At 41.4% G+C, this 143,897-nt stretch overlaps 1 protein-coding gene, 1 long non-coding RNA gene and 1 pseudogene across 6 annotated transcripts; 1 reads left to right on the top strand and 2 right to left on the bottom strand.

The window, feature by feature from the left end:
- Nucleotides 1–45,595: 45,595 nt before the first annotated feature.
- Nucleotides 45,596–45,825, bottom strand: LOC102135002 (ATP synthase subunit f, mitochondrial pseudogene; annotated as a pseudogene).
- Nucleotides 45,826–73,563: 27,738 nt separating this feature from the next.
- LOC135964778 (uncharacterized) lies at nt 73,564–76,679 on the bottom strand. Of its 3 annotated transcripts, XR_012416535.1 has the most exons (4): nt 76,425–76,615; nt 76,234–76,321; nt 75,077–75,171; nt 74,169–74,308 (listed from the first exon to the last, which is right to left on the bottom strand). It is a non-coding gene; the product is annotated as an uncharacterized lncRNA (long non-coding RNA). The 3 variants fall into 3 exon arrangements; XR_012416534.1 differs by lacking the exon at nt 75,077–75,171; XR_012416533.1 differs by lacking the exons at nt 75,077–75,171; nt 76,234–76,321 and having other exon boundaries at nt 73,564–74,308; nt 76,425–76,679.
- A 178-nt stretch (nt 76,680–76,857) lies between these two features.
- VIRMA (vir like m6A methyltransferase associated) lies at nt 76,858–141,659 on the top strand. 3 transcript variants are annotated; one of them, XM_073999094.1, is made up of 25 exons: nt 76,858–76,940; nt 81,819–81,873; nt 85,835–85,950; nt 91,442–91,528; nt 92,627–92,675; nt 94,462–94,630; nt 99,050–99,172; nt 100,880–101,152; nt 102,843–103,983; nt 110,974–111,465; nt 112,492–112,646; nt 115,510–115,592; nt 118,642–118,735; nt 119,003–119,547; nt 120,079–120,314; nt 120,792–121,044; nt 124,455–124,672; nt 130,269–130,401; nt 133,372–133,524; nt 133,966–134,126; nt 135,216–135,312; nt 137,353–137,519; nt 138,277–138,608; nt 140,101–140,244; nt 141,321–141,659. In XM_073999094.1, the coding sequence occupies exons 9-25, from the start codon at nt 102,968–102,970 to the stop codon at nt 141,473–141,475; spliced, it is 4,434 nt and encodes a 1,477-aa protein (XP_073855195.1). In that variant the 5' UTR covers nt 76,858–76,940; nt 81,819–81,873; nt 85,835–85,950; nt 91,442–91,528; nt 92,627–92,675; nt 94,462–94,630; nt 99,050–99,172; nt 100,880–101,152; nt 102,843–102,967; the 3' UTR covers nt 141,476–141,659. The 3 variants fall into 3 exon arrangements, with proteins under 3 accessions (XP_073855195.1, XP_005563772.2, XP_045254444.1); XM_005563715.4 differs by lacking the exon at nt 81,819–81,873; XM_045398509.2 differs by lacking the exon at nt 85,835–85,950.
- The last annotated feature ends 2,238 nt before the right edge of the window (nt 141,660–143,897 follow it).

Genomic DNA, 143,897 nt, shown 5'->3' with positions numbered 1-143,897 from the left:
TGGCCTTTTGGCCATCAAGGTATCAGTTACCCCTGTCCCCGAGCCCCTTGCCCAGGAGTAAGTCCCTGCCTCTCCCAAAGCCCAGAGAGAGGAAAGTACAGCAGCACGCCTTATCTTTTAAGTCAAGGTGGGGTTGACAAGGGTGAATGTTTAAAAAAAAAAAAAAAGGAAGTTTTGTTTCTTTTCTTTCCTAAGGCCCTGTGCATCCCTGTAGCCTGCCTACTCACCTATCCATTTGGCTGATAAAGGGCCAATTTTATTATTCTGGCAAAATGTAACCTAAAAACCAGGAAATAGTTGTCACCCTGTTTTATGTCTGTTTGAAGTGTGTGAAATGGCCGGGTGTGGTGGCTCATGCCTGTAATCTCAGCACTTTGGGAGGCCAAGGCGAGCAGATCACCTGAGGTCAGTTCAAGACCAGCCTGGCCAACATGGTGAAACCCCGTGTGTGGGGCACGCCTGTAGTCCCAGCTACTCAGGAGGCTGAGGCAAGAGAATTGCTTGAACCCAGGAGGCGGAGGTTGCAGTGAACCAAAATTGCGCCCTTGCACTGCAGCCTGGGCGACAGAGGTGAAACTCCGTCTCAAAAAAAAAAAACAAAACAAACTTTTTTTAAAATTTAAAAGCCTACTTTAACCTTGTTGCTCCCCTTTTCAGATTAAATTGGAGTTATGGAGTAAAATATACACCCTTTAGCTCAAATCTCAATCTATCTATGAAGCTTCCCACGTATATAAGCCCTCAGTGATTACCACCATAGATAGACTATATTACTTAAAATGCTACTCTGCATTATTTATTTCAAGTAGGCAATGATTTTCTTTTCTTAAAATTCTAGACTCCCCCAATTAACAGTCATGTTTCTCATGGCCTGTTTCATGCCCACTGTTAAATTCTTCTGTTTATGTATACAAGCAGTAGAACTTGCTCCTGCTTAGAACTTAGTGGAAAAGGGATTTGCCTGGGGTTTCCATCAATTCTGCTGTCCTTAGAGGAAAGAATAAACACTTCTGAAATCAAAGAACTGCTCCCAGTAATAGCACATCCCTTTCTTGTCCAAATGTGTATCCTTGCTTTAGGTAGTTGAGAAAGTATCATATTGTAACTAGAATTCGTTTCTTCAAATAATATTTTGAATCAGATCAACGTTCTACAGGACAATATAGAAAGTCATTAGTACTGGCCGGACGTGGTGGCTCACATCTGTAATCCCAGCACTTTGGGAGGCCAAGGTGGGCGGATCACGAGGTCAAGAGTTTGAGACCATCCTGGCCAACATGGTGAAACCTCATCTCTACTAAAACTACAAAACTTAGCTGGGTATGGTGGCGCATGCCTGTAGTCCCAGCTACTCGGGAGGCTGAGGCAGGAGAATCGCTTGAACCAGGGAGGCAGAGGTTGCAGTGAGCTAAGGTCGCGCCACTGCACTCCAGCCTAGCAACAGAGTGAAACTCTGTCTCAAAAAAAAAAGAAAAGAAAAAGAAAAAAGCCATTAGTACTGATTCTCTCTGAGGAGTAGGCCATGGAGTTGATGGGAGTGACAGCAGAAAGGCGAAGGAGATCTTTACATATCATAAACAATAAGATTGCTTTTATTTGTTAAGCAGACACTGTGTACCAAGTACCATTCTAAGCCCTTATCTCATTTAATTCTCACAACCAAATGAGGTAGAGGTACTGTTTTTTGCCTCACTTACGACGGAGAAAATCAGAGTTAAAAATAACTTGGTCAGCCTGGCCAATATAGTGAGACTCAGTCTCTACCAAAAATAGAAACACTTAGCAAGGCATGGTGATGCATGTCTGTAGTCCCAGCTATTCAGGAGGTTGAGATAGAAGAATCGCTTGAGCCCAGAAACTTGAGGCTGCAGTGAGCCATGATTGCACCACTGCACTCCAGCCTGGGCGACAGGGTGAGGCCCCAATGCAAAAGAAAAGAAAAAAAAAAGGCATAGATGCTACTAACAGAACTGGGATTCCTAGCTAGGGAGTCTGACTCCAGAGACTGCTTTTAGCCAACATGCCATGCTGAATATGACCCCCTTATATATTTTGGAAAATCTTACTTATACACAAAAATAAGGCAGACTATGACAAAGTAAAACACTTCCCTATGAGATCTTGACTACAACACATGCACATGACCAATAACAAGCCACAAAAGTGAAAGTACAGTAAGTCTAATGTTTTAATGAGATCACATCTGAAATTCTATAACCTGCATGTTATCCCCTCAGATTGTTTATAAGATAGCCATGAATTATGAAGAACACTGGAAACATATTAAGTGACAATCTATAATAACTATGCATAGCACATTAGTTAGAATACATATTAAATATGTCATCAAGCCTTTTTTTATATATTTGGAAGAAACTAGTATTTTATTTCAACTCCTTCATTTCACAAGAAGCCAAAGAAGTTAAGTGACTTGCCCAACCAAGGTGACACAGTGAATTAGTGGCAGGACTGTACTCAAAGCTTAGGTCCCCTGGCTCCCAATTCAATGCTCTTTCCCTGTTGTGTCCATGGCTACCTAGACAGTGTGCTCCCTCTGGAATATGCTGTTTTCTACATGGGATGTGGAGATGTCAGTGTATCTGGTTTTGCTTAAAATTAGTTATCTTGGGCTGGGCGCAGTAATATCACCCTTGTAATCCCAGCACTTTGGGAGGCCAAGGTGGGTGGATCACGAGGTCAGGGGTTCGAGACCAACCTGGCCAATATGGTGAAACCCCATGACTACCAAAAATACACACACACACAAATTAGTCGGGAGTGGTGGCACTCGCCTGTAGTCCCAGCTACTTGGGAGGCTGAGGCAGAAGAATCGCTTCAACCCGGAAGGCAGAGGTTGCAGTGAGCCGAGATCGTGCCACTGCACTCCAGCCTGGGTGACAGAGCAAGACTCTGTCTCAAAAACAAAACAAAACAAAACAAAACAGTAGTTATCTTGGGCCAGGCGCAGTGGCTCACGCTTGTAATCCCAGCACTTTGGGAGGCCGAGGCGGGCAGACCACTTGAGGACAGGAGTTCAAGACCTGCCTGGTCAACATGGTAAAACCCCATCTCAACTAAAAATACAAAAACAGGCCGGGCGCGGTGGCTCACGCCTGTAATCCCAGCACTTTGGGAGGCCGAGGCGTGTGGATCATGAGGTCAGGAGATCGAGACCATCCTGGCTAACACGGTGAAACCCCGTCTCTACTAAAAATGCAAAAAATTAGCTGGGCCTGGCGGCGGGTGCCTGTAGTTCCAGCTACTCAGGAGGCTGAGGCAGGAAAATGGCCTGAACCCGGGAGGCGGAGCTTGCAGTGAGCCGAGATCGCGCCACTGCACTCCAGCCTGAGCCACTAAGGGAGACTCCGTCTCAAAAAAAAAAAAAAAAAAAAAACCCAAAAACATTAGCCAGGCGTGGTGGCGGGTGCCAGCGCCTGGGGAGGCTGATGCAGAAGAATGACTTGAACCCAGGAGGCAGAGGTTGTCACAGTTAGCCGAGATCATGCAATTGTAATCCAGCGTGGTCAACAAGAGCAAAAAACTCATCTCAAAAAAAAAAAAAAAAAGTTACTTGGGCAAGGAAAGGATATTCTTGGTTGACAGATCTTGTTCACTGTAGCTTAGGTAATGGAAATGGGACTTGGATGGCCATTGTGATGCTGACATATCTCTTCTTGACACCCTGAAGTACTACGATTTTGGAGCTCGGCACATGAGAATTCAGAAGAGTTTGGGGGAGAGGGGCAGGAGGTGGAGAGTGGCATTTGGACAAGACTTTTTTTTTTTCTTTGAGATACAGTCTCACTCCATCACCCAGGCTGGAGTGCAGTGGCGTGATCTCAGCTTACTGCAACATCCGCCTCCCAAGTTCAAGCATTCTCATGCCTCAGCCTCCCGAGTAGCTGGAATTACAGACCTGGGCTAATTACCATACCCGGCTAATTTTTGTATTTTTAGTAGAAATGGGATTTCGCCTTATTGACCAGGCTGGTCTCAAACTCCTGACCTCAAGTGATCTGTCCGCCTGCACCTCCCAAAGTGCTGGGATTACAGGTGTGAGCCACTGTGCCTGGCTGAGACATTCTTAAAAACAAAAAAAATTCAAAGACACTAGGTGAAGTGGCACATGCCTATAATCCCAACACTTTGGGAGGCTGAGGCCGGAGGATCGCTTGAGCTCAAGAGTGCAAGACCAGACTGGGCAACATAGTGAGACAACATCTCCATAAAAAAGTACAAAAATCCACAGGGCTTGGTGGCACTCACCTGTGATCCCAGCTACTCAGGAAGCTGAGGTGGGGGGATGCCTGAGCCCAGGAGGTAGAGGTTGCAGTGAGCTGAGATTGTGCCACTGAACTCTAGCCTGGGCGGCAGAGCCAAACCCTGTCTCAAAAAAAGAAGTTGAACCTCTTCCTCACACCACACAGAAAAATGAATTAAAAATAAGTGTCCATTACAAACCAGGCTATTGATAAAATAAAAATAAAAATAAAATGATGGACCAAAATGTAAGAGTTAAATCTATAAAATGGGAAAAATGGAGTACATCTTCATGATTTTGTATTAGGCAATGGCTTCTTAAAAATGACTTCAGAAGAACAAGCAACAAAAGAAAAAAAAAAGATGAATTGAAATTCATTAAAATTAAAATCTTTAGTATACAAAGGACATGATCAAGAAAATGAAAAGACATCCCACAGAATGGGAGAAAATATTTGTAAATCATATATCCCATAAGGGTCTAGAATCCAGAATATACACTTTTTTTTTTTGAGATGGAGTTTCCCTCCTGTTGCCAGGCTGGAATGCAGTGGCATGATCTCAGCTCACCACAGCCTCCGCCTCCTGGGTTCAAGCGATTCTACTGCCTCAGCCTCTGGAGTAGCTGGAATTACAGATATGCGCCACCATGCCCAGTTAATTTTGTATTTTTAGTAGAGATGGGGTTTCTCCATGTTGGTCAGGCTGGTCTCGAACTCCCGAGCTCAGGTTATCCACCCACCTCGGCCTCCCAAAGTGCTGGGATTACAGGTGTGAGTCACCGCGCCCTGGTCAAAAAAATTTTATAACTAAAAAATGAAAGTTCTACTTGCTTCGGGGAAAAGAAAAAAGACAAATCACCCAATCAAAAAATGGGCAAAATATTTTAATGGACATTTCTTTAAGAAATGTACACCAGTCACAGTGGCTCACACCTATAATCCCAGCACTTTGGGAGGCCGAGGTGGGTGGATTGCTTGAGTCCAGGAGTTTGGGACCAGGCTGGGCAACATGGCGAAACCCATCTCTACAAAAATTAGCTGGGTGTGGTGGTGCTCAGCTGTGGTCCCAGCTACTTGGGAGGCTGAGGTGGGAGGATGGCTTCAGGAGGTCGAGGCTGCTGTAAGCTGAGATGGTGCCACTGCACTCCAGCCAGGGCAACAGAGTGAGACCCTGTCTCAAACGAACAAATACATATATATATATATACACACACACACACACACACAAATGGATAATAAGTACATGAAAAAATGCCCACAAGAAAATACCATTTTTATCTACACTAAACTGGCTAAAAAAAAAAAAAAGTGTTGACAATATATGAAGAAATCAGAACCCTGATTCATTGTTGGGGGGATTGTAAAATGGTATAGCCATGTTGGGAAACAGCCGACAATTCCTCAAAAGGTTAAACAAAGAATTACAATGTGACTCAGCAATTCCCGTCCTAGGTATATACCCAAGAAATGTGAAGCCATATGTGCATGGAAAATCTTGTACACAAATGTTCATAGCAGTATTATTCATAATAGCCAAAAAGGAGAGGATCGCTTGAGCACAGGAGGTGGAAGTTGCAGTGAGCCAAGATGGCTGCACTGCACTCCAGCCTGGGCGACACAGTAAGACCCTGTCTCAAAAAAAAAAAAAAAAAAAAAATTAGCCAGAAAGTAGAAACAATCCAAATGTTCATCAACTGATGAAAGGCTAAACAAAATGTAACACATCCCTACAAAAGAATATTAGTCTCATGAAGGCCAGCAGTGGGTGTTGACGCGATGTGATTTCTGCCCAGTGCTCTGAATGTCAAAGTGAAGAAATTCAATGAAGTGCGGGTAAATGGCAGGAGTAACTATGACTCTCTTAAGGTAGCCAAATGCCTCGTCATCTAATTAGTGACGCGCATGAATGGATAAACGAGATTCCCACTGTCCCTATCTACTATCCAGCAAAACCACAGCCAAGGGAACTGGCTTGGCGGAATCAGCGGGGAAAGAAGACCCTATTGAACTTGACTCTAGTCTGGGCAGGGTGAAGAGACATGAGAGGTGTAGAATAAGTGAGAGGCCCCCCATCCCCCTGTCCCCCCGAGGGGGGTGGGTGGGGTCCGCTGGCCTTGCTAGGATAGAATACCTAGGAATCCAACTTACAAGGGATGTGAAGGACCTCTTCAAGGAGAACTACAAATCACTGCTCAGCAAAATAAAAGAGGACACAAACAAATGGAAGAACACTCCATGCTCATGGATAGAAGAATCAATATTGTGAAAATGGCCATACTGCCCAAGGTAATTTATAGATTCAACGCCATCCCCATTAAGCTACCAATGACTTTCTTCACAGAATTGGAAAAAAACTAAAGTTCATATGGAACCAAAAAAGAATCCGCATTGCCAAGACAATCCTAAGCCAAAAGAACAAAACTGGAGGCATCACGCTACCTGACTTCAAACTATACTACAAGGCTACAGTAACCAAAACAACATGGTACTGGTACCAAAACAGAGATATAGACCAATGGAACAGAACAGAGCCCTCAGAAATAATACCACACATCTACAACCATCTTATCTTTGACAAACCTGACAAAAACAAGAAATGGGGAAAATCTTTCCTATTGAATAAATGGTGCTGGGAAAACTGGCTAGCCATATGTAGAAAGCTGAAACTGGATCCCTTCCTTATGCCTTATACAAAAATTAATTCAAGATGGATTAGAGACTTAAATGTTAGACCTAAAACCATAAAAACCCTAGAAGAAAACCTAGGCAATACCATTCAGGACATAGACATGGTCAAGGACTTCATGTCTAAAACACCAAAAGCAATGGTAACAAAAGCCAAAATTGACAAATGGGATCTAATTAAACTAAAGAGCTTCTGAACAGCAAAAGAAACTACCATCAGAGTGAACAGGCAACCTACAGAATGGGAGAAAATTTTTGCAAGCTACTCATCTGACAAAGGGCTAATATCCAGAACCTACAAAGAACTCAAATTTACAAGAAAAAAACAAACCATCCCATCAAAAAGTGGGTGAAGGATATGAACAGACACTTCTCAAAAGAAGACATTTATGCAGCCAACAGACACATGAAAAAATGCTTATCATCACTCACCATCAGAGAAATGCAAATCAAAACCATAATGAGATACCATCTCACACCAGTTAGAATGACAATCATTAAAAAGTCAGGAAACAACAGGTGCTGGAGAAGATGTGGAGAAATAGGAACACTTTTACACTGTTGATGGGACTGTAAACTAGTTCAACCATTGTGGAAGACAGTGTGGCGATTCCTCAAGGATCTAGAACTAGAAATACCATTTGACCCAGCCATCCCATTACTGGGTATATACCCAAAGGATTATAAATCATGCTGCTATTAAGACACATACAGCGCACATATGTTTATTGTGGCACTATTCACAATAGCAAAGACTTGGAACCAACCCAAATGTCCATCAATGACAGACTGGATTAAGAAAATGTGGCACATATACATCATGGAATACTATGCAGCCATAAAAAAGGATGAGTTCACGTCCTTTGTAGGGACATGGATGCAGCTGAAAACCATCATTCTCAGCAAACTATCACAAGAACAGAAAACCAAACATCGCATGTTCTCACTCCTAGGTGGGAATCGAATAATGAGAACACTTGGACACAGGAAGGGGAACATCACACACCGGGGCCTGTCGTGGGATTGGGGGAGGAGGGAGGGATAGTATTAGGAGATATACCTAATGTAAATGATGAGTTAATGGGTGCAACACACCAACATGGCACATGTATACATATGTAACAAATCTGCACGTTGTGCACATATACCCTAGAACTTAAAGTACAATAAAAAATAAATTAGAAAAAAGGAATATTAGTCATCTATAAAAGAGTAAAGAAGTACTGATACATGCTACAATCTGGATTAACCTTGAAAACTTTATGCTTAGTGAAAGAAAGGAGTCACAAAGGCCACATGTCATATAATTCAATTTATGCGGAATGTCCAGAGTAGGCAAATCCATAGAGACAGAAAGTAGATTAATGGTTGCCAGGGGCTGGAAGCAAAGGAAGAATGGGGTATTTCTGCTAATGAATACAGGGTTTCTTTTTGGGGTGATAAAATGTTCTAAAATTAGATAGTGATGCTGAGTTTACAACTCTGATACACTAAAAACCACTGAACTGTAAAAGGATGAATTTTATGGTGTGTGAATAATATGCCAATAAAGCTGTTATAAAAAAGAACTTATCATATGGTATTAAAATTACGTCTTGATATGTATTTCTTCCTCCTACTAGAATTAGACTACATGACAGGCAGCAAATACAAGAAAGAAATTAAGAGACAAAAAAAGAATAAAAATAAGAATGACAGAAGAAAAAAACAAAAAAAAATAGAATTGGACTATGAGCTTTCTTCATCCTTACACATGGTAGATACTCAATGAACACAATAAATACTTGATGATCCAGTAATTAATTCATTGATCTAATCTTTGAAAGAAGTTTAAGACATTAACAGGCAGTTGGAAGGGAAGATTATTCCCTGCAAACACAGTGGCTGAGCACAGAGAAGGGAGGAAAGTAGGTTTGAGCAGCCAGCAGTTCTTGATTGGCTAGGAGAAGCAGGGAAACAGATAAGGGATTAAGGGCTGTACCACCTACTAAATTTGCTCCATATTTAATTGTTGTTAAATGTTGTTAATTCGTAGTGTTTGGCTGACTAAAAATATTTTCAGAGAAAATGACGATTCAGTCTCTTTCCCCTGCGCTTTTTCCTGTCTCCTTAGTGTAATCAAAAGCTACAAGTGAGGCTGGGTGCGGTGGCTCACACCTGTAATCCCAGAATTTTGGGAGGCTGAGGCAGGTGGATCACTTGAGGTGGGGAGTTTGAGACCAGCATGGCCAACACGGAGAAACCTCATCTCTACTAAAAATGCAAAAATTAGCCGAAGTTGTGGTGTGTGCCTATAGTCTCAGCTACTTGGGAGGCTGAGGCAGGAGAATCGCTTGAACCTGGGAGGCGGAGGTTCAGGGAGCCGAGACTGTGCCACTGCACTCCAACCTGGGCAACAGAGCAAGACTCCATCTCAAAAAAAAAAAAAAAAGGTACAAGTGAGATTGTGCCAATTGGAACAAAACAAGAGTAAAAGTTTCATCTCTAATGGGCCAGCTCTGCCCCCCGGGCCTCCTGCTCTAGAAGCCCATGGTGATCCTCATGTGCCATTCACCCGGCTTCTTGGCCCTAATTTCACACAGTTCGAAGCCAGAAACCTGCTGTTTGTGCCTACCTTCCCAGAGTCCTTCCTTCTTTCATTCATTGAACAAACATTCGTCGAGCATCTGCTTTTTGCCAGGGATTATGCAAGGCACAGGATATGGCAGCAAATAAGTCAACTTTGCTGTCGATAGATTTCATAGTAGTCAATGTTGAGTTGAGGCATTTCTATTTGGCTATTAGTAGCATCGTTTTAGAAAGAGCCTCAAAACCCTCTCTAGTGGACTTCATGTGAGAACACATATTTGAATAGAATTATTCAAGGATTTCACATGCAATATTCCATTTGATACTCAAATCTATTTTAAAAAAAGAAGGGAGGGCAGGTATTATCTTCTTTTTGCAGATGAGACCAATGAGATTTGGATAGTTGAAATGATTCCTTCAAGTTCACACAGCTGGTAAACAGCGACGCTTGCTTGGGAACCCAGCTGCGACTTCTAATTAGTTGCTTTTCCTGTTACCCCTTATGGAGACTAGAAGGTCTGACTTAAAGGGCAGCTGCCTCTGTCTGTGTGTAAACAATAAGGCAGCAAAGTACTGTTGGGTTTGCTCTTTTTAAATTTTTAATAAACCATCACTGTGTTTATTATCAATTTAATAAACAAGCAACCATCAAGAAGCAAAGTAATGAACCCAGCAGATAGGGACATTGTGAAAATATGTTTCTGTGAGACTTGTAAGTGCACAGCTAATGAGAACAGAAATCAAATTTTTAGCAAAAGATGTAGTTCTTGACTGGTGGGGGTCACCCAGAACTCTCTCCTGGAGATCCTTCTCATTTACCTCAGCTGTGGGCCTCTGTGTGAATGATTTCCAAATCGAGTTCAACAGGTGTTGAATCAATGGCCTACAGAATGCGTTGTGCACTCAGAATATAAACAAGAAAGCAGCTCACCTCAGGTTTCAGAGCTCCCAGCCTGCATTAGGAAAACGAATAATTAAAATACAATGTATGTTGCTTAAGCCCAGGAGTTTGAGATCAACCTGGGCATCATAGGGAGAAACTGTCTCTGCAAAAAATTAAAAAGTAGGGCCGGGCGCGGTGGCTCAAGCCTGTAATCCCAGCACTTTGGGAGGCCGAGACGGGCGGATCACGAGGTCAGGAGATCGAGACCATCCTGGCTAACACAGCGAAACCCCGTCTCTACTAAAAATACAAAAACTTAGCTGGGCGGGGTGGCGGGCGCCGGTAGTCCCAGCTACTCGGGAGGCTGAGGCAGGAGAATGGCGTGAACCCGGGAGGCGGAGCTTGCAGTGAGCTGAGATCCGGCCACTGCACTCCAGCCTGGGTGACAGAGCGAGACTCCGTCTCAAAAAAAAAAAAAAAAAAAAAAAAAAAAAAAAGCCGGGCGCGGTGGCTCACGCCTGTAATCCCAGCACTTTGGGAGGCCGAGGCGGGCGGATCACAAGGTCAGAAGATCGAGACCACGGTGAAACCCCGTCTCTACTAAAAATACAAAAAATTAGCCGGGCGCGGTTGTGGGCGCCTGTAGTCCCAGCTACTCGGGAGGCTGAGGCAGGAGAATGGCGTGAACCCGGGAGGCGGAGCTTGCAGTGAGCCGAGATCGCGCCACTGCACTCCAGCCTGGGCGACAGAGCGAGACTCCGTCTCAAAAAAAATAAATAAATAAATAAAATAAAATAAAAAATAAAAAGTAGCCAGGTGTGGTGGAGAATGCCTGTGCGCGCTAACGTGGGAGGATGGCTTGAGCCCAGGAGAGGTTGAGACTGCAGTGAGCCATGTTGGTGCCAGTGCACTCCAGCCTAGGTGAGAGAGCAAGAACCCATCTCAAAAACAAAACAAAACAAAACACCCCCCCCCCAAAAAAAACCCCACCACACACACACAACAAAATAAAACCAATGGGGGCATGGTGGCTCATGCCTGTAATCCTAGCACTTTGGGAGGCCGAGGTAGGTGGATCACTTGAGCCCTGGTATTTGAGACCAGCTTGGGCAACATGGTGAGACCCTGTCTTGACAGAAAATAAAAAATTAGCCAGACCTGGTGGTGCATGCCTGTACTCCCAGCTACTTGGGAGGCTGAAGTGGGAGGATCACTTGAGCCCATGAGGTCAAGGCTGCAGTGAGTCATGATCATGCCACTGTACCCCAGACTGGGCAGCAGAGTGAGACCCTGTCTCAAACAAAACAAAACAAACAAAAAACAATGAATACATCTAATAATGGGCAAGTGCTCTAACGATGTAGAAGTTTTTCTAAAAAATAAGGTGAGGAAGTACTTAAGTGTAGTAAACATTATAATCCTACATCTGAAATTGTAAATCTTTCAATCTCTAAGCTTTCCAGTTTCCTTAATGAAAATAAATAACATTTTTATTGAATACTTATGCAGTGGACATTATGCTAACTGCTTTTCAGATGGTGTATCTCATTTAATCTTCATAACAACCTTATTATTATTTTCTTCATTTTACAGATCAGGAATCTGAGGCAGAGGGAGGTTAAATGACTTGCTCCAGGTCCCACAGCCAAGAAATGGAAAGAGCCAGTTTGGGCTCCTAAGAGCATCCTCTTAATTGTGACCCCGTATGGCCTCTTTTTCTCCTAATGCAATGTTCTCTGATCTTACCAAGACCTCCAAACCTTGGCCTCTGTTTCTCCAGTCTCTCAGCCATCACCTTGCCTTCTCTCTCTCTCCTCCTGCCGTGCCAGACCGCTCACAGGTACCCCCTGGTGTGTGGTGTGGCATCTCTTTATCTTTGCACACATGTTCCCACTACCTGGATGAGCCAACCACAAAGCCACCAAACTCATTTGCAAATCTGGCCAAATGAAAGATGAAAATGAGCCATAATAGTACAGGGTATATTTGAAACATTGGCCGGGCCCAGTGGCTTATGCCTGTAATTCCAGCACTTTGGGAGGCCCAGGTGGGTGGATCACCTGAGGTCAGGAGTTCGAGACCAGCCGGGCCAACATGGCGAAACCCCGTCTCTACTAAAAATACAAACAAATTAGCCAGGTGTGGTGGTGGGCGCCTATACTCCCAGCTACTCAGGAGGCTGAGGCAGGACAATTGCTTGAACCCAGGGGTTGGAGGTTGCAGTGAGTCAAGATTGAGCCACTTCACTCCAGCCTAGGCAAAAGAGGGAAACTCCATCTAAAAGAAAAAAAAAAAAAGAAAAAGAAAAGAAACATTAATGTCACTTCTATAACACTGAAAGAATTTAAGAGATTATGGAAGTGGAAAACTTATGGTAGCATTTATATGTGAAAAGAGCTTATTCGTAGAATGTAGAGAACACATTCTCTCTAAGTGCAGTTGCAATATTCACATAATTTCATCCTGTATTGTAGGACAAAAATACACACAGTTAATACCTCAAGTTATTATTTCTGTATATGGCATTCTTAGACTATAACAAAACAAACATTTTAATGTGTTTCAATGCAATGTCTTTAAAAATAAATAAGCATAAGTATGTATGTGTACGTGTGGCACATATATATGTATATATACATATAGTCTCCTAAAACCTAAATCATAAAGCGAATCTGGGTCGTATCATCAGTTTTGTGAATAACAAAAATTAAAATATAAGATATAAATCAAATGCTGTTAAATCACTATCTAGAGGAAAATTTCCTTGCACTTAGATGCTTGTAGTAATAAGAAGTTTTGTTAAAGCATAATGAATTAAGTATCTTTCTAAATACTATAAAAAGAAACAAAGTATCTCCTTATTCCAGTTTTGCCATGTCTTAAAATTTTGTCACATTGTATGCAAAATTAGAGACTTGAAAAATCAGTTTTGTTAATTTTTTTTGAGACATGCCGTCTCACTATGTTACCCAGGCTGGTCTGGAAATCTTGGGTTCTGCCCGCCTTGGGGTCCCAAAGTGCTGGGATTACAGGTATGAGCCACTGTACGTGGCCAGTTTTGTTAATTTTTAAAGAACTGCATTGGTTTGCTTATCAATTCTATTTTTGGTTTTTATCTTATATAACTAATGAACAAATGAACAGCTGGCTTGGGAAAAAAAAAAAGAAATCACTAGCTTAGTAAAATAAAAGGAAAATTCAAATTAACAAAATCATGGACAGAGAAAAGTCAGCATAACTCAAACATATTTTAATGACAAAATGTTATTTTAAGCTATAAGCTTATAAAGTATGTAAAAGAAATGGAAGAGGATAACTGCTTATAATAGTGTAAGGATACTACACTCAAGGCAGCTAGAGAGAAACTGTAGCCCAAGTTTGCTCTGTAGCCCAAGCTGGAATGCAGTGGCACAATCTCGGTTCACTGCAACCTCCACCTCCTGGGTTCAAGCAATTTTTCTGCCTTAGCCTCCCCAGTAGCTGGGATTACAGGCGCCTGCCACCAATGGCCGGCTAATTTTTGCGTTTTTTTGTAGAGACGGGGTTTCGCCATGCTGTCCAGCCTGGTAAAAAATATTTGAACTCCTGAGCTCAAAGTGATCTGCCTGCCTTGGCCTTCCAAAAGTGCTGGCATTACAGGCGTGAGCCAACGCGCCCGGCCAGTTTTTAAGGAAACAATCTGTCCTGGTTCTTTTTCTACCTCTCGAGCTGGGCCTTTTCAGTAGTAGCCGTTGCTGTGTCTCCTCCTCTGAATGCCCATCTCACTGCACCATCTTTCTCTTGTTCACTGTCTGGCTTCACTTGTTGATGACTTCCAAGTCCCCTGGTCATCAGTACAGACCTGTCTTCCCAGTGCTAGGATCCTCTAGTTCAGAGGCTGGGCTTCAATCCTGTTTCTACCACCCACTAGATAGGTGAACTTAGGTGACTTTTTAAGCTTATCTATTAATTCTTCATCAAATCTGAAAACAAAATTACTTCTGCTGGGTGCAGTGGCTCGTGCCTGTAATCCCAACACTTTGGGAGGCCAAGGTTGGGGGAATCACTTGAGGCCAGAAGTTCGAGAGTAGCCTGGCCAGCATGACAAAACCTGTCTCTACTAAAAATACAAAAAGTAGCCGGGTGTGAGATTACAGGAAGGAGCCACCATGCCCGGCAGTGAATTGAGTTTTAACCAGCATTCTGGATGATTCTGAAGCATGACTCTCAAGACTTCAGAAGGATGCAGAACTAAATTAGAATCACCTGGAGAGTTTTTGCAATTTTTTTTTTTTTTTTCCCCCATGCCCAGCCTCCGGGCATACCTATTAAACCAAAATCTGGGGTGGAGCCCAGGCCCCAGTGTTTTTCAGAGCGCTCCAGGTGATTCCAATGTACACCCAAGATAGCGAACCACTGCGTAGGCTCGAGCTAAGGTAATTTAATAGCTATTATTTATAAAGCACTTAAAATGTGCCAAACATTGAACTTCCTTATTTGCATTTCCATATAGGACTTTGGTATTATTCTTCCCATTCTACCGAAATTAATACTGAGGTTTAGCAACGTTTGCATCTTGCCTGTATGCACTGAGTTAGGAAAGCCAGGATTCAAATTCAAGATTTTCTGACTCAAAGTCTGGGCCACAGCTCACTTGCTGTCAGATAATACAGAATCTGAGAGCTATCATTAGGGTATGAGCAAGAATAGTCAGTGGCAATGTGAGCCCAGAGGCTTCAGAGGAGGTTTGCAAAAAAGCAGCATTCAGCTCTCCTGGTAGAAGAGCTCACGCTCAAAACTCAGATAAACCTGACTTTACTGCTGCCTCTGCCCAAGGCCCTCCTTTGTGACTTACCCTTCTTGAGCCTCAGTTTCCTCAGATATAAAATGAAGATAACAATACTTACTTTGTGGAATTGCTGTGAAAAGTAAATGAGATAACACCCATGGAAGTGTCTGGCATGTACTAAGCACACAATAAATGTTTGTATATCCCCAGCCAACAATAAATTCCAATCCCACTTTAGCCCAGCCTGGTAGGGCCTAAGGGTTGTTGGTGGTGGTGATTGCTGTGAGAATGAAACTTGGGAGTAGTAACTTCTCTGTGCATCAGTGTTTTCTAGTAGTTGACTCTATTTCCATTTTCTATTCCTAATTCAGTCTTTGGTGAGAGCTGACACTTCTTCCCTCCCTGACGTTGTTTGAATCAGCCCCACCCAAGCCTTTGCTTAGATGCATGAAATGAATCACCTCCCTTTTCTAGTTTGACAGTCATTCTGCCAAATCCCTCCTCCTTCTCTCCTGAATAGGTCAGATCTGTCTTCCTCACCTCACTAACCACCCCCTCTTGTGGTCCGTCACCTACAGGTCTTGCCCACCCTTAAGGCCTAAGTGTAATTACAGGGTTGGCCTGCACAGTCTTGGGTCGATGGCAGATGTTATGGTAATAACCTCCTGGATCATATGATCACTATGTCTACTGGACGGTTTTTGTTCGTTCGTTTGTTTGTTTTTGGAGACCCTGTTTCAAAAATAAACTCCCACCCTGCAGGAAAGGGTCCAAATGAAGTGACCCTCTAACTTCTCATTCTCCACCTAGATTAACCAGCCTCTTTTTCAGCATCCTACCACTCCTGGCTAGAAAGGCTTGTTTCTCCAGACTCAGACAAAACTTAAAGGAACTTAGAAAGGGATTTTTTTTTTTTTTGAGACTCGAATAGAGTTGCGCGATCTCTGCTTACTACAACCTCTATCTCCCAGGTTCAAGTGATTCTTGTGCCTCAGCCTCCCAAATAGCTGGGATTACAGGCAGGCACCACCACACCTGCCTGGCTAATTTTTTTTTTTTTTTTTTTTTTTTGAGATGGAGTTTCACTCTTGCTGCCTAGGCTGGAGTGCAGTGGCGTGATCTCCGGCTCACCGCAACCTCCGCCTCCTGGGTTCAAGCCATTCTCCTGCCTCAGCCTCCCGAGTAGCTGGGATTACAGGCATGTGCCACTACACCAAACTAATTTTGTATTTTTTTAGTAGAGATGGGGTTTCTCCATGTTGGTCAGGGTGGTCTTGAACTCCCAACCTCAGGTGATCCGCCTGCCTCGGCCTCCCAAAGTGCTGGGATTACAGGCCACAGCACCCAGCCAAATTTTTGTATTTTTTAGTAGAGACAGGGTTTCACCATGTTGGCCAGGCTGGTCCCAAACTCCTGGCCTCAAGCGATCCACCTGCCTCAGTCTCCCAAAGTGCTGGAATTACAGGTGTGAGCCACCGTGCCAGCCTAGAGAGGGAATTTTGTACCCATGCCTTTTGTTTTGTACATAAGGAAGCAAATAGCTCTAGGTTAACTGGCAAGTTGCTGATGGAGCCCAGACTATAAGACAGGTTTTCTTACCTTCTGCAAAGCCCTCTTGCATCAGGAAGCTGTTTCACAGTAGAGACACCCCTGGACTAGAGTTGCAGTTTTGTATGGTGGCCATGGAACCTTAAAGCAAGATCTATTGTAGTCTTCAACTTGCGGATCTCTTTGGGCTTCAGTGATTTTCTTGACATATATATTTTTAATTTTATTAGAGACTCAGTCTTCCTATGTTGTTCAGGCTGGTCTAGAATTCCTGGCCCCCAGTGATCCTCCCACCTCAGCCTCCCAAAGTGATGGAATTACAGGCATAAGGCACCATGCCCAGCCTATTTTTGTTAATATTTAAAAATTGTGTATCGGCCAGGCACAGTGGCTCACACCTGTAATCCCAGGACTTTGGGAGGCCAAGGCGAGCAGATTACTTCAGGTCAGGGGTTCGAGACCAGCCTGACCAAAATGGTGATACCTCGTCTCTGCTAAAAATACAAAAATTAGCTGGGCGTGGTGGTAGGCACCTGTAATTCCAGCTATTCGGGAGGCTGAGGCAGGAGAACAGCTTGAACCCAGGAGGCAGAGGTTGTAGTGAGCTGAGATCACACCACTGCACTCCAGCCTGAGCAACAGAGCGAGACTCTGTCTCAAAAATAAATTAATTAATTAATTAAGAAAATAATTGCGTATTGGCCTGAGTGTGGCAGTTCATGCCTGTGATCCCAGAACTTTGGGAGGCTGGGGTGGCTGGATTGCTTGAGCTCAGGTTTTCCAGACAAGCCTGGACAACATAGTGAGATCTCATTTCTTTTTTTCTTTTTTTTTTTTTGAGATGGAGTTTCTCTCTTGTTGCCCAGGCAACAAGAGAGTGCAATGGCATGATCTCGGCTCACCATAACCTCTGCCTCCCAGGTTCAAGCGATTCTCTTGCCTCAACCTCCCCAGTAGCTGGGATTACAGGCATGCGCCACCACACCTGGCTAATTTTGTATTTTTAGTAGAGAGGGTCTCTCGATGTTGGTCAGGTTGGTCTCAAACTCCCGATCAGCCTGCCTCAGCCTCCCGAAGTGTTGGGATTACAGTCGTGAGCCACTGCACCCGGCCGAGACCTCATTTCTTAAAACAATAAAATAAAATAAAATTGTCCAGGTGCAGTGGCTCATGCCTATAATCCCAACACTTTGGGAGGCCAAGGCAGGCAGATCATTTGAGGTCAGGAGTTTGAGACCAGCCTGGCCAACATGTTGAGACTCCGTTTCTACTAAAAATTACAAAAACAGGCTGGGCTCGGTGGTTCCCACCTATAATCCCAGCACTTTGGAAGGCCAAGGTGGGCAGATCATCTGAGCTCAGGAATTCAAGACCAGCCTGGCCAACATGGTGAAACCCTGTCTCTACTAAAAATACAAAAATTAGCCAGGCATGGTGGCATGTGCCTGTAGTCCCAGCTACTTGGTAGGCTGAGGCAGGAGAATCGCTTGAACCCGGGAAGTGGAGGTTGCAGTGAGCTGAGGTCATGCCACTGCACTCCAGCCTGGGTGATAGAGTGAGACTCCATCTCAAAAAAACAAAAAACAAAAACAAACAAACAAATACAAAAATTAGCCAGGGGCAGTGTGGTAGTGCGCACCTGTAATCCTAGCTGCTCAGGAGGCTGAGGCAGGAGAATCACTTGAACCCAGGAGACAGAGGTTGCTGTGAGCCGAGATTGAGGCACTGCACTCCAGCCTGGATGATGGAGTGAGACTCTATCGCTAAATAAATAAATGAATAAATAAAATAGAATAAAATAAAATAAAAAGATGGTGTATTAATTAAAATGTGATCATAGTAGAAACATACAGAAAAAGAAGAAAAGGGGCTGGGCATTGTGGCTCATGCCTGTAATCCCAGCACTTTGGGAGGCTGAGGCAGCTGGATTTCTTGAGCTCAGGAGTAAGAGACCAATCTGGGCAACATGGCAAAATGCCATCTCTACTCAAAATACAAAAATTAGCTGGGTGTGGTGGCATGTGTCTGTAGTCCCAGCTACTCGGGAGGCCTAGGTGGGAGGGTCCCTTGGGCCCGGGAGGTGGAGGTTGCAGTGAGCCATGATTTGCCACTGCACTCAGCCTGGGCAACAGAGTTAAGACTCAGTCTCAGAAATAAAAATAAAAAAATTTTTAAAAAGAAGAAAAATCAAAATAAAGGGACAGAAAAGAAGGTGGGGGAGAGAAGCAACCAAAAGTATATGACAAGAAAAGGGAAGGAAAAGGGCAGTAAAATCTGAGGTGTGGAATGCGTAAGCATGTGTATCAGCCTTGTTGGTCAAAGGCCACCCTTACCATCTGGTTCGTTGCAGCCATAATCATGTGGAGAACCTCATCATCCCTACCATCAATCCCAATTGCCCACCCCGCAGACCTAAGGCACTAGTACTCTTCACTCCTTTCCTTCCCCCCGCATTTTTTTTTTTTTTTTTTTTTGAGATGGTGTCTTGCTCTGTTACCCAGGCTGGAGTGCAGTGACATGATCTTGGCTCACTGCAGCCTCCTTGGTTCAAGCGATTCTCCTGCCTCAGCCTTCAGAGTAGCTGGGATTACAGGCATGCACCACCATGCCCAGCTAATTTTTATATTTTTAGTAGAGATGGGGTTTCGCCATGTTGGCCAGGCTGGTCTTGAACTCCTGACCTCAAGTGATCCACCCACTTCAGCCTCCCAAGGTGCTGGGATTACAGGCGTGAGCCACTATGCCCAGCCTGCCTCTCTTTAATACTGTCCCCCATCAATAGCTGAGTCCAAAAGAGTCAGGGAAAACTCAGGGTGAATCTGTGTTGGAATTGTTGGCTCAGAAATATAAAAATGTTGCAACGTTCAGTGTAGAATTTAGGTTCTACTGCTTCTCAAGGTAGGAGACACTCTTGAGATTTTATTTTGGGGAATGTGTTGCTTGACTAATTTAATTAAACCTTCCAGGGTCAAATATAGATTTACTCCATTTCTAACTCACTCACTCAAAGCACAGTGAGTCAACCTGGGGACTGTAAGAGCAAGGCTGGATCTTTTTTCATTACCCTTTAGTATTAGTTTGCTTTCACACGGCTGATGTACAAACCCGTGACTGGGAAGAAAAAGAGGTTTAATTGGACTTACAGTTCCACATGGCTGGGGAGGTCTCAGAATCTTGGTGGGCAGCAAAAGGCACTTCTTACATGGCGGCGGCAAGAGAAAATGAGAAAGAAGCAAAAGCGGAAACCCCTGATAAACCCATCAGATCTCATGAGACTTATTCACTATCACGAGAATAGCACAGGAAAGACCGGCCCCCAGGATTCAATTACCTCCCCCTGGGTCCCTCTCACAACATGTGGGAATTCTGGGAGATACAATTCAAGTTGAGATTTGTGTGGGGACACAGCCAAACCATATTACCTTTGGAAAAGTTTATAATGCACAGGCAGGAACCAGGAGCCAGAGATAGAACCTGACTTATTCGTTTTTTAAATAGAATTTTTTATTGAGATAATTACAGATTCATATGCAGTTGTAAGAAGTTATACAAAGAAATCTAGTGTACTTTTTATCCAGGTTTTCCCAGTGGTAACATTTTGCAAAACTGTAGTACGATATCATAGCAGGCTATTAATATTGATATAATCCATTATTCAGGCTTCTCCAGTTTTATATGTACTCATCTGTATGTATGTGTTTATTCAGATCTATGCACTTTTTATCACAAGTGAAGGTCCATGCATCCATCAAGTCCAGATACTGAACAGTTCCATCACCATAAAGATTCTTTGTGCTGCCCTATTATAACCATACGAATCTCCCTCCTGCCCCACCTCCTCCCACCATACCTAACACCTGGCAACTGCATTCAAGTTCTAAAATTTTGTCACTTCAAAAATTGTATATACGGCCGGGCGCGGTGGCTCAAGCCTGTAATCCCAGCACTTTGGGAGGCCGAGGCGGGCGGATCACGAGGTCAGGAGATCGAGACCATCCTGGCTAACACGGTGAAACCCCGTCTCTACTAAAAATACAAAAAATTAGCCGGGCGCGGTGGCGGGCGCCTGTAGTCCCAGCTACTAGGGAGGCTGAGGCAGGAGAATGGCGTAAACCCGGGAGGCGGAGCTTGCAGTGAGCTGAGATCCGGCCACTGCACTCCAGCCTGGGTGACAGAGCAAGACTCCGTCTCAAAAAAAAAAAAAAAAAAAAAAATTGTATATACATATAATAATCATGGCATATGGAACCTTTTGGCATTGGCTTTTTCTACTCAGCATAATTTCCTGGAGAGTCATCCAAATTGCTGCATGTATGGATAGCTTGTTGCATTTCATTGCTAAGTTCATTTGCTTTTTTTTTTTTTTTTGAGACAGGGTCTAGCTCTATTGCCCAGGCTGGAGTGCAGTGGTGCCATCACAGCTCACTTCAGCCTCATCCTCCTGGGCCAGAACAATCCTCCCACCTCAGCCCCCCGTGAGTAGCTGGGACTATGAGTGTGTGTCACCACACCCTGCTAATTTTTGTATTTTTAGTAGAGATGGGTTTTTGCCATGTTGCCCAGGCTGGTCTCTGGGCTCTTGAGCTCAAGTGATCTTCCTACCTCAGCCTCCCAAAGTGTAGGGATTACAGGTGTGAACCACAGTGCCCAGCCCTCATTCACTTTTTTATTCTGTGATTGTAAACAACTACCTTTGGAGTTTGTGCTTTTCTACTTGTAGGACCTTTGAAGTTACCTTAACCCATGTAAGCCTCCATTTATTCATCTGTTTGTTGTTTTTTTGTTTTGTTTTGTTTTGTTTTGAGATGGAGTTTCATTCTGTATCCCAGGCTGGAGTGCAGTGGTGCAATTTTGGTTCACTGAAACCTCCGCCTCCTGGGTTTAAGTGATTCTTCTGCCTCAGCCTCCCAAGTAGCTGAGATTACTTGGTGCACACCACCACGCCTGGCTAATTTTTGTATTTTTAATAGAGACAGAGTTTCACCATGTTGGCCAGGCTGATCTGGAACTCTTGACCTCAAGTGATCCACCTGCCTCGGCCTCCCAAAGTGCTGGGATTACAGGCATGAGTCATTGCACCCGGCCGTTGTTGTTTTAATGATGGGAAATTGACAATAGTATAGTTTTCCCCAGGATTGATATAAAGATCAAATGAGATGATAAGCATAATGATGCATTGTGAACTGTGCACTACACATGTAGAATGTTATGATAATGGCCTTATTATGGGTCCTTCCATAAAGGAAGCTCCTGTTTTAAATTCTGTTTTCCATGCTTCTTCCAGACATATCAAATTCCTCCCATTTTGGGATTTTCTTCCAGCCAGCTAAACAGAAGGGGAACAGGGATTTGACTTTCAGGCCTCCCTTGAGGAAACTGCTTACTTGCTGCAGGGAGAAATAGAGAGAGAAAGCATGAAGCTTTCAGGGCTCTTTTCAATTATTCTCAAACCCATTCTGATTGCAGGATACTCTGTGCAGTTTGCACAACAGCATCCAAATTGATCAAAACAACTCCACTATTACATAAAAAACCAATTTATATGGCAAAAAAATCCCTCTAATTCTGTGTGTGCAGCCTAAAATCACATTCACAAACACACATATCTGTGAAAAAGAGCAGAATGTCTAAGTGTGGTTATCTGTTTTTGAGCTTTTCTGTAAATATTCATTTTATGTCCTACTAGAGCTCACTAGAAGACAAGTGATAATAAGTTCTAAAGATTGAAGAAAAAATTTAGGGGAGATAAATTTAAAATCAGAAAATTCTACTTATTAACCTTTTTTTTTCTTTTCTCAAACAAGGAGAAGGTACTGGTGGGAGTGTTTCTGCCTAGTTCATCCTTTTTTCTCTGAGACTGGGTCTCATTCAGGCTGGAGTGCAGTGGCATGATCTTGGCTCACTGCAACCTCTGCCTCATGGGTTCATCTTTTACTCAAATTCAGGCAAACCAGAATTATCTCAGAATTCCAATATAGATTCCAATTTCCTCTCCTACTAATTTAATAGGTTTGGGATAGGACCAGGAAACTGTTTTTGTTTTTGTTTTTTAAAGTTCAGTAGGTCATTCTGATGTTGGCCAGGTTGGAAACTTCTATTTGAGATATTTCTTCAGTGCACCCTCATGGACTTTTCCTGACATGCCTGGGTATTTCTCTTTCCTGTAAAATCTGTCCTTATGGAAATTTTCCTTTCTATCAAAACCTAGTTCCATTGGGTTTTCAACTTCCTTCCTCCCCTGGAACCACCCTTGTCAAGGTCATGATCACTTCTCTCTCTCCTAACAGCACAGCAGCATTTGACTTTGTTGACTATATCCTCTTGACCTGAAATACCTTCAACCCTTATTTCTGAAATGTTAGACTCTCATACCTCTCAAATTCTTTTTTCTCAGCTCCTTTACTGGCCCTACCTCCCCTGCCTCACTCTTCAGGGTCCTGGATCCTGGAGCCCTGGCTGGGCTCTCTTCTGCTTTGTCTGCACTCTGTTCCTAGGTGTTCCTGTTTAGGTAGTTGGCTTTAAATACTATCCATATGCTAACAGCATTTACCGTTCTACCTCTTCCAGAGCTACTTGCTTGACGTCTCCCTTGGATATCTACTCGGCATTTCAAATGGAACAAGTTCAAAATAGAACTCTTAGCCAGGTATGGTGGCTTCTGGCAAAGTACTATAACCTAGCATGTTGGGAGACTGAGGCAGATGGATTGCTTGAGCCCAGGAGTTCAAGACCAGCCTTGGCAACATTGCGAAACACTGTCTCTACTAAAACCAACAAAATTAGCGGGCATGTTGGCATGCGCCTATAGTCACAGTTACTTGGGAGGCTGGGGTGGGAGGATTGCTTGAGCCTGGGAGGTCAAGGCTGCAGTCAACCATAATCCCACCACTGCACTGAAGCCAGGGTGATAGAGTGAGACCCTGTCTCAAGAAAAAAGACACACATACACACAAAAGACAACAACAACAAAAAACACAACAACAAAAATATAACTTATTTTTTATTTTATTTTATTTTTTTAAGAGACGGGATTTTGCTATGTTGCCCAGGCTGGTATTGCCTCAAGCGATCCTCCCTCCTTGGCCTCCCAAAGTGCTGGGATCACAGGCATGAGGCACCAGGCCCAGCCCAAAAATAGAACTCTTGTTTCCCCCACTGACACCACCAGCCTGGTTCTACGGTCTTCCTCATTTAATTGAACAGCGCCACCATCCAGGCAGTTGTTCAAGAGAAAAATGTAACTCTTATCTTCCTACCACTTATCACCATCTTTCTGCTACTTCTCAAGTCCATGTCACCATCATCTTTCATTAAAACTATTACAATTGTTCCCTAATCGGTTCCTCTGCTTCCATTCTTGCCTCCTTAGAGCTGATGCTCCACTGAGCACTATTTAAAATGTGGTGGTTCCTACCTGTAATCCTAGCCCTTTGGAAGGCCAAAGAGGGAGATCACTTGAAGCCAGGAGTTCAAACCAGCCTGGGCAACAAAGCAAGACCTTGTCTCTACAGAAAATTAGCAGGGTGTAGTGGCACCTATCTGTAGTCCTAACCACTCAGGAGGCTGAGACAGGATGATTGCTTGAGCCTGAGAGATGGAGGCTGCAGTGAACCATGTTTGTGCCCCTGCATTTCAGGCTGAGCAGGCAGAGCAACACATTGTCTCTTAAAAAAGGAAAAAAATATAAATGAGGTCAGACCACTCTCTTGTTTAAAACCCTCTAATGACTTTTCATAGCAAATAGAATAAGATACAGCCCTTATTTTGTTTTTGTTTTTTATTTTAAATTTAAAAAAATTATTTTCATAGAGACAAGGTCTTGCTATGTTGCCCAGGCTGTTCTTGAACTCCTGGGCTCAAGTGCTCCTCCAGCCTCAGCCTCCCAAAGTGCTGAGATTGCAGGCATGAGCCACTGGGCCCAGCCCAGCCCAGCCCCTTATTTTGAAGCTTACAAAGTCTAAACAATATGATCTCTGAGCCCCCACAGTGCTGTCCCCTCTTACCACAGATCATTGCATTGCAGACTCCATGGCATTTCAAGGCTGTTGAGCCTTGGCTCAAACATCACCCTTCCTGAGAGAGACTTTTCCTGAGCTTCTAATCTGAAGAGTCCTCCAACCAACCTGAAAGACTCTCTCTCTTGTTACCTGATTTATTTTCTTCATTGCCCTTTCACTATCTGAGATTTTTCACTGATGTATTTGTTTGCTTGTTTATTGCTGGTCTAGCCCCACTAGCATCAAACCCCATCTCCACAAAGCACATGCTCTATTAACATGTATTTAATAAGTCATTCATTCACACCACAGAATAAATGGCTCCAAGTATTCAGTTTCCCTTCCCTCCCCTCCCCTCCCCTCTCTTCTCAGACAGAGTTTTGCTCTGGGCATTCCCTTCCCTCCCCTCTCTTCTCAGACAGAGTTTTGCTCTGGGCATTCCCTTCCCTCCCCGCTCTTCTTAGACTGAGTTTTGCTCTTGTTGCCCAGGCTGGAGTGCAATGGCCTGATCTCGGCTCACCGCAATCTCTGCCTCCCAAGTTTCAAGTGATTCTCCTGCCTCAGCCTCCTGAGTAGTTGGGATTACAGGTGTGCGCCACCACACCCGGCTAATTTTGTATTTTTAATAGAGACGGGGTTTCCCCATGTTGGTCAGGCTGGTCTTGAACTCCTGACCTTAGGTGATCCACTCGGCCTCCCAGAGTACTGGGATTACAGGCCTGAGCCACCGTGCCCAGCCAGTATTCCATTTTTCTTGGGCATTTCATTTTAACTGGGATCAAAGTTTTAAGGTAAGGAAAACGCAGGCTAGTAAGATTTTAAACATTAATTTACTGACTGAGGAGAATTTCTCCACCACTCCCCTGAAAAATCATGCCTCCATTTCTACAGGCCACGCCCATTTTCTGTCTGTACTTGCTTCTGGGCTCCCTCCAACTTTCCTGGGAGGATCCCTCCATAGACTGTTCTTCACTGGGTGGATTCACCCGGCTCTAGGAGATGTGTAAATGTCCAGGCTTACAGATCCTATTTTGCAGTAGCCACACCTTGATATCCTTGTCAGAGGCAAAGTCAGGGTCGGGGGTGGGGAGGGTGTGGGGGAAGTGGGAGTGGGGGCTGAGTTTCTCTCATGCGGCAGCTCAGCAGTTTTCAGTAGCCTGCTGCCACCTCAGCGCTATGCTCCCGGTCTGTCCACACCCTTATTCCGCCTACCAGCTGTGCCCAGCCCTTGCTTTCCTTACCTTTTCTGGCCCGTATTTTTTCTTGCTTTTTAGTTGGCGAGATGCCTAATTCAACCTCTAGCGCCTCCATTTCTGGAAACATTTTACAGTTGCTACTGCCACATTTCTGCCCTCTAGTAGCTGAAACTGGAAATGCACGTGTCTGAGTCAGCCGCGATGGGAGCCCTTCATCTCAGCTATCCCGGAGGCTGAGGCGGGAGGATCGCTTAAGCCCGGCAGTTCGAGGCTGCAGTGGGCCGTGACTACGCCACTGCACCCCAGCCTGGACCAGAGAGAGAGACCATGTCTCTAAAAGTAATAACAATAAACATGGCCGGTCGTGGTGGCTCACACCTGTAACCCCAGCAATTTGGGAGGCGGAGACTGAACGATTACTTGAGCCCAGGAGTTCGAGACCAGCCTGGGCAATATGGTGAAACCCGATCTCGACAAAAAGTTTAAAAAATTCGCGGGGTGTGGTGGTGTGCGCCTGTAGTCCTAGCTACTTGGGAGGCTGAGGTCGAAGGATCGCTTGAACTGGGAATGTCGTGGCCGCAGTGAGATGAGACCATGGCACTGCACTCCATAATGGACAATTGCAGTGAGGCTTTGTCTGTAATAATAATATTAATAATTGCTGTGCACAGTGGCTTACGCCTGTAATCCCAGCACTTTGGGAGGCCGAGGCGGGTGGATCACGAGATCAGGAGTTTGAGACCAGCCTGGCCAATATGGTGAAACCCCGTCTCTACTGAAAATACAAAATTAGCCAGGCATGGTGGCGCATGCCTGTAATCTCAGCTACTCGGGAGGCTGAGGCAGAAGAATGGCTTGAACCCGAGGGGTGGAGGTTTCAGTGAGCCAAGTTGCGCCACTGCACTCCAGCCTGGGCGACAGAGCAAGACTCCATCTCAAAATAATAATAATAATAACAATAAAAATCATAATTAATTAATTAAGTTAAATAATACAGAAAGACACATCTCTGACTGGAAAGACGACACCCCCCTAGCTGCTCCCTCCTTCCTCAGCTACGCTTTCAGGAGGAACTTAGATGGTGAACAGTCTCTTAACTCAAGGGAGTTCAGGAGAACTGGCTAGAAAGAGAAGTGTGGCATGGTGAAGGCAAGGTATTTCTGCGTTCAAGACATACTCTCCACCACCTCACCCCCTCAAACGGTATGTTCCTTTGTTTTCTCCATAGCCTGTGTTCACGACAGATAATCCCAGGGACAGATATAATTTCTTCTTCTTTTTTTTTTTTTTTTGAGACAGCGTCTCACTCTGTCACGCAGGCTGGAGTGCAGTGGTATGACCCCAGCTCACTGCAACCTTTGCCTCCAGGATTCGAGCAATTCTCCTGCCTCAGCCTCCCAAGTAACTGGGATTACAGGAGCCCACCACCACACCCAGCTAAGTTTTGTAGTTCTAGTAGAGATGGGATTCTACCATGTTGGCCAGGCTGGTCTCAAACTCCTGACCTCAGGTGATCCACCCACCTGGGCCTCCCAAAGTGTTGGGATTACAGGTGTGAGCCCTGGTGCCTGGCCCCAGACTGAAAATTTGATACCCCTTCTAGTTAACAGCTATACTGTCAGTGTTTGTTTAACATTTGCTTAGTGAGGGTGAAGAGAAAGTAGTTTTCTATTAATAAAAATGACTCAAACTAAGGGATTTATAATGTAATTTTCCAAGTCCTCAAACTTCATGGGAAGTATAAATTTTTTGCCATCCAGAGTTAACCACTATCCTGAGTACTAATACCATTGATTAGATTTGCCTGATGTTGAACTTCATATAAATGGAATCATATAATATGTGTTTTTTGGTGTCTGGCTTGTTTTGTTTAGCATATTTTTGAGATTTATCCACCTGGTTGCATGTAATAGTTCTTTTTACTGATGAATAGTATTCTACAGTTTGAATATATCACAATTTGCTTATTCATTTTCATATGGATGGACATTTAGACTGTTTCCAGATTTTTTTCAGGCTATTATGAATAAAGCTACTATAAACATTTGTGTACAACTCTTATTTTGTTTTGGGAAATTACTTGATGAGTAGAATTGTTGCATCATAGGGCATACATTTAAATTCATTAGGAACTGCCAGTTTTCTGAAGTGGTTGTATCATTTTACATTTGGGGAGACTTATTAAACTGGTTTTGTTTGTTTTGGGTTTGTTTTTTGTTTGGTTTTGGGGTTTTTTGAGGTGGAGTTTCGCTCTTTTTGCCCAGGCTGCAGTGCAGTAGTGCGATCTCGGCTTACTGCAACCTCTGCCTCCTGGGTTCAAGCGATTCTCTTGCCTCTGCCTCCTGAGTAGCTGGGATTACATGCATGTGCCACCACACCCAGCTAATTTTGTATTTTTAGTAGAGATGGGGTTTCTCCATGTTGGTCAGGCTGGTCTTGAACTCCAGACCTCAGGTGATCTGCCCGCCTCGGGCTCCCAAAGTGTTAGGATTACAGGTGTGAGCCACTGCGCCCGGCCCTAATTTTTAATTTTTAAAACATAACACAGATACAGAAATAAGGCAAACATTTTGCTTTATATAATTTATTAAGCTGTATGTTAGTTTTCTTCTTTCTTTCTGCATGAAAGAAGACAGTATCTTGCAAGTCACTCCAGAAGCCAGTCATATTTTCTTTTTTTTTTTTTTTTTTTGAGACGGAGTCTGGCTCTGTCACCCAGGCTGGAGTGCAGTGGCCGGATCTCAGCTCACTGCAAGCTCCGCCTCCCGGGCTTACGCCATTCTCCTGCCTCAGCCTCTCGAGTAGCTGGGACTACAGGCGCCTGCCACCTCGCCCGGCTAAGTTTTTGTATTTTTAGTAGAGACGGGGTTTCACCGTGTTAACCAGGATGGTCTCGATCTCCTGACCTCGTGATCCGCCCGTCTTGGCCTCCCAAAGTGCTGGGATTACAGGCTTGAGCCACCGCGCCCGGCCGCCTGTCATATTTTCATATACCTATCCCAAACAGAAATCCCCTCACCACAAAAATGATTTGCTGTCCTTTTATGTTCATTGCTACCTTCTTTCTTTTTTTTCTCCCTTCTCCCTTCTCCCTTCCCCTTCTCCCTTCCCCCCCTCCCCTCCCCCCTCCCCCCGTACCCCCTCCCCCTCCCTCCTCCCCTCCCCCTCCCCTCCCCCTCCCCCCCTCCCCTCCCCCTCCCCCCCTCCCCCCTCCTCCCCTCCCCCTCCCCTCCCCCCTCCCCCCCTCCCCCCTCCCCCCGTACCCCCTCCCCCTCCCCTCCCCCTCTCCCTCTCCCTCTCCCTCTCTCCCCTCCCCTCCCCTCTCCCCCTCCCCCCTCCCCCCTGTACCCCCTCCCCTCCCCCTCCCCTCTCCTTCTCCCTCTCCCTCTCCCTCTCTCCCCTCCCCTCCCCTCTCCCCCCTCCCCCTCCCCACTCCCCCTCCCCTCCCCCCTCCCCCCGTACCCCCTCCCCCTCCCCTCTCCCTCTCCCTCTCTCCCCTCCCCTCCCCTCTCCCCCTCCCCCCCTCCCCCCCGTACCCCCTCCCCCTCCCCTCTCCCTCTCCCTCTCCCTCTCCCTCTCCCTCTCTCCCCTCCCCTCCCCTCTCCCCCCTCCCCCCTCCCCCTCCCCCCTCCCCCTCCCCCTCCCCTCTCCCTCTCTCCCCCTCTCCCCCCTCCCCCTCCCTCTCCCCCCTCCCCTCCCTTCTCCCGCCTCCCCCTCCCCCTCCCCTCCCCCCTCCCCCTCCTCTCCCCTCCTCTTCCCTCCCCTTCCCTCCCCTTCCGAGACGGAGAGTCTCGTTCTGTCCTGTTGCCCAGGCTGGAGTGCAGTGGAGCTCTCTCAGCTCACTGCAAGCTCCGCCTCCCGGGCTCACACCATTCTCCTGCCTTAGCCTCCGGAGTAGCTGGGACTACAGGCGCCCGCTACCACACCCGGCTAATTTTCTGTATTTTTAGTAGAGACGGGGTTTCACTGTGTTAGCCAGGATGGTCTCAATCTCCTAACCTCGTGATCCGCCCGCCTCCGCCTCCGAAAGTGCTGAGATTACAGGCGTGAGCCACCGTGCCCAGCCCTTCTTTCTTTTAGTTTGCAGTTTTATTATCTGACTGTGCATCCCTACTTACTATAGGTTTGGGTTTTTTAAATATATTTTTAGGCCTGTAAATTCATAGGTTCTCCCTCCACCTTTTTTCCCCTTTGCAATTTATTTACTGAAGGAATTGGGTCATTTGTCCTATACAGTTTCCCAGAGTCATGATTTCGTTGGTTGAATCTTTCTTTTTTTTTTTTGAGACAGGATCTTGCTCTGCTGACCAGACTGGAGTGCAATGGCAGGATCATGTCTCACTGCAGCCTTGATCTCCCCAACACCAGCTATCCTCCCACCTTAGCTTCTGAGTAGCTGAGACTACAGGTGTGCGCCACCATGCCTGGCTACTTTTTTTCTTTATTTTTAGTAGAGACAGGGTTTCGCCCATGTTGCCCAGGCTAGTCTTAAACTCCTGGGCTCAAAGGATCCACCTGCCTTGAACTCCTAAAGTGCTGGGATTACAAGCCTGCACCACTGTGCCCAGCTTGATTGCAACCTTATTAATATAGTTTGTTTATCATTATTCTCTGCCTGCTGTACTTCCTGCAAATTGATAATGGAATCCAGAGGTTCTATCAGATTTAGGTTTGATTTTTTTGAAAGGAAGACTCCTGCATAGGTGTTGTCTTCTTTATCGAGAAGCATATAATATCTGGCTGGTTCTCTTTTTGTGTTGCTAGCCTCCATTGTAGTGCAATTCATCACGGGTTGCAAAATGATGATATTCCAATTCTATCAATCCTTCTTCATTTATTGTTGGAATGCTTCCATAAGAAGAAAGTTCCCCTCAGTTACTTGACTACTCCATGATATATTCATGGGAAAGGCAAGATAAATTATTGAGTCTTTCCTTTCATTTACCAGTTTTCAAAATATAGAGTTGATTTCCAAGCATCCTGCCATGAAGATCAAATTTTTCCTTGATATCATTATGAACATATGAACTTAAACTTTTTTTTGTTTGTTTTTGATACGGAGTCTCTCTCTGTAGCCCAGGCTGAAGTGCAGTGGTTCAAGCTTGGCTCATTGCAACCTCCAGCTCCCGGGTTCAAGCAATTCTCCTGCCTCAGCCTCCCAAGTACCTGGGATTACAGGTGCCCACCCCATATCTGACTAGTTTTTGGATTTTTAGTAGAGATAGGGTTTCACCACGTTGGCCAGGCTGGTCTTGAACTCCTGACCTCAAGTGATCCGCCTGCCTCAGCCTCCCACAGTGCTGAGATTTCAGGTGTGAGCCACTGCACCTGGACATATGTTAATTTTTATTGACAGTCAAGTTGTTTCATCAATGGCCAATGGCAACATCTTCAAATTAGCTCCCAAATCCTTTTCTTTTTTTTTTTTAAGTTTTATTTTGGGTTCAGGGTACACATGCAGGTTTATTATATAGGTAAACTGCATGTCACAGGTGTTTGATGTACAGATAATTTTTTCACCCAGGTAATAAGCATAGTACCCAATAGATATTTTTTCTGATCCTCTCCCTGCTCCCACACTCCACCCTCAAGGAGGCCCGAGTGTCTATTGTTCTCCTAATATCCATGTGTTCTTGTTATTTACCTACCACTTATGAGTGAGAGCAGGTGGTGTTTGGTTTTCTGTGTCTGTGTTAGTTTGCTTAAGATAATGGCCTCCAGCTCTATCCTATTGCTGCAAAGCACATGATCTCATTATTTTTTAAGGCTGCGTAGTAGTCCATGATGTATATGTACTACATTTTCTTTATTCAGTCTACCTTTGATCCCAAACCCTTTCAACATCATTTTACCCATTTTTTGTTTTGTTTCTTTTTAATGAGACAGTCCTGCTATGTTGACCAGGCTTGTCTCAAACTCCTGGCCTCAAGTGATCCTCCTGCCTCAGTCTCCCCAAGTGCTGGGATTATAGGCATGAGCTATCACACCCAGCGTCTATTAGTTTTTGGTAGATTTTTTCCCCCTTCTCTGGTATGACATGATTCATCTTATACAATTCCTGCCTTGATCCCCAGCTTTTTTTTCCCCAAAAAAGTTTTGTGTTCTTTCAGAGGGAAATGGTATTGCAAGACCACAGTTTTGTTTTGTTTTGTTTTTTTAATTTTTTAATTCTACGGGTTACTTGGGAACAGGTTTGGTTGCATAAGTAAGTTCTTTAGTGGCGATTTGTGAGATTTTGTTGCACCGATCACCTGAACAGTATATACTGCACCCAGTTTGTAGTCTTTTATCCCTTAACCCCTTCCCACCCTTTCCCCCTGAGTCCCCAAAGTCCATTGTGTCATTCTCATGCCTTCGCGTCCTTACAGCTTAGCTCCTACTTATGAGTGAGAACATATGATGATATATGATGTTTGGTTTTCCATTCCTGAGTTGCGTCACTTAGAATAATAGTCTCCAGTCTCATCTAGATTGCTGCAAATGCCATTAATTCATTCCTTTTTATGGCTGAGTAGTATTCCATCATATATATATATAACTGTAATTATATATATATATTGCAGTTTCTTTATCCACTTGATTGATGGGCATTTGGGTTAGTTCTACATTTTTGCAATTGCTAATTGTGCTGCTATAAACGTGTGTGCAAGTATCTTTTTCGTATGACTTCTTTTCCTCTGGGTAGATACCCAGTATGGGGACTGCTAGATCAAATGGTAGTTCTACTTTTAGTTCTTTAAGGAATCTCCACACTGTTTTCCATAGTGGTTGTACTAGTTTACATTCCCACCAGCAGTGTAGAAGCTCGCTGTTCACTGCATCCACATCATCATCTATTATTTTTTGATTATGGCAATTCCTGCAGGAGAGAGGTGGTATCGCATTGTGGTTTTGATCTGAATTTCCCTGATAATTAGTGATGTTGAGCATTTTTTCCTATGTTTGTTGGCCATTTGTGTATCTTCTTTTGAGAATTGTCTATTCATATCCTTAGCCCATTTTTTTGATGTGATTGCTTGTTTTTTTCTTGCTAATTTGTTTGAGTTCACTGTAGATTCTGGATATTAGTCCTTTGTCAGATGTATAGATTGTGAAGATTTTCTCCCACTCTGTGGTTTCCAAGACCACTGTTTGGATGTTAGAGTTGTTTATTGCTATTGGATTGGTCATTGTTTCTTCTTTTCTTTTCTTTTCTTTCTCTCTCTCTCTTTCTTTCTTTCTTTCTTTCTTTCTTTCTTTCTTTCTTTCTTTCTTTCTTTCTTTCTTTCTTTCTTTCTATCTCTCTCTTTCTTTCTTTCTTTCTCTCTCTTTCTTTCTTTCTCTCTCCCTTTCTCCTTCCTTCCTCTCTCTCTTTCCTTTCTGCCTTCCTTCCTTCCTTTCTCTCTCTCTTTCTCTCTCTCTCTCTCTCCTTCCTTCCTTCCTCCCTTCCATTTGTCTTCAATAGTCTACAGTTATATAACTAAATATAAATCAGGTCCTATAATGCTGCTACCTAAAATTATTTTTAGGTTGGGTGTGGTGGCTTACGCCTGTAATCCCAGCACTTTGGGAGGCCGAGACTGATGGATCATATGAGGTCAGGAGTTCGAGACTAGTCTGACCAACATGGCATAACCCCATCTCTACTAAAAATACAAAAATTAGCTGTGCATGGTGGCGCATGCCTGTAGTCCTAGCTGCTTGGGAGGCTGAGACAGGAGAGTCGCTTGAACCCAGGAGGTGGAGGTTGCGGTGAGCTGAGATCATGCTACTGTACTCCAGCCTAGGTAACAGAGTGAGACTCTCAAAAACAATTATTTTTAATTATTCAATTAATTTTTCGAGAACAACTACTATACTGGTTACATAGCAAACAACAAATATCGAACATGTGAATCAATGAATGAATACCCAAAATTTTTATTTCCTACTGTACTAAACTACAGCCATTCACTGGATGCCTCAAATAACCTCTTCCTATGGGCTAAATGTTTGTTCTCCCCAAAATTCATATGTTGAAACTTAATCCCTAATGTGACAGTATTAGGGATGGGGCCATTGGGAGGCAATTAGGTCATGAGGGCTTCACCCTCATAAATGAGATGAATATCCTTATGAAAGAGGTCAGAGAGAGCTTGTTTGCCCCTTCTGCCATGTGAGGACACAGCAAGAAGATGTTTTCTATGAGGAATGGGCTCTCAACAGATACCAGATCTGCCAGTGTCTTGATCTTGGACTTCCCAACGTCCAGAATTGTCAGCAGTCAATTCTGTTGTTTGTAAATTACCTGGTCTAGTGTATTTTTTTTTTTTTTTTTTTTTTTTTTTTTGAGACGGAGTCTCTCTCTGTCGCCCAGGCTAGAGTGCGGTGGCGCGATCTCGGCTCACTGCAAGCTCCGCCTCCCGGGTTTACGCCATTCTCCTGCCTCAGCCTCCCGATTAGCTGGGACTACAGGCGCCCGCCACTATGCCCGGCTAATTTTTTTGTATTTTTAGTAGAGACGGGTTTCACCGTGTTAGCCAGGATAGTCTCGATCTCCTGACTTCGTGATCCGCCCGCCTCGGCCTCCTGAAGTCCTGGGATTACAGGCGTGAGCCACCGCGCCCGGCCGTGTATTTTGTTTTAACAGCCCAAGTGGACTAAGACATCTCACATTTCCCAGCCTTTGTTGCACGGGCTCCAGCTTCCATTTGAATGATCCTTTCTCTTCTTGTCTGCCTGGAAATGTGCTTGTTCTCTAAGATTCACCTTAAATGAAACAATCTCTTTGAAACCTTCTCTCCCTTCCCCATCTTGTGCTCCTACAGTATACTCTGTGCTCCTCTGTCATACTGCTTCATTGACCAAACTCTACACATCAGGCTCCCCAGAGCTGATTCCTGTTGCTTGTAGCAAAAGTATCCTTACTGATAAACCAAGATACATATGCTTCCTGCTCTCCTAGACCCCATTTTCTAGAAGAGAGACCAATATAGCATTAAAAATTCAACTTCCAGTATTGTGGGTTTGGTGATTAAACCACCATTTTTTGTCAGTTTGGATCACTTGCTTGAAAATTGAACCACTAATTTAAAGGAATTTCTATTGGAAATCTTGTGCTGAGTTTTGAAAATGAATAAACTGTAGAAATGTATGATACTTCTTGTGGCCCTCCAGTTTACATACTTCAACAAATATGTATTGCACTGTGAGAGATCATGGAAGAATAAAACCTGCTTCCTGGACAGTTTTTATTCCTGTCCTCCTGTATTTATATATTTCTTTTGAGTGAGACAGGCATTTAAATAACTAATTATGATACAGGGCTATATATGTGTGTATATATATGTATATAAACATAGCTTTTTTAAGAAGGAGGGTCTGTTGTGAAATTTTTTACACAGGGTCTAGCTTTGTTACCCAGGCAGGGGTACAGTGGCCTGATCACGGCTCACTGCAGCCTTGATCTCCTGGACTCAAGCAATCCTCCCACCTCAGCTTCCTGAGTAGCTGGGATGCAGTAACGTGCCACCACACTCAGGCAATTAAAAAAATTTTTTGTAGACATGAAGTCTCACTATGTTGCCCAGGCTGGTCTCAAACTCCTGGGCTCAAGCAATCCTCATGCCTCGGCCTCCCAAAGCGTTGGGATTGTAATCCCAACAGTGGCATGAGCCACTGAGCCTGATGAAGTGACTTTTTTTTGGTTTAAATAAGATTTCACACCTGTAATCCCAGCACTTTGGGAGATTGATGCAGGAGGATATCTTGAGCCCAGGAGTTTGAAATCAGCCTGGGCAACATAGAGAGACCTTGTCTCTAGAAACAAAAATTAAATTAGCCGGGCGTGGTGGCACATGCCTGTAGTCCTAGCTACTCAGAACACTGAGGTGGGAGGATCACCTGAACCCGGGAGGCAGAGGTTGCAGTAAGCCCAGCTCGCACATTGTACCCCAGTTTGTGAAACATAGCAAGACTCTGTCTCTAAGAAAAAAAAAAAGTCACTTCTCTAAAGACCAAGAATCACCAAGAATCGGCCGGGCGCGGTGGCTCACGCCTGTAATCCCAGCGCTTTGGGAGGCCGAGTCGGGCGGATCACAAGGTCAGGAGATCGAGACCACGGTGAAACCCCGTCTCTACTAAAAATACAAAAAATTAGCCGGGCGCGGTTGTGGGCGCCTGTAGTCCCAGCTACTCGGGAGGCTGAGGCAGGAGAATGGCGTGAACCCGGGAGGCGGAGCTTGCAGTGAGCCGAGATCGCGCCTCTGCACTCCAGCCTGGGCGACAGAGCGAGACTCCGTCTCAAAAAAAAAAAAAAAAAAAAAAAAAAAGAATCACCAAGAATCATGCTCTACCTCATCCCCACCCTTCATGATCCCTGTCATGTGGTGTTTACAAAAGAGGCTCAATAAGTATTTGGTTGACTCTCTGGTATATAGAAATTAATTGACAGCTAAGGAGCCTCAGCAGAGATTAAGAGAGAGAAGATGGCTTGTAAATAGATTCTTGAAATGTGGTACAGCAACAGTTGAGATAATGACTACCTGGAGCCTTAAAATTTCAGCCTGAAATCCCTGCTATGTCATATATGTCATTTTATTTTATTTTTTAGTTTTTTTTTGAGACAGAGTTTCACTGTTGCTGCCCAGGCTGGAATGCAATGATGCAATTTGGCTCACTGCAACCTCTGTATCCTGGGGTCAAACCATTCTCCTGCCTCAGCCTCCTGAGTAGCTGGGATTACAGGCGCGCACCAAAATGCCCAGCTAATTTCTGCGTTTTTAGTAGAGACGGGGTTTCACCATGTTGGCCAGGCTGGTCTCGAATTCCTAACCTTAGATGATCTGCCCACCTCAGCCTCCCCAAACGCTGGAATTAAAGGTGTGAAGCACCGCACCCAGCAGTGTGTGTCATTTTAAATGTTGTATAAACAATATCACCTCAGCACTGACTCAGACGAACACTTGTCTTAGTCACCTGTATTATGTCTCTGAGCACACAAGGGTTTCCCTGAAGGTCTCCAAAGACATCCAGTTAGTCATGCCCAGAAATGAAATTAGTTTGGGAGAGTGGCATAATGGATCGGAGTTCTATTAAAAATATGTTCATTTTTGTAAAAAAAAAAAAATTCAAGAGAAATTAAAATATTTTTCTTAGGAAGAATATTAATATTTTTCACAAGGGTTGTTTTCAATTTTTAGGTTTTTATTTTTTTATTTTGTTGTATCTTTCAGACCACCAAGCCTAGATGTGAAATTGAAGAAATGCATCTTTAGGAATAGGAGTTAATGTTAGCAACAATAAGCAAAAAAAAAAAAAAAAAAAAAAAAAAAAAAAAAAAAAGAGAAGTACAATTTTTAAATTTTTAAATTCGAAGCTTAGAAGTTAATTATTTTATTTTATTTTATTTTATTTTATTTTATTTTTTTGCGATGGAGTCTTGCTTTGTCGCCCAGGCTGGAGTGCAGTGGCGCAATGTCCGCTCACTGCAAGCTCCGCCTCCAGGGTTCCCTCCATTCTCCTGCCGCAGCCTCCCGAGTAACTGGGACTACAGGCGCCGGCCACCACGCCCGGCTAATTTTTTTGTATTTTTAGTAGAGACGGGGTTTCACTGTGTTCGCTAGGATGGTCTCGATTTCCTGACTTCGTGATCCGCCCGCCTCGGCCTCCCAAAGTGCTGGGATTAGGGGCGTGAGCCACCGCGCCCGGCCAGAAGTTAATTATTGAGAGTTAAGGGCAGGGCTGGGCACGGTGGCTCCTGCCTGTAATCCTAGCACTTGAATCGCTTGAACCCTTGCAGTGAGCCGAGATCATGCCAGTACACTCCAGGTTGGGCTACAGAGCAAGACTCCATCTCAAAACAAACAAACAAAAAACAGTTAAGGCCAGGTGAAGTGGTTCAGGGCTGTAATCCTACACTTCAGGAGGCCGAGGAGGGCAGATCGCTGGAGGTCAGGAGTTTGAGACCAGCCTGAGCAATATGGTGAAACACTGTCTCCATAAAAAAATTAAAAAATAAAAATTAGGTGGGCATGGTAGCATGCAACTGTGGTCCCAGCTGTTCAGGAGTCTGAGGTAGGAGGATTGCCTGAGCTGGGGAGGCAGAGGTTGCAGTAAGCCTATATCACACCACTGCACTTGAGCCTGGATGACAGAGCGAGACCCTGTCTCAAAAAAAAAAAAAAAAAAAGTTAAAATATAAGTCTTCTGATAAAATCTAACAATTCTAGCAAAAATTAAAAAATGGAAATAATTTTTTTCTTTTAACAATTAAAGACTGTTGTTAGGCCGGGCACGGTGGCTCAAGCCTGTAATCCCAGCACTTTGGGAGGCCGAGAGGGGCGGGTCACGAGGTCAGGAGATCAAGACCATCCTGGCTAACATGGTGAAACCCCGTCTCTACTAAAAATACAAAAAACTAGCCGGGCGAGGTGGCGGGCGCCTGTAGTCCCAGCTACTTGGGAGGCTGAGGCAGGAGAATGGCGTAAATCCAGGAGGCGGAGCTTGCAGTGAGCTGAGATCCGGCCACTGCAGTCCAGCTTGGGAGACAGAGCAAGACTCCGTCTCAAAAAAAAAAAAAAAAAAAAAAAGACTGTTGTTGATCCACAAAATGCTTTGTGGGGCGAAATGGCATACAAGATATGCCAGTTTGGTAATTGCCTGCTTGCTCACACCCAGACATCTATTTTCAAAAGCTAGTGAAAGGCATTTCATCGTAGAGGCCTGAATAATTTTGTGATTATGTAATGCTGAAGTTAATTTCAGAAATCACTTAAATCAAGGTGAGGATTAGCAAAGTAACCCAAAAAGATCAAAAGGTAAGAGTCATGTCCAGATATGTTTTCAAGGCTCAAATCAGAAGCTTTGACTTTTACCCTCTCCTTCTTCTGAGCTGCCAAACTGGCTTTTCTGGCAGGCTTTGTTCAGATGAGTGACAGTTGGCAGTATTTCCATTTGGGTAAAATGTCCATTGAATTTCTGGTCTCTTGTTCCCACCCCTTAACTCTTTAATTTTTTTCTCTCCTTTTAATTCCTTCCTTTCTCCCTCTCCTTCCTTCCCTTTCATCCCCTCCTTTCCTTTCTGACAGATCCCTTCCCTTCCCTTCCCTTCCCTTCCCTTCCCTTCCCTTCCCTCCTTTCCTTTCTGACAGATCCCTTCCCTTCCCTTCCCTTCCCTTCCCTTCCCTTCCCTTCCCTTCCCTTCCCTTCCCTTCCCTTCCCTTCTTTCCTTTCCTTTCCTTCCCTTCCCTTCCCTTCCCTTCTCTTCCTTTCCCTTCCTGACAGAATCTCACTCTGTCATCCAGGCTGGATCTCACTCTGTCACAGCACACTGCAGCCTCAACCTCCCTTGCTTAAGCTATCCTCTCATCTCAGCCTCCTGAGTAGCTGGGACTATAGGCACATGCCACCATGTCTGGCTATTGCTTAAATTTTTTTTTGTAGAGGTGGGGTAGTCCTCCTATGTTGTCCAGACTGGTCTTGAACTCCTGGGCACAAGCAATCCCCTTGCTTTGGTCTTCTACAAGTGTTGGTATTACAGGTGTGAGCCACCCTGCCCAGCCTCATCTCTTTCTTCTGTCCTTTGGCTCTGCTTGGTTTCCTCGGACTCTGTGCTTGCCCTCCCCAGCCTCTCCCTCAGAACTCTTTCTGCCCTCACTGTCATGCTTTCCCATGGCCCTCTAGTTCCACGCCTGTTTTTCTATGTAAAGTATTTAGGAGGCATCCTGGGTTGGGAAAGGAAAACAGAGCAAATTTGCATTTCAATTGCTCTGGGTCAAATATCCATTAGTGTGGCAAATCTTTTTTTTTTTTCTTTTCTTTTCTTTTTTTTTTTTTGAGATGGAGTCTCGCTCTGTCACCCAGGCTGGAGTTCTATGGCATGATCTTGGTTCACTGCAACCTCTGCCTCCTGGCTTCAAGCGATTCTCCCTGCCTCAGCCTCCCAAGTAGCTGGGATTATAGGCATGCACCACCACGCCTGGCTAATTTTTATATTTTTAGTAGAGACAAGGTTTCACCATGTTGACCACGTTGGTCTCAAACTCCTGGCCTCAGGTGATCCGCCAGGCTCGGCCTCCCAAGGTGCTGGGATTACAGGCATGAGCCACCACACCCGACCAGTGTGGCAAATCTTAACAAACAAGTACAAGTGTTTGTAGTGTGCTTGCTAAGAATACAGAGGACGTATAAAATGTGGGTGACTCTCACACCCATAAGGATGACTATTTTATTTATTTATTTATTTTTGAGACAGAGTCTCGCTCTGTCACGCAAGCTGGAGTGCACTGGCACAATCTCGGCTCACTGCAACCTCTGCCTCCTGGGTTCAAGTGATTCTCCTGCCTCAGTCTCCCGAGTAGCTGGGATTACAGGCATCCACAACCAGGCCCAGCTAATTTTTGTATATGGGGTTTCACCATGTTGGCCAGGCTGGTCTTGAACTCCTAACCTCAAGTGATCCACTTGCTCTGGCCTCCCAAAGTGTTGGGATTATAGGCGTGAGCCAGTGCACCTTGCCAGGATGACTATTATTTTTTTAAAAAGAAAAATAACAAGTGTTGACAAGGATGTAGAGAAAAATGGATCCCTCATGCACTTCTGGTAGGAATGTAAAATGATGCAGCGACTATGAAGAACAGTTTGGTGGCTCCTCAGAAAGTTAAGCGTAGAATTTCCTTGTGACCAGCAACTTCACTCCTAGGTATATACCACAAAAAATTAAACACTGGGACTTGAACAGATACTTGTACATCAATGTTCATGGCACCATTATTCATAATCGCCAAAAGTGTGAAAGCAGCCCATGTCGATTTATAGATGAATGGGTAAACAAAATGTGGCATATGCATGCAATGGAATATTATTCAGCCATAAAAAATGAAATTCTGATACATGCTACAGCATGGATGAACCTTGGAAATATTGTACTAAATGAAAGAAGCCAGACACAAAAGAACAAACATTGTATGATTCCACTTATGTGAGGTACCTGGAGTAGTCAAATTCATAACAGCAGAAAGTAGAATGTGATTACCAGGGGCAGGAAAAATGGGAAGTTGTTGTTTAATGGATACAGAGTTTCTGTTTGGAATCATGAAAAATTCTGAAAGTGCCGAGTGGTACTGGTTGTACAACATTGTGAATGTACTTAATGTCACTAAATTGTACATTTAAAAATGATTGAAAGGTTTGTTGGACAAGAGGTTATTGTAAAAAGAAAAATAATTTTTGGTAATGATCGCAAGGATAAGTTTTATGTTGTGTTATTTTAATGTGCGCGCACACACACACACACACACACACACACACACACTATGTAAGTGGTTTGTTGCCAGCCCAGACTTGGTTCCACTTAAATATCTTCTGGTCAGATGTGGTAGCTCACGTCTGTAATCCCATTGCTTTGGGAGTCCAAGGCAGGAGGATCACTAAGGCCAGGAGTTTGAGACCAGGCTGGGCAACATAGTGAGACCCTCATCTCTACAAATAATTTTTTTTTTTTTTTTGATGGAGTCTTGCTCTGTCACCCAGGCTGCAGTGCAGTGGCATGATCTCAGCTCACTGCAACCTCTGCCTCGCCTGGGTAAGTTTTAAACAAGTTTTTGTAGACAGGATCTCACTTTGTTACTCAGGTTGGTCTCCATCTCCTGGCTTCAAGTGATCCTCCCACCTCAGCCTCTCAAAGTGCTGAGATTACAGGCCACTGCACCTAGCCTACAAATAACTAAAAAAAAAAATTAGCCAGTGATGGTGGCACCCACCTGTAGTTCTAGCTACTTGAGAGGCTGAGGTGTGAGGATCGCTCGAGCCCAGGAGTTCAAAGTTACAGTGCACTGTGATTGACCACTGCACTCCAGCCTGAACGACAGAGTGAGGCCCTGTCTCTAAAAACATAAAATGGAGCGTCTTCTGACGAGAGCCAGCTTTGGGCTTTCTGAACAGCTGTGTGTCTGCCCTAATTCTAGGATGCACAGGAGACTGACTCTGTCTTCCCTGACTTCTGCCTGAAATGGGAATTCCTGTCAAGCAGAGCAGTTCCTAGAAACGCCCTACTTTATAAGAGCCGGAACCCTGGAGAAAGCCCACAACTGTGTATTGTAAGTGTTCATGACATGGCACTTTCTAGAGTTATCATATTGGAGAACATTAAGTTAAAAAAAAATAGGCCGGGCGCGGTGGCTCAAGCCTGTAATCCCAGCACTTTGGGAGGCCGAGACAGGCGGATCACGAGGTCAGGAGATCGAGACCATCCTGGCGAACACGGTGAAACCCCGTCTCTACTAAAAAAATACAAAAAACTAGCCGGGCGAGGTGGCGGGCGCCTGTAGTCCCAGCTACACAGGAGGCTGAGGCAGGAGAATGGCGTAAACCCGGGAGGCGGAGCTTGCAGTGAGCTGAGATCCGGCCACTGCGCTCCAGCCCCGGCGACAGAGCGAGACTCCGTCTCAAAAAAAAATAAAAAAATAAAAAAATAAAAAATAAAAAAAATATTTATTACCAAAAAACGCCTGTTTACTATAGAAAATTTAGAAAATAAAGGTAATCAGGAAATAAACATCACCTATAATCTATAATTCTATCACCCGAAGAGAAATCACTTTAACATTTTGGTATGTATCCTTTCAATGAATTCTATATATAATATAATACATAATATAATATATATGTATATAAGACTTCCTTTAACAATTTATCATTTGTCGTTAAAATATCTTTTGTTAGGAAATATTTATTTATTACTTTTTTTTTTTTGAGATGGAGTCTCACTCTGTTGTACAGGCTATATTTATTTTATTTTGAGATGGAGTCTTGCTCTTGTTGCCCAGCCTGGAGTTCAGTGGTATGATCTCAGCTCACTGCAACCCCCGCCTCCTGGGTTCAAGAGATTCTTTCTAGTGATTCTCCTGCCCCAGCTTCTCGAGTAGCTGGGACTACAGGTACGCGCCACCATGCCTGGCTAATTTTTGTATTTTTAATAAAGATGTGGTTTCACCATGTTGGCCAGGCTGGTCTCGAACTCAAGTTCGAGACTCAAGCCTGAACTCAAGTTCTGGGCTCAAGTGACCTGCCCACCTCTGGCTCCCAAAGTGCTGGGATTACAGGCATGAGCCACTGTGCCTGGCCACTTTTGTGAGGAAAGATTTGGATAAAACTTTTGATTATTGAGTTAAATTGTTTTTTTTTTTTTTTGGCTTTAAGTAATTTATTTCGTAATACTTTTAGAATTATAAAATTAGGATTTTATAATTCTAAAAGTTGCAATAGATAGTACAGAGAGTTTCTATATCTCCTTCACCCAGCTTCCTCTAATGTTAACATCTTACATAACCATGACACATTTATCAAAAATAAGGAATTTATATTGGTGTGTTCCTAAACTGCAAACTTTATTTGAGTTTTACTACTTTTTCTACTAATCTCTTTTTTTCTGTTCCAGGATCCAACATAAGATACCACATTGCACTTAAGTATTTTTTATAATATCTAATACTTTCAGGATATTGTAGAGTGTGTAAAAATAAAGAAATTGTAGCCCTGCTCCCAAAGAGTTCTCAGTCTACTAAGAGAGGTGATATGGGTATATAACCCCAATAGCGCAGGGCAAATGACTGGAACTACATTAGACAGGAACACAGGGCTAGAGTGAGTCCATTCAGGAGGCTGGAAATGCTTAGTGAAAGAAGTGGGCTAGGCTTGGACACATGGACGTAGGAAGATCAGAGTTTTTCAGGGATTGTAAGTTCAGTGTGTCTACAGCACAGATTACATCCTTATTTCTCAGGTCTGACTATGAATCAAATCCATCTCTGTGACTTTTTAAAAATTCAGATGTCTGGCTGGGTACGGTGGCTCACGCCTGTAATTCCAGCACTTTGGGAGGCCGAGGTGGGTGGATCACATGAGGTTAGGGGTTCCAGACCAGGCTGGTCAACATGGTGAAACCCAATCTCTACTAAAAATACAGAAAAATTAGTCTGGCATGGTGGCACATGCCTATAATCCCAACTGCTTGGGAGGCTGAGGCAGGAGAATCACTTGAACCTGGGAGGCAGAGATTGCAGTGAGCTGAGATCGTACCATTGCACTCCAACCTGGGCAACAGAGTGAGACTATCTCAAAAAAAAAAAAAAAAAGTTAGATATCTGAGCCCAAATCCCCTCTACCTTCTGAATCTGAATGTTAGAAGGCTGGGCTGAACAACATTTTAGTTTGCTTAAGAATCTGATGTGCAGCCAAGATTGAGAACCACAGGAATATAAGGATAAATATTTGTCGAAATACACATTGCCAGCCAGGCATGGTGGCTCATGTCTGTAATCCTAGCACTTTGGGAGGCTGAGGTAGGACTGTTTGAGCCCAGGAGTTCAAGACCAGCCTGGACAACATAACAAGACCACATCTCTATTTAAAAAACAAATACTATATATAAACATATTTAGTATATATATATAAACATATATTTAGTATATATAAATTTATTATATAAATATAAATAATATATAATATATATTATATATAATATATTTATATATAATATATAATACATTTATATATACATAAATATATGTAAATTTGTATATACACACAGACACACACACTCCCAAACTAGGTATTCAGGACACTGAGAAATTAATAATAATCTGTTCTATTTTGCCCTAGACTGGCAGTTACCATTTAGCTACTTAGTATGACAGACTAAGAAATACCAAATTACTTGCTTTCCCCTTTCTTCTTTTTTTCTGATCTTTTCCAAATATGATGACTGTGAAATAGACTGACCTAACACAAGACTCAGGAGAAGTGCAAAAGAGTTATACATTGACAAAAGTATGATTATTTTTATTATTATAAGCATAGAAAGAAATACATATAATCATGTATTATTATTTTGATTTAAATATTAAATGCCATTGGATATAACACATATATTGTGGCACTTGCAACTGATGTCTGTTAAAAATGTGGATCTGGCCGGGCACGGTGGCTCACGCCTGTAATCCCAGCACCTTGGAAGACCGAGGTAGGAGAATCACTTGAGCTCAGGAGTTTGAGACCAGCCTGGCCAACATGGTGAAACCCCGTCTCTACTAAAAATACAACAAAATTAGCTGGTGATGGTGGTACGTGCCTGTAATCCCAGCTACTCGGGAGGCTGAAACAGGAGAACCGCTTGACCAAACCTGGGAGTTGGAGGTTGCAGTGAGCCTAGATTGTGCCACTGCACTCCAGCCTGAGCAACAGAGTGAGACTCCATCTCAAAAAAAAAAAAAAAAAAAAAAAAAAAAAGGTGGATCTGGAATTTCATACTGGATTTTTAATTCTGAGAAAATTTCCACAATGATATTTCTATGTGTTTACCCACAAAAATAGCCTTGTTGTTTTATATCTGTCTCTCTCACTAAATTGAACATCTTCCAAGTAAATCTTTCCTAAAGAATGAATGAATGAAGTTGAGAGCAATGTTATAGAAAAGTCAGGTCAACAGCAGGTACATGGTATTGCATATTTATTTATCTGTTTGTTTATTTATTTATTTATTTTTCACGTACCAGTCATCTTTTACTTGGAGGTTAATTCCCACTAGAATATGAAAGGATTCGGCAATGATCGAGGTTGTGTTCCTTACGGAGGGACTTGGGCCAAGAAGGTCATGTGGGGGAGTGCAGAGCGTGCCCTTTTCTTCAGTGGTACTTGTGTAGCCACTGGTGCTTGAGTTCCTTGTAGTAAAGTCAGTAGCTGAAGAGCACGTAGGCTGCCAGCACCATGGTAACCCCCGAGATGATCCCCTTCTTCACGTTGATGTACTTGTAGTACCGGTAGTAACCTCTTTGAAATGCTCGGGCAGTGCCACTAGGGCTAAAGTCCCACATCAAGATCCAGCTTGGCAGCTCCCCTAGTTTGAACTCCAGAAGTTTCTTGTCCTTCACTGGTACGACTGACGCCATCTTGGAGTCCTGGTGTTTGCTGTGCTGGTGTTTATTTATTTTTGAGACAGGGTCTTACTCTGTTACCCAGGCTGGAGTACAGTGGCATGATCATGGCTCACTGTAGCCTCAGTCTCCTGGGCTCAAGTGATCCTCCCACCTTAGCCTCCAAAGTACCTGGCACTACAGGTGAGTGCCACCATGCCGGACTGATTTTTGTATTCCTTGTAGAGATGAGGTTTTGCCATTTGCCCAGGCTGATCTCAAACTTCTGGGCTCAAGCAGTCCGCCCACCTCAGTCTCCCAAAGTGCTGGGATTACACGCATGTGCCACCGTTCCTGGCCTAAGAGGTATATGGTATTGTTAAGCATAGGGAGCAGACCAGTAATGAAATGGATGAAACCCTTCAGAGTTTTATTTTGGGTGAAGATAAGTTAGAGGGGATGGGAAGGATGGAATAGCCTTTGGATAACCTTGCTTACTAAACAACTATTTTTTAATTGACTCTATAGAAATATATTTTCATGGAGTCCCTTTTGGACTGAGAGGACCAAATTTTTCATAGCACACAAAGGGCAATAAACTGAATTTATTGAGTAATATCCATGTCCAAACAATTTTACTTCTACCTGGGAGCATTACAAGAGAATCCAAAAGACCTGGATAAAAGGAAAAGAAGATCACTAAATCAAATTGACTCTTTAAGTTGGTGGATAAATTTGGGCATATTTCTTTGAGTAATTTTAGCAACAGAGATATGAAGTAGAGGCAATTTCAATGAAATTGGTTACCTGCTCATTATAAAAGGACCTATCATTTCTGTATCTCTTTTTTTTTTTTGAGACAGAGTCTCACTCTGTCACCCAGGCTGGAGTGCAGTGTCGCAATCTCGGCTCACTGCAACCTCCGCCCCCCGGGTTCAAGTGATTCTCCGGCCTCAGCCTCCGAGTAGCTGGGGTTACAGGCACCTGCCACCGCGTCTGGCTAATTTTTGTATTTTTAATAGAGACGGGGTTTCACCATCTTGGCCAGGCTGGTCTTGAACTCCTGACCTCAGGTGGCCCACCCACCTCGACCTCCCAAAGTGCTGGGATTACAGGTGTGAGCCACTGCGCCCGACCCACTTCTGTATCTTATAAATTATAAACGCTGGAATATTCCTGTTGCCTATCAGTGACAAATGACTGCAATATTGACTGGATCTTTTGTTTATGAGATTATCCTCTCAATTTCTCATCTGTGAAATGGACAAGTAGTGCTCAGATTGTGGTGGACTTCTTACTTCATGGTTGTAGTGTAGCTTATGTCATGGTGGAGATCCTGTTATCTTTTCAGTATCCAGGATCCCCAAATTTTTTTGTCAACCACCTTTGAGAGTGATCTACGTTTGTTTGTTCGAGACAGAGTCTTGCTATGTTGCCTAGGCTGGAGTGCAGTGGCGGGATCTTGGCTCACTGCAACTTCTGCCTCCCAGGTTCAAATAATTCTCCTGCCTCAGCTTCCCAAGTAGTTGGGATTACAGGGCGCATGCCACCGTGCCTGGCTAATTTTTGTATTTTTAGTAGAGATGGGGTTTTGCCATTTTGGCCAGGCTGATCTTGAACTCCTGACCTCAAGTGATCCTCCTGCCTTGGCGTCCCAAAGTGCTGGGATTACAGGCGTGAGCCACTGTGCCCGGACGAGAGTGATCTATTTGAATGGTAACAGAAGCACACATCTTTGTGAAAAGCTGAGTTCAATTTGTTTTTTTGTTATGTGAGCTACTGGAGCTCCTGGGCACAAAAGTAATGGTCAGAACTGGGATCTTCAGGACCTCACTTCTGCTTAGAACACTTGCTTTGTCACACTGGCCTCTTAACCACTTTGGTGAAGCAACAAATAAGTGGAAAAAGGCCCCAGGCATTACATTATATAAGGAAAACAGCACTGAACTGTCTAACCAATTTGGTCCTCTAAGTGGGATACATATTTGGGTTTGGAGCAGGTCAAAGGCAAAGATTACACCTGAAGAAAAATGTTGCAGGGGGCTCCACCTCTAAAACAGAGCCTCACAATTTAACCTCCCCCTGGTGGCCACATACAGTCAGTAGAGTAATCTGCAAATTACAGTTCTGTCCTCCCTCCCTGCCCTTTACATAGGCAGCTTCTTGAGGAGTTCTTTATACCACTAAAGTACAGAGCTTTGAGACTTTTGTTTTTGGTTCAAGAATTCTGTCCTAAAAGTGGGAATAATGTTAACACCTTAATTTGAAAGCAGAATGAACAAGAATAAAAGACAAATTATAGGTTCCAGTGAATAAAACATAGTTAACAGTTGGGGCATTTACAAATGATGCCAATGTTAATCAATAAATGGATAAACATGAACCAAAACAGAAATGGCAGCTCTGCAGGAAAAGAAATGCAGTCATGCTTTGCTTAATGATGGGGATACTTTCTGAGAAATGTGTCGTTAGGTGATTTCGTCATTGTACAAACATCAAATTTACACAGAGCCTACGCTCCTAGACTACAAACCTGTGCAGCATGTTACTGTACTGAATACTGCAGGCAATTGTAACACAGTGGTAAGCATTTGTGTACCTAATATGTCTACTTTTATTTTTAAGGCAGTCTTGCTCTGTCACCCAGGCTGGAGTGTAGTGGTGTGATCTCAGCCCACTGCAACCTCTGCCTCCTGGGTTTGAGCAATCCTCCCATCTCAGCCTTCCTAGTAGCTGGAACTATGGGCACGTGCTACCACGCTCAGTTAATTTTTATATTTTTTGTAGAGATGGGGTTTTACCATGTTGCCCAGGCTTGTCTCGAACTCCTGAACTCAAGTGATCTGCCCACCTCAAACTCCCAAAGTGCTGGGATCACGACTGTGAGCCACCACACCTGGCCCTAAACATATCTAAACATAGAAAAGGTACAGTACAAATACAGTGTAAAATATAAAATACAGTACACCTGTGTAGAGCACTTAGCATGAATGGAGCTTGCAGGAGTGGAAGTTGCTCTGCGTGAGTCAGTGAGTGGTGGATGAATGTGAAGGCCTAGGACATTCTACTCCTGTAGACTTTATACACACTGTATGCTTAGTTTACACTAAATTTATTAAATAATATTTTTTCTTCAATAATAAATTACCCTTAGCTTACTATAACTTTTTGACTTTATCAAGTTTTTAATTAAAAAAAAAAAACTTTTTGACTCTTTTGTTTTAAGACAGAGTACTCCCTCTGTTGCCCGGGCTGGAGTGCAGTGGCGTGATCTCGGCTCACTGCAACCTCTGCCTCCCGGGTTCAAGCCATTCTCCTGCCTCAGCTTCCCCAGTAGCTGGGATTACAGATGCCTGCCACCACGCCCAGCTAATTTTTTTTTTTTTTTTGAGGCAGGGTCTCACTCTGTTGCCCAGACTGGAGTGCAGTGGTGCAATCTTGGCTCACCGCAACCTCCGTCTCCCAGGCTCAAGCTATTCTCCTGCTTCAGCCTCCTGAGTACCTGGGATTACAGGCGCATGCCACTCCTGCCCGGCTAATTTTTCTATTTTTAGTAGAGATGAGGTTTCACCATGTTGGCCAGGCTGGTGTCAAACTCCTGAATCAAATGATCTACCCACCTCGGCCTCACAAAGTGCTGGGATTACAGGCGTGAACCACTGCACCTGGCCAACAAAACGTTGTTTTTTAACAACTCTTACGTACAACATAAACACATTATACAGCTGTCTAAAAACTGTTTTCTTTCTTTATAGCCTTATTACCTTATTCTTTATATCCTTATTATCCTTTTTTCTTACCTTATTCTTTATATCCTGATTCTTTGTTCTATTACAAATTTTTTTTCTTTTTAAACTTTTTTGTTAAAAACTAAGACACAAATACATGCATTAGTCTAGACCTACACAGGGTCTGAATAATCAAAATCACCGTCTTGCCGGGTGCGGTGGCTCAAGCCTGTAATCCCAGCACTTTGGGAGGCCGAGACGGGTGGATCACGAGGTCAGGAGATCGAGACCATCCTGGCTAACACAGTGAAACCCCGTCTCTACTAAAAATACAAAAAAAACTTAGCCGGGCGAGGTGGCAGGCGCCTGTAGTCCCAGCTACTCGGGAGGCTGAGGCAGGAGAATGGCGTGAACCCGGGAGGCGGAGCTTGCAGTGAGCTGAGATCCGGCCACTGCACTCCAGCCTGGGTGACAGAGCGAGACTCCGTCTCAAAACAAAAACAAAAACAAAAACAAAAACAAAATCACTGTCTTTCTCCTCCATATTTTATATCACTTGACGGTCTCCAAGGGAAATAACACACATGGAACTCTCATCTCCTATGGTAACAATGCCTTCTTCTGGAAAAACGCCGGAAGGACCTGCCTCGGGCTGTTTTACAATTAACTTAACATTTTTATTTTTATTTTTATTTACTTATTTTTCTGAGATGGGGTCTCCTCTATCACCCAGGCTGGATGGAGTGCAGTGGTTTGATCTCAGCTCACTGCAGCCTTGACCTCCTGGGCTCAATTGACACTCCTACCTCAGCCTCCTGAGTAGCTGGGACTACAGGTGGGGGCCACCCTGCCTGGTTAATTTTTTTTAAAATTAGAGACGAGGTCTTGCTATGCTGCCCAGGCTGGGCTTGAACTCCTGGACTCAAGTGATCTGCCCACCTCAGCCTCCCAAAGTGCTGGGGTTACAGGTGCAAGCCACCAGCCCTGGCCAAAACCTATTTTCTTTATAAATTACCTAGCCTCAGTTATTCCTTTATAGCAGCACAAATGGGCTAAGACAATATGCATATACTTTTTGTTTTGAAATACTTTGCCTCACAAAAAGTTGCAAAAACAGTACTGAGTTCCCAATTATTCAGCTTCTCCCAATGAAAATTAATGTAACTTAAAAAAATTTCTAGTTGAATTTTTCTTGACCCTGTTGAATCTTTAGTCACCTCTCCTGTTGCCAATTGATGTGAATGTAGGGAATTTACACTATTTACTCTGTGTTTCTGCCAACATTTCTTCTTATCTTCTAATTTGCTCCCTTTTCTTTCTGTTCTGCTCTCCTTCTCTGATTGTTTTTATGGCTATTCTCTTTAATGCCTTCTGTTTCATTTTTCTGATACTCACTTTAAAATATACTTAAAATGTCTTGGCTGGGCATGGTGGCTCATGCCTGTAATCCTAGCACTTTAGAAAGCTAAGACGAGTGATCACTTGAGTCCAAAAGTTCAAGACCAGCCTGGGCAACATGGCAAGACCTTGTCTCTACAAAAAAAATACAGAAAATTAGCTGGTATGATGGCAAGTGCCTAGTAGTCCCAGCTACTGGGGAGCCTGAGGTGAGAGGATTGCTTAAGCCCGGGAAGTGGAGGTTGCAGTAAGCTGAGATCACATCACTGCACTCCAGCCTGGGCAACAGAATGAGACCCTATCTCAAAACAAAAACAGGCCAGGCGCAGTGTCTCACTCCCAGCACTTTGAGAGGCCGAGGCAGGATGATCACGTGAGGTCAGGAGTTCAAGACCAGCCTGGCCAACATGGTGAAACCCCGTCTCTACTAAAAATACAAAAATTAGCCAGGCATGGTGGCATGTGCCTGTAATCCCAGCTACTCAGGAGGCTGAGGCAGGAGAATGGCTTGAACCTGAGAGGTGGAGGTTTCAATGAGCCGAGTTCGCACCACTGCACTCCGGCCTGGGCAACAGAAACAAAAACAAAACAAAAGTCTGAATTCCAAAGAGACTTGGAGCATAGTAAAATGACAAGATGTGGTCTGTGTGCATACCCACACATAGAGACCTGTTTGTAAATTGGGGGTGAAGAAAAGCTGGCACGGAAGTATAGGAGTTACTCTCATGCCCCTCTCCTCAGTAGAGTCCATCTCACCAGGTCCACAGCCATCTCCCGTCCCAGAAGTCCTTGCTGTCCTTGCCACAGACCAAATAGCCCCCTTGATTGTAGCGACCGTTTCCATCGGGGCAGAGGAGGAACTCACCATGGGTGCAGAGGATGAGCTGGATAAGTGTGTGCTGTGCGCTTCAGAGATTCTGTAGACCCTCTAGCTATGTGTACTCTCTATTTCCCAACTGTTGCTCTTAAATCTTTGGTAAAGGTTTTGTAGTGAGTAGGCTTAAATGTACAACAGAACAAACAAGTTAAAATTTTATTACTTCTACTTCTGTTTGCAAAAAAATTGGCTAAATAAAACAAATTTGGTATGATTTTCATTATCACTATGTGCCGGAAATTTTAGCCAATTGACATAGTTTGGATGTTTGTCCTTTCCAAATCTCATGTTGAAATGTGAGCCCCAATATTGGAGGTGTTTGGGTCATGGGGGCAGATCCCTGATGAATGGCTTGGTGCTCACCCCACCCCATAATAATGAGCTCTTGCTCTATTAGTTCTAGGAGATCCGGTTATTAAAGAGTCTGGAACCTCCCTCTTCTTTTTTACTTTGAGACAGAGTCTTGCTCTGTTGCCCAGGCTGGAGTGCAGCAGAGTGATCTTGGCTCACTGCAACCTCCACCTCCCAGGTTCAAGCAATTTTCCTGCCTCAGCCTCCCAAGTAGCTAGGATTACAGGTGCATGCCACCACACCTGGCTGATTTTTGTAATTTTAGTAGAGATGGGGTTTCACCATGTTGGCCAGGCTGGTCTTGAACTCCTGACCTCAGATGATCCACCTGCCTCGGCCTCCCAAAGTGCTGGGATTACAGGCGTGAGCTACTGTGCCCAGCCTCCCTCCTCTTTCTTGCTTCCCCCTCACCATGTGAATGCCAGCTCCCCTTCCTCTTCTGCTATGATTGGATGCTCTCTGAAGCCCTTACCAGAAGCAGATGGCAGCACCTGCTGTTCATGCAGCCTGCAGAACCATGAGTCAAACAAACCTCTTCTCTTTATAAATTACCTAGCCTCAGGTATTTCTTGATAGCAACAAAAAATGGATTAATACACTAATCTGAGCAATAACCCTCTCCTCTTCTAGAAAAAAATATTTTGTTACTTTAAGTTGTAGAGAATTGCTAATCACTTCTCAGCCTTTTAGCTACAAAAAAAAAAAAACAAAACAAAAACAAAAACAAAAAAAAAAAACATGCCTAAAGAATCCCTCTGCAGTTACTGTTGAGAGGTGTTTTTGTTTGTTTGTTTTGAGACAGGATCTTGCTCTGTTGCCCAGGCTGGAGTGCAGTGGCACCATCTCGGCTCACTGTAATCTCCGCATCCTGGGTTCAAGCAATCCTCCTACCTCAGCCTCCTGAGTAGCTGAGACTACAGGCACACACCAACATGCCCAGCTAATTTTTTTTTTTTTTGTAGAGACAAGATCTCACTATATTGCCCAGGCTAGCCTCGAACTCCTGGGCTCAAGTGATCCGCCCACCTTGATCGTCCACCTCGACCTCCCAAAGTTCTGGGATTACAAGCGTGAGCCACTGTGCCAGGTCATAAGAGGTGTTTTTTCTTTTTTAAATGTTTTATCTTTCAGAGATGAGGGCTTGCTGTATTGCCCAGTCTGGATTCAACCTCCCGGGCTCAAGCAATTCTCCTGCCTCGGCCTCCCGAGTAGCTGGGACTGCAAGTGTATGACGACACTGTGCCTGGATTGTTGAGAGTTTTAATACTTTCAGATTGACACAGTTTTATTAACACAGTTTAATAAACATGGTATTCTAATTGGAAATTAATTGGCAGAGCTCCAGTGTAAACACTTGGTTCCTGTCACACATGAACTCAGCTATACACATTCATTTTAGGAATAAGTTCATGAAGATTCACAATGATTCAAGCTCACTTAGGGCATAGTTCATGTCTCCGACTCTTGTGCTATTACATATGTTTGAGTTTTAGCAGATTTGATATAAACAATGATAGTATAGTAATATGTAATATGATATGATAGCACAGTGATGTTTCTTGTATAGAAGAAACAGAATTTGAATTACTTCATTTCTGACATTCTGTATGACCATCTGACTTTTAAATTTGTGTTTAAAATTTAAAACAGTGAGATAGGAGGCCAGGTGTGGTGGCTCACACCTGTAATCTCAGCACTCTGGGAGGCCGAGGCAGGCAGATCACCTGAGGTCAGGAGTTCGAGACCAGCCTGACCAACAGGGTAAAACTCCATTTCTACTAAAAATACAAAAATTAGCTGGGTGTGGTGGTGCGCACCTGTAGTCCTGTTTACTCCGGAGGCTGAAGCAGGAGAATCGCTTGAACCCAGGAGGTGGAGGTTGCAGTGAACTGAGATTGCATCACTGCACTCCAGCCTGGCAACAGTGTGAGACTCTGTCTCAAAAATACCAAACACACACACACACACAAATCCCACAAAAAAACAGTGAGATAGAATATAAACTGCAAGTTGTGATATTTTGATTTGGTAAGTACAAGTGTTAGTTCATATATGAAGTATTTTACCAAATTTGAATACAGCATTACAATTAAATGTAGTATTATTTTAAAATTTTTAATAGTTTTAAATCTAGAAAAGGAGTTAAGAAAATCCAAAGTTACATCAATGGTACAATTTAGTAGTTGCCTAAATTGTACCTTTTGCAGGTGGTTTGCTTTTATTCAAATGTGTTTATTAGTTACTGGACAATTATTTACATAAAATGTTATTGTATCAGTATGTAACCAATGGATCAAAGTTCAAACTGGTAGGTAGGTATGAAATCTTTTGAATAAACAGTTGTGCTGTTTTCCTTTTTTGTACTATAATATTTATTTTTATTTTTTATACTAGTATACATATATATAAAGTTCAGTAAAGGTAACTTTTCATTGTCTCTATTTCTTCTCTGGTCATTATAGTCATTTATTTCATTTCTTTTTCTTTTTTTTTTTTTTTTTGAGATAGGGTCTTGCTCTGTCACCCAGGCTGGAGTACAGCTGTGCAATTTCAGGACTCACTGCAACCTCGACCTCCTGGGCTCAAATGATCCTCCCACATCAGCCTCCCAAAGTGCTGGGATTACACATGCATGAGCCACTGTGCCTGACCTATTTCATTTCTTGATAATTAAAAATGATCCACTTTGAAAGACTGAGGTAGGCAGATCAATTGAGGCCAGGAGCTCCAGACCAGCCTGGCTGGCCAACATAGTGAAACCTTGTTGAAACCTCGTCTCTACTAAAAATACAAAAATTAGTCAGGCATGGTGGTGGGTGCTTGTAATCCCGGCTACTTGGAAGGCTGAGGTGGGAGAATCACTTGAACCCTGGAGGTTGAGGTTGCAGTGAGCTGAGACTGCGCCACTGCACTCCAGCCTGGGTGACACAGTGAGACTCCATCTCAAAAAATACCAAAAAACAAAAAAACAAAAAACCCACTCGTGATGTCAAAAATGCTAGATGGCCCACCCGTGATGTCAAAAATGCTAGATGGCCCACCTCCTCTCTCCTGATCCTTCCCCTCCTTCTCCTTGGGTTATTTGTCCCAAATTCACCATGTTCCTGCTATTTTTTTTTTCTTTTGTTTTTGTTTCTGAGACAGAGTCTCACCCTATTGCCCAGGCTGGAGTGCAGTGGCACGATCTCAGCTCACCACAGTCTTGACTTTCTGGGGTCAAGCGATCCTCCATCCTCAGTCTTGCAAGTAGCTGGGACTGCAGGTGTGAACCACCATGCCCCTATAATTTTTGTATTTTTTGTAGAGACAGGGTCTTGACATGTTGCCCAGGCTGGTCTCAAACTCCTGAGTTCAAGTGATCCTTCCTTCTCAGCTTCCCAAAGTGCTGGAATTACAGGCATAAGCCACCTGCATCTGGCCAACATTAAAAAATAATATTAATAGATGAAAATGACACATCTTTTCCAAGACTTGGTAGGTTGTATTAGTTAGTGTAAAAATGTATTAGCAAAATTTAATTTCATTTGACAAATATAAAAGTCAAAGAAGGGGTAAATGTCTTAAAGAAAATCAATTCGGTTTCATTCGATTCAATAAAAAATTGTTAAGGATAAACTATGGGCCAGGGACCCTGATGGATACTGGGAGTACAAAGACGAAAAGGACATGGTCTCTGTTCTCAAAAGAGCCAGTGGTGAAACACACATACACAGGTCCTTTTAATATAATATGCTAGGTGCAGTGTTAGAGGTAAGCTCAGACATATGGAAGAACTTACATTACTTACCCAGCAAATTCAGGAAAGCCTTCAGGGAGGAAGTGAGTTGAGCTTTGAAGAAAGAATAAAATTGGGCTGGATGAAGACACTAAGAAATGCAAGGCTGGCAGGGGCTCAGGTCCTGAGCAAAGGCTCAGAGGTGTAAACTAATATGGTCTGAATATCACTATAATATATATTAATATGGTATGTGTGCAGAAAGCCTAAGAAATTGGATAGAACTAGAACATAAATATCAAGGCAGAGAGAGTGATAGGAGACAAAAAGAGGGAGGAATGTCTCGATGGTCTTATCTATGATGCTAAAGAACCTGGACTTTCTGCTGGGGTTGGTTTTAAGCAAAATTGGATTTAGATTTTAGAAGCCAGGTGGCCAGGTGTGGTGGCTCATACCTGTAATCCCAGCACTTTGGGAGGCCGAGGTGGGAGGATCACTTGAGCTCAGGAGTTTGAGACCAGCCTAGCCAACATGGTGAAACCCCATCTCTACTAAAAATACGAAGATTAATCAGGTGTGGTGGCTCATGCCTGTAATCCCAGCTACTTGGGAGGTTGAGGCAGGAGAATGGCTTGAAGCCGGAAGATGGAGATTGCAGTGAGCTAAGACTGCACCACTGCACTCCAGCCTCGGTGACAGAGCGATACTCCACCTCAAAAAAAAAAAAAAAAAGAAAAATATTTTAGATGCTAGGTTTAGTGGCTCATGCCTGTAATCCCAGCACTTTGACAGGTCAAGAAAGGATGATTGCTTGGGACCAGGAGTTCCAGTTCAGCCTGGGAATCATAGTAAGACTCCATCTCTACAAAAGCATTTTAAAATTTAGCGAGGTGTGGCCAGGCGTGGTGGTCACGCCTGTAATCCCAGCACTTTGGGAGGCTGAGGCAGGTGGATCACCTGAGGTCAGGAGTAACCAGCCTGGCCAGCATGGCAAAACTCCATCTCTACTAAAAATACAAAAATTAGCTGGGCATGGTGGCTCAGGCCTATAATCCCAGCTACTCGGGAGGCTGAGGCAGGAGAATCGCTTGAACCTGGGAGGCAGAGGTTGCAGTGACGCGAAATCGTGCCACACTGCACTCCAGCCCAAGCAACAACAGCGAAACTCCATCTCAAACAAAACAAAACAAAACAAAACAAAGCACCAGGTGTGGTAGCATGTGCCTGTAGTCCTGGGTACTCTCAGAGGCTGAGGAAGGAGGATGGCTTGAGTCCAGGAGGTTGAAGCCGCAGTGAGCCGTGATTGTGCCACTGTATTTCAGCCTGGGCAACAGAGCGAGACCCTGTCTCTAAAAAAAAAAGTAAAAAGTACTAGGTTTTAGATAGTCTACTGTGGTGAGGTGGTGGATGGCTTAAAGAGGGACAAAACTGGAGGGAGGCAGTGTAGTCAAGAGACTAATGAAATAATCTGATGAAAAGGTGAGAAGGGGACAGGCACGGTGACTCATGCCTGTAATCCCAGCACTTTGGGAGCCTGAGGCTGGTGGATCACGAGGTCAGGAGTTTGAGACCATCCTGGCCAATATGGTGAAACCCCAATCTCTACTAAAAATACAAAAATTATTTGGGCATGGTGGTGCGTGCCTGTAATCCCAGCTACTCCGGAGGCTGAGGCAGGAGAATTGCTTAAACCTGAGGGGCGGAGATTGCAGTGAGCCGAGATTATGCCACTGCACTCCAGCCTGGGTTACAGAGCCAGACTCTGTCTCAAAAAAAAAAAAAAAAAAAAAAAATGTGAGAAGGGATTGAACTTGATGAAGCCAGTGATATTCATCTTTGTAAATCCAGTGCCAGCTATAATTTCTAGTATAAGGAATGAGCTAAAATAATATTTACTAATTGAGTTAAATTTATGTTTCCTCTTCTACATTCTAATGAAATCTCCATCTTTTGGCTTTAGAACCACACTTCTAGTGACCATTTTAATGCATACTGGGCTTCTAGACAACGATTCCATAAGTACTTTGTACAAAATATAGCAAAAGTATATATAGTGCTAAATAAAATTAATTAGAAAACCTAACATGATAATAATTCATTCCACAAATATTTATTGCTCTTTCCCACACTTTGCTTTTTTCCTGGACCAAGAGATCTGGATAAGAATATAGATTTTATTTTGTTTATTTATTTTTGTTTGTTTTTTTTTTTGAGTCAGAGTTTTGCTCTGTCACCTAGGCTGGAGTGCGGTGGCGCAATCTCGGCTTACTGCAACCTCCGCCTCCCAGGTTCAAGGGATTCTTGTGCCTCAGCCTCCCAAGTAGCTGGGATTACAGGCATGTGCTTCCATGGCCAGCTAATTTTTTGTATTTTTAGTAGAGATGGGGTTTCACCATGTTTGCCAGGTTGGTCTCGAACTCCTCAGCTCAGGTGATCTGCCTGCCTCGGCCTCCCAAAGTGCTGGGATTACAAGTTTGAGCCACTGTGTCTGGCTGGAATATAGATTTTAAAGCATTGTTTTCAATCACTGCAACTAAAAATAAAAAAACAAAAAACTGAAGCCAGATGGCCTATCAACTAAGTAATACTCAGTGCAGGAAATAAGCAAATCTGCAGCTGTCATTGCCTATAAAAGATTAAATACCTTGCTGGGTACATGGTATGCACACAATAAATACTTGTTGATTGATCTGTTGCAAGATGTTTTGAAGAGTTCATGCAACTAGTTTAGTGTGAAATTAGAGTTTTATATGAATGTACAACTGAAGACCAAGGTGTCAAAATGGGGAGAATTAGGAGGAAGCTAGGGTGTGAAGTCAGGAAAAGAACAAAAAATCATACACAGCACTATAACAGGTTAGATTATTATTGTGAACCCTGAAAAATCTAAGACAGGTCTCAGTTAACTTTATTTTGCCAAGGTTGAGAATGCACGCACGTGACACAGCCTCAAGAGGTCCTGACCACATGTGCCCAAGGTGGTCAGAGCACAGTTTGATTTTACACATTTTAGGGAGACATGAGATATCAGTCAACAGATGTAAGATGAACATTGGTTCTGTCCGGAAAAGACAGGACAACTCAAAGCAGGGAGGGGGCTTCCAGGTCATAGGTAGGTAAGAGACAAATGGTTGCATTCTTTTGAGTTTCTCTCTCTCTCCTTCCTTCCTTCCTTCCTTCCTTGCTTCCTTCCTTCCTTCCTTCCTTCCTTCCTTCCTTCCTTCCTTCCTCTCTCTTTCTTTTTTTTTGACAGAGTGTCACTCTGTTACCCAGTCTGGAGTGCAGTGGCGCAATCTTGGCTCACTGCAACCTCTGCCTCCCAGGTTCAAACAATTCTCCTGCCTCAGCCTCCCGAGTAGCTGGGATGACAGGTGCATGCCATCATGCCATCTAATTTTTGTATTTTTAGTAGAGATGGGGTTTCGCCATGTTGGCCAGGCTGGTCTTGAACTCCTGACTTCAAGTGATCTGCCTCCCTTGGCCTCCCAAAGTGCTGGGATTATAGGTGTGAGCCATTGCACCCAGCCCTTTTGAGTTTCTGATGAGCCTTTCCAAAGGAGTCAATCAGATACGCATTTATCTCAGTGAGCAGAAGGGTGACTTCAAATAGAATGGGAGGCAGGTTTGCCCTAAGTAGCTCCCATCTTGACTTTTCACTTTAGCTTAGTGATTTTGAGGCCCCAAGATTTATTTTCCTTTTACAAAGGCTTTCCATGAGTATTCCTCTCGCTTCCTCCCACTTCCTCCTGTAGAATCCATTTCTCTAATCATTTGCATGCCCTTCCCAACATGCATCAAGACCTTCAACGCCATATTAGAAGGAAGCAGGGAGAGAAGTCCAGCCCCCTTTGGCAGTTAGCTGAAAAACAGGCTGCTTGTCTACTTAATGAGCATGGGAAATGGGAATCTGAGGACAGAGATAATCATTTTTACAGAAATGCTCCAAGTGAGAGCCACTATAAGGTCATGGAGACAAGGATATAGGTTGGCCCAAGGCTGCAGGCACAAGAGACCCCATAGGACGGAGGTGAAAGTTGGTCCCACGCTAACGCATTTTCATTAGAACAGAAATGAAGGCAAGGTTAGGCATCCACGGAAAGACCGGTTCACTCCACAACCCCAAGGATGGACAGGGGGCCCACTGTTCACTCCAGTATCTCCTCTGTTCTCAAGTGGGTAATTGTGATGAGATGGGACCAAGGTTAAGAGTACACAGTAAGACTGGTTCATTCCAGAACCCGAAGGATGAATAGGGGACACTATTCAGGATAACAGGAAAATAAGAGGGGGCATCTTCTTTTTCCTTTTTTCCTCCTCTGTTCTCTCTTTGCAGGTGGGTAGTCACATCTCCATATCACAGGACATGCCTCTCAGATGCATTCCCAAAAACCAGGAAAACTTTGATTCCCCCAAACCTTAAAATTAAAAAAAAAAAACAAAACTAATTTTCCTTTGGAATACTGTTTGGCCTAAAAATAGACTGGGAGAAAATTACAAAAGTCAGCCTTAGAACTCCGCGCCCTTATGCAGGAAATCTTCAAGTTTGCCTCCGCAGTTTTTATAACCATGTCCAACAAGGAGGACAGGGCTAAAAAGAGGAGGGACCAGAGGTAGACTCAACTATTGGCTGCTTCACAAGCTCTCCAGCCCCCTCCAGGTTGCCCTCAGAATACCCTCCCAGGTCACCGCCATTGGTGCAGGAAGCCGGGCACTAGAAGGCAAACTGCCCCAATGGGGTAAATGGGAAAAAAACCCCACATGGCTTGCCCCCTCTGCTACAAGCTTGGGCACTGGAAACAGGACTGCCCTGAGGGCCAAACAGTCCCTGGGGCAGAATCCCAACCCCTGATGACCTTGAGCTGAAGGGGCTCTCTGCTCTGGCTGACTTCCAAATCAGACATCACCATCAAAAAAAGAAAGCCAAGGGAAACTCTGGAGGCAGCAAGTAAAATGATAAATTTTTCTTTTGGGTTCAGGAGCTGCCTACGGCCAGGTGTGGTAGCTCATGCCTGTAATCCCAGCACTTTGGGAGGCCGAGGTGGGCAGATCACCTGAGGTCAGGAGTTCAACAACAGCCTGACCAACACGGCGAAACCCCGTCTCTACTAAAAATACAAAAATTAGTTGGGCATGGTGGTACGTGCCTGAAATCCCAGCTACTCTGGAGGCTGAGACCGGAGAATCGCTTGAACTTGGGAGGCAGAGGTTTGATGAGCTGAGATTGCACTATTGTACTCTAGCCTGGGCAACAAGAGTGAAACTCTATCTCAGAAAGAAAAAAAAAAAAAAAAAAAAAAAAGCTGTCTACTGTGTGTGCTAATCTTCTCTGAGCAACTTTCCTCCAAATCCTTTTGGGTAATGGGGGCAAATGGTGCCCTTTCTCTCCAAAAGAAAAGATTCACAACCCTTTGTGTCAAGATGGTGCTTGCTTAATATTTACCTGAACTCTAAATTCACGTTTCCTTCTAATAGCCCTATTACTCCTGGGAAAGCTACCTAAATCTTTAACCAATAATTTCAACCTAGATAGTTCTACTTCAGAGGTTTGGAAATAGCCCACACTTATTCAGACAAGTTCTAGAAAAAAAAAACTAACCGAGCAATCTCTTGAGCAGGGGATAACTTCTACCGTATATAGATAACCTCCTTATCTGCTCCCCTTCACAACAGAAATTGCACAGCAACATGTAGTGAAACCATAACCTCCCAAGAGAAGGAAAATACTTTTTTTTTTTTTTTTTTTTTTGAGAGAGTCTCGCTCTGTCACCTAGGCTAGAGTGCAGTGGCACAATCTCGGCTCACTGCAGCATCCACTTCCTGGGTTCAAGCAATTCTCCTGCTTCAGCTTTCCAAGTAGCTGGATTACAAGCATGTGCCACCATGCCCAGCTAATTTTTGTATTTTTAGTAGAGACGGGGTTTCACTATGTTGGCCAGGCTGGGTCTCAAACTCCTGACCTCAAGTGATCTGCCCCCCCCTTGGCCTCCCAAAGTGCTGGGATTACAGGCGTGAGCCACTGCACCTGGTCAGAAAATGACTCTTGTCTACTTTAAAGGTTATAAAGGTAAAGGTATTTTTGGTAAGGAACATTATAAAGAAAAGATATTTTGTGTGAGAGAGGATCTTGTATGATGCATTCTTGTCCTAAAGTAAAATGACTAGTTGTTTAAATGGGGGAGATGCTTGGGATACGTTAGAGGGTCCAGGCATGTCATGGATGGTCTATGTAAGTTGTAAGAAGATTTGTGAAAGGGAATTTATTTAAAATGTAGTTTTAAAGGGCATTAGGCCTGCTAAATGCTTCATAAACTGCTACTATGACTCTTAACTGTGCAACTTGCCTGCTTTAAAGCTAGGTAAGGCCTGGGGACATACAGAATTAGCCATGCCCCCTAGCTATGCTGCAAAGAGTCAGACCTTATCTGCACTTCTGTCTAGCGTCCTAGGCTCCACATCTGGTACCTACCAGGTTTTTCATCAAAAGTAAAAGTTGCTAAGCATTAACAATGTAACATGTACTTGAGAGTATTGGAAAAACAGTTTTACATGTAAGATGTGTAGGGAAAGTAGAATGTATTTTGGTAAAAGAGTATACGAAGGCATGGGAATGTGGATTTTTTGCTTAGTTTAGAAGGCTAAATGATTGTTTTAAGTTAGATAGAAAAAAGCTGAAGGTTTAAGCAAGTTGTGGAAGGTTTGTGAAAGATTAATCTTGTAAAAGAAATTCTGTGTAAACATATTGGCTAAAAGTAAAGAGGTATTATTCAGTTTATCTGTAAATTAAATATTTGGATAAAAGCACAACAGAGTTTTATTAGAACATTGATCTGGTCTTAAACAAAAAAACTAAAAAATTATAAAATGTTTATGAGAATCTTACTTCATGGTCAAACTGATTAAGATTGGATAGATTTGTCTATTAAGAACTGGGTTTGACATCAATAGTATTAAACAATGATGCAAAGTGGGTCTCTGTTTCTTGTAATCAAACCATTCTAAACTGAAACAACTACTTACAAAGTGTTCCTATAAGCTCAGTGGGACATGTCAATCAAATAAAATATGATAATGATCTTAAATGAACCAACAATAGTATTGCAGAAATAAAATACAAATATAAGAAAGATGGCCAGGCACAGTGGCTCATGCCTGTAATCTCAGCACATTGAGGGGTCGAGGCAGGAGGATCCTTTGAGGCCAGGAGTTCCAGACTAGCCATAGCAACATAGCAAGACCCTGTTTTTACAAAATTAAAACTTAAAAAATTAGCCAGGCATGGTGGTGCATGCCCGTAGTCCCAGCTATTCTGGAGGCTGAGGAGGGAGGATAGCTTGAGCCCAGGTATGCAAGCTGCAGTAAGCCATGACCACACCACTGTACTACAGCCTGGCTGACAGAATGAGGCCCTGTCTCAAAAAAAAAAAAAAAAAAAGGAATGAAAGAAATAAGAGGAGACTAGAAGCAAAGAGTTCATTAGAAAAGTTATTAAGATAATTCATAGGAGGGGGTTAAAAGTCTGAATTTTGGCAGTGGAAATGGAAAAGAAAGGAATGAGAAGAGACATTAACAGGAAAGAAGTTATGAAATTTTGGTTAAATAATGGTCTCTAATGATTACCATGAGTGCCTGAAACTCAATGTTTACTGGTTATCTGACAGTCTAAAATTCTAGTTCACATCAATGACAGAAATAAAGGGTGAACAAGATCATGAGTTGAAAAAGTAGAGGAAACCCCAGACATTGCATGGTTTTAGGCTTTAGCCCTACCACTCTCGCGAGCCTCCTGTCTAGGAGAGCCATTAGTGTCTCAGGATGTCATATAATTGAACTCATACTGTATGTAGCCTTTACAGATTGGCTTATTTTACTTAGAAACATGAATCAAAGTTTTTTCCATGTCTTTTTATGGCTTAATATCTTCTTTCTTTTTAGTTTTGAGTAATATTCTATTATCTAGATATAACAGTTTATTTTTCCATTCACTTACTGAAGAACATTTCTGTTGCTTCCAAGTTTTGGCAATTATGAATAAAGCTGCTATAAACATCCATCTGCAGGTTTTATGTGGATAGGAATTTTCAGTTCCTGTGGGTAAATACTAATAAGCATGAATACTGGATTGTATAGTAAGAGTATGTTTAATTTTGTAAGAAACTGACAAATTGTCTTCCAAAATGGTTGTACCATTTTGTGTTTCCACCAGCAATTAATAAGAGCTCCTGTTGCCCCACATCCTCACCAACATTTGGTGTTGCCAGTGTTTCTTACAACATCCTTGTAAAAGTAACTAGTAAAGTTTTGCTGTGGGTTTTTTTTTTTTCCCATAGGGTCTTGCTCTGTCACCCAGGCTGCACCACAGGTATATGCCACCATGACTATTTTTTTCTTTTTTCTCTTTCTCTTTTTTTTTTTTTTTTTTTTGAGACAGTCTCACTCTGTCACCCACGCTGGAGTGCAATGGTGTGATCTTGCTCACTGCAACCTCTGCCTCCCAGATTCAAGTGATTCTCCTGCCTCAGCCTCCCGAGTAGCTGGGATTACAGGCCTGTACCACCACACCTGGCTAATTTGGTATTTCTAGGAGAGAGGGGGTTTCACCATGTTGGCCAGGCTGGTCTCAAATGCCTGACCTGACAAGATCCACCCGCCTGAGCCTCCCAAAGTGTTGGGATTACAGGCGTGAGCCACCGTGCCCAGTGTATTATTATTATTATTTTGGTAAATAAAACGGGGTCTTGCTTTGTTGCCTATTGCCCAGGCTGGTCTTCAACTCCTGGGCTCAAGTGATCTTCCCACGTCATCCTGCCAAAGTGCTGGGATTACAGGCATGAGCCACTGCATCTGGCTGCTGTTTTAACCTAAGAAGTGAAGAAATTCTTTACCTAAGGAAATCCTAAAACCACTCACTAAGTAGTAGAATTAAAATGGGATAAGGCACCAAGCTTGATCAGTCAGTAATAAAGCTATAGCGCCCATGATCTGGCAGTGATACAGCAATTCCAGTTTATAGTAAAGATCAGAAAGAATAGATGACCTTATGAAACTATAAGTTTGTATAACAGGTTTAGCAATTAATAATTAATAAAGTATACACTTCTCCTGCAGTCTGCAATGGACTCCCCAGCAGGTGGCGGTAGATTGCAACTGGGCCTTGAAATTGCCTGAGATTTTCATTTCTGGCCTTGTACTAATAAAACATTTGCCTGGCATCTAAATGTTCTTTTTTTTTTTATTTTTTATTTTTTATTTATTTATTTTTTAAGACGAAGTCTCCCTCTCTTGCCCAGGATGGAGTGCAGTGATGAGATCATAGTTCACTGCAGCTCAAGTAATCCTCCCCGCTCAGCATCCTAAGTAGCTGGGACTACAGGTGTGCACCACTGCACTTGGCTAATTTTTTTTTTTTTTTTTTTTTTTTTTTGGAGAAATGAGGTCTTGCTATAAAGTTTCAACATGACTTTTGAAAGCCTCATTTCCCCCCCTTTTTTTTTTTTTTTTGAAATGGAGTCTTGCTTTGTTGCCCAGGCTGGAGTGCAGTGGTGTGATCCCGGCTCACTGCAAGCTCTGCCTCTCGGGTTCAAGCGATTCTCCTGCCTCAGCCTCCCGAGTAGCTGGGACTATAGGGCTGTGCCACCGGGCCCGGCTAATTTTTATTTATTTTTATTTTTTGTATTTTTAGTAGAGATGGCGTTTCGCCATGTTGGCCAGGCTGGTCTGCAACTCCTGACCTCAGGCAATCTGTCCACCTTGGCCTCCCAAAGTGCTGGGATTACAGGTGTGAACCACAGCGCCTGGCTGAAAGCCTCATTTCTTAAAAGAAAATTAACAATGAACTTCATTAAAATAGCTGAATTTTTAAACTCATCATCTTGTTCACCATTTATTTCTGTCATGGGTATGGACCAGAATTTTAGAGTGTCAAATAATCAGTAAATATTGAGTTCTACATGCACATGCTAATCATTAGACCATTATGTAACCAAAATTTCATAACTTTTTTCCTTACGTGTATTCTCATTCCTTTCTTTTCCATTTCCACCGTCAAAAATCCAAATCCAGACTTTTAGCCCCCTCTTATGAATTATCTTTTTTTTTTTTTTTTGTAAGACGGAGTCTTGCTCTGCTGCTGAGTGCAGGGGCGCCGTCTCTGGCTCACTGCAATCTCCGCCGTTCTCCTGCCTCAGACTCCTGAGTAGCTGGGACTACAGGCGCCCGCCACCACGCCCAGCTAACTTTTGGCATTTTAGTTTCATCGTGTTAGCCAGGATGGTCTATATTTCCTGACCTCGAGATCCGCCCGCCTCGGCCTCCCAAAGTGCTGGGATTACAGGCCTGAGCCACCGTGCCCGGCCGAATTATTTTAGTAACTTTTCTAATGCTCTCTGCTTCTAGTCTCTCATTTCAATTAGTTGTAAACACCATGGGAAGAGTAAACTTTCTGATAAATATTTTCTTTAATTTTATTCTTCTTTCAAAATAGTCAATGCTCAGTTTCCTTTTTTAAACAAAATTTAATCAATTAATTTTGAGGTGGAGTCTCTCTGTCTCCCTGGCTGGAGTGCAGTGGCATGATCTTGGCTCACTGCAACCTCCGCCTCCCAGGTTCAAGCGATTTTTCTGCCTCAGCCTCCCAAGTAGGTGGGATTACACGTGCGTGCCACCATGCCTGGCTGAGTTTTGTATTTTTAGTAGAGATGGGGCTTGGTCATGTTGGCCAGACTGGTCTCAAACTCCTAACCTCAGGTGATCTGCCCGTCTCGGCCTCCCAAAATGTTGGGATTACAGGCATGAGCCACCACGCCTGGCCTCTTTATTTCTTTTTAGTTTCTGTTTTTGAGACAAAGTCTCACTCTGTCACCCAGGCTGGAGTGCAGTGGCACGATCTTGGCTCACTGCAACCTCCACCTCCCAGGTTCAAGCAATTCTCCCACCTCAACCTCCCGAGTAGTTGGAACTGCAGGTGCATACCACCATGCCCAGCTAATTTTTGTATTATTTGGTAGAGACAGGGTTTCACCACGTTGTCCAGGCTGGTCTTGAAATCCTGACCTCAAGTGATCTGCCCATCTCAGCCTCCCAAAGTAAGGGGATTACAGGCATGAGCCACCACACCTGGCCAGTGCTCAGTTTCAATTCTTCAGTTCATTCCCAGGTCACAAGACAAATTCCACAGTGGAATTAAAGGCTTTCCTCCATCTGACCTCAACTGACCTCTTCCATTTTGTCTTTAGTGCCTTCATTTAAAGTTATCCACTCACTGAACATACTAGTCTTTCTGCCTTGGCTCAAATTGTTATACTCTTGAATGTGTTGAACTCTCTCTCCTCTTCTCTGACCATCTTAATTCTTATATATCCTTCAGAAACTATGTAGTTCAAACTCTTTTCCATGCTGGGCAAGATGGCTTTTGCATATAATCCCAGCACTTTGGGAAGCTGAGGCGGGTGGATCGCTTGAGCTCAGTAGTCGGAGACCAGCCTACGCAACATGGCAAGACTCCATCTCTACAAAAAAATACAAAAATTAGCCAGGTGTATGGCTGTACCAGTAGTCCCAGATACTTGGAAGGCTGATGTGCAAGAATCACTTGAACCTGGGAGATCAAGGCTGCAGTGAGCTGGGATCACACCACTGCCCTCCAGCCTAGGCAACAGAGTGAGACTCTGTCTCAAAAAACAATCACCAAGCAACCACAAAAAAACACCCCCCACACAAAAACAACAAATTCCATTTCCATAAGGAGTCACTGACCATCCCAATTCTCATTATTCACTCATTCAACAAATACATAAAGCCTATCATATCCAGCTACTATTAGGCAAGGGAATACAACCATGAAAATGATGTAGTCTCTTCCTTCAAAGGGTCTGCAGTTTCTGAGGAAAGGTTAATTATAATACAAAAATAAGTGACATGATAAAATATACAGTAATAGCATACAGGAACCCCTATCTCCTATTGGGTGTGGTGAACAGGAAAGTTTTTCCAAGTCCTGAAAGATGAATAGAGTTAGCTGGCAAAGAGGAGACAAGGGTATTTCAAAATGAGGAAAAGAACACGATTAGAAGCAGAGAAGCATAAGAAAGCACTTTGAGGCCGGGTGCAGTGGCTCACGCCTGCTAATCCCAGGACTTTGGGAGGCCGAGGCAGGCGGATCACGAGGTCAGGAGATCGAGACCATCCTGGCTAACACGGTGAAACCCTGTCTCTACTAAAAATACAAAAAATTAGCCAGGCATGGTGGCGGGCACCTGTAGTCCCAGCTACTCGGGAGGCTGAGGCAGGAGAATGGCGTGAACCCGGGAGGCAGAGCTTGCAGTGAGCCAAGATCGCGCCACTGCACTCCAGCCTGGGTGACAGAGCAAGACTCCATCTCAAAAAACAAAAACAAACACAAAAAAACTTTGAATCTGAAGACCAAAATTAAAGCAAAATAAAACAAGCATTCTAAACACTTAAGAAGTTTCTAAATGCACACTCTTAAACTCTGTACTTAAGCTGGGCAATGAGTTGGTTAAATCTGTATTTTGTTTGTATTTTTTTAGAAACAAGGTCTCACTCTGTTGCCCAGGCTGCAGTGCAGTGGTGTGATCTTGGCTCACAGCAGCCTTGAACTCTTGGGCTCAAGTGATCCTCCCTCCTCAGCCTCTGGAGTAGTTGGGACCACAGGCACACACCACTGTGCCTGGATAATTTTTAAATTTTTTTGTTTGTTTGTTTTATAGAGACAGGGCCTTGCTTTGTTGCCATGGCTGGTCTCAAACTCCTGGCCTCGAGGGATCCTCCTGCCTGGGCCCCTCAAGATGCTGGGATTACAGGCATGAGCCATGTGCCTGGCTATCTTTCTGATATTTGTATTTTATCTCTGCAACACTATTGGTGGTTCATTTCAGATCATTATCATATTTCATTTGGTTGAAATGTCCCACTGAGCCCATAGGAACACTTTCTAAGTAGTTGTTTCAATTTAGAATGGTTTGTTTGCAAGAAACAGACTTGGGGTTTACAACAAGGAACATTAATCTCAAACAAGATCAGTAACATGGTTGGGCATCCCTCAGTGAACCTGCTTCTGGACTCAGGGCAGCTTTGTCATCTCAGTATAGGTGATCTTCAACAGTCATTCTTGTCTAGTCGTTTGTCGTTAATTTGGCTCAGCTCCATTCCATGTATCTATATCCTCTGTACTACTACCAGCTGGTAATTTCACTTGAGCCTCTCATTGTTCAGTCAGGCCACACATCAGAAGTTGCTGGCCAATTGAGAGCTCCCTCCCCACCTTGTGCCAGGTGACTATTCTTGGCCAAATTAGCTGGAGATGGGAGACCAGGTGAAGTCCACTGCACAACCTGCAGAAGATTTACATAGGAGTAGACTCCCTGATACAGGAGGGAAAGTGGATCCAGAGAGAGAGAGGGAGAAAGAAAGAAGGAGAGAGAAGAGACAGAGAGGAGAGCCCAATTAATATTTGCTCATCAAGTAACATAAAGTTCTTATGTAAAAGCAACTTTTTAGACAGCTCACTTCATGCTACTGGCCGTCTTCAAATCTACCTAACCTTTGTATTTATGCTTAAAAATTGTTTTTTAAAGAAAGAATAATCCAGCCAGGTGTAGTGGCTCATGCCTGTAATCCCAAAGTTTTGGGAGGCTGCGATGGGAGATCGCTTAAGCCCAGGAGTTCAAGACCAGCCTGGGCAACATAATGAGACCCCTGTCTTTACACACACACACACAAACACACACACACAGATTAGCCAAATGTGGTGGTATGTGCCTGTAGTCCTAGTTATTAGGGAAGCTGAGGTGGGAGGATTACTTCAGACTAGGAATTCAAGGTTACAGTGAACGCTGATTGTGCCTCTGCACTCCAACCTGAGCAACAGAATGAGACCTTGTCTCTCTCTTAAAAAAAAGAAAAAAAAAGGCCGGGCGCGGTGGCTCACGCCTGTAATCCCAGCACTTTGGGAGGCCAAGACGGGCGGATCACGAGGTCAGGAGATCGAGACCATCCTGGCTAACACGGTGAAACCCCGTCTCTACTAAAAATACAAAAAATTAGCCGGGTGCAGTGGTGGGCGCCTGTAGTCCCAGCTACTCGGGAGGCTGAGGCAGGAGAATGGCATGAACCTGGGAGGCGGAGCTTGCAGTGAGCCAAGATTGTGCCACTGCACTCTAGCCTGGGTGACAGAGCAAGACTCCGTCTCAAAAAAAAAAAAAAAAAAAAAAAGAAGAAGAAAAAAAGAATAATTCATAAGGCTTATGTCACTAGTCTTCAAGAGTACAGAAATAAAGTGAAGAGCAAGTTTAGATTAAGCTACAATTGCTTGTAATTAAGACCTAAAAGTTACAGAAGTTACTTTTCTGTGTATTTCTCAGAGTTTATTGATTTATTATTTTAGAGGTGAGGTCTCACTCTGTGGCCCAGGCTGGAAAAGGTTTATATTATGCCCCAACATGCATGGTTAAGCTCTAAGAGGGAGATAGGGTTTGCAGCATTTCCCAAATGATTTTTGATCACAGAAACCTTTTTCTTCTGTGGGGCTTCTTGAGGGAACATGATTTGAGACAGTCTAGATCTGCTGAACATGGTACAGCAATTACATAAAGAGAAAAGGCCATGTGTAAGTCATATGGTCCGCATACTATGGGCCTGGTACTGGATGGTGGAACTGAACCACAGAGCTTTGCCTGTCTTTGAAATAGGTAGGATCCCAGAAAGGTGTATTCATGACTTTCTGAAAAAACATTTGGAAAATAGCTGGGGTCATTCAATCTTTCAGAACAACTGGCACTAATGGGTATGCTTATTTTGAGATATATCTGTATATAATAGTTTACAGTCTGTGTTTCTTAAATCTGTAGGTAATCTCTGGACTACATAATGAAGAATGATATGGAAGTGTCACAGCAAACCCTTGGCCATGGAAAATTATAATCAAGTCTCATAGAAAAACGGGGCAGCTGTTACTTTTGATTGGTGCCTTCAGAGAGGCAGGCAAATGGAGGCCCATTGTGTTCCTGATGCCGGATGAATGTCTTGCAGCTGGCTGTCTGCCGGACTCCCAAATCAGTCGTTCTTTTCCAAGAGAACTGTTGATGTACTCGGTCTCAGGAGAAGTTAAAATGCTTGGCAGTTCACTCAGACCTTCCTCTTGCTCTGTATACTTGTGTAAATGTCAGTCACCTTGAAAGGGAGCTCATCTGTTATCAACATTGGAATTGTGGGCTGGTTACATTTCTCCCACCACCTTTGTCTTTTTTCTCAAGTTGTTCCTGGCAAGTATTCAGACTTTTATAAATTGCTTTTCACACTGAAGACAAATTTTGTTTTTCTTCAAATTGCTCTTTTCACTGTCAGGTGCTGGAAATCAAAGAAGGAAAGATACAGTAGCTGGTAAAATAGCAGTAGCTACTATGGGCTGGTTACAGAGCACCGTCCTGGGAGACTTTATGATCTGATGAGCAAGAGAGACAAAAATGAAAGAACAAAAACAGAAAAGTACAATATAAGCATTTGACATATAAATTATGTGCAATATATAATTCTATATGGGATCTGAAATAGGACAAAATAAATTAATTTGTTCAATAAGTATTTTTGAGTGTTTAGTATGTGCCATGTACTAGGGATGTATTAATGAACAAGATACAATCACTACGTGGGAAGCAGCTCAGAGGCTAGAAGAGGGACACTGACCTCTTCTAGCCACAAACAAGTTGGGTACTAAAGCTTAAGCTGTGGAATATACTCTCACAAATGAGAGAATATCAAGTCTCCTGAGGGGTAGGAGGAGCCACTGGGGGGAAGTAGGTACGTATATACCATATTTGGTTTACGCATTTATTTGCTGATGGATATTTGAGTTGTTTGTACCTTTTTGGCCATTGTAAATAGTGCTGCTATGAACATGCGCATATAAGTATTTGTTTAAATACCTACTTTCAGGCTGACACAGTGGCTCACACCTGTAATCCCAGCATTTTGGAAGGCCATGTCAGGAGGACTGCTGAGGTTAGGAGTTAGAGATAAGCTTGAGTAACATAGTGAGATCTCCCCACCCACACACACACCCATTCTAAACAATTAAAAAAATTAGTAAGACATGGTGGCATGTGCCTGTAGTCCCAGCTACTCAAGAGGCTTAGGTGGGAGGATCGCCTGAGCCCAGAAGTTCAAGGCTGCAGTGAACTATGATCATACCACTGAACCCCAGCCTGGGCAACAGAGCAAGATCCTGCCTCATTTAATAAATAAATAAATACCCATTTTCGAGTCTTTTAATATATACCTAGCAGTTGGACTTGGGGTTATACGGTAATTCTATGCTTAACTTTTTGAGGAACCATCACACTGCTTTCCACAGTGGCTGCACCATTTTACATTCCCACCAGCAATGTACAAGAGTTTCAATTTCTCCATGTCCTTGCTAATACTTGTTATTTAAAAAAAACTGTAACCATCCTAATGGATATGAAGTGGTATCTCACTGTGTTTTTTTTTTTTTTTTTGAGACAGAGTCTCACTCTGTTGCCAAGGCTGGAGTACAGAGGTGCGATCTCGGCTCACTGCAACCTCAACTTCCCGGGTTCAAGAGATTCTCCTGCCTCAGCCTCCTGAGTAGCTGGGATTACAGGCATGCACCATCAAACCCAGCTAATTTTGTATTTTTAGTAGAGATGGAGTTTCACCATGTTGGCCAGGCTGGTCTTGAACTCCTGACCTCAAGTGATCCACCTGCCTTGGCCTCCCTAAGTGCTGGAATTACAGGTATGAGTCACCGTGCCCAGCCTCACTGTGGTTTTCATTTGCCTGTCCCTAATGACTAAAGATATTGAACATCTTTTCATGTGCTTGTTGGTCATTTGTATACCCTCTTTGGAAAATGTCTGTTCAAGACCTTTGACCATTTTAAAATTGGGGGGTTTGTCTTTTTGTTGTTGAGTTGTAAGAGTTCTTTCTATATTCTGCAGAGTAGATCCTAATTAGATATATAATTTGTAAATACTTTCATTCTGTAGGTTGTTGTCTTAGTTTGTTTGTGCTGCTATAACAGAATATCTAAGAATGATTCATTTATAACAAACAAATTTATTGGCTCACAGTTCCAGAGCCCAGAAGTCCAAGATCAAGGCACTAACATCTGGTGAGGGCCTTCTTTCTGCATCACATGGTGGAAGGCCACCACACCCAGCTAATTTTTTTGTATTTTTAGTAGAGATGGAGTTTCACTATGTGTTAGCCAGGATGGTCTCGATCTCCTGACCTCGTGATCTGCCCGCCTTGGCCTCCCAAAGTGCTGGGATTACAGGCGTGAGCCATCGCACCCAGCCTACCTCATCTATTTTTGACAAGCTAATGACCTCATTGAGACAACAGAAACCATCAGAGAGGAACTCCCTCATTTTCCACATAGTATATCCTCATCTGCATTTGTACCCATGGACTCTTTCTTCCCCTGGTTACCAGAGAGTAGGTGTTTCTTTTAGCAAAGGTTACTCTTTATTTGGCCACCAGGTACCACTTCTACCTATTAAACACTTTGCTGTCTCAGATGTCCCCTCTGTCTCTTCATCATCATGGTTACTCTCCTCATTACTTTGTTCCCATAATTCTACACACTGTTATCCCTCATGTTAAAAACACTATTTCTTGACCTGACAGGCTTCCTCCAACAAGCATCACATTTCTTTGTTCTATGCAACAAAAGTTTGTGGTATTTTTTGCAATTTTATAACTTTATTTGATGTGTTTGATGATCAGTGGTTAGTTGTCCATACTGACTGTAGATTTTTCAAAGTGGTAACATGTACATAGGTAACCAAAAGTATAGAGCTCGTTTGGTGAATCTTCATCTTCATTATGTTCCGGGACAACTGCACGTGGATACGGTATGGGACATTACTTATTCCTTCGGCCCAGACAGCTTTGTTGAGCCTGGTATCAATGCGCACATCTGGAACTCTCATATCCTTCATGGCAAATTTCTGGATCTCTTTGAGTGGAGGGGCATGCTTCTTTTTTTCTTTCTTTTTTTTTGAGACGGAGTCTCGCTCTGTCGCCTAGGCTGGAGTGCAGTGGCCCGATCTCAGCTCACTGCAACCTCTGCCTCCTGGGTTCAAGCGATTCTCCTGCTTCAGCCTCCCGAGTAGCTGGGATTACAGGCCCTCAGCACTACGCCCGGCTAATTTTTGTATTTTTAGTAGAGACGGGTTTTCACCATGTTGGCCAGGCTGGTCTCGAACTCCTGACCTTCTGATCCGCCTGCCTCGGCCTCCCAAAGTGTTGGGATTATAGGCGTGAGCCACCGCGCCCGGCCGAGGGGCACGCTTCTTGAAGTCCACTCCATGGATGTGTTTGTGAATGCTGATGGTGTATTCTCGGGTCACCACCTCGTTGAAGGCAGAACTGCCCTTTTTCTTCTTGCCACCCTTCTTTGCAGGAGCCATTCTGCCAGGCCCAAACTGGAAAGGAAGGCAACAAAAGTTTTTTGAAAAGTTATTTATACAACTTTTCTCTACTCCTCGGTTCTTATTTACCCGTAAAAATTCTATTTTTGCTGGGTGCGGTTGGCTCACACCTCTAATTCCAGCACTTTGGGATGTCAAGGCGGGTGGATCATGAGGTCAGGAGATTGAGACCATCCTGGCTAACACGGTGAAACCTCCTCTCTACTGAAAATACAAAAAATTAGCCAGGCATGGTGGTGGGCACTGTCTGAGGTCAGGAGTTCAAGATCAGCCTGGCTAAAATTGAAACCCCATCTCTACTAAAAATACAAAAATTAGCTGGGCATGGTAGTGCACGACTGTAGTCCCAGCTACTCAAGAGGCTGAGTCAGGAAAATTGCTTCAACCCGGGAGGCAGAGGGTGCATTGAGCACCCTCATTGCTCAGGTGGTGGGTGCACCAAAACCTCAGAAATCACCACTAAAGAACTTTTCCATGCAACCAAACACCACCTGTTCCCTCAAAACTATTGAAATAAAAATAAAAATAAAAATGTAAAAACAAAAGGGTATCAAAGCTAAGAAAATCAGACTGTAAAATGACAACAATAAAAGCACTATATAGTACATTTGTTAAGGCAGAGCTTAGGGGAAAATTCATATACATAAATACATATAGTAATAAATAAAAATATGAATAAAAATAAACATCAGTGGTAGAAATTAGAAAGAGAACAGCATATAAGCCTAAACACAGAAGAAGGGGCGGGGCAGGGTAGCTCACGCCTATAATTGCAGCACTTTGGGAGGCTGAGGCAGGAGGATTGCATGAAGCCAAGAGTTTGAGACCAGCCTGGGCAACAAAGCAAGACCCTGTTTCTAAAGAAAAAAAAAGCAAGAATCAGAAAACAGAAAAATATTAGAAACAACAAATATCAATGCAACAACAAATAATAAAAGATAAACTATAGCTAGCTAATAGAGGAAACTGGATGGCTGAGGAAGGATGTGGATAGGAGACTTACTTTAGAAACTCATTTATTATTAAATATTTCAGACATACCAGAAGGTACAAACAATAATGTAAGGCATGCTTGTGAAATGAACACTAACCTAAATAATAAAACATTACCAAGGCATGTGAAGCCTTTCTGTTCTTCTCCATTACATCTCCCTCCAGTTCACCACTACCTTGAAATTTTAGTCATTCCAATGCATGACTTTATAATTTCATGACATATGTACACTCCTAAACATTTATATTCTTTCCCACGTTAATTATATAAATGTTATTTTACATTATATATTTTTTATTTCCTTTTCTAAGAGATGGGTGTCCCCACTGGCTGCCAACTCCTGGGCTTAAGAGATTCTCCTGTCTCAGATTCCCCGAGAAGTTGGGACCACAGGAACACGCCACCGCACCCGGCTTGCGATGAGGTGTGTTAAACTTGTTTTGTTTAGGTTTTTGTCTTTTTTGTTTTTCCTTTTTGTGAAGAACGGGGACTCGCTATATTGCCAGTTCTCCAGCTCCTGGGCTCAAGCGATCCTCCCGCCTCATCCTCCCTAAGTGCTGGGATTACAGGCGTGAGCCAACGCGCCCGCTAACCCTGTTTTTTGGGATTTTTCATGCTAGTAAATATAGTACTAGTTCATTCTTCGTACCTGCTATATACTATTATATAAATACGCCACTGTTTAGTTATTACTTCTGTCAATGGCACTTATGTTTCCTGTTCTTTTGCAACTTACGAAGTTTGCTATGAATATTCTTGTATTTGTAGATACGTGGGCGAGAATTTTCCTAGAAGAGGGGTAGGCACGTGTAATTTTACAAGCTATTTCCTAGTTGCTCTGCTAAGGGTTTGTGCCATTTAGACTACCAAACCGCCGTGTTTATCTCGTTGCTCAAAAGCTCAACACCCGACACGAGAGGCTTACTTTTCATTCTGCCTCCTGTTTTATTGTTCCTGGTACTTCACGTTATACAATTCCTCGATTTTTATTTCAATTACTCCTCACAATCAGCCTGTGGGTTAAGTACGATTTTTCACATTTTACAGATAAGAAAACAAAGAATCTCTTCATTTGTTGAGACAACAGTTTTTCTTCTATTTAAATCAATGTCTTACTTTTCAACCTCGCTCACTGTTATCTTTTTGCGCCCAGCGCTGGAAAAAGTGGGACATCCCCTTCGGTGGGTGTACGGGGTTGGTATCCAAAGTTGGCAGCTTTCCCTCCCCTTCCTCCACCCTCTCCAAAACCCCGTCTCCGCGCTTCGCCACCCGGGGACAGCTGTGGCTCTGTAAAGCGGCGGAACGACAGGGTTTGAACCACTGGAGACCCCGTAGTTCCCATCTCGCTTCCCTCTGCCCCCCTCTGCGTCTGGGGGCGCCCTCCGCCGCGCTGGAAAAGGCGGGGCCGGCAACTTTGGGCAACAAGATGCGTTGGGATAGGCCGAGGTTTGCGGCGCTAGTGCTCTGGTCACCGGAAGTGCCGCTGTTTCTCCCTCTCCTGAGCCGCTGTGGCCGAGGCTGGAGCGCTGCCCCGGAAGTTCTCCCCCCTGTTCCCCGCCCGCGGCAAACATGGCGGTGGACTCGGCGATGGAGCTGCTATTTTTAGATACTTTTAAACACCCGAGCGCTGAGGTAAGGCTTGGCGACTTGATTCTGACGCTGCTTCTCGACTTGGGACCTTTACAAAAAAACCGTTGGGCGTCCTCGACTTTTCCCTCTGCAGATTACTTCTTTAATTTCTCGCTTACACACAGACACCCTCCCCCGAGCGGTGTGAGCATCGCGTCTGAGGGAGGGCTGCAACAGCCTCTTCATTTCCTTGCTTTAACTTGGACCTTCCGTGCCTTTGGTCGAGTTGGCTTTTCTGCTTGCATGGCTTTATTTTTTGTTTTTCCTATCAGGTTTGGGCCGTGAGAAGGATCAGGGTTCTCAGGTTTACCTCAGATGGCATTTGGGAGGGGTCTTGATTTGACAGTAGTGTTTGACAGTAGTGCCGGAGTCTGAGCAGCTTACGTTGGCTTCGTGGTTTCCGAATCACGATGTTTCTAAACCCTTTCTCTTTGGCTCCTTTTCTGTCGGGAGTTATGTTCCCCAGTTGTGACACTCATTCGGTTTAGGATTACGGTGCTCTCTAATTTGGCCTGAAACTTTAATACTTGTCACTCGGAAAGATTTCACACATTAGGAATGAGATGCATTCACGGAGAATACTTGCGAAGAGGGGAGCATTGAGAGAAGTATAGTTAAACTCATCAGCAGACATGTCTTTTGAGGGCGGGGGCGGAATGTTGTGGAGTAATATTTCTGTACAAAATTATTTGAACGCCCCTGAATGTACAATTGACCCAGCAATATGTAAATTAAACATAGCTGGTTAACTAAAGATTCCTGAAAGCAGACCAAAAATGAACTCGAATGAAGTCTACGGAGAAATTGTTCCCCCCCCCCCCCAAAAAAAAGTGGACTTCACATTTCTCTGTCTTAATGTAAGCTTAATCAATTTACAGAACTGTTCTTTCTTTGGATATTATTTTTTTCCTTTTATTTGTGTCAAGTGTGTTCTTGTATCAAGCTTTTTGAGGATACATATAATTTCTTTTCTTCTCAGTTGTATCTCCAGTGCCTCTGTTAGCAAAACGTAGGTGCTCAATAAATATTTGAATGGAAAATGTTTAAAATGTTCTTTCTTTTGCAAGATAGTAATGATAGTGGGTAGTGGTTGTATCATAATGCTTTACCTGGCAAAATAGAAAGTTGATAGCTGTGATCTAATTTAACGAATGGTTTATAGGTTTATAAAAGTCAAAATTTGGAGAACTTCGAGTTAGCATTTCTTACTGACAATTAATTTATGGTCTCACATTTCATGTGGGTCAGTGTCAGTTAGCACTGTTTGTTCAATGACTATATCTCTCTGACATTCCAGCCAAGATTTAGAAAACCCTCAATGGAGACAATAGTTGGATCAGATCAAACTTATCATGTGTATAGAAATAGAGGACAGTTAAATTTGAAGGAGCCTGGCGCAGTGGCTCATGCCTGTAATCTCAGCGTTTTGGGAGGCGGAAGCAGAAGGATTGTTTGAGTCCAGGAGTTTGAGACCACCCTGGGCAACATAGTGGAACCCCCGTCTCTACAAAAGAAAATTAACTAGCTGTGGTGGCTTGATGCTGTTGCCCCAACTACTCAGAAGGCTGAAGTGGAAGGATCACTTGAGCCTGGGAGGTCGAGGCTGCCGTCAGCTAAGATCACACCACTGTGCTCCAGCCGGAGCAACAGAGTGAGACCCTGTTTCGAAAGAAAGAAAGAGAAAGAGAAAGAGAAAAAAAAGAGAAAGAGGCATATGATGAATTAGTTTAGTACTATTCTAGTTTAGGAAAATTGGCCTTCATTAGTTTATCATATATTTAATCTATTCTTTTATTCATTCTTAGGTAAACATTGAGTACCTTAAGCGCATAGGGCAGATGGTAAATGCCTTCTTCTGGGGTGATTGGGGAAGGCTTAGTAGAGATCACATTTGAATCAAGTCTTGAAGGAGGAAGTAGGGGTTTGTGGGTGATATGAAATATTGAAATGTTTGTTTTCAAGAAGTTATAACCCAGTGTTGGAGATTAGATCCACAAAATTGTGATTTGAGTTAGAATGTGATGATCGCATAAAGAAACACAGTGTGAATTCATTGGGGTTTATCATCTTTGTTTACAAAATGCCCATCAGTAGCTGACATATTAGAACTAGCTGTCTTTGTGGGTATAAATAAAGGATACATGATTTCAGAGGAGGCAGAGATAACTTTTCATTTGAGAGTATCAGGAAAGACTTCATCAAGGTGTTTGGCTTATGAACTTGGTCTTTGGTGAAAGGGGCAATATTTCACGGTTGTAGTTAGGAAAGGAGGGCATTCTACTGGAGTAGTCAGTCATCTGTTAGGATATGCTTGAAGTAGCAGTGTGAAGTGGCACCCAAGGCAGTTCAGAGACAGATCATGGAGCTCCTTGAATGCTCAACAAAAAATTACAGACTTTAGGCCAGGCGCGGTGGCTCAAGCTTGTAATCCTAGCACTTTGGGAGGCTGAGGCGGGTGGATTGCCTGACGTCAGGAGTTTGAGACCAGCCTGGGTAACACGGTGATACCCGTCTCTACTAAAATACAAAAAATTAGCCGGGCATGGCGGTGTGCGTCTGTAGTCCCAGCTACTCAGGAGGCTGAGGCAGGAGAATTGCTAGAACCCGGGAGATGGAGGTTGCTGTGAGCCAAGATCGCGCCACTGCACTCCAGCCTGCACGACAGAGCAAGACTCTGTCTCTTAAAAAAAAAAAAAAAAAAAAGTTTTTTTTTTTGTAGGAAATGGGTAGTTTTTGAGCAGGCAAATCATACAATTAGTAAGATACATTGGGTAGATTACTTGATCAATAATGCTTAAAATGGTTCAGAGAAAATAGACGTAAGGTGACAAAATCAGGGAGAAAAAGTGAGATGTTATGAAAACCTGAGTTAGCCAATGGGCAGCAATCATTGTTTAACATTTATTGACTGCCTAATTTGTGCCAGACACAGTGGGCTTTGATAACTTAAGTAAATCATCTCTGGTCCTTCCATCAGTTTTTCTTCTTTTTTTTTTTTTTTTGAGACTAGGTCTTGCTCTGTCACCCAAACTGGAGTGCAGTGCTGTGATCACGGCTTACTGCAATTTCTGCCACCGGGGCTCAATCGATCCTTCCATCTCTGCCTCCCGAGTAGCTGGGACTACAGTTGTGCACCAACACGCCTGGCTAATTTTTTAGTTTTTTTGTGGAGGTGGTGTTTTGCCATGTTGCCCAGGCTGGTCTTGAATTCCTGAGCTCAAGCGATTCTCCCACCTCAGCCTCCCAAAGTGCAAAGATTACAGGCGTGAGCCACTGCAGGGCCCACACTGAGTTTTCAAAGGTAGTCATCTATATTTTGTAGATAAGGAAACTGAGCTTGAGAGATTAGGTGACTTTACTAAAATAACATAGCTAGATTAAGATCCACCATCACACATTTTTCTGGCTCTAAATCAGTGCTATGCTATGTCCCAGTGGAACTACATAGGAGAGGATTTATACATCTTTTGGATATATACAGATTTCGAGTATAGAATTGACAGGATGGCAACTGATTGTGTGAAGGAGATAGGGTAGTTAAAAATGGTAGAATTCTAGTTTTAGAGACAGGAGAACTAGTGGGACTAATGATGGTAAGAGTGTGGAAGTGAGTTTGATGGGAATGGGATAATTAGCCAGATTACTTTGCCCCATAGGAAGCTGAGAATCTGTTTAACAATTATTTATGAAAATCACTTTTGGAGGTGAGGGTATGGCTTTAGGAGGGGCAATACAAGTCAGAACAAAACCCATTGCCCTTGATTTCAAAGGAATTTGTAATACGGTAGAGAAGAGACATTTATTAGTTTCACACAGGGAGTCCTTATTGCCAGCTACCATTAACAGCTCTTTTTTTGGTATTGTACTTATTTTACCAATAATTTCCTCTTTCCCACGTAAAGAACTGATACACGTTTTTAAGGCCAATCTACTGAGTTCAGAAGACAGTTAAACTTATTAAAAGACAATTTCATTGTGAGGGAATAGTGTTCCTGTGAATGAAAAAACACTTAACGTTACCAATCAAGAATGCAAGATAAGCCAGGTGTCGTGACATGTGTGCCTGTAGCCCCAGCCTGAGAGGCTGAAGTGGGAGGATCGCTTGAGCCCAGGAGTTGGAGGACAGCCTGGGCAACATAGCAAATGCGGTGGCTCATGCCTGTAATCCCAGCAATTTGGGAGGCCGAGGTGGGTGGATTACAAGGTCAGGAGATCGAGACCATCCTGGCTAACCTGGTGAATTCCTGTCTCTACTAAAAATACAAAAACATTGGCTGGGTGTGGTGGCACGCCCCTGTAGTCCTAGCTCCTTGGGAGGCTGAGGCAGGAGAATGGCGTGAACCTGGGAGATGGGGCTTGCAGTGAGCCTAGATTGCGCCACTGCACTCCAGCCTGGGCGACAGGGCGAGACTGTGTCTCAAAAATAAAGTAAAATAAAATAAAAAAGCAAAATATCTCTCCAATGTTAGCATATACAATATTAGAAAAAATTGTTTAAGTTAAAATCAGATTTAAGCAAGATTATTTGATAAACAAGTATATGAGTGGAAAGCTATTGTATTTGTATATTCCTGTTGATAAATGAATTAATTTCCTTTCTGTATGTCTCCCTATTGTAATCAGCTTTTTCTTTGTATTTTGTAGCTGTAATTCACAACTGTCTTTATATTAACGTTTTTCCAAATCCTCTAGTGATTATTATACTTAAATGTATACACACATTGCCCACGTTAATATTACAATACTGTAATACTGTTTTGTGGTTTATTTTTTCACCTAACAATGTGTTGTACGTCTTTGTGAATCAAGAAGTAGTATACTTATATAATATTTTAAAGTAAGCTTATTTTTAAAAATTTTCTCTTTTTTTTTTTTGACTAGGTAATACATGTATGAGGTACAAATACAAAAGGTACAAAAGGGTATATGGTAAAAAGTAAGTCTCTCTCCTCACTGTCCCCTAACCATCTTGTTTCTCTCCTTAGATATTCTATATAATATTCTTTTTAATTGGCTGTGTAATATTCTTTAAGTGGTAATGCTATATATATTTTTTGAAACAGGGTCTTGCTGTGTTGCCCAGGTTGGAGTGCAGTGGTGTGCTTATGGCTTACTACAACTTCTTCCTGGGCTTAAGTGATCCTCCTGCCTCAGCCTCCTGATTAGCTAGGACTATAGGTGCACACCACCATGCCCGTCTAGTTTTTAAAGTTTTTTTTTTTTTGTGGAGATGGGGTATTACTGTATTGCCAGGCTGGTCTTGTACTCTTGGCCTCAGGTGATCCTCCTGTCTTGGCCTCCCAAAGTGCTAGGATGTTAATGCTACTATTTATATATATTCTCATACATTTGATAATGAGAATGAGAATATATATATATATATATATTCTCATATATTTAGGTTTCTGACTTTACAGTGGTGTGTAATATTCTTGAAGCTAAATTGTTTTATACATTTTTAGTTAATTTTTAAATATTACTTTCAAGTGTGGAAGTGCTGGGTTAAAATAGAGTCCTAGGAGAGTAGGTCAATATTAGAAAGTCCTGTATTTTAGAGGTCATTTAAAAATGACTGTAGGAAACCAATTAGGAACTCATCTGCAGAAATGGAAAAGGAAGTGGTAGCAGTAGATGTGATAGCTAAAGGAGAGGGTAGAAAGAGAAGATAATTGCAGGGATAGAAGAATAAGGAAGGGAAACAGTTATGCTGTGACCTTTAAACATGCAGGTAAATGACTCCTTCCAAAGATAATTGTGGCTCAGAGTTGTGGAATCTGACCAGTCTTCATATTCCTGTTACATTCCTGATCATGAACCTTCCATGATTTCCCATTGTCAACCTGTTTTCCTAGGCTTTGTTTTTATTTCTCTGAAAACACAATTCAATAACCATTAATCAAGTGCCTATTAAAAATTCGTTTATTAAATGAATATGCTAGGCACTATGAATATGCAGTAAACTAAGACATAGGTCTGTCTTCTTTAAACACATAGTCTAATGGGAGAGATAAGAGGCAGTTACAATTCAGCTAGATAAAGGACTTTAGGCACTAGGAGGAGAGGCACCTATCTAGATTTGATCTGGCTCAGCTTTCAAGAGAAAGTTTACTTGTACAAGGAGTTGGGGCAGAGGGATGTGATGGATTTCGAGCAGAGAGAACATCATGAGTGAGGGCATGAAAATGATAAAAAGCATGATAGGCTAGGGATGTAAGTTTGGAGTGGTAAAGAAGCCAGTCTTGTTTTAAGACCTAGGAATTTTGCTTGGCGGCAGTAAGGATCAGGGGAGTGGTACATGTATAGTTTAGAAAGACCATACTTCAATAGGAGAATGGGTTGATGGGAGACAAGAAAGAAGCACAGGATGCAAAGTCATAAGAATGATATACTAGACTTTGGGGACTCGGAGAGGGAAGGTTGGGATGGGGGTGAGGGATAAAGACTACATATTGGGTACAGTGCACACTGCTTGGGAGACAGGTACACTAAAATCTCAGAAATCACCATTAAAGAACTTATCCATGTAAACAACCACCTGTATCCTAAAAACTATTGAAATAAAAATTTAAGAAACAAAACTTAAAAAAGAAGCACAAAATCAGTTAGGTTCCTATTGCTGTAATTCATATTGGAGTGGTGTAGTATATGGAACTAAAGGAGTGACAGCCAGAATGGAGGAGAGCTTTAATCAATAGGATTTGGTGTTTGAATAGATAGATGATATAGATGAGAGAGGATGAGAAGTCCAGGATGATAATGTCTTGGGCAATATGTGGATGGTGATGCCATCACTGATGTAGGAGAAATTCAGTTTGGATTTGTTGAGTTTAGTGCACGAGGGACATTGAAATGGAGAGGCCGAGTGGGCAGTTGGATATAGTAGCCTGGGGCTCAGGATAGAGGTCCTAGTTGGAGATACAGGTTTGGAATTGTCTTCTGACTGTGGATGAAAATCTTGGTTTTGTAATTCTGTTGGTTGTCCTTAGCTACTCTTCTCTGCTTTCCTCCCCTATTTTGCTATTCTGCCCTCTAGCTATGATGAACTATATTTGCAATTTCTTTCTTTCCTTTTTTTTTTTTTTTTTTTTTGACAGAATCTCGCTTTGTTGCTTAGGATGGGGTGCAGTGGTGCTATCACGACTCACTGCAGCCTCAACCTCCTGGGCATAAGTGATCCTACCACCTCAGTCTCCTGAGTAGCTGGGACTACAGGCATGTGCTACCATGCCCAACTGATTTTTAAACTTTTTATAGACACAGCATCTTCCTATATTGCCCAGACTAATCTTCTCGAACCCTGCCCTCAAGTGATCCTCCTGCCCCAACCTCCAAAGTGTTGGGATTAAAGGTGTGAGCCATGGCTCCTGGCCTGCACTTTTGTGAACCTTCCAAGTTCTTATTTGCATTCCTTTTGTGCATGCTTTCTCCTTGTTTGCCTACAACCTGGGCTGGGGACCTAAATACCCCTCTGAATTTTCATAGCGTCCTTTGTGAGTCTGTATCATGGCAATTCACTTGTCTACCACAATAGATTGTCTTTTCGATAATGGCAGAGATTGTGTCTTGTCTTTGTAGCCTCAGAACTAGCATACTTTGGAACATAGTCGACATTTAATACATATTTAGAAATAAATATTTAATAGAACTGGTAGCAACAAATACAGAAACTCTTTTATATACAAATAAAATAGATTTTGAATGGCTATTTGTAAATCCTTAAATTCATTGTTGTTAAGCATGATATTTTTTATGGAGAGACTCAGTCTTTCTAGATGCAAATAATGTGAGCCATTCTTCTCATGATGAACTTTGACCACTAGGTAATGACAGTTGACTGAAGTACTAGGAAAAGTTGACATAAAATTGTCCAAAAACAATGCGAAAACTCTCTTTTTAATTATTGAAAATAAGAATTATATTTACCTAATCCTGTGTCAAATGATAGAGGTAAGTGTATACTAGATATAATTTATGCTGTTTCTTTTTTTGTTTGTTTTTCTTTTTTCCCCAGAGATGGAGTCTTACTTTGTCACCCAGGCTGGAGTGCAGTGAGGCAATCATATCATAACTCAACTGTAGCCTCAAACTCCTGGGCTCAAGTGATCCTCCTACCTCAACCTCCTGAGTAGTTAGGGCTACAGGCATGCACCTCTACTTCTATTTTTTTTTTTATAATAAACTCTTAGTTTGTGATTTATTTTTTTAAATTTTAGGAGGGGTTTATTTCAACTATTCAGTACCTAAATGCTTTCCCTGATCCCTTGATATTGGTTGGTATATAAGTTTAACAAAGTAAGCTGATCTATGTACAGATTTACAGTTTCTTATCTATAATTCAGAAACTCAAAAATGGCAAAAAAAAAACCTCCACCAAAAACAAAAAAACCCTGCCCTGAATTCATTTGGCCATGCAATCTAATCTGAACTGATATGGTGCTTGTTATAATCTTTATTTAGTGTGAATGTTGATACGTGTGGCTGCAGAAATATTGGTGTTTTGATTACAGGGTGCTGCTGCAGAAGCCACTGGGGGGTCTAAAGTAATATGCAGTATTTGGATTATATTATCTTTCTAGAAATCTAAAAGTCAGGATTCTAAAAGGCATTTGGCTCCAGAGATTTCAGATAAGGGACTCTGGGTCTGTATTAGTCTAAGCAAAACATCAGCAGGGAGGTAAATGCATGGCAGAAAATGTTATGCAAATCGAGAAACTTAAGTAGGTACATCTTACCAGCTATTTATACAACACGGTAAATAATATAATATATTTAATGATATTTAATGATATGGAATATTAAGGTTATATGTGACATTGTGAATGAATAAAATTTGAATAGAGAAACTGTTTTACAGAATGTTCCGCACCCTTCCCCCTCCGGCCTTTTTTTTGTTACAGCAAAGTTCTCATATAGATGTGGTTCGTTTTCCATGTGTGGTTTATATCAATGAAGTCCGAGTCATACCCCCAGGAGTAAGAGCCCATAGCAGTCTGCCAGACAATAGAGCATATGGGTAAGTCAACTCTCTTTTTAAAAGTATTTTTTGGTAAAAGATTTCTTAGAAACATATTCTTAAATGCAAAAATGTAAGGGAATATTTTACAAGTAATAAAATCCTGAAACTATTCAGTTATGGTTATGCTGCATTGTAATTAGGTCTATATTTTCTGTATAATGCATATATCATCTTAAACCTGAAAACAGTAATTATTTGACCTGTGTACTAGGTAAGATTTTTCTTTATTCATTTTTTTTTAACTGATGGTGTTAGGTTTACATTTTCTAAAATATTCTGGGATGGTATAACCAGGTAGATGAAGTATTTTTAACCTGATTTTTCTCTTGAAAATAAGTGGGAATTAGTTGAAATATTTACAAGTGTATTTTACTATTATTACCGTTATTGCTACCTTTTTTTTTTTTGAGATGGAGTTTTGCTCTTGTTGTCCCGTCTGGAATGCAATGGCGTGATCTTGGCTGACTGCACCCTCTGCCTCCCGGGTTCAAACGAGTCTCCTGCCTCGGCCTCCTGAGTAGCTGGGATTACCCCGCTACCATACCTGGCTAATTTTTTGTATTTTTAGTAGAGACGGGGTTTCACAATATTGGTCAGACTGGTCTGACCTAGCACTTTGGGACTGGTAATCCCAGCACTTTGGGAGGCCGAGGCGGGAGGATCACCTGAGGTCGGGAATTCGAAACTAGCCTGGCTAACATGGAGAAACCCTGTCTCTACTAAAAATACAAAATTAGCCAGACATGGTGGTGCATGCCTGTAATTCCAGCTACTCGGGAGGCTGGGGCAGGAGAATTGCTTGAATGTGGGAGGTGTAGGTTGTGGTGAACTCAGATTGTGTCATTACACTCCAGCCTGGGCAACAAGATGAAACTGTGTCTCAAAAAAAAAAGAGTTAAACTAGCTACTTTGTGATGCGTGTTATGGGACAGATTCAAAGTTAAGGGCTTGTTTCTTCATAATTGTGGAAAATAGTTCATTGTTTGTAGAAATAGGTATAAAGTCTTCATAGGCGCCATTCAAAAATTAAAAGATACACAACAAGAAAAATCTTTAATGTTTATAGTGGAGGATCATTATAATTGACTCATATATTTTTTTCCATGTTTAAGAAAATTGACTCATGTTTTCCTATATGTTTCTTCCTGATTTTCCTATAAAGGGAGCTTTGTGTAGAATGAGAAAGATTGGATAATGATAGTATATCCAACAGTCTTCTCTAATTGTACTGCTTTTGGCCAAAGAAAGTTTGTCATTTATTGCTCCATAACAAAGTATAGCAAATTTAGCAGCTTAAAACTTCACATTTATTATCTCACATTGTTTCTGAGGGTCAGGATTCTGGGAGTTGCTTAGCTGGCTCAGGTTCTTTTGTGAAATTGTAGTCAAGATATAGACTGGGGCTGAAGAATTTGCTTGGTAGCTCACTCACGGGGCTGCTGGCAGGAGGCTTCACTTCTTTGCCAGGAGATCCTCTCCATGGGCTTGTTCATGTCATGACGCGGCTTCTTCCAGAGTGAGTGATCTAAGAGTGAGAGAGCATGCCCAAGAAAGAAGCCACAGGCAGTGTGTTTTATAACTTAACATCAGAAGGTGACGTATTATCATCTTTACCATATTCTGTAGGTTACATATTCTGCTGCTACAGTGTGGGAGGGGCCTACATAGGGTGTACACCCTACCACATAGGGTGTGAATACCAGGAAGCAAGTGTCATTGGGGCCATCTTAGAGGCTGGCTACCATAGCAGACAAGTTGGATTTCAGCAATTAGCTGCCATTGGTAGGATTATTTGTTTCATTTTCTGTTATCCTAATCCTCTTCCTTTTTCTTAGCTGGGGATGTGTGGCTTTTCATGTTGTAATAACTCTAAACATAAAGTATCAGAAACAAATTTATACATGAATAGTATGCTATGGAACAGTAAAATAAAGTATTAATGTAATAAAACAAATGTAAGAGTGAGGCCCGGGCATGGTGGCTTATGTCTGTAATCCTAGCACTATGGGAGGCTGAGGCAGGTAGATCATTTGATGTCACTAGTTTGAGACCAGCCTAGTCAACATGGTGAAACCATGTCTCTATTAAAAACACAAAAATTAGCCAGCTATGGTGGTGCGCACCTGTAATCCCAGCTACTCAGGAGGCTGAGATAGGAGAATCGTCAGAACCTGGGGGGTGGAGGTTGCAGTGATCTGAGATCGCAACACTGCACTCCAGTCTGGGCAACAGAGCAAGACTCCATCTTAAAAAAAAGAAAGAAAAAAGAGCCAGGAAGACCAGAATCTGAAAGTTGAAAGCAGTGTTAGAGATCAAGTAATATTTGTGGGCATACTTTATAATAGTGTTTTTTCTCATTATAAAATTTAGAAATGCTTAGATAAAATTAAAATCCCTTTAATCTCTTTATTCTGGTAGGGTGGGTGGCTCAGGCCGCTAATCCCAGCACTTTGGGAGGCCAAGGCAGGAGGATCACTTGAGACCAAGAGTTTGGAGACTCCATCTCTACAAAAAATTTAAAAATTAGTTGGGCGTGGTGGCTCATGTCTGTAGTCCTCACTACTTGGGAGGCTGAGGTGGGAGGATTGCTTGAACCTAGGAGTTCAAAGTTGCAGTGAGCTGTGATTGTGCCATTGCCCTCCAGCTTGGGTGACAAAGCAAGACTGTGTTTCAAAAAAAAAAAAAAAGTAATAATAATAATTTTAATTCCTCTGTTCCAAGAGTATCTTAACATTTGATGTATATTTTTAATGTGTGTTTGTGTGTGTGTGTGTGTGTTCATACATATATATATGTATGCTTGTATATCTATTTTATTATTACTTTTTGCAAATATGATACCTTACATGAGGTTAGGTTTTTTAGAGTCGCCGAGTTGTAAGATGACTGTTTAGTGCAGTCAGATTTCCTTTGATTCTTTAAATCGTTTTTCAGTGACCAGGACCTGAGCCTTTGGGGTCTCAAAAGTAAAGAAAGAGTTTGTATTTTAGCTCTTTTTCCTTTTCTGGAGATACTGAAGTCCAGGGTCTAGTTTAAAGAAGGGCCAAGAGGGATCAGGTGCAGTGGCTCATGCCTGTAATCCCAGCACTTTGGGAGGGTGAGATGGGTGGATCAGCCGAGGTCAGGAGTTCGAGACCAACCTGGGCAACATGGTAAAACCCCATCTCTATTAAAAATACAAAAATCAGCCGGACCTGAAGGCACGTGTCTGTAGTCTCAGCTACTTGGGTTGCTGAGGTAGGAGGAGCGCTTGAACCTGAGAGGCGGAGGTTGTGGTGAGCCGAGATCGTACCACTGCACCCCAGCCTAGGTGACAAGAGCAAGAATCCTCTCAAAAAAAAAAGAAAGAAAAGAAAAAGTAGTAAAGAAGGGTAAGAGGAAGAGACTAGAGTTGTTGGGCGCTTGTGATTGAATTTGGGTAAGGCAAATGTATGTTGTTATTTTGCTGTTACTTTTTAGTGTTTTATGTATTCCTTTATTTCATTTATAAGATATCAGGAGTACTTTTACATCATTAAATATTATTTGATTTTATGATTTCTAATAGCTACATAGTCTAATGAATGACTATACTATAAATGTATTTGATTAGTCTCCTATGTGGGGATCATTAGATGGTTTTTAGTTTTCAAATTACAAGTAATAGTATGATGAATATCCTCTTGAAAAAATCTGTTCAAATATCAAGGTTTTCTGTAGAAACGCTTTCTAGAAAAAAGTACATCAAGTGGTGTGTCTTTGTCCATTTTGTGTTACTTTAACAGACTACCACAGACTGGATAATTTATAAAGAAATTTTTATCTCAAAGTTCTGGAGACTGGGAAGGCCAGTATCAAGGTGCCAGCAATCTGGCAAGAACGTTCTTGCAGCTTCATCTCATGGTGGAAGGCAAGAGCCAGAGAGCCCAAGAGAGCAAAAGGGAGCAGAACTTGTTTTGTTAACAAGCATACTGTCACAGTAACTAATCCACTCCCCAGATAACAGCATTCATTCATTCATGAGGGCAGAGTCCTCATGACCTAGTTGCCTCTTGTTAGGCTTGCCTCCCAACACTGTTGCATTGGGGATTAAATTTCCAGTACATGAAATTTGTGGGATACTTTCAAATAGTAGCTTGATGTGAACATTTTCTTAGTCTACTGAATTTTATTGCCACGTTGCTTTTCAGAACGATTATGCCTGTTTGTGCTTCTACCAGAAGTGCATACAGGAAACTCTTTGATAGTACTCTAGACATTATAGTTACTAACATTTGGATTTTTATATAAGTGAACAAGAATAAAGCATATGGTGTTCAAAGTCAAGATTTTAGTTGAATTTGAGGAATTTCAACCAAGGGTGCTATGGTATAATATCTTTTACATAAAGGGTAGCAAGATTTTAGTCTAATGCAAATTAAATAAGCTCTGATATTAACCAAATCTATTTTTAGAAACCCTGAAATATTTTTGTAAATTGCTGCTGTACAAATATCAATTGGCTTTAAGTCACAACTTAGGGCTCTGATGCTAACATTACTATTATAGTCTTGTATTAATGTGGATTAAGTTGAAATTGTAATTATACAACTGGAAGTTAGCTAATCCCTGATTCTTTTGTTAATGAAAGGTCACAGGCATGGTGCAGCAGCTTATGCCTGAATCCCAGCACTTTGGGAGGCTGACGTGGGAGGATCACTTGAGTTTAGGAGCTTGATTCGAGACCAGCCTGGGCAACATAGTAATACCTTGTCTCTACTTAAAAAAAAAAAAAAATTAGACCAGTGTAGTGGCATATACCTGTAGTCCCAGCTACTTGGGAGGCTGAAGCAGGAGGATTGTTTGAGTCTGGGAGCTGGAGGTTACAGTGAGCTATAGTCACACCACTGCACTCCAGCCTGGCAAGAAAGCAAGACTGTCTCTAAAAGGAAGGGGAGGCCAGACACAGTGGCTCACGCCTATAATCCCAGCACTTTGGGAGGCCGAGGCGGGTGAGTCACCTCAGGTCAGGAGTTTGAGACCAGCCTGGCTAACATGGCGAAACCCCATCTCTACTAAAAGTACAAGAAAATCAGCTGGGCGTGGTGGTGCGTGCCTGTAATCCCAGCTGCTCAGGAAGCTGAGGCAGGAGAATTGCTTGAACCCAAGAGCAGAGGTTGCCATGAGCCGAGATGGTGAAATCGTGCCTGCCATTGCACTGCAGCTTGGGTAACAAGAGCGAAACACTGTAACTCCGTCTCAAAAAAAAATAGAGTGATAGCATGCAAAATATACTTGATTAAAATTTGATATTCAATAATACTTAAAAGGAGCTGTTGGCTACTTGAGATTGGATGTAAATAAAATTACATACAATATCATAGTTAACTATATTTTTGTTATTTAAATCTTAGGAATATCATATTCTAATTCTAGAATTGCTCTTAACTTTGTACTTACTGTGTTATTTGTTTTAATTTAGGAAGTATTTGTTACAAAGGCTGATGTTTCAACTTTGTTTCATTCACAGAGAGACATCTCCGCATACATTTCAATTAGACTTATTCTTCAACAATGTAAGCAAACCAAGTGCCCCTGTTTTCGATAGGTTGGGAAGGTATGTACCTGCTAGATAATTTCACCAGAACTCATGAGTTAGTAAGCAACACCTTTTAATTGATTCTTTAGATAGAAGAAAAGGATATATCTGCTGGTAGACCCAAGAACACAGGGTTTAATTGTGTCAAGGCTGTAGTAAAGAAATGTCGAACTCCTAAGGAGATGTTGAGTTTATAAAGTAAAAATTTAAATGTGTGAAACAGACATTGTTTGTTAACTTGTTACTCATGCATGCCTTTCTTATATACATGATACTTTCACACATGATAGTAACCTTCTAATTTGGAAAATATTTTTGATTCTAATATAGACACATTGAGAACTAATATTTTATATGTGTCTTTCACATCACACTACTGTGCAATTTACAATTCCATAGCCACATTTTGTAAAATGAAACTTTTGTAAATAGATAACCCCTTTTTTGATTATTTAGTACATGCTACGTAGTTTTTTTTCAGGTTAGGTATTATTAAACCTGTTGTTACGATGTCTGCAAACAAATGGGTTTAGTTAGAACTCATAAAATAAAAAAAAATTAAAGGCAGCTTAAAAATGAGAAAATGTCTATTCCTGTCAGGAATTAACAGTTTCTTAGACATCACTCATTCTGTTATTGATCCTTCTCATTTATTATTAAATTATGTTAATAATTTAACTCTTTTTTTAAGTGAAGGGAAACCTTAGATAATTTGAAGCAGGTAATTTTTAGTATTTGGAGGTGTTTTTATGTCAGTACCTACTTAATAAAAACAGGTGCTTTTCTTAAATTTTGGTTGTAGTCTACATTTTTGTATGACTGTAATGCAAAGTGGTTCTTTACTCTGGCTGTACATTAGAATTACCTGGTGTGCTTTTAAAAATTTACTGATGTCCATACTAACCCCAAAGCAATTAATTCAGAATCTGGGATTGATTTATTTTTTTCTTTATCACATTTTGGGGGGCAGTACATTAAACTCAAACTTTGGTTTATTGAATCAAAACAAAAATCTAGCATTTGATTATATTAAAATATTTGAATCTAGAAAGACATCTTCGTGAACTGTGATGTTCAGTGTTTGAGCTTACATATTTATTTCTACTCTCTTGACAGCCTGGAATATGATGAGAATACTTCCATCATCTTTAGACCTAACTCAAAGGTAATTATGGAAGTCAGTTTTCAACTTGTCATTACTATTTGCTCTCAACTCCATTTAAAGTTTTTGATCCATATAAATCAGTGTTGCAGAATGTCATCTCTTATCTGATTCTTCTAGCATCTAGACACTATTTTATAATGCAGTAAAGACGTCGTAATGTTTTTTACCTATAAAGCTCTTTCTTCCTCTTTCGAGTCAAGAAGAGGCCAGCATTTGTGCTTTACCATCTTTCATTTAGATAGGCAAGTTCAGAAGATGACAGGCAGGCAAATTGTTATTAGACACTACTGTGCCTTAATTAAAGTTTCTTTTAAAAGTACGTATTTCATATTTTTCCTTTCCTGTAAAATGTATGCCTTTTTTCTTGATATGCCAGATGCCATGCTGGAAGCATTTAGTGGCAGATTTGGAATGCAAACATAATTATGACCTGGTATGGTGCTACTCAGCTTGCTGTTTGGTTTTGGGGGGGATGGGTATTAAATCATTTGTATCCTGTTTAGACTGCAAATTGTCTTTGTTATCTGTTTATCTTCCTTCCAGTGGGATTTCTGTTCAGTCTGTCAATCCTTGGCTGGTCTTCGAACCCTTCTTCTGGTCCACAGTTTCCCTGTATAGTCTAACAAAGAAATATTAATTTCTTTTTTTCCTTATTGTGCCTCCAGAAGGGGCCCTGGTAACACTTATAACTTCATCTTTACCCAACATGGTGGGGTGGAAACAGAACTCTGAAGTCAGGGCCTTTGGTTTCTATTGCAGGCTCTTCTTCACGTGCTCTGGTTTTCTTATTTCCTAAAAGGGAATGACAATATCTGCTCTCTTAATTATGAAGATCTAGCTATTAATGTAGGTAAACTCTAAAAAGCATAAAGTTATTTTTATCTTATAGGGAAATACTGAAGGTTAATGGCATTGGCAAAAGTCTTTAATCTTTTTAGGAGAAAGTTTGTTTGCAAAAACCATTTGTATAATGCCTCTGGGTTCCCTTACTTTTTTTTTTTTTTTTTTTTGAGACCGAGTCTTGCTCTGTCGCCCAGGCTAGAGTGTGCAGTGGTGTGATCTTGGCTCACTGCAACCTCCACCTTCTGGGTTCAAGCAGTTCTCTGCCTCAGTCTCCTGATTATCTGGGATTACAAGTGCCTTCCACCAGGCCCGGCTAATTTTTGTAATTTTAGTAGGCACGGGGTTTCACCATCTTGGTCAGGCTGGTCTTCAACTCCTGACCTTGTGATCCACCCACCTCAGCCTCCCAAAGTGCTGAGATTACAGGCGTGAGCCACTGCACCTGGCCAGTTCACTTACTTTTTAACGTACAATGTGGGTACATAAAATATACCTGCATGTATGAATTTGGCTTATGAGAAGAATGCTATGCAGTTTTATGGACTTTATCATTCTTGAGACTGAGCATCATTTGTGCTTTTGGTCCCTTCTACCACCCCTGTACCTATTGGGGTTTAATTTATTAATTAGCAATAACTCCTACTTAATTTTATTCTTATTTCTTTTCTCCTGGATTGGAGTCTGGTTATACTTTTGAACAAGGTTGACGTAAAGCATAGGACTGGGAGATACAATCTTAGGACAGGTGTGGGTGTACTTATGGTAACTCTGGAGAGTCACATTAAAAGCTGTGCCTGGGTGAATTTCACTTTGTGTTGACTTTGCATTTTCAGCATACTTTTAAAGACTTTAGTTGAACCACAATCTAATTTGATATCAGCTAACTTCTAGCATTTTAAAACATGACTTTGAAAGATTTTTTTTTTCCCTCCCTAAAAATCAGGTGAATACTGATGGTCTGGTGCTAAGAGGCTGGTATAACTGTTTGACACTGGCAATATATGGATCAGTGGATAGAGTGATAAGCCATGACAGAGACTCTCCACCACCACCACCTCCACCTCCACCACCTCCCCAGCCACAACCAAGTTTGAAAAGGAATCCAAAACATGGTGAGAATTTTAAATTTGTTTTTGCAAGTGAAACTTATATCCGTGGTGTAAAAAAAAAATGATTCGAAGAGTGCTTTTCTACCTTTTGTTCTTGTTTTGTTTTATTTTTTGAGAGGGAGAGAGGAAGAAGAGAGGGGGAAAGTGGGGAGAGGGAGAGAGGAGGTGAGAGGGAGAAGCAGAGGGGCAGAGGGGGAGAGAGGGAGGAAGAGGGGGTGATAGGAGGAAGAGAAGGAAAGAAGAGGAGGCAAGAGAGAGAGGCAAGAGAGAGAAGGGGAGGGAGAGAGAGGGAGGGAAAGTGAGGGACTGGCGGGAGAGAGTGAGCAAGCACACCTTTTTCACCTTTTGAACCTTGCTTAAGACTTGACAAGATAGCTATCTGTTAGTCTCCCATTCTTGTCTATAAGAGTTTCTTTTTATGTTGAAGTGGCGACATTTTATTTTCTTCCTCTGTTTTCCTAGAGAGCTTTTAAAACTGACCCAAGGGAATTTTTTCCCATTTAAAATATCTTTTTTTTTTTTTTTGACGGAGTCTCGCTCTGCCGCCCAGGCTGGAGTGCAGTGGCCGGATCTCAGCTCACTGCAAGCTCCGCCTCCCGGGTTTACGCCATTCTCCTGCCTCAGCCTCCCGAGTAGCTGGGACTACAGGCGCCCGCCACCTCGCCCAGCTAGTTTTTTGTATTTTTTAGTAGAGACGGGGTTTCACCGTGTTAGCCAGGATGGTCTCGATCTCCTGACCTCGTGATCCGCCCGTCTCGGCCTCCCAAAGTGCTGGGATTACAGGCTTGAGCCACCGCGCCCGGCCTAAAATATCTTAATGACAATGCAATCCAGTGACTATTCATGGTTTACTATTAAAATTATTTGTAAATGAATTGAAAAATAGGCAGGGAGTTTGTGTATTCCCGGAGTACTTATATAAATGACATTTTTTTTCAAGAGTGCATATAAAATTTGATTAGGTATATACATCTTAACTAATGTAGATTTCTTTCACTTTTTTTTTTTTTTTTTTGAGACGGAGTCTGGCTCTGTCGCCCAGGCTGGAGTGCAGTGGCTGGATCTCAGCTCACTGCAAGCTCCGCCTCCCGGGTTCACGCCATTCTCCTGCCTCAGCCTCCCGAGTAGCTGGGACTACAGGCGCCCGCCACCTCGCCCGGCTAGTTTTTTGTAGTTTTTAGTAGAGACGGGGTTTCACAGTGTCAGCCAGGATGGTCTCGATCTCCTGACCTCGTGATCCGCCCGTCTCGGCCTCCCAAAGTGCTGGGATTACAGGCTTGAGCCACCGCGCCCGGCCAATTTCTTTCACTTTTGAGAACCTTTTGCTCCTTAACTAGAAACAAGAAAAATAAGAACTTCAGTGGCTTTCTTTCAGAAGGTAGGCAGCTGGACTCATGTTTCTTAGAATCTCTTCTCACTCCAGTGTTAATTACTGTGAGAAGTTGACCACAAGGCTGGGTGCAGTGGCTCATGGCTGTAATCCTAGCACTTTGGGAGGCTGAAGTGGGAGGATTGCTTGGGGTCAGGAATTCAAGACCAGCCTGGCCAACATGCCGAGACCCTATGTCTATTAAAAAAAAAAGCAGTTGACACAATGAGATTCATAGCCAGCTGCAGTGGTATGCATCTGTGGTCCCAGCTACTCAAGAGGCTGAGGCAAAAGGATCGATTGAGCCCAGGAGTTCGAGTCCATTCTGGGCAACATAGTGAGACTCCCATCTGTAGAAATAAATAAATAGGCTGGGCATGGTGGCTTATGCTTGTAATCTTCACACTTTGGGAGGCTGAGATGGGAGGATTGCTTGAACCTATAGGAGTGTGAGACCAGCCTGGGCAACATAGGGAGAACCTGCCCCTATCAAAAAAAACAAAAGAAAGAATTAGCTGGGCATGATGGCATGTGCCTGCGGTCCAGCTACTCTGGAGGCCGAGGTGGGAGGACCCCTTGAGCCTGGGAAGTTGAGACTGCAATGAGTCATGATTGTGCCACTGTACTCCAGCCTAGGCAACAGAGCAAATCCCTGTCTCAAAAACAAAAACTAAAACCCACACACAAGATGAATAAATAAAAGGAGTTTCAAGAATGCATTTTGAAATTGTAATTAAAGTCACAAAGGAATAATATTTTGCTTTATAATTAGCATTTTTGTGACTATAAATGACCTTTGTTTCTCTGAATCCTGATATAGTAATGTGGTGTGAGCTCTTTTTTTTCTGATGGTGGTCATACACTGTACTTTTCTTACATCTTACCTGCTAAGCATAGCTACTCTTTCAGTTTTCTTTTTCTTTTAGTCCTTCATTTTTCTGTGCTTGTTTTTTTTTTTTTTTTTTTTTTACCAAACCGTGAGCTCCTTGTGGATAGAAAGTATGTTTTACATATATTTGTGTTTTCAGTCTTATCATAGTGTCTGACGTATGTAGTGGTTACTCTAAAAATTTGTTCAATTTACTGATTTGTTTTAAAATTGACACTTAAGTACATATATACATGTGTTTTTAACTTTTTATTTAAATTTTTTTTTAATTTCGTTTTTTTGTTTTTAGAAACAGGATTTTGTTCTGTCTTCCAGGCTGGAGTGCAGTGGCCTGATCATAGCTCAATATAACCTCGTAATCCTGGACTCAAGCAGTCCTTCCACCCCACCCTGTGGAGTAGCTAGGACTACAGACGTGTGCCACCCTCTGTCCCAATTCATTTTTTTGTAGAGATTGGGTCTCACTATGTTGCCCAAGTTGGTCTCAAACACCTAGCCTCGAGTGATCCTCCCAACGCAGCCCTTCAAAGTGCTGGGTTGATAGGTGTGAGCCACCACACCTGGCCCCTTAACTTTTTACTTTGAGATAATTATAGATTGACTGGAGGTTGCAAAGAAATATACAGGGAAGTCCTGTACACTCTTTAACCTCCCCCAGTGATAACATCTTTTATAAATATAGTATAATATCAAAACCAGAAAACTGGTGTTGGTGAATCTGTGGAGCTTATTCAGATTTCACTAGTTAGACATGCACTTGTTTGTGTACGTGTAACTCTGCATTTTTACGTCATGTGTACAGCCTTGCATAACCAACACCATGATCAAAATACTTAACTGGGCTGGGTGCCGTGGCTCACGCTTGTAATCCCAGCACTTTGGGAGGCTGAGGAGGGCGGATCACTTGAGGTCAGGCATTTGAGACCAGCCTGGTCAACATGGTGAAACCCCATCTCTGCTAAAAATACAAAAATTTGCTGGGCGTGGTGGTGCATGCCTGTAGTCCCAGCTACTTGGGAGGCTAAGGCAGGAGAATCACTTGAACCCTGGTGGTGGAGGCTGCAGTGAGCCGAGATCGTGCCATTGCACTCCAGCCTGGGCAACAGAGCAAGACTCCATCTCAAAACAAAACAAAACAAAAAAACAAAGAAAACCCCAAACTTCACTACACCATTGCCCCAAGATTGCCTATTACCCCGTTATAGCCATATTCATCCCACCCATCGCTAGCCTTTGGCAGCCACTGGTCTGTTCACCATCTCTATAGTTATATTATTTTACACATTTTACATCAATGGAATCGTGCAGTATCTTTGTGAGATTTACTTTTTTCATTCAGCATAATTTCATTGAAGTTCAACTTATTATATATGAATAGTTTGTTCTTTTTTATTGCTGAGTGGTATTGCACAGTATAGATGTACCAAAATTTATTTAACTGCTCACCTGTTGAAGGACATTTGGGTAGTCTCTATTTTTTGGCTATCACAAATAAAGCTGAACATTCCCATATTTTTTTTGCATGAAAATAAAAGCTTGGGATTATGTCCAAGCCTAAGAGTGTATACATTATATTTTGGTATGTGAGAAGTCAGAAATTCTAATGTTACCAGTATAGATTAATTAGCAAAATTTCTGTTAAGATGCCAGGAAGGAAGAGTTTATCATCAGTTAATTCTTAAGATAGAAGTCTCAAATGATGAAAAGTATTTTTTCAGTATGTGGGAAGTCAGAAATTCTAATGTTGTTAATATAGATTAATTAGCAAAATTTCTAAGACACCAGGAAGAAAAAGTTTATTATCAGTTATTTCTGAACATGAAAATCTCAAGTGATGAAAGGTATTTTTTCACCCATTCATTTCCTTATACTTTAACATGGTTATCTTTGTTCTACTTGGGGATTGATTTGTTCTAGGTCTATCTGTGTATACCTAAATCTGTGCATACTCAAGTCCTGAAATTGGCCTTGAGGAACCTGCATATACAGAAAGTCAGCCCTTTATATATATGCAGATTTTGCATCCTCAAATACCATATTTTAGATCTCTGTTTGCTTTAAAAAAAAATCACATGTAACTGGTTTGAAACACAGTTCAAAGCCATGTTGTTTGGGGGCCATCTGTAATTTGAAAGTTCTTTTTCTGTCTCCCATAAAACACTAGCTGATGGGGAGAAAGAAGATCAGTTTAATGGAAGCCCTCCAAGACCGCAGCCAAGGGGACCAAGAACTCCTCCAGGACCCCCTCCACCTGATGATGATGAAGATGATCCTGTGCCTCTGCCAGGTATAAATAAAACCAGTGCTAAGGTTTTCCCCCCTAGTTAATAGTACGTTTTTGTTTTTGTTTTGAGATGGTCTCACTCTGTCGCCCAGGCTGAAGTACAGTGGCTCACTGCAGTCTTGGCCACCTGGGCTTAAGTGATCCTCTCACCTTAGCCTCCTAATAGCTGGGACTACAGGTGTGCATCACCACGCCTTGCTAATTTTTAAAATATATGTGGAGATGGGGTCTCACTATTTTGCCCAGGCTGGAACTCCTGAGCTAAAGTGATCCATCTGCCTTAGCTTCACAAGGTGTTAGGATTATAGGCATAAGCCACTGTGCCTGGCTAATAGTGCTTTTTGATTAAAGAAAAGAAATTAGGTGCTAGTAATCAAATCTTGATGCAGTCTCTCCCCATGCTGTGCAGTATTTCCTTGTGTTTTTCTTTTTCTTTTTTCTTTTTTTTTTTTTTGAGACAGGTTTTTGCTCTGTGACCCAGGCTAGAGTGCAGTGGTGCCATCCCAGCTCACTCCAGCCTTGACTTCCCGGGTTCAAGAAATGCTCCCACCTCACTACTCTGCTGTAGTGACATATACAAAAGAGTGCCAGTTAAAAAGCAGTAGTAGTGGGCTGGGTGTGGTGGCTCATGCCTGTAATCCTAGCACTTTGGAAGGCTGACGCAGGAGGACCTCTTGGGCCCAGGAGTGTGAGACCAGCCTGGGCAACATACGGAGACCATTTCTCTATTAAAAATAAAAGTAAAATAAAATAAAAATAGGCCAGGCGTGGTGGCTCACACCTGTAATCCCAGCACTTTGGGAGGCCGAGGTGGGTGGATTACTTGAAGTCAGGAGTTCAAGACCAGCCTGGCCAACATGGTGAAACCCCATCTCTATTAAAAATACAAAAATTAGCCAGGTGTAGTGGCACACACCTGTAATCCCAGCTACTCGGGAGTCTGAGGCAGGAGAATTGCTTGAGCCCAGGAGGCAGAGGTTGCAGTGAGCTGAGGTCATGCCACTACACTCCAGCCTGGCCGACAGAGTGAGACTCAATAAAATAAAATAAAAATAAGTAGTATGTATTGGAAAAGATAAAAATCTGTATAGCTGCTTAAAAGCTAAAAACAAAAGGAATGGCTTAATAGTATACTTTATTATTGCTCATTGTAGAAGTTGTACAATGTATACTCAATATTTTTGAAATGGTGAGTAATTCTTTTTTTTTTTTAGGGTGTTTATAAGCTACATCATCCAAAATATCATTAAGTAGTTGCCATATCCAGTCTTACTGCCTTGTGTCATTTAAACCATTAAAATAATCTGTACCTTCATATACACCATGGAATACTATGCAGCCATAAAAAAGGATGAGTTCATGTCCTTTGTAGGGACATGGATGAAGCTGGAAACCATCATTCTCAGCAAACTATTGCAAAAACAAAAAGCCAAACACTGTATGTTCTCACTCATAGGTGGGAATTGAACAGTGAGAACACTTGGACACAGGAAGGGGAACATCATACACCGGGGCCTGTTGTGGGGTGGGGGGAGCGGGGAGGGATAGCATTAGGAGATATACCTAATGTAAATGACAAGTTAATGGGTGCAGCACACCAGCATGGCACATGTATACATATGTAACAAAGCTGCACGTTGTGCACATGTACTCTAGAACTTAAAAGTATAATAATAAAAAAAATCTGTTCCTTAAATCTCAATTTTTCAGTGTCTGGTGACAAGGAAGAGGATGCTCCTCATAGAGAAGATTACTTTGAGCCCATTTCTCCTGATCGGAATTCTGTTCCCCAGGAAGGGCAATATTCTGATGAAGGAGAAGTAGAAGAGGAACAACAAGAAGAAGGAGAAGATGATGAAGATGATGTGGATGTAGAGGAAGAAGAGGATGAGGATGAGGATGATCGACATACAGTAGACAGTATCCCTGAGGAGGAAGAGGAAGATGAAGAGGAAGAAGGTGAAGAGGATGAAGAAGGTGAAGGTGGGTTATGTTAGCTAGGACTTTGGGGTTTATGTACTAGAAACTAACTCGATGCAGCTTTGAAAAATGCAAAAGAATTTCTAGCAAAGATAAATGGGTTCCAAGAAACCCACGGGTCAGAATGTAGCTAGGCCTCAAGGCATGACTAGAAATGAGATTTCTGTCTCTCCTCTGCTTTGTGTGTTTACTTTAATCTCCCCTGTTTAACCAACTAGCCTAAACTGCCTGACTGTATCTCAGTTTTCTGTTTGACTTGCTACAATATGAGTTTCCCCTTGACAGCATCAGCTTTTGCCAGGAAAACAGGGTCATGTAGCAAATACATGTTGGTTAGGGATTTGGTGGCTGTTTGCAGAGTAAGGAGTGGTAAAGCTAGGTGGAATTCCTAAAGATGTCTGCCACTTAGATTTTTTAGCAAATGCTACAATCTTTTTAACAATTCAAGGGAAAAATCTCAGTTGCACAAGTACATGTGGCAGTATGATACAGTCCTTTAATTAGGCTTTATTTTTCCTTTGAAAGCAAAAAGTGAAAGATATTCAAGCTAACTGGCTCCTAATTTGCCCAAGAAATGGCATGTAATGTTAAAGCATTTATGCAAAATAACAGATAATCTGCCTTGGCTTTTTTCTGCAGATAGTGAAAATGAGTGTCATTTGAGAATCACAAGGGCTCTTTTACAAAGTAACAACTAGATTATCATGTGATACTTTTTTTTTAGCTTTTCCCATTCCCAGATTATCAAATAATTCTTTTTAGATTTACTGTATTTGGCAAAAGAGTTAAATTTTAGGCAGGCAGTTTTCTTTCTTTTTTTTTGATACAGAGTCTCATTCCGTCAGACCCAGACTGGAGCACAGTGATGCGATCTTGGTTCACAGCAACCTTCACCTCCAGGGTTCAAGTGATTCATCCCTCAGCCTTCCGAGTAGCTGGGCTTACAGGCGCCCGCCACTATGCTCGGGTTATTTTTGTATTTTTAGTAGAGACTGGGGTTTCACCATGTTGGCTAGGCTGGTCTCGGACTCCTGACCTCAAGTGATCTGCCCGCCTTGGCCTCCCAAAGTGCTGGGATTACAGGCATGAGCCACTGTGCCCAGCCATATTTTAAATTAACAAATTTTCCATCAAAATATAATGGAGATCTACAAAACTGTGTGATAGGTAAATGCAGAGAAATAAAAATTCAGGAATGTGAAATTAATGTTATAAAAAGAATCTACAATGGTTTTGCTGAAAATATTTGGTTTAACCTTATGATATTAGTTCTTATTTAACTTTAATATAACCAATTTTTTTTTGTCTTAAAAATAATCTCTCAAGAGGACAAGCATAATTTCTTTCCTCCTGAGATATTTTTGTTACTTTGAGGCATTTCTAATTTTATTTCTGTGAGGAAAAAGTATCTGTTACAGAGTTAGTTGTAAAACTGAACAGATACGGAGGAATTTGCTTAAAATGTTTGTTCAGTTTTCAGGTCTCACCCTTTTCAGGAAGAAAGAAAGTTTGTCCATAATTATTTTATTAGAAATTATAAAATGTTATAAAATTGTGGATAAGATGTTGGGGCAGAAGTTCGTTTTGTTGAGGAAATAATTTTTAATGTTTTATTAAAACTTTTGATCAATCAGAATTTATGCGTTAGATAAAGATGATGTAATACTTAAATATTATTCATACTAATTTTCAGGGGATGATGGTTATGAACAAATTTCCAGTGATGAAGATGGAATTGCTGACTTGGAACGTGAAACGTTTAAGTATCCAAACTTTGATGTTGAATACACTGCTGAAGACTTAGCTTCAGTTCCTCCTATGACATATGATCCATATGACAGGGAGCTTGTACCACTCTTATACTTCAGTTGTCCATACAAGACTACTTTTGAAATTGAAATCAGTAGAATGAAGGATCAAGGTCCAGATAAAGAAAATTCAGGGGCAATCGAAGCCTCAGTGAAGTTAACAGAACTCTTAGATTTGTATAGAGAAGACAGAGGTGCAAAATGGGTAACAGCTTTAGAAGAAATTCCAAGTTTAATAATAAAAGGGTTAAGCTATTTGCAATTGAAAAACACAAAACAAGACTCCCTTGGCCAGTTGGTAGACTGGACCATGCAAGCTTTAAATTTACAAGTAGCGCTTCGCCAACCTATTGCCTTAAATGTTCGACAGCTCAAAGCTGGGACCAAATTAGTGACCTCACTAGCAGAATGTGGGGCTCAAGGAGTTACGGAACTGCTACAAGCAGGAGTGATCAATGGATTATTTGAGCTTCTGTTTGCTGATCATGTATCATCTTCTCTTAAGTTAAATGCTTTTAAAGCTTTGGACAGTGTCATTAGTATGACAGAAGGAATGGAAGCTTTTTTAAGAGGTAGGCAAAATGAAAAAAGTGGTTATCAAAAGCTTCTGGAACTCATACTTTTAGATCAGACTGTGAGGGTTGTTACTGCTGGTTCAGCTATTCTCCAAAAATGCCATTTCTATGAAATCTTATCAGAGATTAAAAAACTTGGTGACCATTTAGCAGAGAAGACATCATCTGTTCCTAACCACAGTGAACCTGATCACGACACAGATGCTGGACTTGAGAGAACAAACCCAGAATATGAAAATGAGGTGGAAGCTTCTATGGATATGGATCTTTTGGAATCCTCAAATATAAGTGAAGTGGAAATAGAAAGGCTTATTAACCTCCTAGAAGAAGTTTTTCATTTAATGGAAACTGCCCCTCATACAATGATCCAACCTCCTGTTAAGTCTTTCCCAACGATGGCACGAATTACTGGACCTCCAGAGAGGGATGATCCATACCCTGTTCTCTTTAGGTAAGACATGTTTGTCTTTTGGGAAATAAATGTCACAAATCATTGGAGACAATTTTATGTGGTTGATTTTGCTGTTTATCTGATTGTAGGTAACTTATTTATGTGTAAGGATACTTGATATTTCAAAACAGTTATTCAGTAGTAATAACTGAGAAGTATGTTACTGTGGGTGAGTTTATATTGTGTTCTTTTTTTTTTTTTTTTTTTTTTTTTTTGTATTTTTAGCAGAGACGGGGTTTCACAATATTGGTCAGGCTGGTCTCAAACTCCTGACCTCATGGTCCGCCCGCCTCGGCGTGTGCCACCACGCCCAGCTAAGTTTTTTTTTTTTTTTTGTATTTTTAGTAGAGACGGGGTTTCACCATATTGGTCAGGCTGGTCTCGATCTCCTGACCTCATGATCTCCCAAAGTGCTGGGATTACAGGCATGAGCCACTGCGCCCGGCCTGTGTTAGTTCTTAAAGCAAAATTGGGAACTTAGTGAAAGAGTTTAATAATTAACAATGATGCTTGTATAAGCATGTCTATGAGCAAGAATAAATGAGAAACTGCTGACTTGCTTCTGGGAAGGTGGTACAGAGGGATGGTGTAGGAAGGAGAGCTTTTCTATGTGGACCTGTCTGTACTTATTACTCTTAATACATTGTAAGTTAAAATTATATTTTACTAACTTAATTTTATTGTCCTGGTTAAAGATGTCTTTAAGGTTCTGTTACTACTTGTTTTTGCCGTCTACCTCTCTTGTTATCTGTTGATACAGTTTTGCCATTGTTAGGACCACTATCCATAGTAGATTTTTTATTTTGTTTTGAGACTTTCTTTCTTCCCATTTGCCTGTAAATAATTTCCTAACATAAAAATGGAAAAATGGCATTTGAGTTATTTTATTACTTATTTTTGTGATTAATATTTTCATTGATTTGAAGCATAGTGCATTACCAGGAGATGGGATATGTGTCCACTCTAAAACCTCCACTTATCCAAATTCCTGTTTTTAGCTGAAACTGTCAGACCTTGTCTTAGTTTGCGTTCCCTAAAAGGATAACTTGAGTCGAAGTCTTAGGTGCAGGTTCTTTGTTTGAAAGATTATCCTACAAAGCAGAAATGCATGAAGAGAGTAAGATAAGAAAAGGAGAAAAACCAGTAAAGGAAGTGTTATTATGCTTATTATTGCTGTGGACAGCTGGGGCTCATCCTACTGGGGACCCTCTGAAGAACTGGTTAAAGTGTATCTCCTGCTTATCCTCTTAAAACATTCAGCCTGGGGCATTTATCTACCAACTCTCCCCTTTGATTCAAGGATGCCCACAAGAAACTTTAACTCTTATGCTTCTGAGCTGTTGTTGCTTGTGGTTTGAGCACCCTTTAATGGCTTTGGGAGAAACCTTGAGGAAGAAAGGTAGAGAGGCCCAAAGTGAACACTCGAGGCTGGATACTGGCAACCCTCACAGATTGTATACTGGGAAATCAGTGGGGCAGTGATGGGAGGTTGGGGAGCAGTAATATGTAAGAGGTGGGCAGAGTATGCATTTAGGCAGGATACTTAGAAGGAATAGAAAGACAAAATGACAAGTAGGAGAGAATAGAAACCCAGGAAGCAAATAGTTTTGGGAACCAGTGAATGGTTTGTTGTGATACTGTGCAGAGGTTCAGAAAAGATAAGGATAGGAAATCATGTATTTTGTAACATAGATTGCAACTGGGGCTATGGCAAAAGTAGTTTAATGTAGCAGTGGGAGAGGAAGTGTGGATGAAAAGCCATTGGCCAATAAGGATTTGAAACAGTGTAGGCCACTGTTTTAAGAAATTTGGATGGATCACCTGAGGTCAGGAGTTCGAGACCAGCCTGGCCAACATGGCAAAACCCCATCTCTACTAAAAATAAAAAACTAGAGCTGGGTGTGGTGGCTCATGCCTGTAATCCCAGCACTTTGGGAGGCTGAGGCAGGCAGATTAGCTAAGGTCAGGAGTTCAAGACCAGCCTGGCCAACATGGTAAACCCCGTTTCTACTGAAAATACAATCATTAGCCGGGTGTGGTGGTGGGTGCTTGTAATCCCAGCTACCCGGGAGACTGAGGCAGGAGAATCATTTGAACCTGGAGGTTAGAGCATGCGGTGAGCCAAGATCTGGCCACTGCACTCTAGCCTAGGCTACAGAGTGAGACTCTGTCTCAAAAAAAAAAAAAACACAAAAACAAAAACAAAACAGGCCGAGCACGGTGGCTCACACCTGTAATCCCAGCACTTTGGGAGGCCGAGGCAGGTGGATCACCTGAAGTTGAGAGTTCAAGACCAGCTTGAGCAGCATGGAGAAACACCATCTCTACTAAAGATACAAAATCAGTGGGGCATGGTGGCTCATGGGTGTAATCCCAGCTACTTGAGAGGCTGAGGCAGAGAATTGCTTGAACCTGGGAGGCAGAGGTTGCGGTGAGCCGAGATCGCACCATTGCACTCCAGCCTGAGCAACAAGAGTGAAACTCTGTCTCAAAAAAAAAAAAAAAGTAACAAAAAAGACACACACACAAAAATTAGCCAGGCTTGGTGGAACGTGCCTGTAAACCCAGCTACTTGGGAGACTGAGGCAGGAGAATCCTTTGAATCTGGGAGGTTGGAGGTTCTGGTGAGCCGAGATCGGGCCACTGCACTCCAGCCTGGGCAACAACAGAGTGAGATGCTGTCTCAAAAAAAGAAAACAAAAACTAGCCAGGCATGGTGGCGCACGCCTGTAATCCCAGCTAACTCAGGAGGCTGAGGCAGGAGAATCGCTTGAACCCAGGAGGCAGTGGTTGCAGTGAGCCGAGATTGTGCCACTGTACTCCTGCTTGGGCGACAAGAGCGAAACTCCATCTCAAAAAAAAGACATTTGGCCAGCCTAGGCAACATAGGGAGATCTCATCTCTACAGAAAATAAAAAATTAAAAAAAAAATTAACTGGGAATAGTAGCATGCGCTTGTGGTCCCAGCTGCTCAGGACCGTGAGGTGGGAGGATTGCTTGAGCCTGAGAGGTTAAGGGTGCATTGAGCTGTGGTTGTGCCACTGCACTCCAGTCGGGGCAGCAGAGTGAGACCGTGTCTCAAAACAAGAAATTTGGCTAAGAGAAAAAGTGAGAAACAAGGCAGCAGCTAGAAGGAGATGTTGGGGTCAAAAAGGAAGGTTTTTGCACTCCAGTTTGGGCAGCAGAGTGAGACCGTGTCTCAGAACAAGAAATTCGGCTAAAAGGAAAAGTAAGAAACAAGGCAGCAGCTAGAGGGAGATGTTGGGGTCAAAAAGGAGAGGCTTGAGCATATTTGTAGGCTGGGAATAATGACTCATTTACAAAGTCAGTGGAGAGGGAGATGTTTATGATGTAGGAGTAAACAATAACAATTGCTGGAGCAAGGCTTGGTGGGAGATGAGGACAAGAGTACTAGTGTAGGAGTTTGGTTTTGGGCAGGAGAAAGGAAGTCTTCTAAGTATGCAAATATAGATACATTTGTAGTCTTGGAGATTGTAGAGAAATTTAGATACTTCTTACTAACAACTTTATTTTTAGTAGAATAGGTGATGCTTTCAGTCACTGAGAAGAAGCTAGTTATTAAATACTTACTAAGTGTTTTTTTCCCACCATATGGAGGAGGTACATTTGGGTATCAGACAAGAGGAAATAAAGGGCCCAGAATCGTTGTGCTAAGGAATTTGAATTTTATTTTTAGAATATGGAAAGGTATTGAATATTTTGGAGTAGCAGATCTGATGTGATCAGAGTAATATTCTCAGATGTTGCAAGATGTATTGCAATGGAAAAGAAATTAGAGTTGTTAGGAAAATAAGATAGTCTGAGGTTTCTAGGTGCTAGGTTTTAGGTACTTTGCCCTTAACAGGTAATGGAAAGGCAAATATTGTACTTATATTGACAGAGATTGTGAGATAGCCGTTGTATTGTATAATAGTACTGGCACTTGGCAACAGGACCTAGTAGGCGAAGGAAAGTGAGAAGGAGCTAGAGATTTCTAGCCAGGGTAGCAATTGGAGCTGTGGTTTTATTGACAGAAACTGGTGAATTAGGAAGGAGAGTGAATTTTGAAAGGGAAAATAATTGTACTTTGGAGGGTCTTTTTTTTGAAGTGTTGGCGAGGACTGTTGTCCTATGTCAGGTCCCCAAGAGCACCAAGATTCTCTAGGAGGACTCACAAAACTCAGCATATAATACTCAGCAAAGGAAAAAGGTACATGGGAGGAAGTCTGGGAAAACCAGGTGCAAGCTTCCAGAATCCTTTCACAGTGGAGTCACATAGTGCCTGCCTAATTCTCCCAGCAACAGGTTGTGACAACATGTGTGAAGTGTTGCCTGTTGAGGAATTCTTTAGAAACTCGGCACCCAGGCTTTTTTATTTTTTATTTTTAAATAGCAACGATGACATGTTTTGATACATGTATACATTGTGGAATAATTATATCAAGCTAATTGGCATGCAAATTTTTTTTATTGTGAGTAGTCAGGTGGGCACTCACTGCCTATCTTCTACCAGAATTCCAGACTCCTAGAAGGAATGCAGGTGTTCAGCATAACCATATTGTTTGCATAAATAATTTAGGCACAAGGAACCATTCTTATCAGTTAGGGGCACAGGAACCCTCTCGAAATCTAAGTTCCCAGAAGTTAGCCAGTGGCCAACCTTGCAAGCAGACCTCTAAGGATGTGCAGTCTGAGGCCTGCTATTTTAACCATTCTCCGAATGGTCCATAAGGAGAATGCTCTTAGAGCATAGTAATTCTGGAGTTTTGTCTTCTTGAGGGTTCTGTTTGCCTTTGTAGTAAGCAGTTACTGGTGAGTATTTATTGTTGTGAAGTAGAAGCCTGGGTTTAAATAGTAATAGGACTGAAGAGGCAGTTTCAGCTTTTGAGAAAATTAAGTTCTGGCCTGTCATTTACTTTTTAGTTGTATTTTGACAGGGGTTTATGAAAGCTATTGTGTTGCCATTTGCAGTGACTAAAATGGAAGAGAATGAGTCAGAATTATAAATAATTTTTATTCTTTTTAACATTCAGAAAAAATGATACTTACTAATTAAAAATTAAGTTTTCATTAAGCTGCTTCTATCTTGTAGTCAAGAGATGTTTTGACAGATTTTTAACCCATTTTTGAGTATATGAACAAATACAATGTTTTGGTTCTTTTTTCTTTAAAGTCTGGTTAAGTTTCATTTTTTAAAAGTTGAGGAATGAGATCATGTCCTTTGCAGGGACATAGATTAATTTGGAAGCCATTATCCTCAGCAAACTAATGCAGGAACAGAAAACCAAATACTTCATGTTCTCACTTATAAGTAGGAGCTGAAGAGTGAGAACACATGGACACAAAAAGGGCAGCAACACACACTAGGCTCTGTTAAGGGGGAACAGGGGGTTGGGGGAGAACATCAGGAAAAGTAGCTAATACATGCTGGGCTTCATACCTAGGTGATGGGTTGATAGGTGTAGCAAACCACCATGGCACATGTTTACCTGTGTAACAAGCCTGCACATTCTGTACAGGTACTCCAGAACCAAAAAATTAAAAAGAAAAGAGAGATAAAATTTGGAAAAGAGTTTAGGGAGGATGAGGCAAAAGGATCACTTGAGTCCAGAGAATCACTTAAGGCCAGGAGTTTGAGTCCAGCCTGGGCAACATAGCTAGATCTCGTCTCATAAAAAAATTAAAGGGTTTACATCTGGCATGGCCTATAGGCAAGGAAGAAAATCCATACAGATAAGGATGCCCAAAGAAGTTGTCAGTAGCATTTGTGTCTATTTTGAAGTGTTGAGTAAATTCGGTCTTTTCCCCTTAGGACTATGTATGCTAAAGAATAATTCTTAGATTTGATAAAAGAGTGCTATGTGTGGTAATACTAACTACTTAAATGTTGAAAATTGATAATTTGAAAGTTTTTTCCCTGGAGATACTAATTCAGATCTACTGTAGTAAATCTGAGTATACTATATTTTACTATAGTATAGTCATCCCTCACTGTCTGTGAAATTATTCTCAGACCTCCCTTGGAAACCAAAATCCAAGGATGCTCCAGTCTCTGATATAAAATATAAAATGATGTAGTATTTGCATATAACCTATGCATATCCTCTTGTATACTTGAAGTCATGTCTAGGTTACTTATAATACATAGTACAATATAAATGCTCTGTAAATGGTTGTTATACTACTGTTGTGTAGGGAATGATGTAAAGAGAGAAGTCTGTACACGGTCAGTACTGATACATTTTTTTTCTTTTCGAGTCTTGCTCTTTCACCTAGCCCAGGCTGGAGTGCAGTGGCATGGTCTTGGCTTTCTGCAGTCTCAACCTCTTGGGCTTAAGCGATCCTCCCACCTCAGCCTCCCCAGTAGCTGAGACTACAGAAATGTGCCACCACGCCTGGCTAATTTTTGTATTTTTTGTAGAGACAGGGTTTTGCCATGTTGCCCAGTCTGGTCTTGAGCTCCTGGCCTCAAGTGATCTGCCTGCTTCAGCTCCCAAAGTGCTTGGGATTGTAAGTGTGAGCAACTGCACCTGGCGCCAGATGCACTTTTAAAAAATGTTTTCAATTTGCAGTTGGCTTAATCCACAAATGCAGATGCAGAGTGCTGACTGTGTATATACTGTATTTTTCCTAGATGCACGAATTTGCATATACCGATATGCCATGAATAAAGTGGGACCATGGTGAAAAAGGAGCATTTGATAAGTATCCTGGAAAGAAGGCCCAAAATTTAAAGGAAAAACTTGTCAATAATTATTTATTTAATGTCTGTTGAGTGCTAACTAGGACAAAGCCTCACAGAACATTCACTTTTGTTTGGCCTCATCTAGAGAAGACTTGCCAGTCACATTATGTTTTCAGTTAAAGCAGTGTATTACTAAGGATAAGGATTATGGTCATTAAAATTTTTTATCCGTGTCTTGTCTGAATATAGAGTAAATGAAGAGTGCTTTGCACTGACTTGACATATATCAATTAACTCTTCCGCAGATATCTTCACAGTCATCACTTCTTGGAGTTGGTTACCTTGCTTCTGTCAATTCCAGTAACAAGTGCTCACCCTGGTGTGCTGCAAGCCACAAAAGATGTTTTGAAGTTTCTTGCACAGTCGCAGAAGGGTCTTCTTTTTTTTATGTCGGAATATGAAGCAACAAATTTATTGATCCGAGCTCTGTGTCACCTTTATGATCAAGATGAGGAGGAAGGTCTCCAATCTGATGGTGTTATTGATGATGCATTTGCCTTGTGGCTACAGGACTCAACACAGACATTGCAATGTATTACAGAACTGTTCAGCCATTTTCAGCGTTGTACAGCCAGTGAAGAAACTGACCATTCGGATCTCTTGGGAACCCTGCACAATCTTTATTTGATTACTTTTAATCCTGTGGGAAGATCAGCTGTTGGCCATGTTTTTAGTCTGGAGAAAAATCTCCAAAGTCTTATTACTTTAATGGAGTACTATTCCAAAGAAGCCTTAGGGTAATTTCCTACTTACTCCTTAAATTTTCTGTGATGTTAGAAAATCAGATTAACTAATGGTCTAGTTTCTTAAAGTGTTGTTTTGAGAGGGAAAAAACTATAGTTTTGATGTAACGCATAACTTGTTAATTAAAGGTTAGAGTGACAGAAATCTCTAAAATAAAAGATGTGGCTATAAAGTAATAACAATGGACTCTTTAGCACCTTCCTTCAGTTAACCCATGGTGTTAAAGATTGCAACTGTAGTACCCTCTGCTGTTTTATGTAGAGGGGAATTCTAAGGCACAGGAATATGTACCTTAAGGTATATATTCCTTTTATTCCTCTTACACTCTCTTGCTGGCTCCTGTCCTTGCATTCTAAACCATGCTCTGGATTCAGAATTGCTTTGACTAGGTGGGTAAATTGAGAATTATAATGGTTTGAAGAGCCTTCTTGGTAGGGCAGAGGGTTTTAGTGTATGAGAAGAGAGATGTGCCTTATTTCTGGTTCATGTCACACAAGGCAAATGGCATCCAGATAACTGCCCTCACGGTGAGGACTTGGTATATAATTCCTTGAGTGATGGATCTTTTGTGGGGTGCTTACAAAAAGCAAACAGCAGTGACTTCCATGCCTAGCTATATCTTAACAGGTTTATAGTGGAATACTGAGTATTGAAGGCAGGTAATCATACTCCTTCCTATTTATCCAGATTGGACAAATATTTTGAAGGAGACTAATGAAGTATACTTCCTAATCTTTCATTGCTAATGAAGTATACTTGTTAATATTTCATTGTTTTTTGATCTTATTTCTTAATAGAATTTTACTTTCCATAGTGATATGTATGCTTTTTTATATACTTTTAAGTAATGGTTTCAAGTGCATTGGATATGAACTGTAAAATCTGATTTCTTGTCTTCAGTCATGTTTTATTGTAAATTTCTTTGATCTCTTTAAAGCCAAGTAGAAGAAAATATTTTAAAAATTGTTCCTAAAAAATTGTTTTTGTATCCAAAACTTAAAAACCTTATTTTGTTTCAGTGATTCCAAATCTAAGAAGTCAGTAGCTTATAATTATGCATGTATACTTATTTTGGTGGTGGTTCAGTCTTCCAGTGATGTTCAAATGCTAGAACAACATGCAGCATCTCTCTTGAAGCTTTGTAAAGCAGATGAAAATAATGCTAAATTGCAAGGTATGGTATCTAAGTTATTTTAAGCATTTGTAATATGTGAAGGAACAAACCTTTGAATATCTGTGATTAGTCCTTCATCATGTTTTGATAATATACATAGTAATACTGTTTTTAACTTCCTGAAATTACTTTTTATGAAGATAGTTTTTACAAACTAAAGATTGATAAAATGTTTTAGTATATAAAGAAAGTAGTTTTTACAACTACCTTTTCTGGAAAGTCATGAAAATTGGTAGTTTGTTGAAATTTCTTATCAAAATGGAAGAGGTAGTTTAAAGACAAACTCAAGGCCAGGTACGGTGGCTCATGCCTGTAATCCCAGGACTTTGGGAGGCCAAGGCAGGTGGATCACCTGAGGTCAGGAGTTCAAGACCAGCGTGGCCAACATGGTGAAACCCCATCTCTACTAAGAATACAAAAATTAGCTGGGCGTGGTGGCACACGCCTGTGGTTCCAGCTACTCGGGAGGCTGAGGCAAGAGAATTGCTTGAACCCGGGAGGCGGAGGTTGCAGTGAACTGAGATCACACCACTGCACTCCAGCCTGGGCAACAGAGCAAGACTCCATCTCCAAAAAAAAAAAAGACTCAAGTTCAGTTTTTGGGTATAGTTTTCCTCTGTGTGTTTTGCTGTGTATATATTTCTACATAAAACACAAACTGCAACTTAGAAATCTAATTGTGGAGTAACACATTTGTGCTATCCTCAGAAGTAAAGAATAGTAAATATGACTATTATTTTTTTAAGTATATAAATGTATATTGAATGACATTTATGGGAAACCTTATGTGGGCAGCCTTGAAAAGTTTAATATACCTAATTATAAGTTTTAAATTATTTTATTTTGGTTCCTCATTTTCTGACCTTATCAAGTAGAAAATTTGATAACATTGAGTAAATACTGTAAAAAAGGTTTAAAATAGCATGTGGCCTCTTCTTTTCTTTTTAATCCTAAATTTTACTTGTGATATCTCCAGTAAAAGTTGGATAGTAAATTCAACTTCCCATTCTGGGAATAGCTTTTTTCCTTGAAGAATGCATTTATAAAAGGAGGGCACGGGCACACAGTGTCTTCAAAGGTATTATTAGTGCTTTAGTACTTTTTCAGGGTGTTGGGTATTCTGGTATTTGTTTTATTATTATTTCTTGTATCTTTGAGCAATATATTCTATATATGAGAAAGAGTTAATTTTAAAATGCATGGGGAAAATTGTGTACAGCTGTAATTCTTGTGGAGGAGTGTAGAACCAAGGAAAGACCTGGCTACTATTTTCTATTTCCTATATGGCATCTGGAACTGGTATTTCACTTTTTACATTAGAGTGCTTTTCTAGAAACATTTTTGGTGATAGAATATAGGAGTTATGGCATAGCTTCTGGGAGAGTTTTGAGTTTGTTTGCAGTAAATGGTAGATTTTATTTGTGTTTATAAACAAAGTTTGCTGTCATTCTTTTGGGGTGATAGTAATTTTATAAGGGCAAATTTGGAAGTTGACAAAATTAAAACTTCCTCTTAGAGGAAAAGGCACTCAGCAAAATATCTCCCCTTGGGTTTGATTCCTTTAGAAATTAATAAATTTTGTTTATACTTTTTTTGGGTGGGTGTGAGAGGCAGTGGCAAAGATAGGTGAATAAACACTATGTTACATTAATTTATAAGCAGTCTATTTTGTATATATATACATTTTTTTGAGACAGAGTCTCGCTCTGTCACCAGGCTGGAGTGCAGTGGCGTGATCTCGGCTCACTGCAACTTCCTCCTCCCAGGTTCAAGCGATTCTCCTGCCTCAGCGTCCCTAGTATCTGGGACCACAGGTGCGTGCCGCCACGCCCAGCTAATTTTTGTATTTTTAGTAGGGACTAAAGTAGGGATGGGGTTTCACCATGCTGGCCAGAATGATCTCAATCTCTTGATCCTGTGATCCACCTGCCTCAGCCTCCCAAAGTGCTGGGATTATAGGCGTGAGCCACCATGCCCGACCCTATTTTGTAATTTTTTAATGTTGTAAATTGTAAAAATTAATTTTAATTATATAGACTAAGCATTTAAACATCTAAATTTGCAGAAATCAGATAACTAAGAGTAGGCACTTCTTTCATTTTAAAACTAAATTGTTTAAGCCGGGCGCGGTGGCTCATGCTTGTAATTCCAACAGTTTGGGAGGCTGAGGTAGGTGGATCACTTGAACCCAGGAGTTTGAGACCAGTCTGGGCAACATGGTGAAACCCCATCTCTACAAAAAGTACAAAAATTAGCCAGGTGTGGTGATGCACACCTGTAGTCCTAGCTACTTTGGAGGTTAAGGCAGGAGGATTGATTGAGTCCAGGAGGGTGAGACTGCAGTGAGCCATGATCACACTGCTGCACTTCAGCCTGGGCAACAGAATGAAAAACTTGTCTAAAGAATTAGATACAAGTTGTAATCCCAGCACTTTGGGAGGCCAAGGCGGGCGGATCATGAGGTCAGAAGTTCGAGACTAGCCTGGCCAACATGGTGAATGAAACCCATCTCTGCTAAAAATACAAAAATTAGCCCGGTATGGTGGCAGGTGCCTGTAATCCCAGATACTCGGGAGGCTGAGGCAGGAAAATTGCTTGCAACCAGAAGGCAGAGGTTGCAGTGAGCCCAGATTGCGCCACTGCACTCCAGCCTGGGCAACAAGAGCGAAACTCTGTCTCAAAAAAAAAAAAAAAAAAAAAAAGAAAAGAAAAAGAATTAAGTACAAGTCCATCCCTGTATGAAATTTAGATGATTGAAATCAACATGGACCTAATAATGTTTTTCTTTGGAAGAAATACTTACTTTCTTTGTTATAAAGCCTTCTATTTTTAAATATTATAAATTATTATTTTTCTTTTTAAGAACTTGGCAAGTGGCTTGAACCTCTGAAAAACCTTAGATTTGAAATTAACTGCATCCCAAACTTAATTGAGTATGTTAAGCAGGTAAGTGTAAAACTTAAAAGTGCTTTGACTTTTTGAAACTGTGTGGTAGTATATGGTGATACTGCATTGAATCACTTGTGTAGATAATGTAGACATTGTTAAGTGTCCTTGACTGATTTATTAGACTTTGTAGGTACAGATTGGTATATGCATATAGATGGATGTGTGATTATATGCATATGTGAATACACGTGCACATAACCCTGTGTACTGTACTACTTTTCACTACTGGATTCTGTCCTATTTTTTCCCTCTGAAATGGAAATAGTATCACCTACAATCTTGATGACATTTATAAGTGTTTTAAATGCTGTAGTCACGTAACATATAACTGTTGCAGCTAAACGTTATTTCTGAAAAAGAATTTCACTCAAAATATTTACGTAAAAATTGATAGGGCCCATTCCAGATAATTGCAGTGGAGGCTGGTTCTCTTTGTTAATTTGGGATAGTTAAATCTGCAGTTGAGATAATTCATAACAGTTAAAATTCATAAAACTCATAATGCAGTTTTAAAATTTTACATTCAAAATTTTCATCTCTGTTCCTTAGTCGAATCATTGTGTAGCATAGCAAGGAAAGTTAAAAGCACTCATATATGCATAAAACGTTTCAAGTTAGAAGAGCAGAACGGATCTTGAATTCTCTCATTTAGCAGGTGAAATCTGTGCATGTGTGTGCACATGCATGCATATACATGTGTGTTTGCGTGTGTGTGTATGAGAGAGAGAGTATGTAAGCCATCTTGGTTTTGGAATTGCAGTGTATATTATTAAAATAATTTTCGTATATTTAATTTGTTGCTGTTGGGACCCACAGCAAAGTGTTGTTGGGGTTTATCTGCTTCAGATTTTTCTTTACTGATTTCTCTGTCTTTGTCTTCTTGTACTCCAACTCTCCTAAGAGTACTTTTACTTCCTGTGGTGCCGTCATATTCTTCCGTGTTCTTAATCTGAACCTCAAATGACATCTAGAACTTTTCAATACATTTTCTTTTATTCAGGAGAAGTACAATTAATATCCTGTAAATTTAGATGGTCAGGTATTCTGGGTACTTGTGCATGGTTGAGTGAATATTAACAAGATGTTCAATAAATGGCGATGGTTTGAGTAAAACTGTTTAATCAGTAAGAAATTTAGATGTAGAAATGTGAATTACATGCTGCAGTTAAGAGTTGATTTTTATGGCCGGGCACGGTGGCTCAAGCCTGTAATCCCAGCACTTTGGGAGGCCGAGACGGGCGGATCACGAGGTCAGGAGATCGAGACCAGCCTGGCTAACACGGTGAAACCCCGTCTCTACTAAAAATACAAAAAACTAGCCGGGCGAGGTGGCGGGCGCCTGTAGTCCCAGCTATTTGGGAGGCTGAGGCAGGAGAATGGCGTAAACCTGGGAGGCAGAGCTTGTAGTGAGCTGAGATCCGGCCACTGCACTCCAGCCTGGGTGACAGAGCGAGACTCTGTCTCAAAAAAAAAAAAAAAAAAAAAAAAAAAAGTTGATTTTTATGTAAACCTTCATCCCATTAATTATGATTATCATAAGTGGCTCTCATCCCAACATGGACTATAAAAAGTTGATGCAAGACTGAAACTTCACTCTATGTCTTCCTGCTGCTTTATGTAATTTGTGGAATTATAAGGAAAAGGATTAGAATAAAAGAAAAGCTAAATTGAGATAGTAACCTTTTTTTTTTTTTTTTGGTCTAGACTCTACCATGAGCTAAGAGATAGTAATGTTTTTTGAATGTTATTTCTTCCAAGGTTTTTTGTTTGTTTGTTTGTTTTTATTTTTGTTTTTGTTTTTGAGATGATGTCTTGCTCTGTCACCCAGGCTGGAGTGCAGTGGCTCAATCTCGGCTCACTGTAGCTTCCACCTTTCAGCTTCAAGCAATTCTCCTGCCTCAGCCTCCCGAGTAGCTGGGATTACAGGCGCGTGCTACCACGCCTGGCTAATTTTTGTATTTTTAGTAGAGACGAGGTTTCACCATGTTGGCCAGGCTATTCTCAAACTCCCAACCTCAGGTGATCCACCCGTCTCAGCCTCCCAAAGTGCTGGTGGCATGAGCCACCACACCCAGCCCCAAGTTTTTAAACGATTGATAATACTGTTCTGTGAAAGCTAAGAAAACTGAAACCTAACTATTTGTTACCTAGAAACATAGCATAGGCAGGTGCTAAGGACATAGGCAATTGTATTTGTTTTTCCTTTAACCTGTGCCCCACCTGGCTACAGTATATTAGACTCCCCTGGTATCTGCATTTAAAAAAATGCATGCCATGTAGGCCAAAAACATTCCCTGCTGCTTCCTCACTTTTGAAGGAAGTTGAGTACTCACAGGGCTTTTTGTTTTTATTTTTTTAGAGACAAGGTTTCACTCTGTTGCCCAGGCTGGAGTGCAATGGCATGATCACTGTTTACTCTACTCTTGACCTTCCAGGCTAAAGTGATCCCTTCCACCTCAGCCTCCTGAGTAGCTGGGACAATAGGCATGCACCACTACCCCTGGATGATTTTTTAATATTTTGTAGAGGCAGGGTGTCACTGTGTTGCCCAGGCTGGTCTCGAACTCCTGGGCTCAAGCAATCCTTCCATCTCAACCTCTCAGAGTGCTGGGATTACAGGTGTGAGCCACTGCACTCAGCCTCCACAGGACTTTTTAAATATAGTTATTGCTTCATTTTTGGCAGAGAAGATGTATGAAAAGAGTATATAGAAAGTAGCCATTGTAAACTCTTAATACAGGGAGTTTCATACATTTTTTTATGTTATCTTTGTTCTAGTTGGTTCTTTTCAATGAACTTGTGCATTACAGTTCTTTTTATTTACATAATATTGCATATAGTACAACATGTGCCAGAGATCAAATAATCTTGATAAATTAATTTAACTCTAGGGCCTTATTCATGTTTTAAATTTACTTAATAAATATAAAATATTGTATGTTCTTAACTTGAAGCTCATATTTTTAAGTAATTCCTTGTCTGGAATTTTCTGTTGATCTCATGGGTACTAAGAAATGTAATATTCTGTTCATTTTTATTTTTAAAGAATATTGATAACTTGATGACCCCAGAAGGAGTTGGCCTTACCACTGCCTTACGTGTTCTCTGTAATGTTGCATGCCCACCACCTCCTGTTGAAGGTAATGTGGCTACTGTATTTTAAAAACTATGATTCTTAAGCCTAGAATAAATATCATTTATTAAATATTTAGTTTAATAATTATTAAACATCAGATAAATATCATTTTAATTAAATATAAGTAAATATTTATCATAATAATCATTTATTATAAATGTAATAAAAATCATTTATCATAAATATTAAATATTTAGTTTAATAATAATTCTTAATCAGTTATTAACATATATGTAATTAGTTTTGTTTCTTTTCCTTATCCTATATAAAGGTCAACAGAAAGATCTGAAATGGAATCTTGCCGTTATTCAGCTTTTTTCTGCTGAAGGAATGGACACGTTTATTCGAGTTCTGCAAAAATTGAACAGTATTCTGACTCAGCCTTGGAGGCTCCATGTCAACATGGGGACTACCCTTCACAGAGTTACTACTATTTCAATGGCTCGCTGCACACTCACTCTTCTTAAAACTATGTTAACAGAACTCCTGAGAGGTGGATCCTTTGAGTTTAAGGACATGCGTGTTCCTTCAGCGCTTGTTACTTTACATATGCTCCTGTGCTCTATCCCCCTCTCAGGTCGTTTGGATAGTGATGAACAGAAAATTCAGAATGATATCATTGATATTTTACTGACTTTTACACAAGGAGTTAATGAAAAACTCACAATCTCAGAAGAGACTCTGGCCAATAATACTTGGTCTTTAATGTTAAAAGAAGTTCTTTCTTCAATCTTGAAGGTTCCTGAAGGATTTTTTTCTGGACTCATACTCCTTTCAGAGCTGCTGCCTCTTCCATTGCCCATGCAAACAACTCAGGTATCACTTCCATATAACATGCATCTTATAAATGACTGCAGTAACACTTTTTAAAAAGCCAGTGATTTTGTTAAAAAACAAAAACCCTCATCTCCCTTCCTCCCAAAAAGACATAAAATAACCGGATGAGGGGGAGATAAAACTGCAACAAGTTGGTCATTGAGGAAATATGGGGGTAACATTTTAAATAAATTTTTGTTAAAGTGAGTTTTATTATGCTGTTATGTATGTTTGTACTTACATATTTCTGTTATTTTACATCCTTTTCCCCCTCCTTACCATGTGTTAGAATTTGCCAATAACTAGGTTGCTTCACCAATGGACTCTACTCAACTAACTGCTAACCTGAGAACAATAAGATTTTTTAGACTCATTGAATTCAAGCAAATGTTTAACTGTATAATAGAAGATTAAATGTTTTAAGCATGCAGTAAAAATGTTCTTTTCATAACATTTCTTCCTGAACAGTTTTTGTGACTATAAATAAATATTAAAAAATCTACGTACACACACATTATACTTTTTTAACAGGTTATTGAGCCACATGATATATCAGTGGCACTCAACACCCGAAAATTGTGGAGCATGCACCTTCATGTTCAAGCAAAGTTGCTCCAAGAAATAGTTCGCTCTTTCTCTGGCACAACCTGCCAGCCCATTCAACATATGTTACGGCGTATTTGTGTTCAATTGTGTGACCTTGCCTCACCAACTGCACTTCTGATTATGAGAACTGTGTTGGATTTGATTGTAGAAGACTTGCAAAGGTATTTTCATTTTGCATTAAAAATTTTTTCCTCAAGTTATTTTTGACACATGTATTTTTTCCCTTACAATTTGGAAACTAGGGTTTGTAATGCCCAGATAACATATATACATGTAAATATACACATATTCCTAAATATGCACACATATGTATATATGAATAGTTAACAGACTTTTAAAATGAGAAAGCTTTATTTCATCATTTCATGTGGACCATATCTTGAAGGTCTTGATTTGGGGTTTTCAAATGGTAAATCCTAAAGAAGTATTCTGATTTAAGAAAATATATTATTGGAAACCTGAATTTATAAAATTTTTGCAGTCATTGTAAAATTCCAGAGAATTTGTCATTATACCCAAGGAATTAAATGTTTTATGCAAAATTTGTGTAAGTTGATGTGTATTGAGAAATAAATATTAGTTAAACAATGCCTTAAGATCAAGAACTTTGTTTACTAAATGTATTGATTTTATTTCAGCACTTCAGAAGATAAAGAAAAACAGTATACTAGCCAAACCACCAGGTTGCTTGCTCTTCTTGATGCTCTGGCTTCAAACAAAGCTTGTAAATTAGCTATTTTGCATCTAATTAATGGAACTATTAAAGGTGATGAAAGATACGCAGAGATATTCCAGGATCTTTTAGCTTTGGTGCGGTCTCCTGGAGACAGTGTTATTCGCCAACAGTGTGTTGAATATGTCACATCCATTTTGCAGTCTCTCTGTGATCAGGTATTTATAGTTATTTTATAAAGTTTCTGTGTGTGTGTGTGTATTTAAGCATCTTGTGTAAATTTTGGCCGTGAATGAACAGCTCTCACCTATGTTTTATTATTCCTGCTATTGTTCATGGGTTTCTCTGAAGAGCTTTTTTCTTTCCTTTGTAAGATCATAACCTTGGGTAATTGCTTTATGTGCCACTGTTTCGGTATTTTTTAGGGTCTAATTCATTTTCCTTCCAATTACATTACACAGGTCATTCTTTTTTTTGAGATGGAGTCTCATTCTGTCGCCCAGGCTGGAGTGCAATGGTGCGATCTCAGCTCACTGCAGCCTCTGCCCCTCCAGGTTCAAGTGATTCTCCTGCCTCAGCCTCCCGAGTAGCTGGGATTACAGGCACATACCACCATGCCTGGCTAATTTTTGTATTTTTAGTAGAGACAGGGTTTCACCATGTTTGTCGGGCTGGTCTTGAACTCCTGATCTCAGGTGATCCATCTGCCTCAGCCTCCCAAAGTGCTGGGATTACAGACGAGAGCCACCATGCCTGGCTACGCCAAGTCATTCTTAAATTTCATAGCTTGATTGAATTAATGTGTTCTCTTGTTAGGGCAACATTTGAAGGCTACTACACTTTTAGTGTGTTTCAGACTACTTTGCTTATAGATGTTGGCTAACAGTAGTACTATTTTTTCCCTGTTGTCTATATTATTGACTTCCAGTTTATAGTTTCATGGGTTAATGAGAATTGTTTTAACTTTTTTTTTTTTTTTTTTGAGACGGAGTCTCGCTCTGTCGCCCAGGGAGTGCAGTGGCGATCTCGGCTCACTGCAAGCTCCGCCTCCCGGGTTTACACCATTCTCCTGCCTCAGCCTCCCAAGTAGATGGAATACAGGCGCCCGCCACCACGCCCAGCTAGTTTTTTGTATTTTTTTTTTTTTTTAGTAGAGACGAGGTTTCACCGTGTTAGCCAGGATGGTCTCGATCTCCTGATCTCGTGATCTGCCCGTCTTGGCCTCCCAGAGTGCTGGGATTACAGGCTTGAGCCACTGCGCCTGGCCTGTTTTAACTTTTAAAGCCCATTATGATTGAGATCTTTGGAGATTTCTATGCCTAATACCGTTTTAGCTTGTCAGAATGCTCTTGCTAAGTGGTCATCAAATGTGATTTTTTATTTCAGGCAGAATAGAGTCCCACGTTGGAAGACTATTTTTCTACCTTAACAGATTCTCAGTTTGGTTACCTTTAAGACCCAGGTCAAGAAAGAACTTTTTTGTGTGCGTGTGTGTGACTTGTTTTCACAAAGAAGGGGACCTGGTAGAAAGGGTATTCTAAGTGCTTGTACCTCAAAGTGTCCACTTGATTGGTATTTCTTATGTAATCCACTTTGGGTTGCATGACTACATTGAACAGTGCTATGGCATCCTAGCTGCCTTGGTCACACGAATCTCATTGATGGCCTCACTTTGCCATGTTTTCCTTCTGATTCAAGCCTTGTTTTATAGTTTTAAGCCAAGTTGAATATGAGTTTGCAGTATGTTGAAGTAATTAAAGATGATAAAACATAATCCAAAATGCTCTTGTAAAATTCAGTTTACTTTTGGCTGGGCGTGGTGGCTCACGCCTGTAATCCCAGCACTTTGGGAGGCCGAGGTGGGTGGATCACAAGGTCAGGAGTTTGAGACCAGCCTGGCCAATATGGTGAAACCCCATCTCTACTACAAAAAAACTAGCTGGGCGTGGTGGCGCGCATCTGTAGTCCCAGCTTGAACCCAGGAGGCGGAGGTTACAATGAGCCAAGATTGCGCCACTGCACTCCTGGGCAATAGAGGGAGACTTCATCTCAAAAAAAAATTCAGTTTACTTCTATAAAGAGTAGTGAGAGTTTTTAGAGTTATCATTAGCTAAACTTGCTTAGCATTGGAAAACTTGAATTTAGAAGTATATACATATATATAAAAAGTAGAGGGAACTATTTGATTGAAAGACTGTGGTTAAATGTTCATCTCCTCTATCCATCCAACTTTCTGATATTTTAAATTGTAGGGGGCTTTTTTTGTTTTTTTGTTTGCTTGTTTTTGAGATGGAGTCTGGTTCTGTTGCCCAGACTGGAGTGCAGTGGCACGATCTTGGCTCAATGCAACCTCCGTCTCCTGGGTTCAAGTGATTCTCTTGCCTCAGCTTCCCAGTAGCTGGGATTGCATGCATACACCACCATGCTTGGCTAATTTTTGTATTTTTGGTAGAGAAGGGTGTTTCACCATGTTGGCCAGGCTCGTCTTGAACTCCTTGCCTCAAGTAATCCACTTGCCTTGGCCTCCGAAAGTACAGGGATTACAGGTGTGAACCACTGTGCCGAGCCTTAAATTGCAGTATTAATGTATACTAAACTTTATTTCTGGCCAGGTGTGGTAGCTCATGCCTGTAATCCTAGCACTTAGGGAGGCTGAGGCAGGTGAATCACCTGAGGTCGGGAGTTCGAGACCAGCCTGACCAACATGGAGAAACCCTGTCTCTACTAAAAATACAAAATTAGCTGGGTGTGGCACCGCATGCCTGTAATCCCAGCTACTCGGGAGGCTGAGGCAGGAGAATTGCCTGAACCTTGGAGGCAGAGGTTGCCGTGAGCCGAGATTGTGCTATTGCGCTCCAGCCTGGGCAACAAGAGTGAAACTCCGTCTCAAAAAAAAAAAAAAAAGCTTTATTTCTCTGAAAAGTTTCTTTATAAACCAAAAAAGATACAAATGAATAAATAATACAGTACGTTAATTATTTTAGTACAAAATACTTTTTACCTTTAACCTTTTGAAAACAGAAACTATATTTACTGCAATACCGAAAGAAAAAAAATTTTTAAAGATGTCGTTTAAAAGTAAATCAAAATATTTAAATATTTATTCCTTTAGGTGTATATCCTCGTATTAACTTTTTTAAAAGGGAAAAGTAATTTCATTATTCTTTTTTTTTTTTTTTTGAGATGGAGTCTCGCTCTGTGGCCCAGGCTGGAGTGCAGTGGCTGGATCTCAGCTCACTGCAAGCTCCACCTCCCGGGTTCATGCCCTTCTCCTGCCTCAGCCTCCCGAGTAGCTGGGACTACAGGCGCCTGCCACCTCGCCCGGCTAGTTTTTTGTATTTTTTAGTAGAGACGGGGTTTCACCATGTTAGCCAGGATGGTCTCGATCTCCTGACCTCGTGATCCACCCGTTTTGGCCTCCCAAAGTGCTGGGATTACAGGCTTGAGCCACTGCGCCCGGCAATTTCATTATTCTTAATGTGTTTAAGTATATGTTTGGGATGGAACAGTAGCAACAATATTTTAACGAGATAGTTATTGAATATTAATTGCTATGTATTTCTCAAAAGTGCTAAGTGATGGTGATAATCATTTAAAAAATTGATTTTTTTCCCCTTGCTCCCCACAGGACATTGCACTTATTTTACCAAGCTCTTCTGAAGGTTCTATTTCTGAACTGGAGCAGCTCTCCAACTCTCTACCAAATAAAGAATTGATGGCCTCAATCTGTGACTGTCTGTTGGCTACGCTGGCTAACTCTGAGAGCAGTTACAACTGTTTACTGACGTGTGTCAGAACAATGATGTTTCTTGCAGAGCATGATTATGGATTATTTCATTTAAAAAGGTAATGATTTGTCTAATTTAATATACTCTTAGATTTATTTTTTTCATTCTGTCACTGCCCACCCACCCCACATTAATTCATACCTATTGTAGAAAGTTGAAGAAATGATTTCTTTCATGGGAGAAATTTTGTGTGTATGGAAAAGATTAATTAGCAATGAAAGGTCATGCTAATAATAGAATCTTTGGGATTAAAGATAATAAAATGAATAGATACACAAATTACTGTGGGCATGGTACGGTATTTGGAAGGAAATCTCACTGTTCCAGGGATGGTAATTCATGCCTTAAGGTCTTTGTTTCGTTGTTGTATCCTCAGAGGTGATGGATGCTAGAGGGATTTTATAGACCTTAAAGCTAAAATGCAGATTCTGTGTACAGTTCCTCAGTATCCATGGGGAATTGGATACCAAAATCTATAGATGCCCAAGTCCCTTATGTAAAACGGTACAGTATTTCTCTTATATACTTGAAATCACCTTAGGTTACTTATAATTATAATACAGTGTGAATGTTATGTAAATAATTTACGTAAATAATTTGCTCTATCTTAAAATTTGTATTATTTTTTATTCATATTGTTGTTTATTTATTTATAATATTTTCATTCCATGGTTGGTGGAATCTGTGGATGCAGAATCCATGGGTATGGAGAGCTGACCATATTTTGTTTTCTAGAGGAGTGGCTGGGACAAAATTAATCTGAACTTATATAAATAGCTGAGCATGGTGGCTCATATCTATAATTTCAGCACTTCAAGAGACTGAGGTGGGAGAATCGCTTGAGCCTGGTAGTTCAAGACTAGCCTGGGCAAAATAGGGAGACCTATCTCTATTAAAAAAATTTACAAAATTAGTTGGGCATGGTGGCACACACCTGTAGTCCCAACTACTTGGGAAGCTGAGGTGGGAGGATTGCTTGAGCCTGGGAGGTCAAGGCTGCAGTGAGCATGCCACTGCATTCTAGTCGGGGCAACAGAGCGAGACCTTGTCTCAAAAAAAAAGAAAAAGAAATGATATAAACCTCAGACTGCTCACTGTCAAGTATAATTTCTACTCTACTCTAATTTTTCTGTCCATGCCCTGATGTTTTTCTTTGCTAGGAGAAGGAAGAGGGAAGATACCTGGCTAGTACTTAGATTTATTAAACTACATGGGATTATGAGATAGTAAGGATGAGGAAACATACTTTTGCCTCTTTCTCATTAATTCTTGTAGCACTGGTTGAAAACTTACATTGCAGGTACTGTGTTTGGTGCTGGCTCTTCCTTTCTCCATCTCCTTGTCCTGACATACCTGTGTCTTCTGTATTTGCTCTCAGTTGATGGCACCTGCTTCACATCCATTCCTCATGCTCTGCCCCCATCCAATCTCTCACCAAAGCCTTTAACCTTTTTCCTATTGCCTAGATACTTACTCCATGTCCTTTGAAACTCACCTCATACACTGCACTTCCACAAAAGCCAAAAAGCTTTCCTAGTTGGGTTAGGTACTCCCACAAATTTTCTTCGTATACCTGTGCTGTTGTATTATTTATGATTTTGTTGGGTTTCCTAGACTTAATGTTTCTGGTCCTTTTTTCTTATCTGTAACCTTGTCCTAAGTCCTCTTAACCTATTCCCTTTTTCCCTTTTAACCTTTATCTCTCTGCTAAGCTCCAAGTAACCCATTAATCTACTTGATATTTCTACTTGACTATCTAATGGCATCTCATTAAGTCCTGTGGATTATTTCTCCAAAATACATCCTGAATCTGATCCCTCTTCTCTACCTCTGTAGCTATTACTTTTATCCAGGCCACTATCATTTCTAGCATAGCCCATTGCAATAGCCTCCTAATTGGTATCCTTGCTTCCACCATTTGGCTTTCTAAAATTCATTCTCTCAGAAGCCAGAGTAATCTTTTAAAACTTAAAACACGATTTCTGCTGAAATCCTTCTAATGGTTTCCTATTGTACCTCAATTAAAATGCAAACTCTCTATAATGATCTGTAAGGCTTTATAAAGTCTGGCCCTGAGTCGTCTTATAGCCCTTTTATCCTCACTTTTTGTTCACTTGTCAGGCTTATTCCTATCTCCAGGCTTGTTTGTTTTGTCCTAAAACGTTTTTCCCCTAGATTCTTTGATGACTTATTTTATCACTTCATTCTGGTATCTGTATGAATATATTTCCTGTCTAAATAGCCTGCCCTTTATGTCCCTGCTCATATTTTCCACTGCATTTTATGGATTTATACATCACACTATATGGATTCATTTCTTGTTTGCTTGTCTCCCTCACTAGAATATAAGCTACATTGACCACACTCCCCAGCACCTAGAAACCTGGTACCTAGTAGGCACTATGAAGGAATGAAAATACACACTAGATTCATCTAGTCCACAGACATTTATTGAATGCCTTCTTTGGACCAGGTACTGATTTTAGGTACTGGGAATTCAGTTAAAAAAAAAAAAAAAAATCCATGCCTTCTTGGTGCTTTCACTCTACTGTGGGTTGACAGACAATAAATAAGTAAATAAAATACATAGTATGTTACAGAAAAAACATAGAATACGGAAGAAGGATAGTAAGGGTCAGAGGTGAGGATGGCAGTTGCCATTTGAAATATGGGAACTTCATCAGGGAGCCCCTTGCACTTGCTAAAAAGGTGACCCTTGAACAAAGATGAAGACCTGAAAGAGGTGAGGAACAAAACATGCTAATATCCTGGAGAGAACAGTTGCAAAAAGCATGCCTCATATGTCTGAGAAACAATTTAAAACAATAAATGTGTTAATTTATATATGTTTTTGAGGAAGTGAATTAATACTAATATTTGGTGGGTTTTTTTGTCTGTCTCTTTGTTTTGAGATAGGTTCTAATGCTGTTACCCAGGCTGGAGTGTAGTGGCGTGATCTCAGCTCACTGCAGCCTCCGCTTCCTGGGCTCAAGCACTTCTCCTGATCCTCCTTCATTTGCATGAAAAAGACATTTCATGCAAGTTAAAAAAGTTAAAAAAAGACAAAGAAGGGTATTATATAATAATAGAAGGCCTTGCCCAATGGGAAAATAATACAATCCTAAACATATATGCACCTAACACTGGGCTTTGAAATTTATAAAACAATTAATAATAGAAATAAGAAATAAGACAGCAACGCAATAATAGTGGGGGGGACCTTAATACTCCACTGAAAGCATTAGAGAGGTCATCAAGACAGAAAGTCAACAAAGAAACAATAGATTTGAATTATACCTGGAACAAATGGACTTAACAGATAGATACAGAACATTCCATCCAAAAACCACAGAATATACATTCTACTGAATAGTGTGTGGAAATTTTATGCACTACCTCAGCCTTCCAAGTACTACTACAGGCACAAGCCACCATGCCTGGCTAATTTTTGTATATTTTGTAGAGCCAGGGTTTCAACTGGTGCCCAGGCTGGTCTTGAACTCCTGGGCTCAAGTGATCCACCTGTCTCTGCCTTCCAAAGTGCTGGGATTATAGGCGTGAGCCACCACACCTGGCCCATACTAATACTTTAACTTTGATCCAGTACCAGAAGTGAATTCTAGCATTTTCCCTTTCTTGATTATTTTATTCTCTAACAGTGAGAAATTCAGCTCTCATTATCTATATTTGCTTATTTGTTTAGCCCTAGTTTACAAATGAAGTAGCAGTCTCAAACTCATTACTAAACCATACTCCTGTGGGAAACAAATTGAGCAACAGGAGTACAGTGTTTGTATATGGTTCTTTTTGTCTGTAGCCTTTGTATATCCAGTCAAAAAGCTGTTTTTCAAAGTTATTTATGTCAGCTTCTTTCTTCTCTGTCTCCTTCAGTTTCGTTATATGGTTCATTTGTAATACAGTTGGATTCATTGGTCATAGTCTGCATTCTTTTTTTTTTTTTTGAGATGGAGTCTTGCACTTTCACCTGGGCTGGAGTGCAATTGTGCCATCTCGGCTCACTGCAACCTCCGCCTCCTGTGTTCAAGTGATTCTCCTGCCTCAGCCTCCTGAGTAGCTGGGATTACAGGTGCCCGCCACCACACCCAGCTAATTTTTTGTATTTTTTTTTCTTTTAGTAGAGACAGGGTTTCAGTGTGTTGGCCAGGCTGGTCTCGAACTCCTGACCTCGTGATCCGCCTGCCTCAGCCTCCCAAAGTGCTGGGATTACAGGCATTACAGATATAAAAAAATTATATCTAGTCAAATTTATATTTTATGGTGTACAGTTCTATGTGTTTTGACAGATGCTTAGAGTCATATAATTTGTTCTTATTGGTGACTAATTTTCTAGCAATCTGGATTGTTTTCAAATTTTGGTGGTTATGAATAAAGCTTTGCATACAGGTTTTTGTGTGAATCTCAGTTTTCATTTCTCTTGGGTAGACACTTAGGAGTGGGGTTACTGGGTTGTAAGATAGGTGTATGTTTAACCTTAAAAGAAACTACCAAACTGTTTTCCAAAGGAGAGATACCATTTTTCATTCCCACCAGCAGGGTATTAGAGCTCCAGTTGCTCCTCATCCTCACCAGAAGTTGGTATTGCAAGTTTTAAAATGTTAGGCATTCTAATAGGGCCCTAGTTTTTGATAGACCATGGAAGTAGGACTCACTTAAAGATTGTGTGTAGTGGTTAGTAATTGGTATAGTTCGATTTTGAACCCATGCTTTTTCCATTAACATTTTTATTTTTGAATTTAATCTATTTCTCTTTGTTGTCGCCCAGGCTGTAGTGCAGTGGCGCAATCTCGGCTCACTGCAACCTCCGTCTTCTGGTTTCAAGCAATTCTCCTGCCTCAGCCTCCACAGTAGCTGGGATTACAGGAATGCACCACCACACCTGGCTAATTTTTTGTATTTTTAGTAGAGACGGAGTTTTACTGTGTTAGCCAGTAACACAGTAGGTTGGGATCTCCTAACCTCGTGATCTTCCCGCCTTGGACTCCCAAAGTGCTGGGATTACAGGTGTGAGCCACCGTGCCCGGTCAAAAGGTTTATAAATAGGGAACTGGCAAGTTTTCTGTGTTAAGTTTTTTTTTTTTGAGATGAAGCCTCGCTCTGTCCTTCAAGCTGGAGTGCAGTGGCATGATTTTGGCTCACTGCAACTTCTGCCTCCCAGTCATTTAAGTGATTCTTCTGCCTCAGCCTCCTCCTGAGTAGCTGGGATTGCAGGCATGTGCCACCACTCCCTGTTAATTTTTGTATTTTTGTTTTTTTTAATAGACACCAGGTTTCACTATGTTGGCCAGGCTGCTCTGAAACTCCTGACCTCAAGTGATCCACACCCTTCGGCCTCCCAAAGCACCGGGATTACAGGCATGAGCCACCACACCCAGCCTCTTGTGTTAAATTTTATAAATGTATTATTTGGGGGAATTTTTTTTTTTTAAGAACTTGAAGCTTAGCTTTAAAAGGAGTTGGTAACTATTGATGCTTCTTTGTTATATTTGTGTACAAAGACACACCAAAGTACTTCTTAACATTTTAAAAAATGATGGAGTAAGTTTTATTCTGTCTGAACCGAGTTCATTTCTCATACCAGTTTTATACGCTCATATTTTAAGATAATATCTTCTCTTTATTTTCTTTATTTACAGTTCTTTAAGGAAAAACAGTAGTGCTCTGCATAGTTTACTGAAACGAGTGGTCAGCACATTTAGTAAGGACACAGGAGAGCTTGCATCTTCATTTTTAGAATTTATGAGACAAATTCTTAACTCTGACACAATTGTAAGTATGTGTGTGTTTGTGTATATATGTATGTATGTATTTGGTGTTTCTTAAATTTGAAATCTTTGGCTAGGTACGGTGGCTCACACCTGTAATCTCAGCACGTTGGTGGGCTGAGGTGGGAGGATCTCTTGGGGCCAGGAGTTTGAGACCAGACTGGGCAAAATAGTGAGACCCTGTCTTGAAAAAAAGAGAAATACTTTGCCATAAGTTAAATCACTTTATATATCAAATATCCAACGTAAAAAAGATCACTTTAGTTCATTTTATTTTATTTTATTTTAGATGGAGTCTTGCTCTGTCACCCAGACTGGAGTGCAGTAGCGCGATCTCGGCTTCCTGCAACCTCCACATACTGGGTTCAAGTGATTCTCCTGCCTCAGCCTCCTGAGTAGCTGGGATTACAGACACCCACCACCATGCCTAGCTAATTTTCTGTACTCTTTCAGTAGAGATTGGATTTCACCACATTGACCAGTCTGGTTTTGGACTCCCGATCTTAGGTGATCTGCCCACCTCGGCCTCCCAAAGTGCTGGGATTACAGGCATGAGCTACCGCACCTGGCCAAGTGCGTTCATTTTAAAATAATTCTTAGATGAGTGTGGTTGCGCATGCCTCTAATCCCATCACTTTGGGAGGCTGTGGTAGGAGGATTGCTTGAGCCCAAAAGTTTGAGGTCAACCTGTACAACACAGCAAAACTCTGTCTCTAGAAACAACAAAAATTAGCCAGATGTGGTGTGTCTACCAGTAGTCCCATCTATTTGAGAGACTGAGATTGGAGGATAGCTTGAGCCCAGGAGTTGGAGGCTGAAGTTAGCTATGATTGTGTCACTGCAGTCTAGTCTGGGTGACAGAGCAAGACACTGTCTCAAAAAAAAAAAAAAAAAAAAAAAAATTTATGACTTTGAGTTACCTTGCTAGGGCAACTCAGAATAATGAAGTTTTGTTAGTCTCTTAGTTATTTAATTTTTGTTACTTAATTTACTGATTGTTTTGGATGTTGTGATTTTGGGGTAACTGTAAAGTTTATTATGCTTTAGTATTTTTGGTCTATCATACAAACATGAATTAAAGATTATTGTCTCCACTCTAAAATCTTATTGTTAAAATAAAGATTTCTCTTATTAATATTTTCCAAAGTCATGGTATATTATGAGCACAATTCCAGAAGCCATTAATATGCCTGCCCTACTTAGTTTGGTGGCATGTGCCTCTGGCTGCTTAGGAGGCGGGGTCGGGGAAATCACTTGAACCTATGAATTCAAGGTTGCAGTGAGCTATGATTGTGCCAGTGTACTTCAGCCTGGGTGAAAGAGTGAGACACTCTCTCTCTGTTTTTTTTCTGAGATGAGGTCTCCATCTGACGCCCAGGCTGGAGTGCAGTAGCATGATCATGGCTCACTGCAGCCTTGACTTCCTTAGGCTCAGGTGATCCTTCCACCTCAGCCTCTTGAGTAGCTGGGACTTTAGATGTACACCATCACACCTAGCTAATTTTTGTATTTTTAGTAGAGATGGGATTTTGCCATGTTGCCCAGCCTGGTCTTGAGCTCCTGGGCTCAAGCAATCCACCTGCCTCAGCCTCCAAAAGTGCTGGGATTACAGGCATGAGCCACCATGCCTGGCCAACACTGTTTCTTAAAATAAGAAAAACAGGCTGGGCACGGTGGCTCACGCCTGTAATCTTAGCACTTTGGGAGGCCAAGGTACGTGTGGATCACTTGAGGTCAGGAGTTCAAAAGCAGCCTGGCCGACATGGTGAAACCTCGTCTCTACTAAAAATACAAAAAATTAGCTGGGCTTGGTGGTGGACGCCTGTAATCCCAGCTGCTTGGGAGGCTGAAACAGGTGAATCGTTCGAACCCAGGAGGCAGAGGTTGCAGTGAGCTGAGATTGCGCTGTTGCACTCCAGCCTGGGCAACAGTGTGTGACTCCATCTCAAAAAAAAAAAAAGAAAGAGAGAGAGAGAAAGAAAGAAAGATGGAAAGAAAGGAAGAAAGAAAGAAAAGAAAGAAAGAAAGGCAGACAGGTTAGGCAAGGTGGCTCACACTTGTAATCTCAGCATTTTGGGAGGTTGAGGTGGGAAGATTGCTTGAGCCCAGGATTTGAGATCAGCCTAGGTAACATAGTGAGACCCCATCTGTATGAAAAATTTTAAAATTAGCTGGGCATGGTGGCACGTGCTTGTAGTCAGTCCCAGGTACTTCGGAGGATGAGATGAAAGGATCACTTGAACCTGAAGAGGTCGAGGCTGCGGTGAACTATGATTGTGCCACTGCACTGCAGCCTGGGTGACATAGTGAGACCCTGTCTCGACAACAAAAAAACAAGGTTAAAGATTTTATACAATGTTTAGGTAGGCATACGGCTCTCTACCATAAGTGTATGTGACAATATGGATGGTTTTCCTATCATGAAGCAAGATTTATTTTCCTAGAAGGATTTTCTGGTATTGAAATGTTATCACTCCAGAATTCACTTTATTATGTAGCATACTTTTTAAAGCAGAAAATATTAACTTTTCTATGTGACAGAATATAGTCTTAAATATGATAGTTCTTTAGTTAAATATGATAGTTCTTTACTTGTCTGTGTTATCTTCAGAAAGATAATTTCAGGTTTCATCAGTTCTTTGTTATAGCAAGCATTTTATTAATTCTTGAGCATCAATCAGTGTGTCACATGTCCTGCAACTGCCAGTGTATTTGCCATTGGGTATTTTGTTGAAAAATCTTGATGCCAGTAAAATATATGTTTACCAATTTAAATATTTTGTGAGTCTTACTCAAAGAAAGCATACTTCACCTTTGATCTAAATCATTCTTAAAACTAGCCATTTGTACTGATGTAAAAATCAAAACATTGAAAGAAAGATTGCAGCATATGGCTTAGATAATATGAGTAAGTGTGGATGCATCTTTGTAAATTTCTCTGCTCTCAAATTTAACTTATGTGTGACATTTACAGGGATGTTGTGGAGATGATAATGGTCTCATGGAAGTAGAGGGAGGTCATCCATCTCGGACGATGAGTATTAATGCTGCAGAGTTAAAACAGCTTCTACAAAGCAAAGAAGAAAGTCCAGAAAATTTGTTCCTTGAACTAGAGAAGCTTGTTTTGGTAAAAAAGAAAAACAAAAACAGAGCATTCCTAAGGCTTATTTTCCTCTCAGTTTGACTAGTACAAATATTTCATAGTGACATTTTTTAAAATAGTGAACCTTTAGTTGGGTATTTATACCATTTCAGATAACTCTTTGAATTAACAATTTGAAGTGAAGTCCTCCATCCTGTTATGAATTTTAAGGAGTACATGAAGACAGTAGTTTTTGAATTGTCTGTTCTTTGGATGCAGGGTACCCTCTTGCTGCTGTTGTTTAGAAATAAAATGACAAGTGTTTTGGTGTTTGTTTTATTTTAATATGTTTAATGTTAATAATTTCTGGACAGTGTTCCAGATTTCTTAGTAATAAAACATACAGCCTTTTCTACTAAAGAGTCAGTAGGTTTACAGATATAAGTTTTACCTGCACCTTCTTATTCTGCTTTTTTTTGTATATAGGAACATTCAAAAGATGATGACAATCTGGATTCTTTGTTGGACAATGTAGTTGGACTTAAGCAGATGCTGGAGTCATCAGGTGACCCTTTACCTCTCAGTGACCAGGATGTAGAACCAGTACTTTCAGCTCCAGAATCTCTTCAGAATTTGTTTAACAATAGGTAAAATACACAATGTTTTATAATTGAGTAGATGTTGGTTTTATAATGGCTATAGGCTAGGGAGGGCCAGCAAACTTTTTTTTTCTATAAAGGGCCAAATAGTAAGAATTCTAGGCTTTGCAGGCCACATATAGCCTCTGTTGTGTATTCTTCTGTAGTTTTTTTTTTTTTTAATTTATACAAATCATGCTAGCTTGCAGGCTGTACAGAAACAAGCTAGCAGATAAAATCAGGGCTTTGTTTTATTTTACTGAAAGGTCAAAACTTGTTACAGCAGAATTAGTTTTCAAGTTATTTGTTTTTAAGGATACTTAGGTTTTAATTGCCGTTTGGAGTTTCTTTTTTAGGTGCTACTTTTAATACTTCAGAAAGTAATAATTTTAATTGTACCTTCCACAGATTTTACTTGAAGATAAGCTAAAAGACTGGGCGTGTTGGCTCACGATATAATCCCAGCACTTTGGAAGGCTGAGGCAGGAAGATAGCTTGAGCTCAGGAGTTTGAGACTAGCCTGGGCAACATGGAGACCCTATCTCTACAAAAAAATTTTTAAAAATTAGCTGGGTGTGGTGGTGCACACCTGTGGTCCCAGCTACTAGGGAGGCTAAGGTGGGAGGATCACTTGAGCCCAGGAGATCACGACTGCAGTGAGCTGTGATTGTGCCACTGCACTTCAGCTGGGTAACAGAGCAAGACCCTGTCTCAAAAAAAAAAAAAAAAAAAAAAAAAAGGGTTAGGCGCGGTGGCTTACGCTTGTAATCCCAGCACTTTGGGACTTTGGGAGGCCAAGGCGGGCAGATCACGAGGTCGGGAGATCGAGATGATCCTGGCTAACACAGTGAAACCCTGTCTCTACTAAAAATACAAAAAATTAGCCTAGAGTGGTGGCGGGTACCTGTAGTCTCAGCTACTCAGGAGGCTGAGGCAGGAGAATGGCGTGAACCTGGGAGGCGGAGCTTGCAGGGAGCCGAGATTGCACCACTGCACTCCAGCCTGGGTGACAGAGTGAGACTCCGTCAAAAAAAAAAAAAAAAATTTGAAATTTGATTTTGGAATTCTGCTTTTCACCAGATACTTTTCTTGTTCCAGGACTGCCTATGTGCTTGCTGATGTCATGGATGATCAGTTGAAATCTATGTGGTTCACTCCATTTCAGGCTGAAGAGATTGATACAGATCTGGATTTGGTATATAAATTATTTTATTACTAAATATTTAGAAAAATTTTAGTTTTTTCTGTTTCTTTGTATATTGTTAGCATTATAGTAGTTTCTATATTTTATGGCTGTTAAAATCTACTTGGAGGCCAGTTCTACATTATTTTTATGCCACTTGCCCACTTTATGGCATCCAGAAAGTTTTTTCTGCTTCTTTTTTGCTTCTTTCTAGTTAGTGATCTGTATTTTGAGGTTGCGACTTTTTTGTTTATTTTTTATTTTTATTTTTATTTTTTTGAGACAATCTATTCTGTCATCCAGGCTGGAGTGCGGTGGTGCGATCTCAGCTCACTGCAACCTCTGCCTCCTGGGTTCAAGCAATTTTCCTGCCTCAGCCTCCTGAGTAGCTGGGATTACAGGCGTGTGCCATCACACCTGGCTAATTTTTTTGTATTTTTAGTAGAGATGGGGTTTCACCATGTTGGTCAGGCTGGTTTCAAACTCCTGACCTTGTGATCCGCCTGCCTTGGCCTCCTAGAGTGCTGAGATTACAGGTGTGAGCCACCACACCCAGCCAAAAAAAAATTTTTTTTTACTATAGATAAAGTCTCACTATGTTACCCAGGTTGGTCTCAAACTCCTAGCCTCAAACAATCCTCTCTCTTTGGCCTCCCAAAGTGATGGGATTACAGGCATGAACCAGATTACAATCATTTGGCCAGAGAATGTGACTTAAGGGAAAAATCACACTTTTTCATAAGTTCTATGAAGCACTTTGTTTTCTTACATTGACAGGGTATAGAATAGAGAAAAGTATCCTACAAAACAACAGTTTATTCTTGCATTTGGGTTTAAGATGAGGAACGGTTGTGCTATGGTGTGGCTCTCAGTTTGGAAATTTGTAAAGAGTATATTTGTTATGATATAGTATGAATGGGAATTGACATTCTTAAACATAATGTTGAATAGGTAACAGTATAATTAACTACTTAAAATTTAATACAGTCTGTTTTATGCTTCTCAGAGATGTCGTAGGGAGAATTATTTTAGCCACATCTTAATATACTGCATATTGTTCCTTTATCAAAGAAACATACTGGTGTTCATCATGTACAATAAAACTAAAAGAATGATGTGCTTCACATTTGTATTCAGTGTGTTGAGAGCTGCTTTTCCTTTTTTAAAAAAACCACATACAATTCAATTAGAAGTGCATTAAAATTAATTTCTTTTTAGTGCAAGCTGTTCAGTGATTCTTTAAAACTGTCCTTTCCAGTAGAATTTTATGCAAGAATGCAAATATTTTGTAGTCTGCCCTGTCCAAAACAGTAGCCTCATGTGCATGTTGTACAGTGGAAATGTGGATGACTAGGGAACTGAATTTTATTTTGATTTAATTTTGATTAATTTAAATTTAGATAGGCACATGTGGTTAGTGGCTACCATGTTGGGCAGCACAGGTATAAAATATTTGTTAAAAGTTACTAATTTCATAACTTTAAGTTGAATCACAACTGTCTTGTGATGATAATTGTAACCCTCTGGATTAGAGAAATTTTAGGTATCTTACATTTGATAAATTTGAATAAAACCTAAGTAAACTGAATGTTGATTTCCCTGAAAGTAAACTTAGATGGGAACCTCATTAAATGCATAGAGCTTTTGGGAATCTGGCATAGAATTTTTTTGTGACAGAAATGTTGACTATATAAGACTGGCAGAGTATGTTATTTTCAGATTCTTTTTTTGGAAAAGTTCAGGAGATAGTACAGTGTTAATTTATATAAACAAATACTGAGTTTCCTGCTCAGGCATCAAAAGTCTCCTAGATTAATAGCCCTGCTTTGAAGAATGCCACACACAAAAACAGTAGCATTACTACGACGTGTGTGTGTGTTTTTAAACTACCAATGCCATTTGCTTTTTAAAAAGATGAGGGAAAGAGGTAGATCTTTAATTTATTTCTTATGAGAGGCAAATATAATTTATAGGTAATAAGAATTTCTGTAGTCAAATATTATGCCAATAATTACATTTAATATGTATTTTGTTTCATTATTATGACTGCAGGTAAAGGTCGACTTAATTGAACTCTCTGAAAAATGCTGTAGTGACTTTGATTTGCACTCAGAATTAGAGCGCTCATTTTTGTCAGAACCATCATCTCCAGGAAGAACCAAGACTACTAAAGGATTCAAACTTGGGAAGCACAAGCATGAGACCTTTATAACTTCAAGGTAAAATTTATTCCACTGAAGAGCTCAATTTTGGTCATATAAACTTATGTATTTTAGTGTATTTTAAGATAGACACATGCGGCCGAGCATGGTGGCTCACGCCTGTAATCCCAGCACTTTGGGAGACTGAGGCGGTTGGACCACGAGGTCAGGAGATCGAGACCATCCTGGCTAACACGTTGAAACCCCATCTCTACTAAAAATACAAAAAAAAAAAATTAGCTGGTTGTGGTAGTGGGCACCTGTAGTTCCAGCTGCTCAGGAGGCTGAGGCAGGAGAATGGCGTGAACCCAGGAGGTAGAGCTTGCAGTGAGCTGAGATTGTGCCACTACACTCCAGCCTGGGTGACAGAGCAAGATTCTGTCTCCAAAAAAAAAAAAAAGATACGCACGTGCTGTTAAACTGGAAAGGAAGTTAACCTAACATTCGAATCATGAACATTGTTTGGATTTTTTTATTTAAACATAATTTGGCCAGTATATACCCAGTACATTTGTTATATTGTTTTTTTACAAGACTTTGGAAGGTTTGAATAAGAAGTAAACTGGATTATTTTAAAACATTGTTATTCATAACAATGAAATGTGAGTACCTTTCTTAGCTAGTTTGTTGTATTATCCCAGAAGTGTGATAGATCCTTGCAAAGTTAACAGAATTGGAGCACAAAAAAATTGAAATATAATTTTGAGTATTATAAAGATTGTTTTTGCAGAAATCTGAAAGAAAAATGTTTTATGGTATGTTTTTGTTTTAATAGTGGAAAATCTGAATACATCGAACCTGCCAAACGAGCTCATGTTGTGCCACCACCAAGAGGAAGGGGCAGGGGAGGATTTGGACAGGGTATACGACCTCATGATATTTTTCGTCAGAGAAAACAGAACACAAGTAGACCACCATCTATGCATGTGGATGACTTTGTTGCTGCTGAAAGTAAAGAAGTGGTTCCTCAAGATGGAATACCCCCACCAAAACGGCCACTCAAAGTTTCACAGAAGATTTCATCCCGTGGTGGGTTTTCAGGCAATAGAGGAGGACGGGGTGCTTTCCACAGTCAGAATAGGTTTTTCACACCACCTGCTTCAAAAGGTAACTAATTAGTATGTATTCTCTAATGGGTTAGAATATTGGAATGTTAAAATATTGAATGAAAGTGATTTAGATGGAAGAGATTCAGATCAACTGTTTTCCTGTTGCTACAGTTGAGCCACCTCTGGACTAGTGGTACTGTTTGCAGAGTACTCTATTGGACAGAAGAAAGAAACTTTTTTTTTCAATGAACCTTTCATACATTGTACTTCTAAGAATGAATTTAGAAGTCTTGGCTAATTATTTTCCCTTTTTTTTTTTTTTTTTTTTTCCTGAGACATGAGTCTTGCTCTGTCGCCCAGGCTGGGGTGCAGTGGTGTGATCTCATCTCACTACCAACTCTGCCTCCCTGGTTCAAATGATTCTCCTGCTTCAGCCTCCCAAGTATCTGGGACTACAGGCATGCCCCACCGTGCCCAACTAATTTTTGTATTTTTAGTAGAGACGGGGTTTTGTCATGTTTGCCAGGCTAGTCTCAAACTCCTGACCTCAAGTGATCCACCCACCTTGGCTTCCCAAAGTGCTGAGATTACAGGTGTGAGCCACCGTGCTTGGCCTTATTTTCCTTTTTACATTGAGAATTATACATTTTCTGAGTAATACCCTTACATTATTTTCACAATTATACTTAACAGTTTTCTTAAGATTGTTCTGTGCAGCTCACCATTGATCTGCCTAATCTGCTTGCTTTCTTATGCTACATTTAGTTTGTTTGAAATTGTTACAGGATTTTTTTTTTTTTTTGAAACAGAGTTTCGCTCTTATTGCCCAGGCTGGAGTGCAGTGGCACAATCTCAGCTCACTGCAACCTCTGCTTCTTGGTTTCAAGCGATTCTCCTGCTTCAACTTCCTGAGTACGCATGTGCCAGCACACCCGGCTAATTATTAGTAGAGATGGAATTTCACCATGTTGGCCAGGCTGGTCTCGAACTCCTGATCTCAGGTGATCCACCAGCCTTGGCCTCCCAAAGTGCAGGGATTACAGGCATGAGCCACTGCACCTGGCCTTACAAGATTTTAGAAACTAGGGATACTTACAGAAATTATACTTTAGTAGTGGATTGATAACCATATTTTCATACCTGCTGAGTTAGGAGGGTGAGAGTGAAAGAGAATCTGTGTTTATATTAATAACAAACACTTAGATTAGGTGTGTCAGGAACTTTTATAAGCATTTTACATATTATAACCTCACGTCAACCCCATTTGGCAAGTTCTCTTAGTACCCCTAATTTGCGGAAGAGAAAATTGTCAGTCAGCTGACCAGGGCACATAAATACAAGTGGCAGAACCAGTATTTGATCCCTGGCAGTTTGGCTCTAGAGTCTCTGCTCTTAACCACTGTGATGCTGCCACTATATATATAGTACAGTCAATTTACAAAATTTCAGTTTCTTTTCCATTCTGTTGAAGATTAAGAAAAATCTGTCATTTAAAAGAATCCAACTGAAGTTGTGAAAAAAGTGATTTTGATTGTGCTGTTTGTGTTTAGGAAACTACAGTCGTCGGGAAGGAACAAGAGGCTCCAGTTGGAGTGCTCAGAATACTCCTCGAGGAAATTACAATGAAAGTCGTGGAGGCCAGAGCAATTTTAACAGAGGCCCTCTTCCACCATTACGACCCCTTAGTTCTACAGGTATACATCCTTGCTACTTGATATTGCTGAGAGAAGGGAAGTGAATTCTTCCTTTTTAAATTGTTGATATATACAGAGGGGGCTAGGGGTGCTAAACTTCCCCATCCCCTTGCCCCACGCAGTCAAAAATCTAAGTATAATTTTTGACTTCCCCAGAACCTAACTACTGATAGTATGCTGTTGACTGGCAGCCTTACAGATAACATAAACAGTTGATTGACACATATTTTATATATTATATATTATATAATGTATTACAATTAAATAAGCTGGAGAAAAGAAAATGTTATTAAGAAAATCTTAAGGAAAAGAAAATACATTTACTATTAAGTGGAAGTGGATCTTCGTAAAGGTCATCACATTCCATAGGCTGAGGAAAAGGAGGAGAGGTCTTACTTTCTTAGGAGTAGCAGAGGTGAAAGAAAATCCACATATAACTGGACCCAGGCAGTTGAAACCCATGTTGTTCAAGGGTCAGCTGTACTCTCATTCTGGGAGAGAATATTTTAGAGTATAGACTTAAAGTTCTAACATTTATATCCTTGAATAAATGCCCAATATACATCTTCTATAAAAATAATCAAATTTTTAGTTTCTGAACTGTTTGTATAATCTGAACAGTTTCATGGTGCTGTGCTCTTATTTTTATGTTTCAGTAATGAAAGTCAATGCTTAAGGTACCTTTCTGACCACAAAGTATTTTAATAACAGAGATACCTTTATATAGCATATTTTTTTTTGCTTATTGTCTTAGGCGTGTAAGCACATAACTTTTTTTTTTTTAAAACATCACCATATCTAGTCCAGAATGTTGCTCATCAGAAGTAGCTTTTGGTTTCAAATGCACATTTAAAAAAAATAACAAGTTTTATTTGGGATATAATTCTTATATACCATATAGTTTACCTGTTTAAAATGTATAATTCAACAATCTTCACCCCGTTCACAGTGCTTGCACATGAGTTTTAAAAGAGAAAAGAGTAATTCTTGGTTTGAGCTCAGTGACGTAGATTAGTATTTACATGCTTGGAAAAGAAAGGACGTTGGAACTAAAAACTGTATTTTTTCTTTTACAGGTTACCGCCCAAGTCCTCGGGACCGTGCTTCTAGAGGTCGTGGGGGACTTGGACCTTCCTGGGCTAGTGCAAATAGCGGCAGTGGAGGCTCAAGAGGAAAGTTTGTTAGTGGAGGAAGTGGTAGAGGTCGTCATGTACGCTCCTTTACACGATAAGAATCCTTTTGGGAACATCTTAACTGTATATGAACATTTTGTGAGGACAATAAAAATAAGACATTGAAGGACCAATTTAGACTTAGCAGTTATCTGGAGACATCTGAGAGAATATTTTTATCTGAAGAAAGCAGATTTTGTTTGATACCTAACAAGATTTCAATAAAAATCCAAACTTTGTATGTACGTTTCTATATATTTTCCCTTTTTTTGTATGACTATTTATTTAGAAAATTTCTAGGTAGAAAAACTGAATGACGTTTTGTATTTTTCTTGCCTATAGCACAGATGTTCTCAAACTTTCTCAGCTCATGACACTATTTAGTGCCTCAGTACTTTTTTCACAGCATACCTGGTCCAAAAGAATTATCTAATACTTGTGTTTATTAAGCAGTTAGGTACAATGGCTTAATAAGAATGTACATCATCACCACTAGTAACTGTGGACACTGCATGTCTCAAACCTTGGAATCAGTGTCATTTTCTTTTCCTCTCTGCTTCTTGCACAGTACTTTTTATCAAACTGCTGAAAACCGAGTTTTGTAAAGATATGTTGTTATAGAAAGGAATATAATGCTATTTAATGTTGAAAATGTAAACTACCTCGAAGTAGTAGTTTATGTTATGTCCAACAGGTGTTGCTATGTTTTTCTCAAAAATTTAAAAATATTGTGTGGCACCCATGTTAATTTGCTAAGGTGCCCTGGTACACAGTTTGGGAACCATGGCTGTACCAAAAGAAACAAAATACTCCTCTCCTTTGTATTAGAAATCTGAACTTTGCATTTCAGCTTTGGACCTACTGACACTATTTTATTATACAAATTGTTTAAAGCTTAAAATAAGGAATGTCCTAATACTCTTATTTTGGGAATCAGAAACATCTAATAAAAGCTGAACTTTATATATATATAGAAATAAAGCTTACAACTTTGAGAAAGTAGCCATATTTTCCCCAAGATAATGTCTTAACACACTGAGTCTATGTAAGTGGCATAAAATACAGAGTTCTCTTAATCAGAAAAGGAGTGTATGAGTCTCATCCATCCTTTTATCAATCTGTTTTGGGGAATTATTTGTGACTGAATACAATCTTCATTAAGAAAACACCTTGAAGCAAAGCTTAGCTGTAAAGAATCAGATGTTTAGGTGAAAGGTTATGGCAATCTTTTCATAACTAGTGGCCTTGAAAAACCCAAGTGTCTTGAGCTGCTGTAAGAAAATACCATAGACTGGGTGGCTTAAACAATAGAAATTTATTTCTCACAGTTCTGGAGGCCTGGAAGCCCAAGATCAGGGTGTCAGCATGGTTGGGTTCCAGTGAGGGCCCTCTTCCTGGCTTGTATGCAGCTACCTTTTTAAGTGCTCACATAGTCTTTCCTTGGTGCTTGCTTAGAGAGAGAGAGAGCTCTTGTGTCTTTTTCTTCTTCTAAAGGCACTATTCCCATCATGAACATCTCATCCTCATGATCTAATCTAAATCACAGTACCTCCCAAAGGTCCCACCCTTTCTAGTACTACCACATTGGGGGTTAGGAGTTCAACATACGAATTTGGGGAAACACAAGACTCAGCTCATTGTGTCAAGATAACTTAAATCCCCTTTGATCCTTAAACCTAATAGGCTCATTTTCCCCAAAGATATAGTTTACACATTAGGTAAAGTTCAAAATTTGCCCCAATATCTGACACAAATACATGTAAAAAATAGTTAATTTTTCTTAAGTAACTATCTTTCTAAAGTTACTTTCTTAAGTAACTTTCTAAATAAGAACATGGCCATATATAGAAACGTAATTTCTTGGTTTGTTTTTTAGCATTAAGCGGGATATAATCTTTGAGAAATATCAGAAAGCTGTTTTTGCTGTTTAATACCCAGTAATTCAGACCAATGAAGGTAATAAATTATTAGTGTAGAAACAAATTAATGCCAGGCAAATTTAAAATGTCTTGAGTGACTACAAGTCCCAGATAAATGAGAAGGGAAGGAATCCACCATGTTGAGCAGCCCTTACATGCAAAAATCACTTAGTCCTTGTAACAATCCAGCATAGGTGGTATTATCTAATTTTACAGATGGAAAAAGCTGAAGAGCTTGACTCAAGCATGGTAGAAACAGGATTTAAAATCAGGTTGGGTGGTTCATGCCTGTAATCCCAGCACTTTGGGAGGCTAAGGCAAGAGGATCACTTAAGCCCAGGAGTTTGAGACTAGCCCTGGCAATATAGTGAGACCCTGCCACTACAGAAAATTTAAAAATTAGCTGAGTGAGGCCAGGCATGGTGGCTCATGCCTGTAATCCCACCACTTTGGGAGGCCTAGGCGGGCAGATCACCTGAGGTTGGGAGTTTGAGATCAGCCTTACCAACATAGTGAAACCCTGTCTCTACTAAAAATACAAAAATTAGCTGGACACGGTGGC

The sequence above is a fragment of the Macaca fascicularis genome, chromosome 8 (genome assembly GCF_037993035.2).
Source record: "Macaca fascicularis isolate 582-1 chromosome 8, T2T-MFA8v1.1".
Taxonomy (NCBI): Eukaryota; Metazoa; Chordata; class Mammalia; order Primates; family Cercopithecidae; genus Macaca; species Macaca fascicularis.
This window is presented reverse-complemented; position numbering and strand designations above follow the sequence as displayed.

Bases quoted from the DNA above. Each gene is read 5' to 3' on its own strand.
- VIRMA (XM_005563715.4), top strand. From the start codon at position 76,878: ATGGCGGTGGACTCGGCGATGGAGCTGCTATTTTTAGATACTTTTAAA. The intron at 94,631-99,049 runs GTGAGAATTTTA...ATAAAACACTAG, and splicing joins GAAAAGGAATCCAAAACATG to CTGATGGGGAGAAAGAAGAT. The intron at 137,520-138,276 runs GTAAAATTTATT...TTGTTTTAATAG, and splicing joins GAGACCTTTATAACTTCAAG to TGGAAAATCTGAATACATCG.